This window comes from Pistacia vera, unplaced genomic scaffold, assembly GCF_008641045.1.
Source record: "Pistacia vera cultivar Batoury unplaced genomic scaffold, PisVer_v2 Contig121, whole genome shotgun sequence".
NCBI lineage: Eukaryota > Viridiplantae > Streptophyta > Magnoliopsida > Sapindales > Anacardiaceae > Pistacia > Pistacia vera.
Window position 1 is genome coordinate 892,742 of NW_022195260.1, and position 143,096 is coordinate 1,035,837.

A 143,096-nucleotide genomic window follows, 5' to 3' on the forward strand; every position below is an offset into this window, starting at 1 on the left:
ACGGAGCCAATTGGGGATTGCTTTCACCCGTGCGAGTCCGGCCTTCTCGATTACGCTCAAGAAGGTCTGGAGGTCAGATTCCTCCTCGCCTCGGTTGACATTTTCGACCGCACTCGACACACGCAGGCTAAAGCGTGCGAAGGCGATGGATCGTGCGGGGCATTTCACGACCCTCGCAGTGGTACGAACCCGCCCCGCGTGTGTGGGGCCACTCGCGTGATAACGATCGGGATCGTTTTGCTGGCGGCGATAAGAATCATCGTGCCGGCATTTTTGCTTGGTTTGCCTGCGACGTGGCATGGGACTGCTCGGGATTCACTTTCTCGCCGAGTCTCAGCTTTGCCGATACCCTGCTCGAGGCACCTTTTGTGCTCATTGGTCCCTGGGGCCCGTAGGCTGACCTTTTGCCACTTGCTTGCCCTTACCTCTGCGCGCTGCAGTGCTCGCGGCACGGGCTATTGCCCTTTGCCGCGCTTTCGCTCGACCTGCAGGCGTCTTTGGCGGTTGCACCGCCCTAGCTGTGGTAGATGACATGCCTTGGTCCAAACGGTCCAACCTTTGGTTGACCGTCTGGAAGTATGGTCGAACCTCTCCAGTGTTTCTGATGACAGGGTCAAGTTGCGAAGCTGCCGGATATCCCCCGCAGCTTTTGCAAAACTGGAACTTCTTCAGTACGCTGATTAGCTTGCTCTGGCTCAGATTGGCGGGCCATTTGCTGTTGTAGGACCAGTAGGTCAAAGATTCTCCTGATGAAGGGTACACTAAATCAGCCCTCCTTCTAGCGCCAAACTATTGATGCTTGATTTTGGCACCAACTAATTGTCACGTGCGTAGCGTTGATTGGTCAAAAAGCACACGTGATAATGAATATAGAAACGAAATAAATGCTATGAGAGTTTTTAAAGTGGTTCGGATGCTAAGGTAGCAAGTCCTACGTCCACTGATTTGTATTGATATTGATAATGTGGGTCAGGTCGCAACTGCGGACTGACTTACAAAAGGTTGGGAATAGATCAAAAGCGTGAAGAGAGAGAGAGTTTTTGTTTAAAATTGTCGAATCCCCTTAATGAAGGGTCTTCCTCTTTTTATACCTAATTGAATGTGCGTTATCATCACTAAATCCTTGGGTTGGTGTGATTGTCAGGACCTAATCTGATTTTACATCCCATTACCCATTTTCCGTCGATTTCACGCATTTGGGGCAGGTTAGCGGACACGTGGGAGCACCAGGGCGTTTGGCAGGCCTGACGTGCGCTTACCTGTTCTGACGGGAGCAGGCCACGTTTCGTCACGCAACTCCACGTCAGCCTTTGATTTCTCAGTCATAACAATATCCTTTTGTGTTATCAAATGGACACTCAAAGTTTAAATTTTTTATCATAAATACCCCTTTGTAGGGTTAATCGAGCCCAGTCTTACATAAAACATTGATAATTGTTCTTTAATTATAAGTTTCGGTGTAAATCATCAAAAACATGTTTGATGGATCCAATTAAACACTGATAATAATATACATACATTCATATTCAAACACCAATAATTGTTCTTCATTATGTCACAATACCTTCGTTTCATTCAAAACTTTTCTGGATTTGATAAAGACTAAATACCTAAACGCGAATCTTTAACTAAATATCCAAAATTACTTTAACACATATGTGTGTGTCTTCACCCAGTGATGGCAACCGCAATCTTGGAATTGCTTTTTCCGGCCTTGTCGCGTGGCCTGTAATGTTAGAGAATCATTTGTCAATTACCATTATTATCATTGCATAAAAAGGCAACCAAATGACACATATTATGTACAAAAGGTTGAGTTTTTCCATTAAGAAAAAGATAATCCCAATTTCAATATCAGTCTATTTCATTACTCAGGACGCCCAGAAAAATAACAGGTTATAATTGATTTTAATTTCATGGTAGGGCAACATGAATGTAGACAGATTGTGGCAAGTTCTCGCAATGCGAACAAGGGTATTTCGGTAGAAGGGATCCATCAATTATATTGATAAAGAGGGAGGGAAGGGACCAATGGGCCTCTAGTACCATTCAAGGTTTGGTTTTTTATTATCTGTGTAGATTATATGGGTAAGGTAAAGTTTTATGTCCGAATTAATTAAAAGTTTAAATGAAAGGGTCAAACAGGATGGGATTATCAAATCAGTTGTCAAATTGATGCAGTAATTAGAAAGGATGGTGTGATCTCGCTGCACTATACTTTGTAACTAATGAGTAAATTTTAAGCAACATATGGATTTCATTCATTATTAAATGGGTTAATTTTATTCACTCACCAGAGATCCTTACATTCAAATGTCTAGCCAATTTTGTATTCCATTAAATGTCTTTATAAATAATAATACAAAGATTTTTATATAAAATGATATGATGATGTATATAAATTTTTGTAAGATTTCTTTTTACGTATATTATTATTACTCTATAAAGGGTTTAGATAATTATATATATATATATATAAATTAATATTTTTAATTGGGTTTTTGGTATTTTAAGAAGATATTTAATACTTTTTAAAATTATTGAAAGGCTTGAAACTTAATCATCTCTTATAAATTAACTAAACATACTATACCCTTCTAAAAACTCCAAGGGGTTAAGGAGGTTTACTCTATTCCTTAATTTTTAGGTTCAAATCTTGGGACCATTTATCACATTGTGACTTACCTGACATTTTGAACTTATAAGATATTCAATGAATTATGAAGATTAATTAAAGTATGTGCGAACTGACTCAAACAGCCTAGTTAACAAAAAAAAATATTATATCCATCTTAGTTAGATGAATTAATATAAAAAAAATCAATTTAATATATGTATATTAAATAATAAAGTAAGTTGAATAAAATTTACCTTAAATTGGATAGTTTATGAAGTGTCGAAGAATTTGCATATTTAGGAATGAAAGATTACTCACCCTCTCAGAAATTTGAAACATAAGGTTAGTGTGAGTCCCCATGAAAAGCAAGTGTAGGACTGGGAACCATCATTACTTTTTAACAACCAAATCATTCCAATTGAAATCTACTCATCATCTCCCCCATCAATCACCTGCAATGCACATGACGGGCATGCATGGAGTGGACCCCACTTATCATAATTGTAGACAATCATCGGCCGTTGATCCTGCTGACTGACGTCACCAGTGCTGCCCACGTGGATCCATATGAGAGATGATCTAAGCAACAGATTTGTTATAACCTAATTAACAAGTTGTTTAAGGATTAATAATTACTATTTAATTATGTGGTCAAACCGCCACGCTCAGTGATTGCTTCAGTTGCTGGCTGGCTTTAGTTTAACTGTAGTTCAGAGCAAGACACGTGATTTGATTTATTTATTTATTATTTTTTGATTAAAGAGAAAGGAAAATAACATGTGTGTGAATTGTGCTTGTGAACGACAACTTTTACCGCCATTAACCGGTTAATCTTTTTTACTTCGTCAGGTTCAATTAGAAAATATCCTTTTCACAACAATAAAAATATATTTACCAAAATTTTATGTTAAACTATAAATTAATTTCTCAGAATATAAATTATAAATACTTTTTTTATAAAAAGCAAAAAATGATACTTTTTAAAATAAATAAATATTATAAAATTTTATGTTCTTTATAGGATATATCTATAACTTATATAGCAATTAAATACAATTTCATTTTGTTTTTGAAAATCTAGGATATAACAAATTTTATGAAGTGGAACTGAGTCAAATTATTTTTTAAAACAATCTAAAAAATAATGTAATAAAATGACTAACATTTTTTTACAACTTTTAATCTGAAAACAATTTCAGTATGTAATATCAAACATATTTTCATACATTAAAAATATTAAAATAAAATTCAAAAATTTGAATAGTATTTTAATTGTTAAAAATTATTTTTGAATAAAAAATCAAATAAGTTAAATTTTCATTTAACAAATTTTCTCGCTCAATAAATATAATTATGGGTTATTATCCTATACTTTTTTATAGGATCATTTAATTATATTGACACTCTAAGTTTTTGAAAAGTATTACAAACTTATAGAGATCAATTTAATTATTAAAATTTCTGAAATTATTAGAATTGTTTTATGAAATTTATATTCAATATTAATATTTCTTGAAAAAAATAAACCATATTTTATATATAATAATCCATAAATTGCAATAAATGACAACGGTTGTGGTAGGCTTCTTTTCATTCACTATACTCCATAGTTACTTATTCACCGTCCAACTCTTTGACTAGAATCCAAGTGTTTAAAGGACGGTGATTACCCAATGGGGACCATCTAACATCTAGAAAGATCTGATCCTTCCACGCCTGATCATAAAATAACCGACTTTTGTGAAGAAAATTTCCACTACTTGTAAGATCACCATACAAATGTGCTCTCTAGTCTCTACTTATGTTCCCCATTGTGAAAGTCTGAAAAGTTTATTCCCTAATTTAGATTGCCCTTAGCTCTCGTACTTATATTTTAGATTACCCTCATAGTTTGACACTGTATCATAAATACCCTTTTCTGATATCAAATGGACCATCAAAGTTTAAAATTTTTATCAAAGGTACCCCTCATGCTAACTCTGTTAGGGGTGTTCAAAAAAATGTAGAAATCTAATCGAACCGAGTTTCCGATTATCCAAAAAACTGGTTCGGTTTCGGTTCAAAAAAATTAAAAAACTGAATTTTCGGATTGGTTACCAATTTAGGAGAATATAAGAAACGGTTAACCGAAACCGATTTTACTAACCAGTTTATTATAAAAAATATCAAATTAAAATATAAAATAAATAAAAATCCGGTTTGTTATAAAAATATTAAATTAAAACCGGTTAACCGGTTTTTACTAATCGGTTAATTGGTTAACCAAAAAACCAGTTTTTCCCTTAACCTGTTCGGTTTCAATTCAAGAAAATTCCTAAACCAAAAAACCAATTCGTTTCACAAAATCAGTTAACCGATTTTGAACACCCCTAAACCCCGTCACGTTTTTGTTAGGTTTGCAAAACACTTTCTTATAAGACAAATTTACCCTAACATTTTCTTATTAGACCAAAGTTACCGTTTCACTCATCTATCACAAACGATAATATAAGGGAGTTAGGGCAAAGAGGTATCTATGATACATTTTCAAACTTTGAGGGTAGTCAAGTAAAAGTGCAAAATTTCTAATTTAAATGATAAATTTGAAAACTTAAGGGTAGTCTACATATTCTCTCAATATGGTATTTAAATACAAATTTTTTTGTTTTAAAACAAAAGATATAAGAAACCATATGAAAATTTATTTGGTTGAAAAGAATTGGTATGGATTCCACACTAATTATGGAAAAAAACCTCAAAATTAGTGTCATAATCTAAAAATAGAAACAAAAAAGTCGATTTTAAATAGTATATCAAACTATTATTCAATATTAAAAATGTTAAGCTAAAACTCAAAATTTTGACTCCTATTTTTTAGTTTTTGAAAATTGTTTTATAGCCATAAGACTATAATGATGTTTTGGTAACATAAAAATACTGATTTATAAAATATATTAGCAAAAGGTTAAGTTTTACACCGTTAACTTGATGTAGTGACACAAAATATAACTACCTTCAACTTTCTTTTTTAAACTGTTTCATTATTTTAAATATACGCTTAATAATATCAACAACACAAAAAATGTATTTGACGTGAAACAAAATATAACAATTTTCATCTTTCCTCTGAAAAAAGATCCATCTGTTTTAGATATATGTTTAACAATTAATGTTACAATTTAAGTAAAAATAATAATTTGAAGTTATTATACCTACCCCTGACAATAACACACAAAATTACACGTAAGAAATAAAAATTAGTCAAATAGGGTAAGTTACTTTTAACACTCTAATTAACAGTAACTTACATAAATGCACGAGTGAAAGTGGTAAAGAGTAATGTTACGGACACTGAAATTTTACACCAAATTTTTGTATCAAAAGACATAACAACCAGTTAGACACAAGTATACGACCACGCTGGAGTCTTTCGTGAATGAACGCTCATCCAACATTTATGGATGCCCGTCCATATTTAATGAACTCTCGCTTATATTGTATGGATGGGTGTCCATTTACTAGATGAACGGGTGTCCATTTACTAGATGGACGCCCGTCCAAAAAATTTTAAAAGAAAAATAATGGACGTCCGTTCATCTTATATGGACGGGTGTCAATTTACTATGGACAAATTTTTTTAAAAAAATTTACATTCAATGGACGGGCATCCAGCATCCCTTTTAGATAGATGTCCGTCCATACTTAAAAAATAAAATGAAGGGACGGTTGTTCACCATTTCTGAACGGCCGTCCCTTAATTTTGGACCCCGTGATATTAGCTAGTTTTCTTTTCTATTTCTGAAGCATCACCACTGATAGAATGAAAAAGGGTCACACCTGAATTCCCGGACCGAAGAAACGTAGCTCGTAATCCAGTCATATATGCATTTGAAAACAGAAACCAATCTGACCATACTTGCAATACTTTTAAAACTCGTTCCTCTCAAAACTCAAATAATTATCACATCAAAACTAGAAGCAAAACAAATGAAAAATACAACAGGAAGTCAAAATGAAAGTTGCCGTTACTGCTCACCTTTAGGGCCTCAGCAGTACTCCTTCCAGTTATACTATGACACAAGTCATTAAAACTCTCCATTATGTTAGGTAATGTTGCTTCAAATTTGGTACTGCAAGCAGATGCATTTTTTACAGGAGCACTGCTATTATGGAGAACATTAGAGACGAGCATGAGCCTAGCAACTTTGGTTGGAATAGGGGTCTCCTTAAGAGTCAAAGATTTTGTTAGGACTTCGACTATCTGCAAGATAAAAACCACCAAATACGTCTAAATTTCACAATGAAGAGCTTATGCTTTGCATTTTGTTTATAAATGAAAAAAAAAATTGAGAATGGACTCTAGTCCACCCATTTGGATGGCCGTTACTTTTACTTAAAATCTATTTTTTTTTTCTTTTTTTTCATCTAAAAATTTTATACTTTAAAAATGAATATTTCATCTAAAAATGAATATTTCATATTAAATTAAACAATGGACGGGCGTACATCTAAAAGGGACGCATGTCCACTGAATGTAAATTTTTTTGAAAGTAAATAGACACCCGTCCATATAATATGAACAGGAGTCCATTAAATATGGGCGGGCGTCCATTAAATATGGGCGGACGTCCATAAATTTTTTTATAATTTTTTTTTTATTTAACGTCTGGACGCCTATCCATTATTAAGGGACGACCGTCCATAATATATGAACGGGCGTCCCTGAATTTTGTTTAGAATTTTTTTAAACCATTAATAATGAACGGGCGTCCATTAACATATGAACACCCGCCCATTAATTTCGGCCATAAATTTTATTATTTAAAGTTTGGACGGACGTTCATTATATGTGGACGTCTATCATTTACTTAGGGATGACCGTTCATAACCTATGAACGGTTGTCCATTATTTTTGTTTATATGGTTTTTTCCATTTACTAATGAACGGGCGTCCTCTAAATGTGGACTTCCGTCTATAGTAAATGGACTTTCATCCATATAATATGGACGGGAGTCCATCGTAAGTGAACGACCGTCCATAGTTGATGAATGGTCATTCACTAGCAAAATATTTGTGAATGTGAAACGTGGCTGATGTGAGTCACGTGACACGTAATTCGGTGTAAGAATTCAATGCACAGTCTCTGTGTCTATAGCATTATTGAAGTGGCGAAATAGAAGATTTGACATAAAGAAGTGGTTCCAAGAAGAATGGACAAAGCCACAAGAAGATATCCTTTTGTGTTATCCTACTAGATAGCTTCAACATTTTTAAGAAAAACTTCATCACCAAACATACTTTCGTCATTGAAAAAGTTCCGACACATCAATCTAAAACCCGAATTTCCATCGATCTAAAAATGTAACTAAAAAACTAAAAGCTAGAAAGAAAATGTTGGCGTGGCCATGGCTGTCGAAGGCTCAACGCAGTGGGTTTTAGCAGTGCCTGGTTATGGGTTGCTATCCGGTTGCTTCGAAACCCCACATAGCCATGGCCAAATCAAAGAAGACAATAATGGAGGAGAGAAGAAGAAAGAACGTTGGAGAAGAAGAAAAAGAAATTAGAACTTAGAAGAAAATAAAGAACAATAGAGAAGAAGAAGAAGAAGAAGCGATGGAGAAGAGGAAAAAAAATTATAGGGCTAGAAAGACAGACGCATAGAGCTTTTAGTTTTAGGTTTTTTTTCTTCTAAAAATCCCCAAATCCCAATTTTATTTTTACATATTTCGAATAGAATAATGCCACGGACACTGATAATTTATCCCGACATACGTGGCATCCAGTTAGACACAGCCATGTTGGAGACAACACTCGTCTTTCGTGAGTGAACGACCGTTCAACAATTATGGACACCCGTCCATATTTGATGGACGACCGTTCATCACGAATGAACGACTATCCAACAATTATGGACGTCCATCCATATTTTATGGACGGTCGTGCATTAGAAATGGACGATCGTCCACCAATCTGGACGAATTCTTATACCGAAATTACAATAGACTCCCGTCCATATAATATAGACAGAACTCAATTTCCTATGGATGGGCGTCCACCTTGAATGGACGCTCGTCCATAATTTAAATTATAAAAGAATAAGGGTAGACACCGGTCCATATTATATGGACGGACATCTATTTTCAATAATAATAATAATAACATACTAAAAAATGTATGAGTTTTTATTAGTCCTTGATATTGGGAAATACAAAGCTTTAGACTTTGGAAGTCAAATGATGCTTTTGTTTTACACGAAATTGATTGCTGGCCTGCAAAATCAAAATAAATCAATATACCATTTACCAACATAAGAATATGTTTGTAATCTAAATGAAAAGCAAAACTAAAATATTCAAAATAATCAATACCTTGGTATCTGTATGAGACAAATAAAAATTTTTATTTGCCAATGGACGCCAGTCTATATCATATGGGCAAGCGTCCATTATTATATTTTAAAAAATTTATGGACGGGTGTCCATTTGCGGTGGATGCCCGTCCAGAGGAAATAGACTCTCGTCCATATAATATGGATGAGAGTCCAATGTTATTTTCGTACGAGATTGGTGGACGGTCGTCCATTCGTGATGAACGGCCGTCCATTAAATATGGACAGGCATCCATAATTGTTGGACGACTGTTCATTCATGAAAAACGTGTTTTATCCCTAATGTGGTCGTGTCTGACTGGATGCCACGTCCTTCGGTATAAAAATTCGATGCAAAAAATCGATGTCCGTAGCATTATTGTAAAATATGGGTGGATTTGTCAATTTTAAAACCTAAAAAATTACATATTGCCCCTATTAGTTAAAAAAATATCACATATACCCTCGAGCTTCCTAAAGCTCGCAAGCCTGGCGAGTCGAGTATTGGTTGTTCGAACTAAGCTCACCTAATTAGCCGAGCCAGTTGAGCTCGACTTTTTATCGAGTTGAGCCCAAGCCGCTTGCAAGCGGCTCGACTTGGCTTACACCCCTTGTCAGGTCGTTGTCAGGTTTGCAAAAACTTTTTCTTATAAGACAAAAGTTACCATTTTACCCTAACATTTTCTTATTAGACCAAAGTTATCATTTCACTCATCTACCACAAACGACAATATAACGGAGTTAGAATAAAGGGTATCCGTGATACATTTTTAAACTTTGAGGGTAGTCAAATAAAAGTGCAAAAATTGTAATCTAACTATAAATTTGGAAAATTTAGGGTAGTCTATGATATTCTCTTAGTATAGTATTTAAATACTTTTTTTTTTTGTTTTAAAACAAAAGATATAAGAAATCATATGAAAATTTATTTGGTTGAAAAGAATTGGTATGGATTCCACATTAATTATAGAAGAAAACCTCGAATTATTGTCATAATCTAAAAATATAAACAAAAAAGTCGTTTTTAAATATTATATAAAATATTATTCAATATTAAAAATGTTAAGTTAAAACTCAAAATTTTGACTCCTAATTTTAGTTTTTGAAAATTGTTTTATAGCCATAAAAATATAATGATGTTTTGGTAACATAAAAAAATTGATTTATAAAATAATATTAGCAAAAGTTTAAGTTTTACACCGTTAAAAACTTGATGCGGTGACACAAAATATAACTACCTTCAATTTTCTTTTTTAATCCGTTTGATTTCTTTAAATATACGCTTAATAATATGTATCAACAACAACAAAATGTATTTGACGTGAAACAAAATATAACACCTTTCATCTTTCCTCTAAAAAATATTTAAATATATTAGATATATGTTTAACAATTAATGTGACAATCTAAGTAATAAAATTGAAGTTGTTATACCTAACCCTAATTAATGTGACAAAATTACACGTAAGAAATAAAAATTAGTCAAATAGGGTAAGTTACTTTTAACACTCCAATTAACATAAATGTAAAAGTGAATACGGCGAAATAGAAGATTTGATATAGAGAAGTGGTTCCAAGAAGAATGGACAAAAGCCACAAGGAAGCTTTAATGTTTGATTAAGGAGAAGGTGATGTTGATTGTGGGTCATTTTACCCCAACATTTATATATTATATACACAGCGGCATCTTCCCTTTTGGATTTTTATGCCACACATTACTCCTTGATTTTTGAGTTTAGCCCCCACACCCTCTAATCTCTATTGCTTTTCACTCCCACTTGTTTCTTTTATGTACTAATAATAGTAAATATCTAATTAACACCAAATTTACCATCATTATTATTATTAGAGTTAGCGATTTTTTATTGATTCTGACAACGAATATTCAATTGGTCACTGCCATTTTGTTCACCGACCTTAACTCTACAAAATCCTTCTTACCTTGGCTCTTGATAACTTGCCGAACACTGGTGAAGAAAGTGAAGTGTATTTTGGATATTAACGAAATATAAACTTTGGGTGGGAAATTGTCATGAAAGCAAACCCTGGGTGGGAAAAATTAGTTTACTATTATTATTATTTCATGGGATAGTTTATTTGTGAATAGACAAATCCATGGTTGATGGTCCCTCTAACCTAGCCACCTTTGGTTTATCTATTCACACTTTAGCAACATGATTTCAATTATAACATTTTTTCAAAGAATTTAATTCTATATCTTGATTTAACAAAAAGACACCTTTCTTAAATAAGAATCTTCAACCCTAACTTTAATTAATTTTATCACAACAAATAATAAAAAATTTAAAATAAATTTTGTAATAAAAAATATTGTGAGAAAAAGTTAGATAAAATGATCTTAACAATTCACGGTGATAATGTAATGAGATGATTCAATTAAAATGGGAGGCTGCTACACTACGAGGACAATGATATAATGAGATAATTTAATATAAAATTTATTATATGGATGAATTTTTATATATAGGTATAAAGCATGATCCATCCCACGTGGTTAATAAAATGATGTGAGAAAACATTAATTTGGGAAATTGATTCTTGAATCTAACATAATTAATACACTTACACCAGACGAATTTAATTTAGCTCTAACTACTGAAAATATAATTAATTTTGTAGCTCTACATTTCATGTTTGTTAATCTACAACTTTATAGGTATGGCCAAATATTAATTTCACTTTAAAACATGACTGCATAACATTTATTATACGAGTAAAATTACACGTATAATATTTTCATATAATAATTTTTCATACAATATAATATAATAAAAAATGATATTGAGTGAAAGTTCATTTTTAATTTAAAATCAATTAATCATCTTTTGTCATATCATGTTAGATAAGATATGTTGTATCAAAATATTATATGTGTAATTTTTTCCTTATTATATATAACGGGGTCATTGAAGACCATCTAAAAATTTAATTTTTTTTTTTTTCAGCTTATCATTCAAAAACCAATTTCTTAAATTTTTATTTAATAAAAATCATTTAATATGATTACTGATTTGATATTGATACCATTTTATTTAGCAATATATAAAATTAATATGAATATATGAAAACATAATTAATTATCACTACTTAGCTTCAATATATATATAACTAACAGAAAGTTTCTATTTGCAAACCAAATAAAAATGAAAAATTAGAAATTTAAAATTGGAAAAATGTTTAAACGATTTATTTAATAAAATAATATATATATATATATATATGTTTTTTTTTTACCAAAAAGGTATCCGAACATTTGTCACGCGCCAACGATATACCTTTAGGCTTTATCTCCATGTCCAAACCTGGACAAACATCGAAGCTTTCTCTCTCTGTCATGTCCTTTTCAATTTTTTCCACGTGTCAATCCACGTCAGACGCTGTTTCATCCATCAAACCAACCAAAGTTTATTCAGAGATACGACTATTCTTTCTCTCTCTTTTTTTCTTTTATTTCTTTTACAGTCCACTTCGTTTCTCTCTCTCCATCTGTTTTTAATTTTAAAACTTTTAGTAGCAAAAAATATAATTACAATTCAATCCCTAGAATTCTCTTCAATTTATCTCCTGCAAAATCATCATCAACATCAACATCAACAACACCTACTGTCACTTCTTTTACTCTCTCTTTATTATAATTCTCTCTCTTTATCTCTCTGAAGCAAACTCTGTTCGTTTCTCTTTGAATCTTATAACTATTCCGATTCGCATTGGATCTATTTCAGACCATTTTTGTTAGTTCGATCCATTTCCTCCATTTCTTTTAACTAACTTTTACGCGTGTCGTTTATCAATTGAGAAATTGTGCGGGATCTGCGCTCGGAACACCTGGAATCAACATGATCTATCCTCCGGAGGTGTAACCAATCAACGGTTTGGATCCGATCGGAGGACAAACAGCGCCATCAGATGGCGCTGTTTAGACGCTTCTTCTATCGGAAGCCGCCGGATCGGCTTCTCGAGATCTCCGAGCGTGTCTACGGTACCCTTTTTGTTCTTTGTTCTTCTCATTTTTACGTTCAAACTCTTAGCTTCGCTAAATTATACGGAGAATGCTTCATTCGTTGGGTAATTGAGCAATTTAGGTATTCGTAGCCCATCGTTGAAGTTCTTTAGCTCAATTTTTTATATGCATTGGGAAATTTTTGACAATTATTTCGGTTAATTAATGGTTCGGGTTCGTGAGGTTTGAAGAATTAAACTAGAGTAGATACATTTTGGTTCCTTTTACTAGTGTATTAGGCTTTAGCATTGTATACATATTTTAGTTATTCCTGAATGGGATGATTCTATCCTAGGTTGTGATCTTGAACTATCGTCATTCGTTATCCCGTTGGTTTTTTTTGTTTGATTTGCAGTGTTTGACTGTTGCTTCTCCACCGATGTATTGGAAGAAGATGAGTACAAGGTTTACATGGGTGGGATTGTGGCACAACTACAAGACCACTTTCCTGATGCTTCTTTCATGGTGTTTAACTTTAGAGAAGGGGAGAGGCGGAGCCAAATTTCAGACATATTGTCTCAGTATGACATGACAGTTATGGATTACCCTCGTCAGTATGAGGGATGTCCTTTGTTGCCGCTGGAGATGATCCATCACTTCCTTCGATCGAGTGAAAGCTGGTTGTCTTTGGAAGGGCAACAAAATGTGTTGTTGATGCATTGTGAGAGAGGAGGATGGCCTGTGCTTGCATTCATGCTTGCTGGTCTTTTGCTATACCGGAAACAGTACACTGGGGAGCTGAAGACATTGGAGATGGTCTACAAGCAAGCCCCTAGAGAACTTCTCCATCTTCTGTCTCCTTTAAACCCGCAGCCTTCCCAGATGAGATACCTTCAGTACATTTCTAAAAGGAATATGAGTTCTGATTGGCCTCCATCTGATACACCTCTACTTTTGGACTGCTTGATACTTAGAGTCCTTCCAATTTATGGGGGGAAAGGTTGCAGGCCAGTTATACGTGTTTACGGCCAGGATCCTAAAATACCAGCCAATAGAAGTTCCAAACTTCTGTTTTCAACTTCGAAGACAAAGAAACAAGTCCGCAACTATCTACAGGTAATACTTGAAGTCACACCATTTGAGACTAGAAAAATGAATAAACTAATTATTTAGGCTTTCTCATGAATATACCTGCAGGATGAATGTGCACTGGTGAAAATAGATATTCATTGCCGAGTTCAAGGGGATGTTGTTCTCGAGTGCATCCATTTGGAGGATGATCTCATACATCAAGAGATGATGTTCAGAGCTATGTTTCACACTGCTTTTGTGCGAGCAAATATTTTGATGCTGAGCAGGGATGAAGTTGATGTCTTATGGGATACCAAGGACCAATTCCCAAAGGACTTCAAGGCAGAGGTAGGCTTTTGTTATTCTTTATGTGACTGCCTTTTCCTCAAGCTGTAGGAGTTGAATGCATACTCATATCTGTATCAGGTTCTTTTTTCGGATGCTGATGCTGTTGTGCCTCTCACCACAGTCGTGGCAAGTGAAGATGGTAATGAGACAGAAGGTGCTTCACCTGAGGAATTCTTTGAGGTGGAAGAGATCTTCAGCAATGTTGTAGATGGTCAGGAGGCAAAGGGAGACTATGATACTCAAGAAGTCCGTGTCAATATGGCAAATGATATAGATAAAAAAGAAGTTTGGAAGGAAGATGCTGAACCTCATTCATTTCAAGATTGCCCAACCGATGATGGGATTCACAAAGTTGATGTGAAGGTGGATCCTCATTTCGATGTAGTGAAGGACATTGCTGTTGATGATGTGAAGTACAAACTAGATGAGAAAGCAGATTCTGATATTTATACAGTGAAAGACATAACCGTGGATGATGGTGATCCCAAGTTAGATACCATGGTAGTTGCTGATAATGTACTTAGAGACATAGAAAACAAGGAACTGATCAAAGATGTGTGTGAAAAAATGGAAGAGATTGATGATAAAGGTGACAGAGAAGATGCTGCTGTGCAGAAGAATTTAGCATCCAAGGGTCCGCAGAGACAAAAATCTGACAAACTGCTGCCTCCCACCCCTAAGAAACAGCCTACACTGAACACAAAACCAGCTGCAGATACAGTTCTAGTCAAACAAAAAGTTAAGCAGCAAGAACCCCCTGTTGCTAATGCAAGAATGGCAAAACCAAATACAGTATCTAGGTGGATCCCTCCGAACAAAGGTTCATATACCAATTCAATGCATGTATCATATCCACCCTCAAGATATAATAGTGCACCACCTGCTCTTGCTTTAACTTCTCCTAAAGAATCTGGTTCAGGTGCCAATTCAAAGGCTTCTTCTCCCCTCACTTCCCCTGGAGCTGTGGTTTCAAAAGATGTAACAACTGAAAAGACAGGGCGTAAGGTGGAATCTTTAAAGCCGGCTAGTAGCTCAACCCCTCTTCTATCACCAGCTCCTGGCCCACAGAAAGTAGTACCCTCCACTCCACTTTCTCCACCTCCACCTCCACCTCCACCTCCACCTCCACCTCCACCCCCACCTCCACCTCCACCTCCACCTTATTCAAACAATTCAATGTTTGGTACATTTCCACCCAAGTCTTCCACTCCACTTTCCCTCTCTTTGCAGGGTACCACATCTCATTCCCCACAAACACCAACTGATAATGAGGTTTCCAAATTTTTCCCGCCACCCCCTCCACCGCCACCGCCACCGCCTCCGCCTCTGCCTTTTACCGCACGGCAAAATATTGGGTCTATTTTGCACCCTGAACCTTCACCACCCCCTCCTCCACCATTTCCTCCTTCGCTTGGTCAGCAAAATAATGGGATGGTGGTGCCTCCCCCACCACCTCCACCACCTTGGAAATCAGCGAATTCTTCAGTTAACCTTATTAATATAACAAGTTCTCCATCGCTACCTCCACCACCACCTCCTCCTCCTCCTCCTCCTCCTATGAGTGGGTCAAGACTTGGAGCTGGAATTCCTGCTCCGCCTCCCCCTCCCCCGCCCCCTCCCCCTATGCAAGGTAGTCCACCCCCACCTCCTCCACCACCTCCCCCTCCCCCACCTAGTCGTGGAGCTCCATCTCCTCCTCCACCTCCACCTCCTCCACCTATGCATGGAGCATCACTACCACGACCACCACCTCTTTTGCATGGACCTCCACCTCCACCACCACCACCACCACCATCAATACTTGGAGCTCCACCTCCGCCACCTCCGCCAATGCGTGGAGCTCCACCTCCACCACCTCCTCCAATGCGTGGAACCCCACCACCACCTCCTCCTCCAATGCGAGGAGCCCCACCTCTTCAGCCACCTTCTATAGGTAGGGGCCCACCTCCCCCACCTCCTCCGTTGCATGGAGCTCCACCTCCTCCACCTCCTCCTGGAGGTCATGCATCTGGCCCTCCTGCTCCACCTAGACCCCCAGGTGGCGCACCCCCTCCACCTCCACTCTTGGGTGCCAGAGGACCTTCTGCTACAGCCCCTCCACCTCCAAGAGGTCGTGGACTTTTACGTTCTACAGGGACGGGAGCTATGGGTATGGTACCACGAAGGTCTTCCTTGAAGCCTCTACATTGGAGTAAAGTAACAAGGGCATTACAAGGAAGCTTATGGGAAGAATTGCAAAGACATGGAGAACCTCAAATGTATTCAACTTCCATTACTGATATGTTTTTTCTTTCTATTCTTACATTTGTTCTAATGAAGGTCCTTGGATTAGCATGCATGTTTTATGTCTTAGTTTTGTTCCCTCTGTGATCACTGACATAGTGTTTAATTTTTGGTCTTAGTGCACCAGAATTTGATGTCTCTGAGTTAGAGAGCCTTTTCTCTGCAACAGTCCCAAAACCTGCTGACTCAGGTAAAGGTGGAGGGCGTCGCAAGTCTGTTGGGGCCAAACCTGACAAAGTCCATCTGGTAATTTATTTGTTTGAAGTTTCTTGAAATTTTTATTGTTTTTAAAGTTCTTTTTCTGTTTCTGATGTGTGACTTGATATATATTCAAGTGCAGCTTGGTAATTTAAAAATTATATTCTAGTGTATAACTTGAAATTTTGAGTAATTAATGAATACTCAAGTAGGCTTTCTGTAATAATTTGTAGTTTATGCATAGGGATGAATGGATCCTTTTAGTTCAAAGAGAAAAGCGAGTTTGTGATTATTCTTTGGCATGAATAGTTTTAGAATACAAATAATTATTGTTCCTTTTTAATTTTTTTTTTTAAATTTTTGGAAGAGAGCTAGTACTCTAGTACATTTTGTTTGAAAAATAAAATGAAAGGAATTGCTTGAAGGCTATGCTTTAGAGGGATGGTTTGCCTCTTTTTTAATTCTTTTAAAAAGCCAAATTAGTTTCTGTTTAGACTGGGGAGATTTATGAGGAAAGCCAAACCAACTAATAAAATTATGTTAGAGTTCTCTTTTTTTGTGGACTTGCATTCATGTATTCACAAAATTCATATATTTATGTATCTTGTTATTTTAACAATTGACTGGAACATCTGTAATTGTTATCTACTATTACCGCTCCCAACAACCTAACCTCTTTGTTACTGCTCTCCCAATATCATAAGGTATTGGCTTCCCTATATTTGAGATATTGGTGCTCCTCATCCTGCGATGGCTATATATTCTATGACTTGTCACCCGCCTTCCATCAAATGGTCCAATTTATGTAACTTTTGGAAGATTTACTATATTATTAATTGCTATTAGATAATGTACAAAAGACTCTTAATTGGAAGATGTGATTATATACTTTCTATGTTCAGGAAGTTCTTGTTGAGTTTAAACCAATTGAGTTAGTAGTTTACTCTAAGATAATTGAGAGTTTGGATTATTAATTCAATATCTTATCTGAAATTATCAGTTATCGTTTTCTTTTAAAGAATGTGCACAAAGGAATAGAAGAGGTCGATGTGTTTGGTTTCTCCTATCTTTGTGGATATTATACCATTTTACTTATTATATTATTGTCATATATTGTAGATTGACCTGAGAAGGGCCAATAACACAGAAATTATGCTCACAAAAGTTAAGATGCCACTTTCTGATATGATGGTAAGCTAAGTATTTTCAAAGTTGTTGCATTTTCTAATTTTTCCATGATTAGTGACTGTGGACATTATACTCTCTTTTCAATATAGAGATGGCTATTTTCAATAACAAATTAAAAGTATATGGTTTGGACTGGAATTTTAAAAGTTAATATTGTATGCCTTGGTATGTCTTTTCATGGATGTCCATTACTTTTCTTAACAGTTGGGGAGAAGATTGCATTTAGGTGATTCTCACTATGTTAGAGGATGATACACAGTTTCTGTCTATGCTACTGACGGCTCTTACTTACATCGGTTGAATAGTTTCATTCTTCACTTCATATTGATACAAAAAGCTTTGTGCTGAGTGTTTTAGACTAACTTTTGGCTTTGAGGGAAAACAGGGAATATAACATCTGAATTGTTTACTAGCATCTAATTGATTTATGGTGGTTGAGTGTTGTGGAGGATGGATCAGAGGGTAGAACAATTATTAGTCTTGTAATGCACAGGGCTCTGCCTATGATTTATGAAATAATTTTACAGTTAAGTTACTTTGGCATAAAAGTTAACAGTTTCTTGAAAACCTAGTGGGTTCAATATAAAGTTCTAGATGAAACATCCAAATGATTATATTCATAAAATAATTCTGTAGACAACATCATTTGGTTGAAAACTTGGCTTGCCTGTCCCAAGATTTTGTGGATGTTTGAGAAGTCCTTGGGAACAAAAGAGAGTAAATAAGTTAAGGGTAGTTTTGGGAAGTCAAGGAATACAATGCTTCAACTTATGAAGTTTTGGGACATCTAAATATGAAAAGATGGACAAAATTTTCGGGAGGAAGGAATTTGTGTAGCTTTATTGAGTATATATGCACACATAGTAGGAAAATCATGTGGAACTAAGGGTAAAGCTATGTTTGTGAAAAGCTTGAAGGAATTGTTTAAATTGAAGAAGGATGTGTATATGAGACATCTTCATAAGAAATGTCGATAGAAAGAGCCATCACATAGCACGTCAAAATAAGCGTTTTCATTCATGCAAGTCTCAGTGTGTATTATTTCCTTGAAAGAGTTGAGTGCCTTTTAGATATCAGATGTCCAGTTCCTTTTGTCCTTTTGGCTTCTTTGCCGATTTGGCAATCTGGCTTGTCATTCTTAAGGACAATCTTATCGGCCCTAACTGCACAAGTCTTGTTGATGATAACTTTAAAGTTTTGAAAATTGAGGCTGTTACCTGTTCCCCTACCCTGGTCTTGACATACAAAGTGATTGCACATGAAACAAGTTTTCAGCATGTTTGTTAGTTTTTTTTACTTCCTTTGGAAAAATCATACTATCGCAATTGAGGCCAGTGGCTCCACATGCATGGATATGGGGTTTGGGGATGGAGTGTTGGTGAGGGTGAATGTGTTGCACTTCTGTGGTGTGTGATTAAGATTGTCATAATGTTTTACTTTTTTGCAAACTGAGAAAAACTCTGTTGTGAAATGAATTAATTCGTGCTGAAGTTTACAATCAATTTAATACCTTTAAATCTGCTGGTTTATGCAGAAACAAAGTCCAAAGAGATTCTGACTATTTTGTCTGGTGAAACCCATTTTGTGTGTTTTGGTTGTCAGAAATGTCCTTTGCAGTGTCTTGGACAATTCTGAACCTGTAGGTTGGATGATATTTACTGTTTTGTGGAGAAACTTTATGTTACTTCTTGGAAATATTTCCTATTTATGTCCTGTTTAATGGACAATTGAAATTTGATAGGCCCATTGTAATTTAGGGGTTGTCACGACAAGAAGGAGAGTACAGCTGGTTATCTCTGGGTAGGACTTTGGAAATATCCATGGACATTAGTGTTCCTTTATATCAGTTTAGCCTTCAGTTGAAATTCACTATACATTGTCCTAACTTTTTGTGGAACCTTGAAACAGATACTTGTTACCCTGTTGCTTGTACTTGGTATTTCAACCGTGCTGTTTACTAGTTTGCTTTTGCTAGTAAATAGTTTAGTGGTTTAGCTCTATCTGAGGTGGACAATTGATTATAGATTTTGTTTTTGTCATCCTTTCAACTTTTCATGTTTGTACAAATTCTATGGAAATGTTATTTGTTTTAAGGAAGTTTGTCTCGTTATGTATTATAGCTAATCATGTACATGTGTGGATTTTTTCAGGCTGCCGTACTAGCAATGGATGATTCAATATTAGACGTTGATCAAGTGGAAAATCTTATAAAATTTTGTCCAACAAAAGAGGAGATGGAACTACTTAAGGTGACATTTTAACATATGTAATGATTTCTTTTTACATTTTGTTAGCATTTACATTGAATTGCTAACTGTTTGTTAGTACCTTCCACCATCTGTTTCATCTTCTTTGTTCTGATTTGTCTGCTTTATCTTCTTTTAGAACTACACTGGTGACAAGGAGAACCTGGGGAAATGTGAACAGGTGTGCAACAGTTTTTGTGTGGCTAGATTATTTTGGTCTCAGTTAATGGAATTTAACATTTATAACTTCTCAACCTTTTTTTTCTCTCTTTTTAATTGGGTTATTTTAATTCCTTTGTAGTAGATGAATGATTGTGTACTGTGCATTTATTTAAGCTATTTAGCCATTCTGAACTTAATTTGGCCTCATCTTGTGTTTGGAATTGTAAATCATAAATGCATATAACATTATATTGTTTATCCAATTTTTTTTTTCTTTATCCTAAATAAGTAGGCTGCATTTCTGTGTTGTAATTTAACACCATTGGATGGTTCTTTTCAGTGAAAAGTTATCTTCAATTAATATCTAATTTTTGGTTGTCTATACTCATGTTTTTCTGTTTTGAGATATGTATTGTGAATCATGTGCAAAAGCTCCTCAATGATGTAGTGTTGACATTAATTTTAGTTAAAACTAAATGAAAATTACATTTGCACAATGTGGGAACATTTCTCTATTACTTGAGATGGAATGATCTTTGAAACTCCTCTGTGGCTAATATAGAACATTGGTAATGCTGTCATGGGAAAATATTGGAATTTGGATTTTGAAGTGGCTGTATCACTATGGGCTGAGATTTTTTAATTTATTAGTTGAAATTTGGATTTACTAGTGAATACTTTTACTTGGGCACTGAGGTGGACAAGTGTAGTTCAAGCGGATGATTATAATCATCCTTTGGGCTAGATGAAAGAAATGACAGTAGGAAGGTTGCTTTGGGCTAGATGAAAGCTTTGGGAGGCCTAGGGGAAGGCGTAAGAGATGGAGTTAATTTTTTCTTGCTGAATATAGGATCAAATACTGAGTGGGAACCATCCTTGTTTGTTGGTAGACTTTGGTAGGATCAAAGGCATAGTATCTCCTTATATAATTTCTAACAGTCCTTCGAATTTCATTTGTTTTTGTTGTATATTAAGGTCTTTGTCTATTCAATGAACCGTTATCACCTAATGTATATGTGATGGTACCTGAATGCATATCAATGATATATTTTTTGAACATATGGTTTCAACAAATTTTATGTACTTATGTGTTGTGTAAATATGTTTTTATGTTCAGTACTTTCTCGAGCTGATGAAAGTGCCACGAGTTGAGTCAAAACTGAGAGTATTTGCTTTCAAGATTCAGTTCGGCTCTCAGGTTTGGCGGTATCTGCTTCGTTAGTCTGTTTTTGATAAGTTGAAAACTCTCTTCTCTTAAGTATTTGCTTCTGTTGTCTTATTTTTGAATTTCTTTGCAGATTTCGGAATTTAAAAAGAATTTGAATACTGTAAACTCTGCATGTGAGGAGGTATGTACTAAAAGTATTGAAGCTTCAATATTTTCAGAATCTCTATTCCTTTTGACCTTAGGTGTTTTTCCATTGGTTAATTAGGTACGAAATTCAGTCAAATTGAAGGAAATTATGAAGAAGATTCTTTATTTGGGGAACACATTGAACCAAGGGACTGCAAGGGGTAAGTACATTTGTAGTAATTTGGAAGCTCTTAAGCATCCTTTTTTTGTTCTGAGTTACTGAGCAACAATTACTCCTATGAGCTTAATCTTATTGGAATTGGCCTGATAATAGTGTGTAAACTCTAATGTGATCCCTGACGTGGATTTATATACAGCCTCATCTTGCTCTTTGCTATACTTACCATTGTAACTGTTAAGATGTTGATTGTAGGAGATGCAATGATTCCAAAATACAGCTTCCTAAGAAAATCCATTACCTTTCAACTGTCTTAAGTACTGCTGATTTAACAAAATGAATGGAAACTATTTCAAATTTGTGTAATTTATTTTTTACATACTATATTAGTTTTACAGGTTGCTAGATGGTGCAATGTTCTGAAGTTTAAAGGGTTTCATATGTACTGAATCCTTTAGTTGAAATGTGTAAGGTAGTTTATCAGCTACCTCATTGTAGAGGCATGTACTTCACTTAATGCGCTGAAGATTGCTTAGGTTGTTTTACTCATTGACAAATTCCTAGTTGGCAACTAAGGGTTTAGTTTGATTAATAAAAATATACTGGAGTTTTCTAGTCTCCATATTACTAGATAATGCATCTCTCATTTTGTTATTTTCTACACTACATGGGTTTCATATTTGTAAATGCTTCAAATTTATGGCCCAGAGTTTTTTTTTTTTTTTGGGAAAGTAAACAGAGAATAAATAAATAACAATATGCTGGCTGTGGGGTTCGAACCCACGCACACTTATGTGCAGAAGATCTTAAGTCTTCCCCCTTAACCTCTCTTGGGCAAATTAGCTTGACAAATGAAATGTTTGTAAATGCTTCAAATTTATTTCCCAGAGTTGATTTAATGAAATGTTCTTTCATGATTAATTTTACACAGATACGATTTTTCATATGTTTCCAATTTGTAAGCAGGTTCTGCTGTTGGATTTAAGCTGGACAGTCTTTTAAAACTCACAGATACACGTGCTTCTAATAGCAAGATGACACTGATGCATTATTTATGTAAGGTATGATTACTACATTTCTTTTTCTTCTTTCCTGAATGGAACTGCCCGAAATGAATTTGGTGTTTGTAGATGATTTACACCTTAAAATGTTCTCTATAGTGATTCTTAATATTATAATGGTGGTACTGCTAGATTAGGGATCACACTCTTTGTAAAGGCCATCCCTTCATCTTTATGGCTTAGTTGATCTGCAATTTAGTAGCTTTGTGCATAAAACAAGATGAAAGTTGTTGCAAAACATATAACATAATAAGATATTTAAGTTGAAAATGGAGTCCATGAACTCAGGTGTTTCTTTTAATAGTTACTATGACAATTAAGTCTTTTGTGTAGAACAGATTTAGATAAACCTAGTTAAATCAGTTGCAATAATGTTTAAAAACTTTATTTCAGAAAGTTGTATTTTCTTTTATCAGTATGAATTCTATTGAATGCTCAACACAAGGTATTAGCATCCTCTGTCACAACAATTTCCCAAGCTTTGATTTTTATGAACATGTTTCACGGTATCAGTAGTAGCTTCTCTGTAAATCCAAAAATTCTGAATTGATGCTGAAACTCATTCTCTTTGCACTAGCAAATCCATCTTTTCCAGCCTTCAGAGAGTTTACCCAAAGATTTTACTGATATTGTGAAAAAAATTGAACCTCCTTACATTGCCCAACCTTTTGCTCAAATGGCTCAATGCTTTCAATCTCAGTTGGGTGATGCCTTCCTCATTCTCTTCCATTCTTATTGAAAGGATAATGGCTTTTAGGGGGAAGAAAGCTATAGTCTTGTGGGTTTGTGCTGTTTTGGCCATTTTTTGGGTCATTTGCATTGATGGAAACAAAAGAATTTGTGAAGATTATGGAGGGGATAGTGTTATTTTGTTTGGGGATTGTTGTTTGGGGGCTGCTTTTGTAATTAGTTCTTAAACCTTTAGTTAGGTCTTTTTGTATCTAGACTCTTGGCTAGGTTGCAATCATTCTCTTTTATCCATTTGTTGACAACTAGTTCCCTTTATATATGCTTTAGAAAATTTATTTTGTTTATAGTATAATTTGTTTCCTATTAGAAAAAAAAGGGGGAAAAAAAAAGAAAAACAAATGAAGTCATCAACACGGATACCTTGGGTTTTCAAGCGGATGATTATAATCATCCTTTGGGCTAGATGAAAAAATGACAGTGGAGAGGTTGCTTGGGCTAGATGAAAGCTTTGGGAGGGCTGGGAAGGCGTAAGAGATGGAGTTAATTTTTTCTTGCTGAATATAGGATCAAATACTGAGTGGGAACCCACCTGTTGTTGGTAGACTTTGGTAGGATCAAAGGCAAGTATCTTATTATATAATTTCTAACAGTCCTTCGAATTTCATTTGTTTTGTTGTATATTAAGGTCTTTGTCTATTCAATGAACCGTTTCACCTAATGTATATGTATGGTACCTGAATGCATATCAATGATATTTTTTGAACATACGGTTTCACACAATTTATATACTTATGTGTTGTGTAAATATGTTTTATGTTCAGTTTTCTGAGCTGATGAAAGTGCCACGAGTTGAGTCAAAACTAAAATAATTCTGTAGACAACATCATTTGGTTGAAAACTTGGCTTGCCTGTCCCAAGATTTTGTGGATGTTTGAGAAGTCCTTGGGAACAAAAGAGAGTAAATAAGTTAAGGGTAGTTTTGGGAAGTCAAGGAATACAATGCTTCAACTTATGAAGTTTTGGGACATCTAAATATGAAAAGATGGACAAAATTTTCGGGAGGAAGGAATTTGTGTAGCTTTATTGAGTATATATGCACACATAGTAGGAAAATCATGTGGAACTAAGGGTAAAGCTATGTTTGTGAAAAGCTTGAAGGAATTGTTTAAATTGAAGAAGGATGTGTATATGAGACATCTTCATAAGAAATGTCGATAGAAAGAGCCATCACATAGCACGTCAAAATAAGCGTTTTCATTCATGCAAGTCTCAGTGTGTATTATTTCCTTGAAAGAGTTGAGTGCCTTTTAGATATCAGATGTCCAGTTCCTTTTGTCCTTTTGGCTTCTTTGCCGATTTGGCAATCTGGCTTGTCATTCTTAAGGACAATCTTATCGGCCCTAACTGCACAAGTCTTGTTGATGATAACTTTAAAGTTTTGAAAATTGAGGCTGTTACCTGTTCCCCTACCCTGGTCTTGACATACAAAGTGATTGCACATGAAACAAGTTTTCAGCATGTTTGTTAGTTTTTTTTACTTCCTTTGGAAAAATCATACTATCGCAATTGAGGCCAGTGGCTCCACATGCATGGATATGGGGTTTGGGGATGGAGTGTTGGTGAGGGTGAATGTGTTGCACTTCTGTGGTGTGTGATTAAGATTGTCATAATGTTTTACTTTTTTGCAAACTGAGAAAAACTCTGTTGTGAAATGAATTAATTCGTGCTGAAGTTTACAATCAATTTAATACCTTTAAATCTGCTGGTTTATGCAGAAACAAAGTCCAAAGAGATTCTGACTATTTTGTCTGGTGAAACCCATTTTGTGTGTTTTGGTTGTCAGAAATGTCCTTTGCAGTGTCTTGGACAATTCTGAACCTGTAGGTTGGATGATATTTACTGTTTTGTGGAGAAACTTTATGTTACTTCTTGGAAATATTTCCTATTTATGTCCTGTTTAATGGACAATTGAAATTTGATAGGCCCATTGTAATTTAGGGGTTGTCACGACAAGAAGGAGAGTACAGCTGGTTATCTCTGGGTAGGACTTTGGAAATATCCATGGACATTAGTGTTCCTTTATATCAGTTTAGCCTTCAGTTGAAATTCACTATACATTGTCCTAACTTTTTGTGGAACCTTGAAACAGATACTTGTTACCCTGTTGCTTGTACTTGGTATTTCAACCGTGCTGTTTACTAGTTTGCTTTTGCTAGTAAATAGTTTAGTGGTTTAGCTCTATCTGAGGTGGACAATTGATTATAGATTTTGTTTTTGTCATCCTTTCAACTTTTCATGTTTGTACAAATTCTATGGAAATGTTATTTGTTTTAAGGAAGTTTGTCTCGTTATGTATTATAGCTAATCATGTACATGTGTGGATTTTTTCAGGCTGCCGTACTAGCAATGGATGATTCAATATTAGACGTTGATCAAGTGGAAAATCTTATAAAATTTTGTCCAACAAAAGAGGAGATGGAACTACTTAAGGTGACATTTTAACATATGTAATGATTTCTTTTTACATTTTGTTAGCATTTACATTGAATTGCTAACTGTTTGTTAGTACCTTCCACCATCTGTTTCATCTTCTTTGTTCTGATTTGTCTGCTTTATCTTCTTTTAGAACTACACTGGTGACAAGGAGAACCTGGGGAAATGTGAACAGGTGTGCAACAGTTTTTGTGTGGCTAGATTATTTTGGTCTCAGTTAATGGAATTTAACATTTATAACTTCTCAACCTTTTTTTTCTCTCTTTTTAATTGGGTTATTTTAATTCCTTTGTAGTAGATGAATGATTGTGTACTGTGCATTTATTTAAGCTATTTAGCCATTCTGAACTTAATTTGGCCTCATCTTGTGTTTGGAATTGTAAATCATAAATGCATATAACATTATATTGTTTATCCAATTTTTTTTTTCTTTATCCTAAATAAGTAGGCTGCATTTCTGTGTTGTAATTTAACACCATTGGATGGTTCTTTTCAGTGAAAAGTTATCTTCAATTAATATCTAATTTTTGGTTGTCTATACTCATGTTTTTCTGTTTTGAGATATGTATTGTGAATCATGTGCAAAAGCTCCTCAATGATGTAGTGTTGACATTAATTTTAGTTAAAACTAAATGAAAATTACATTTGCACAATGTGGGAACATTTCTCTATTACTTGAGATGGAATGATCTTTGAAACTCCTCTGTGGCTAATATAGAACATTGGTAATGCTGTCATGGGAAAATATTGGAATTTGGATTTTGAAGTGGCTGTATCACTATGGGCTGAGATTTTTTAATTTATTAGTTGAAATTTGGATTTACTAGTGAATACTTTTACTTGGGCACTGAGGTGGACAAGTGTAGTTCAAGCGGATGATTATAATCATCCTTTGGGCTAGATGAAAGAAATGACAGTAGGAAGGTTGCTTTGGGCTAGATGAAAGCTTTGGGAGGCCTAGGGGAAGGCGTAAGAGATGGAGTTAATTTTTTCTTGCTGAATATAGGATCAAATACTGAGTGGGAACCATCCTTGTTTGTTGGTAGACTTTGGTAGGATCAAAGGCATAGTATCTCCTTATATAATTTCTAACAGTCCTTCGAATTTCATTTGTTTTTGTTGTATATTAAGGTCTTTGTCTATTCAATGAACCGTTATCACCTAATGTATATGTGATGGTACCTGAATGCATATCAATGATATATTTTTTGAACATATGGTTTCAACAAATTTTATGTACTTATGTGTTGTGTAAATATGTTTTTATGTTCAGTACTTTCTCGAGCTGATGAAAGTGCCACGAGTTGAGTCAAAACTGAGAGTATTTGCTTTCAAGATTCAGTTCGGCTCTCAGGTTTGGCGGTATCTGCTTCGTTAGTCTGTTTTTGATAAGTTGAAAACTCTCTTCTCTTAAGTATTTGCTTCTGTTGTCTTATTTTTGAATTTCTTTGCAGATTTCGGAATTTAAAAAGAATTTGAATACTGTAAACTCTGCATGTGAGGAGGTATGTACTAAAAGTATTGAAGCTTCAATATTTTCAGAATCTCTATTCCTTTTGACCTTAGGTGTTTTTCCATTGGTTAATTAGGTACGAAATTCAGTCAAATTGAAGGAAATTATGAAGAAGATTCTTTATTTGGGGAACACATTGAACCAAGGGACTGCAAGGGGTAAGTACATTTGTAGTAATTTGGAAGCTCTTAAGCATCCTTTTTTTGTTCTGAGTTACTGAGCAACAATTACTCCTATGAGCTTAATCTTATTGGAATTGGCCTGATAATAGTGTGTAAACTCTAATGTGATCCCTGACGTGGATTTATATACAGCCTCATCTTGCTCTTTGCTATACTTACCATTGTAACTGTTAAGATGTTGATTGTAGGAGATGCAATGATTCCAAAATACAGCTTCCTAAGAAAATCCATTACCTTTCAACTGTCTTAAGTACTGCTGATTTAACAAAATGAATGGAAACTATTTCAAATTTGTGTAATTTATTTTTTACATACTATATTAGTTTTACAGGTTGCTAGATGGTGCAATGTTCTGAAGTTTAAAGGGTTTCATATGTACTGAATCCTTTAGTTGAAATGTGTAAGGTAGTTTATCAGCTACCTCATTGTAGAGGCATGTACTTCACTTAATGCGCTGAAGATTGCTTAGGTTGTTTTACTCATTGACAAATTCCTAGTTGGCAACTAAGGGTTTAGTTTGATTAATAAAAATATACTGGAGTTTTCTAGTCTCCATATTACTAGATAATGCATCTCTCATTTTGTTATTTTCTACACTACATGGGTTTCATATTTGTAAATGCTTCAAATTTATGGCCCAGAGTTTTTTTTTTTTTTTGGGAAAGTAAACAGAGAATAAATAAATAACAATATGCTGGCTGTGGGGTTCGAACCCACGCACACTTATGTGCAGAAGATCTTAAGTCTTCCCCCTTAACCTCTCTTGGGCAAATTAGCTTGACAAATGAAATGTTTGTAAATGCTTCAAATTTATTTCCCAGAGTTGATTTAATGAAATGTTCTTTCATGATTAATTTTACACAGATACGATTTTTCATATGTTTCCAATTTGTAAGCAGGTTCTGCTGTTGGATTTAAGCTGGACAGTCTTTTAAAACTCACAGATACACGTGCTTCTAATAGCAAGATGACACTGATGCATTATTTATGTAAGGTATGATTACTACATTTCTTTTTCTTCTTTCCTGAATGGAACTGCCCGAAATGAATTTGGTGTTTGTAGATGATTTACACCTTAAAATGTTCTCTATAGTGATTCTTAATATTATAATGGTGGTACTGCTAGATTAGGGATCACACTCTTTGTAAAGGCCATCCCTTCATCTTTATGGCTTAGTTGATCTGCAATTTAGTAGCTTTGTGCATAAAACAAGATGAAAGTTGTTGCAAAACATATAACATAATAAGATATTTAAGTTGAAAATGGAGTCCATGAACTCAGGTGTTTCTTTTAATAGTTACTATGACAATTAAGTCTTTTGTGTAGAACAGATTTAGATAAACCTAGTTAAATCAGTTGCAATAATGTTTAAAAACTTTATTTCAGAAAGTTGTATTTTCTTTTATCAGTATGAATTCTATTGAATGCTCAACACAAGGTATTAGCATCCTCTGTCACAACAATTTCCCAAGCTTTGATTTTTATGAACATGTTTCACGGTATCAGTAGTGGCTTCTCTGTAAATCCAAAAATTCTGAATTGATGCTGAAACTCATTCTCTTTGCACTAGCAAATCCATCTTTTCCAGCCTTCAGAGAGTTTACCCAAAGATTTTACTGATATTGTGAAAAAAATTGAACCTCCTTACATTGCCCAACCTTTTGCCCAAATGGCTCAATGCTTTCAATCTCAGTTGGGTGATGCCTTCCTCATTCTCTTCCATTCTTATTGAAAGGATAATGGCTTTTAGGGGGAAGAAAGCTATAGTCTTGTGGGTTTGTGCTGTTTTGGCCATTTTTTGGGTCATTTGCATTGATGCAAACAAAAGAATTTGTGAAGATTATGGAGGGGATAGTGTTATTTTGTTTGGGGATTGTTGTTTGGGGGCTGCTTTTGTAATTAGCTCTTAAACCTTTAGTTAGGTCTTTTTGTATCTGGACTCTTGGCTAGGTTGCAATCATTCTTTTTTATCCATTTGTTGACAACTAGTTCACTTTATATATGCTTTAGAAAATTTATTTTGTTTACAGTATAATTTGTTTCCTATTAGAAAAAAAAGGGGGAAAAAAAAAGAAAAACAAATGAAGTCATCAACACGGATACCTTGGGTTTAGACTGTTTATATCCTTTCCATATATGCCCTCTCTCTTAATCATTTATTACTCTTCATTAGATCTGACAGCTTCTCAGATATGTGTTATACTGCTGTGTATAGGGCTGTTCAACGAGGCAAGCCGCTCGCGAGCCGACTCGGCTCAGCTCGAGTACGGCTCGTTAACGGCTCGCCTCGTCTAAAATCGAGCTGGCTCGGCTTGATTCGTGAGAGAGTTTGAGCCGAGTTCGAGCCTGCCTTGACTCAGCTCGTTAGGCTCGCGAGCCGAGCCAGGCTCGAATTATTAGGGGCATTTTAGGAGTTTTATTAAGTATAGGGGATTAAACCAAAATTTTGAAAACACAAAGTTTGCAAAAATGACAAAGAACACCCCGATGTTAAAATCCCTAAAATCGCGACCTTTCCCCTAAAACCAAACCAAACCAAATCATTTTAGGCAAGTTGTGGGCGTCAGATTTGGTGGAGAGTGCAGGGAAAAAAGAGAAAGAAGGAAAGAAATCAGACTTGGTGGAGAGTGCAGGGGAAACAAGGATAAAGAATGAAAGAAAGAAAAAGAAAATAGGAAAAAAAGGAGAAAGAAGGAAAGAAAGAGAACATTTGTATGCTTTTTACTGGCTCGCAAGGGAAACAGGGAGAAAGAAAGGGAAAAAAGAAGAAGAGAAAGTCGTGAGCAGGAAGAAGGAAAGAAAGGGAAAAAGATAAGAGAAAATCGTGAGCATTGGAGTTTGGAGAGAGAGAAATCAATGTGAAAGAGAGAGTTATAAATGAGAGAGAGAAAAGAAATAGAGTAATAAATGAGTGGATGAAAATCTGTGCCGAATTTAAAAAAAAAATTTGTTTGCTTTTTACTGCTCGCGAGCCAAACTCGAAATTTTTGTTTTTCTTTACGAGTCGAGCCGAGTCAGAAAATTAAAGGCTCGGCTCGATTTTTTTTTCTTTTTAACGAGCTGAGCTCGTTAAGTCAGAAACTCGGCTCGGCTCGTTAACAGCCCTAGCTGTGTATATGTAACTTTGTTGTGGTGCCTTTTTCTGCTGTTGAATTTAAAAGGCAATTTCCTATATTTATGGAGTTACAAACTTCGATTTGTTCTCGCTCAGGTCCTTGCTGCTAAATCTCCAGCTCTTCTGGATTTTCACCTGGATCTTGTTAGCCTTGAACCTGCAACTAAGGTTTGCATCTGTCTTTAAGTGTATCTGAAGTTTGTGTTGTTATAGTATGTTTGTTAAATTTGGGATCTTGTTTTACTGCAGATACAATTGAAATCTTTAGCTGAAGAAATGCAAGCTATAATCAAGGGATTAGAAAAGGTCAAGCAGGAGATGGGAGCATCTGAAAATGATGGCCCTGTGTCTGAAGTTTTTCGTAAGGTATATAGTCTTTTCTGTTTAAGTTTTTAATTATTTATAACAATTAGATTGGTTAATGATGCTCCATGTATTTCACAACATAAAAACATTGAGGGACATCAGATGTCTTGTATAGTTAATTTGTGTTAGACCTTAAGGGTGTGTTTGGCACGACGCATTGGACTGGACAAATTGTTTATATTGGATTAAATTTAATATTGTCATGTGTTTGATGCAACACTGGACTAAATGTATAATTAACTATTTAAATAAAAATTTTATTATTTAAAAAATAAAAATTTTGAAATATTAAAAAAATTAAATTACTAATAATTTTTTTTTTTTAAATAAACATTTCAAAAAATTTTAAAATTTAAAATTGGCCGGTGGGGTTGCCAATGCTGTCATCGGTGGCGTGTCCAGCAACACTGCTGGTGATCTACCCAACAGTGCAAATGAGGAAGTTGTGGGATGTGCTGTTGGAGACGGCGGCCAGACTCGCCAGCGGCGGCTGGTCGGCAACTTTGCTTGCCAGTGTCTTATTCTTTTAATATGTTTTTCTAAATCTCTTTGTTATACTGGGAAACCCAAGGGAGGAGGGTGTTAAGGATTAATTTTTAAGAAATTGTCCCTTGCTTATTAAAATTTTAATGCAGTCCTTCCCACCCAAATTCAATCCAAACCGGGTAATTTGCAAATCCTACTGTGTAGAGTGCAGTGCAATACATCCAACCAAACACACCCTAAAAACTCTTATTTGGGCTCTTGCCTATGAACTTACACTTTTAGGTCTACTGATAACATAATATGGTGCTAGAGCTAAATCCATATTGCATCAAACTTTGAGAAGGAAATGACTTTATGCTCCCTAGAAAATCCTTTAAAATGTTGTGCCATTGTGACCTATATAAAAGATGATCCATTGTATTTTATATACAAGGGGAGACTCTCAGTAGGCCATGATTCTTTTTTGTTTTTTAAATACTCCCTTAACACCTTTTTTTTCTTTTATAAAAAATTATAATTTCAGACACTGAAAGGATTTATATCTGTTGCTGAGGCTGAGGTGGCATCTGTAACAAATCTTTATTCCGTTGTGGTAATTACTATCTCTTTAATCATTAATTTAATACTTCTTTATCCTTTCAAAATAATATGCTGACCATGTCTTGAATGATTGTCATCTGGGTGGACAGGGTAGAAATGCAGATGCCCTTGCATTATATTTCGGTGAGGATCCTGCCCGTTGCCCATTTGAGCAAGGTAGAATACAGATTTTTTATGCTTCCCACTTATTTAGTTTAATGTATATATATCCGTCTAGCAACTGAAGTGGTGCCTGTTGCCTGTTGCCATTAGGTAACGTATGTAAGTTGATCCCTCTGTGGTTCACTAGTTTCTTCTTTGGCTAGTGCCCCCAACTGAATTCTGGGGCCTTAATGTGTTTTATTTAATTGAACAACTTTTGTAAGAAAGGATTTTTTTGGAAAGGGGAAAGGGCAAAGAAGTGGGGCCGGAGAAGGAGAAGGAAAGATTGAGACAATGACTATGAAATTGTGACAAGGGATAGGGACAAGTATTATTGAGCCCAAAGTAGGGCATATATCTGTCTTCATAGAGAAGACCTCAGTTCCTAGCAAAAAAAAAAAAAAAGAAAAGAGAGAAGCCTTGAGTAGATCATGGATGAATGTGAGAAAAGGGTAAGGATGAAGAAAGATGGAAAAGAGAATTAGAAGTGAAATTGAAACTAAAGTTTGATGTTTCACTAATTATCTTCATTTCGGTTTCTGTTTATTATTTATATTTGAAAGTGAGGGAATTTAAATTAATATGTTTCTTACTCATTTTCTTGAATTATTTGGTAATGTCAAAACTGATCTATAATGTGCTATGCTGGTCACTGCAGTTACTGCGACTCTCTCAAATTTTGTGAAGTTGTTCAGGAAAGCACATGAAGAGAATGTGAAACAGGCGGAACTGGAGAAGAAGAAAGCTGAGAAGGAGGCTGAAATGGAGAAGGCTAAGGGAATTAATCTTACAAAGAAGATTGTGAAGTAGCTGATGAGTGATTTCTTTCTATCTCCTCCATGAGAAATTTAGCTCCCGGCATACAGCAGAAGTCTGTCACTATATTTTGTTTGAGTGACAACAAAATGACACTGCTGCCAGGAGACTCAGGCTGGTTGAACCCACTATCCAGTACTGGTGCAATGCTAAGCCTTCGAGGGTAATGTAAATGAGGTTAAAAGGCCACTCCTCGAAATGTGCGGATGCAAAACCATGTGAAAGTTCTTTCTGTACAAGTTTGAGAGAATGCTGTTCAACACATGATAATGGTCAACGTATCCCCCCGGTAGAAGTATTACATGTCAAGTGGATTAAGGTGGTTTGATATGTAGCACAGGTTCTCCACATGATGGAGTGGTTTCTCTGCACATTTTCCGGTGAAATTTTGTAGTTCTTGCCAGTCCCTCTCGAAGTAGACTGTTTGGTTTCAGCTCCACCATTTGTTGACTATTATTTTGCAGCACGGGAGCGAATGCCTTTGGAATTGTAAAGCATCAAGTCCTGCCCGCTGTACCTTGGAACCATGTACAAAGTTCTAACCCTTAATTTAGTTAGGATTCAATTCTTTACCTTGTAACATAGAAGCTGATTCTTGTTTTGATAGTTGAGATTTTGACAAAAGCCCAGCACGAAAAAATTATTGTATAGGTTGACAGGGTCAGAAATAGAGAAATTAGAAGACGGGCTTTCTCCAGTGTAATTGTAATATAACAGCAAAATATAGGCTGCAATTTGGAAACCCCATGTTTCGGTCTTTTCAATTCTTCATTCAATTATTATAGTTAAAATTCCATCAAATGTTATTTTTTTCATTTTTCTGTTCTGTCGTTCCCCGGAAGTAAAGCAAATGTTAAATGTCATTTTGACCTCTTATTCATGATTATTCAATACTGAAAATCTTCTTGCCCGACTTCAATTTTGGTGGATATAGTTGAAAATGTCTTGTCTGTACTTGATCTAAAAGCAAGGTTTTAAAACCCGGTCCGGAGCAAAATGGTCGAGTCCTGGGTTGATCTGTGGATCAGATTGGTGACATCAGCATGTAAAAATGTTTGAAATTCAACTGACAAAGCTCCTAAAAATTACCATAAGTCCTTGCAGGTTTGAAACCATGCTAAAACACCTCAAATTACACCGTTGCTGTTTATTTATTTTTGCGATTTCCGATTGTTTTATTCATTAGAAATCAGTTCTATTGTCACTTTTTGACTCACTGACCCTTCTTTTTCAAAAGCTCCAACATTCGAATCACCAATTGTTTGCGATCGTCGTGTTAATTTCTAGGATTTGAGATAAATAGTAAAATTGATAACCCGGTCCGGTGAAGGCACCGGACCAGTTCAACCAGCTGGCCAGGTTGGGTTTTAAAACCTTGCCTAAAAGGGAGGGGAAAAGAGGATTGGCGTCAGCAGGTGGTGGCTGGATAAACAGGGCAAATGTCATAACCTTAAAGAAAGGGCAACTTCCTCATTAATCACTTTGCGGCAAAGTCGGTTTTTCTAAGAATACTAGAATAGTCAATAGATTGTACAACCAACCGAAATTTGACATATTTTTGTTGCTTAGTTTCTGGTAAATTGTGATGTCTTATTTTATCTCATTTGTCCTTGTATTTCATGGAAAACTACAACAAAAAAATTGATAAAAAAGAAACTTTTGCATCATTGATCTTGTAACCAGATGCCAATTTACAAGGTGGAACAGATAAAAGGGGTAAACTAAATAAAGATTGAATACTAGTATTTATGTAACAGAGAAATTTGCTATAACAAATATTTTACATTTCTTTCTCTGCTCCTTCTTTACTCATTTATGTCTTTGGAATTGCCCGGTTCTTCACCTCAAGCAACCAAAACAAACAAATATCTTCCATATTCATCTGTAGACTTTTCTCTGTAAAAAGGAAACGTTAAAATCCTCTATGGAAGTTCTTCAATATTCTTTACACTCACATAATCACCTGTTTCTCCTTCTGCGATTTCGATCTGATATGAGTATCTCCCTTCTTGTTCAATCAAGCAACTTGTCTTGCAGCTTTTATAGAATATGCAGCTCACAACAGTGTCAAGAACAACAGAAATTGAATACAAGTAAGCGATTAACACTCCCTCCGAACCCATCGAAAGGTCAGGAATTCTACCATGATGATATACTCTTAGAATTCGGTATTGGAACAAGGCTTCGATACCCGCCAGGAGTAAGTTTACAGGTAAAGCTAGTGAAAGTACTGTTGAAGTTCTTCCTCTTATAAGAACACAAGCCTTAAGAATCGCCATATATCCGGTTGTTTTCTCCATCCCGGAAATAACCAATGCTAAGTTGCATATTATGAGGGCGTTTGCAAGAACAATTGAATATAGAACTGCTCCTGTTGCTGACAAGAAGAGGAGCCAATTCGGAGAAGAAGAGAAACGGGTTCCTTCGAGAAAGTTGAAGGCGAAGAAGAAGACAGCAAAGACTGTGGCGTTGGCGGAGAGGATCAGGAAAGAGTTGCATATATGGGTAAAAAACAGAGGATTAAAAAGCGAAAAAATGGAAGAAAAAGAAGGCGGCGAAGATGATACTTTATGGTGGTGTTGTTTCAAGGCTTGAATTATGGAAGCTTTCGCGAGGAGTAAAAAGGTGAGGGTGAAAGGAAGAGTAAAGATTGAAGAAGAGAGAGTTTGCGAGAGCTTGAGACTGAGAATAGTGAAAAACTCTGAAGAGGGAGGGAAGCCTGCAGCTTGAAACAAAGTCTTGAGGCGATTATAAATGGATGGCAATAAAGAAGAAGAAGAAGAAGAAGAAGTAAGAAAAACTTGAGAGACTAGAATCGAAGCAGAAAAAGGAAAGGCAAGAAATGCAACAGTAGTTGTGAAGTATTGATAGTTTTGCAAGAAAGTATAGACTGAAGTTCTGATAATCGTGGTGGTTTTCTCCATTGGAATAATAGTTCTTGGCATTGTCGAGATTGAGAGGGAGGTGTTTCACCTAAGCATTGAGATTTGCTTCTCGTTTCAAGTAATGCTATAAAAGGGTTATGGTTTGAGAATATATATTATGGTTAGGTTAGAAAGAAAATGGGGTTGGTCATTTTGGATGAAAAGATTGGCCAACAACTAATTTTGCAGAGGTTGAGTTGTTTGGACATTGTTTTTACCAATGTTTCTCTTGGACTCATTACACATTCTGTCTTTGTGATCTCCAAATTCTCTTAATCAGTTGGCTTTATTAGGAGATTAATGGGGTTGGCTTGATAATGCAAGAGGGTGGTATTGGTTAGCTTTTAATATACTCTAATGAAATATGTTTATCTTTCACAAGGGCTATAAATATTGGATCCCTTCAACTTCAAGTTTCATTTTTATTTACCTTTTTTTATATTCTATGCCCATTTCATTATACTCAAACTCAATTTTGAATCTTATGATTATGTTTTCATATTTGCATATTAAGGGTATTCATTCCCATATGGAAATGGTCTCTTTTTCTTTTGCAAGATTAGGTTATCTTCTTGGAATTGCTTTTTATTTTTTAAATAAGTTAATGATTTAGTCTATATAATAAGATACATGTTTATCTGAATTCTAATATTAATTTGTAGGACCTTAGCTTCCTATATTGTTTATGATTCACATGGTAACAGATTGTATCTTAGCTTTCAAGGTAAACTATAAATAAAAAAGAAAATGAAAAAACTATATGGTTTTCCTTCATCTTAAATCAAACAAATATGATTAAAATAGGACCCATCTAAGCCCTTGATCCACCATCAAAATCAAATCATAGCCTTTTATTCATGGACCCACCTATAGCCAGAATATGAATTTTGACTTGGGCCCCTGCGTTTGGTGCAATTCTTTTGACCCAATTTGCTAGTTAGGGGGTTCTCCACATGACGTGGCACTTCATTATTATAATTATAATTATTTTGTAAAGAATATAGAGAATGATAATATAGGGTTTATAGCTAATTTTGGTTTCCATTGGTGAAGTGTCAACGTATTTGGTGACACTTTAACTGAAATTCGATTATGAAAAGAAATAAGAAATCAAATGAAAATTAATGACTATCTTTATTAATTCAAAAATAATTAAATGGAAAATTGATGACTTACCAAACACAACATTTTCAAATTAATGACATACCTTACTCTTACTACACCTCCAACTCTACTTTTGATGACATTAAGATTATTAAGAAGAGTAAACGACTTTTTTTCACCCAAATAATGGTTTAATGACATTTTCTCACTTATATACTTTCATAATATCACTTTATTACCTAAATTTATATTCTGTTTCCAATTGCCCATTATGCATTACGCGACCTTTCAACTTCTAGGCTGATTTCTGGTCATTTCCAGTTTTGAAAATCCACCCTGAAACCACCACTAGAATCCTCATCCTCTCCTCTCAAAAACCCCCAACAGCCTTGACCCCAATTGATCGCCGCTGTCCTCATCCTAGTGTTTTGGTTGCATGATGAACTTAGGGTGTGCTTTTTCGGTTGATTCCGTTACCGGAAATTGTCCCTATCACCACCAATCGACTCCTTGGATCTTCCTTTCCAAAAGCTCCAACATTCTCGATCTTGTTTGCTCACCAATCAGCGGCGATAAAAGCTTCCATACCCAAGGGTTTTTCGAGTTTTGATTAGAGAAAGAGAGAAGGATATTTTTGTCTTTACAATGAAAATCACTGTATTTCCCACCCAAACCATAGAGAAACATAATAGTTGGGTAGTAAAAAGGTATTTTAAAAGTTTAAGGGTAGGAAAGTGTCATTAAGCCTTTTTTTTTTTTTTTTTTTGCGGGAAAAAGTAGTTAACTCGTAAAATAAATATCATAATAATATAATCACTAAATTCTATGACGTAAATAAAGAAGTAAGATGAATAAATTGTTAGATATGGAAAGGTTATAATTAGTAAGATGAATAAATTGTTTAATAAACTATTTGATGTTAGCTAATGACCAAATAATTTTAATATGTAAAAGGATACCATGCCTTTGATTGTCAATTTCTTTAACATATGCTTACTATTCTTGTTTAATATTATATTTAAAATAGTGAAGAATATCCACCAAATTAAATAACACAAACAACATCAGTTAGTAACTAAATTGAATTTAATATTTGCAAGTGAAGATGGTATACTAACACTCAAATATATTATCAAGGCTTTGTTTTGTGTCGGTGGGTCTTTCATAAATTAAATAAAATCCTAACTTATTTATTAAATATTCTACCTAAACACCTGCTTTTCATAATAAAGAAAATATAACACAAGCCAAGTTCCTAATATATAAGTTCAAGTGTTATTTTCAGTCATCAACTTTCTTTATCCTTTCAGAATTTCTCAAGTAATTATAATAATATAATATTACTTGTATTTTGTGTTCAAATTTCTTATTCATCATGTTTTAGATGTATAATATTATCATTTTTTTGGTTTAATATAAATTAAAAGTATTAATCTCAAAGGATTGACCCAACAGTTAAGGAGCTTTGCTACCTTCTTTGAATTCTTGTCTTCTTGGGTTCAAACTTTGGGACTATCTATCATAATAACATTGTGGTTTACCTGGTTGTGAGTGTTAAACGAACCCCAAAAATTAGTTGAAGTGCGCACAAACTGACCCGAACACTCTGGTTAAGTTATCAAAAATAAATAAATAAATATAAGTATTATTCTGCTTGTTGCTTAACCAACGACTGCTAGTGCTGGTGCTGGAGCTGTGATTAAAGAATGAGATTAACGACCTAATCTATTATAAAGTTGGTCTACTCGACAATGTGGTAAAAGAAATTAAAATAATAATAATTGTAAAGTATGTGAAATCCCTTCAATAATTTATTGAAAAATAAATGAACAAGAATTTCCAATTTATAAATTAGTTAGAACTTAATACTCAGTGGATTGAATGGACTGATTCAATCATATCATATATTATAATCTCAAAAGATATTGCTTGTGGGTCTATTATTTTCTTATCAAAAATATGATTTTTTGTTTGTTTTCTTCTATATATGATACAAGGAGAAATTAGAAAAAAAAAAAATTAAAAAAAATATAGAAAACATTATTAAAGATAACATCATTAATTGTTTTAGTTGACAAAAATATATTTTTATGATAAATTATAATATTTCGTGCACCATATTTACTATAAACTGATGCGTGTTTTAATATTTATATAAAAAATAAATAATGTGATTTGTGTTGGCAAGGTAGAATTGTCATTTAATAATAAATTAATGTCATCAAATTCTAATTTTACTGGAAATATTCGACAATGAAAAAAATGAGATGATTAAACAAAAACTTAACTTATTGTTAAGTTTGCAAATAGATTATCGAATTACATTCAATATAGTACAACTTTTATTAACATTGTCGACTATTTTATAAATTATATAATGAATTGTTGATGCATGATTTTGTTTTGATGGGATCCCAACGACATTATAAACAAAATTCATTTTTTTAGTACTCAAAATTGAAGGCCTTGTACTTTTGTTTTGTGAATTAAATTAGAAATTAACTATATATTGAGAAATTATAATTTTTAATTTTAATAAACAACGCAAAGTTAAACATTATTAACATCAGGTCATGTATAAGTAGAGTAGATAAACTATAAAATGGGAAGTAAGATAGATGATGAAGCTCATTTTTTAGGTAAGGAATGAATGTCATTGACTTGATAAAACGAGTCCAATGACATGAAACTTAAGGAATGAAGATCTTAATTGACTCGATCAAACTAGTCCTTTAATGCTTTAGAAGTAAGAGATTATCTTAAAATCTATGAGTTATCAACATTTGGCCTCTAATTCCTTTAGAAAAGACACAACAGTGCATAACGTTACTGCTAATTATTGGATTTGTCAATATGTTGAATGAGCAAAGATGTTGGAATTGGCCGACGATTTGTTGGAATATAAACTTTGGCTGAAAATTTGAGATTTTCAAACTTTTTAGATGGAAAAGTGTCGTTAAGGCAAACCTTGGGTGGAAGAGTGTCATTTACTCTATGCTGAATGGATAAAGATGGGTATGATGAGTTTGAACGTGTAATATTATTTTTAAGAAAATTTTCAAGACTTTTAAGACAACCATTTGATACATTGAATCTGTAACTCTTATGGTCTTCTGTGAGATCCATTTGTTGTCTTCTTTGTGATGTGGAAGGCCCATCATCCATGGCGTAGATCTGAATTCTGATGAGAACAATAGCTGTAGTTTTTCTTATCTTATTGGGTTTCATTCATTTCTCTTCTTTCTCAAGTTCATTCCTTACTCAATTACCAACTTTATTGTCCCTTTTACTTGCTTTCGCTACTTTGGGCTTCATAACATTTGTCGGTTCCAATTGACATGAACTTTGTTTAGTTATCTCCGCCTCAATCTGGGCTGTTTTAGGTCCACAATACTCATAACTTTGTGTCCGGTGACATGAAGCAAGCTCTATTTAAGCATGCTTTTGTCCCACCCCACTAATTTGATCTTTAGTCCCCATCCTCAGAATCAAATAAGGATACAATTGTCATAAACACAACAAAATTTTGCATCGCCAAAATCAACACAAACTCCAATCAAAACACCACATTTTATTCAACAACCACCATCGGCCTCTCCTTCTCCACCATCATCTCCCCCGTTAGGGACATAGCTAGGATTTTTAGTCAATGGGGTCAAAACATTAACTATAAATCGAAGCCTCAAATCTTATAACTTAGGTTTTTTAAAAAAAAAATTCTACTAACCTAATAAAATTCAACTCGTAAACCTATGAAAACTTATCAAATCAAACTCTAAATATCAAGCAATTAACCAATATATCAAAATCCCTAAATCTTTACAACTTAGGGTTTTATCAATTCTTTAAACTCATTCAAAATTAACTCGATGATTAACCAAAATTTATCAAACCCAACTTAAAACAACACCTAATTAACTCATACCTTAACATAAACAATATTAAATTAAAACACATATCAAAATCTAGGAATTTAATATTCCAATTTTAAATCCTTTTATTAAACTCAACAATAACTTATAGCTCATGATCTTTTATAAATTAAGAAAATTAGAAGAAAAGATTTTTAAATTAAAAAAAAAATAAACGTCATCTTGCCTTGTAAAAGAATAACATTTATTGAGTAATATAACCAAAGGACTAAGAAATTATAAAAGAAAAAGGAGAGGAAATGAAGATGAGAGAAAATGTAAAAAATTATTAATTAATACAAATTTTTGTGGGCCAAAATTTTTAATACTATAAAATATAAAACTTTTTCGATTTTTTTCAAAGTTTGAACTGGTTCAATTGTACTCACATTTTATACACTAGCTGCCTTCCCTGTCCCTCGCGGTCTCCTCTACTCCGCCTGCCATTGAGCTTGACCAAATCATCGGCAACACCACCATCAAGAGAGCCTTCAACACCTATGACGCCACAGCTTATAATTTCATCATCATGGGAAGCTACAAAGGAGAGCTCAACCCATTCGTCATTGTTGGCCTTTCTTCAAAGCCAAATCATGTTTTTGGAAAACCCTCTTATAGCTTTGATACAATCAGGAGGTATACATAATGAATAATCAAATAACCAAAATTCTAATGCGTTTAATGGGCATGCTAATATTAAATCCACAGATATTTTGTCCTCTAACCAAAAGGGGGTCAATAATATTATTATCATACACAAAAGCAATCAACAAATAAATATAAAATTAACCTTCTAATCAAAATGAATTATAAACTAATCCCAAAAGCTGTGTACGTATAGTACTTTAGTCTTTGCATTAGTTTAATTTAGAGTATTACAATTCTAATAAACCTTTAATCCAAGAGTACTACACTTATAAAGAAATCCCCATACAAAGTGATGTGATAAAAAATGAATGGAAGAGTAAATATAATGACTTTGACTTTTTATTTCATTCTTTTATTCATTTTTTACCACCTTACTTTGTATGAAAATCTTTGTAAGTATAGTATTATTGCTAATCCAATGGTTTAGACTTAGATATTTTGTTAAAGAAGGTGGCCAGGTTCTTTCTCTTAATTAATATTCTTGTAGGAGTAAATTATTCTTCAATAATGAAGACCACAATTATCAATTTTAATTAACTATGCACCCTCACTTTTAAACTAATTGGAAGTGAAGTTGTTCTCAGCTCTACAGTTCATAAGTACTGAAAATTTGAAAGCACTTTTATTTAGTGTTGAAATATTTCCTCAAAGATTAAAACCAAAACTTGTATAAATATCAAATAAAATTGTTGATACGAAAACTTGTACCAACCTGAGAGATCTGATTGATCCTGATAGAATTGGAACTGATGTGTACATGATTTAATATAAACCAACGATGTAATGTAAAATACGGGAAAGTAAAGAATACAAACGGATTTTTTAAGTGTTTCGGCAAGTTGAGACTCAAGCCTACGTCCACTGTTTTCTTATTGCTTTAGAGAGCTTATAAGAAATATAATAATATGCTTGGAACAAATTGCTAACCCCTCTCTCCTCGTTTAAGGGAGTATTATACAAGTTTTAGTAAAAAGGAAAGAGAGATAAGTTTGGGATTCCGATTAGATTTGGTATGTAATCCCGTGATCTTCGTGATTGAGCGCTAAGATTGTATTGCCAGCGGTGTTGATCTTATCTCTTTCGAAATATCTGAGATTGGAGCTTATCTTTGATTTTGTTGAACAACTGTTAGGATTGGTTGTTGTGACAAACTTCAACTGGATCAAGCTTACGCTACATCGTGCTGATTTTGGGTTGAGCTCGTCTTGGGTTGAGTTGATTCTGGGTCGAACCAATATTTTAAAACCTAGCCCGGCCTGAGCAGTTGGATTAGGAATCGGCCAGTGAGCCAAGCTAGGGGAGGCAAAAAACTGGAGAGGTGATTTTGCCCAGTTTACTCGCGGTTGGATCGGGAGTATTGTAGCAACCGCCGGTCCAACCGGTTTTTCCCAAAAAACCGGGTCAAACTAAAAACCCCTCCTTTTACATTCCTAAACCCAATTTCCTTCATTTCCTTCAACATTTGCGATTTCTTCTCTTCATAGCATCGAGCCCTAACCCCATTATTTCACTCTCCCGTTGCGATTTCTTCATTTCACCTTCGATCTCTTCATTTCATCTCTCTCAACTTTTTCACTTTCAATTTTCCACTTCAGCGACAACCGACAACCTTGTTTCATCTTCATCAGCTCACTTTCACCTTCAACAGCAGCTCCAATCGATGTCAGGTACCAATCGGTTTTTCATTTTTTCCGATTGCTTTCTTCTTCATTTCATCTCTCTAACCCTTTTCATTTCATATCTTCATTTGCATATCAGGTACCACTTCATCAGTTCATTGCATATCATCAGCTCCAGTTGAGTCCAGGTACACTTTTTTGCTCTCTCTCTTTCGCAGATGCACAAATACTGACCAAACTTTGTGTATATTTGATACGAGTATAGGCAAATTTATAAAATGTTTTAATTTTAGCAACTGGGTCTTTCTTACAAAATGTATATTCGATACACGTATAAGCAAATTGTTCATGTTTAGAGTCTAAATTTAGGGATTTGATAATATTAATTTAAGGATTTGGTAACATTAACATTTGGTGGAATGTCCCCGCTTGTGGTTTTTCTTATGTTTTTTTGTTGCCATTTGTCTCTCCTTGTACTGATGGGGTGGGTGGATGTTGTTTGCTGCTGGTTTTTCTCTTGTCAGCTACTGAGAGAGTCTCTCCGGATGCTGTGGTGTTTTGTTGGCTGTTGCTGCATGTTTTGTGGGCTTGTGTTTGGGGAGTTTTGGCTTTGATTGTGTTCCCTTTTGGGTGGTTTTTTATTGGCGTGCTTTGTTGTGGTCTTATTCGTTTTCTTGTTTTTGCATTGTGTTTGGTTCTTTTCGCTTTAGTGTTTTGCTTTTCTTTTGTGTATCTTGAAAAGGAGTTATCAGAAAGAAAAGAGAGGAAAATGACATGTGCTTGACTCTCTTGATTGATTTATTAGGCTTGTTTTTAAAAGGCTTAACAGGGGCTAATCAAACAGGGTTGTTCTATAATTCAATTAGTTTAAAATGGGAAGTTCTAACTTATGTTTTCATTTTTTGACGGAATTTTTTGTAGATGATGTTGATGATGATGATGATGATCTGTCATATGATGTGTGAAGTTCAATTTAGGATGGATTGAAAATCATTGGATGAAGAAGACCATTTTTTGCTAGAATGTTTATTAATTATTATATGATTCCTTTTTTTCATGAATTTTGTTATTTTGATTTGTAATCAGTTGTAACAAGGATTCTATTGATGTTTGATGATGCATTGTTATCCTTAAAAAAGATCCTTAAACATGAAACCTAAGACCTAAAAAAAATTACGATTGTAAAACAATAAAACTAAACATTAGTCAACATTGTTCCTAAGTATTGACTATTGATGTTTGATGATGCATTGTTAAGGAATTTTTTTCAAGAATTTTTATTCTGGATTCTGGATTTTTTTAATGCTGACATTATGCTGATGTCAACATGATGTCAACATGCTGACATTATTTTGATTTCTAAAGAGGAGGCTATGCTTCGGGTTCAGGTCCTCTTTGGCCTATTAAGTGCACTCCAAGAATCGAAGTCTTCATTTGTCTTTTCTGATGCTACTTCCTCGGGTGTTTCACGTCTTCGCTGGTTCCCATATCTGTTTTCATATTGCAAATATACTTCTGCAAGACACTCTCTTATCTCTCCTAGTTGATTGGCATATGCTTCGTCTTGTAAATTTTCAATTAATGTGTCTAAGCCCTTTTCTGAATGCGCTAATTTAATTCTAGGATCAAATATGACAGCTAAACAATAAATAAAAGAAATGGATTTCTAATATTTTTTAAATTTTAATTCCTATTGGTCCTGCTAAAATTTCATTGTTTCTATTTTTTTAAATAAATCTGAAATTTTTATAATTTTATGTATTACTAATGGACTAGTAGAATAATACACACCAGAAAGTTGTAAAGTGGATTGATAAAAAAATTTAAGAAAAGAATGAATTTTTTTAGCTATATGTCAATCATAGTTTACCAAATAATGAGGACCCCTATTATTTGCTACAAAATAACTAATTAAATTTGTATAAGGTAAACATGAATCAAACATTAAATAAATACTATTCCATCTAATAGGCATGTCTAATGCAAAAGTTCTAGGAGACATATTTAATTTTATACAAGCATTTTAAAATTCAGCATTTCTTCTATTACTACTAGTAATCCAAACTAAATAATGCCTAATTCTATCAATATTATTTTTAATTTTTTTCACACCACTTCTCACAATTAAATTAATAATGTGACATTTACAAAGTTGGTGAAAAAACTTCAAATTGTCATAAAAAGGAAAATTTATTTTAAAAAAATCTATAGCTCTACTATTAGCACTTGCATTATCTAAAGTTAAACTTATCTATTTGTGAACAATACCATAATATTCTAAAACTTCAACAATTTTATTATAAATTTGTTAACTACTATGATTCACACCCATTAATCTAAATCCCAATAAAGATTTATTTAATTTATATTCGTTATCAAAATAATGAATAATCACATAAATATAATCCTGTTGAGTTTTACCACTCCAAATATCTACGGTTAGAGCCACACTAACATGACAACTATGTATTTTATTTTTTAATTTTAATTTCATTTTCTCAAACAATTTTATTAAATCACTTTTAGTTGCACTTTTAGAATAACTTTTAAATACTAGAAAAAAATAAATTTTTAATAAATCTTTTAAAATATTTATCTTCAGCCATATTAATAGGTTGATGAGTTACAACAATATATAAAATTAATTGTTCCCTATATACATTAGAATTATAACGCCAAGTAGTACCCATATTAGTTATTTGAGTTTAATTGGTTTCTCTATTTCCATGTTGATTCATATGTTTACTAACATGTCTTGTTAAAGTACTAGTATCATTACTTGCATCAGTTTTATAAATATTTTCACAATACTTGCATCTTGCTTTCTTCACTTGAACTCAATTTTATGTCTCATAAAACTTATCGAAATGCACCCAAACATCTGATGTATGCTTTTCGTCGGTTTCGACTGCAATTGATGAACCCGCTTTTGCTTGAGATAGAGTTGGACGAGGACGGTGATTACAAGGACGACTTCTGGAACCACCGGGAGCTATAACAACATGGGGAGGAAGGGGAAGAATATTATGAGGTATATTGGATTCTGAGAATGAGAAAGCAGGACTATTTGAATCTACTGCATTTACGTTAGTAAATTCAAGGGAACTAGGATAATTTTCTTCATCATCGAAATTGATGAGACGGAAATATCTATCTATTCTAATTAAAAAAAAAAAAAATTGGATATAGAAGAAATAAATAATTAAAGAATGAGAATTGGAATTTGGAAATATGCATTGAAAATTGTAAAAAACTAATAAAATTTAAAATAAGAGCAAATTGACAACAAAGAGATTGAGAGATTTCAATAGAGAGAATGAGAGAATTTGGGATGTGAGGAAATATGAGAGTTTAGGCCCTATTTATATAAAAAAATGGAAAAAGAAAATGATCAAAAAGACCTCTCAAGCTGTTATAAAACGACTATATTTCAAGGGTAAAATGAGTTTTTGCAAAACAAAAAAAATAATAAATGTAATTTAATTTAATTTTTTTTTGTCCAACCCACGGGTCAACTTGTGAAGGCCTACGAGTTGGCCTATGAAGGCTCAGCCTATCCAACGGGGTATATGCGGGCTGGGTTGATACGGGCCAAGTTAGGGTTGACCGGCCTAATCATGCCCATTTGTTCCACTTCTGGTTGGAATATAAACTTTGGGTGGAAAAAAATATTATTTTGAAACATTTTAGGTGGAAAGTGTCGGGAAAAAGCCGTTTACTCTATGTTGAATGGATAAACATTTTAAGTTTATATGTATAAATATTATTGTTGAGAAAATTTCCAAGACTTTTAAGACTACCATTTGATACATTAAACCTGTAACTCAAGGGTCTTCTGTGAGATCCATTTGTGCCTTCTTTATGATGTGGAAGGCCCATCATCCATGGCGTAGATATGAATTCTGATGAGAACAATAGTTCAATTTTTTTCTTATCTTATTGGGATTTGATTTCTCTTCTCTCTGTTTTGGGCTCTGTTCAATCCTCGCTGAATTACCAGCTTTAAGGTCTTCTTTACTTGCTTATACTTTGGGCTTCACAACACTAGTGGGTTCCAATTGACATGAACTTCGTGTAGATCCACAATACTCTTTTCAAGCAACCATTCTCTTGTCTTGATTATAATTTGTCCTTTGAAATGAAGCAAATAAGGATAAAATTGTCATAAATAAAATGAAAAATTTGCATTTCCAAAATCAACACAAAACACCACATCTCATTCAATCAGCAACACCACCATCAAGAGAGCCTTCAACACCCGTGGCACTACAGCTTATAATTTCATCACCATGGGAAGCTACAAAGGAGGGCTCAACCCATTGGCCTTTCTTCAAAGTATAGCTTTGATACAATCAAGAGGTATATATAATGAATTATCACAATAAACCAAAATTCTAATGCGTTTAATGGGCAAGCTAATATTAAATCCAAAGATATTTTGTCCTATAACCAATAATATTATTATTATACACAAAAGCAATCAACAATTAAATATAAAATTAACCTTCTAATCCTTGCATTAGTTTAATTTTGAGTGGTACAACTGTAATAAACCTTTAATTCAATGGTCTAGACTTGATACTTTGTTTAAGAAAGAAGGTGGCCAGGTTCTTTCTCTTGTAGGAGTCAATTATTCTTCAACAATGAAGACCACAATTATCAATTTTAAATTAATTAGGAAGTGAAGTTGTTCTCAAATGCCATCTTTTATTTAGTGTTAGAAAGATTAAAACCAAAACTTGTATAAATATCACAACAATATAATATATTTTTTATTTTACATTAAAATTGTTGATGTTGGATTTTACATCAAGTGGAAATTCTCTTTTTAACCTTCTATCGCTATAATAGAATTGCTTCATTTGCTTTGTTGTTCCCGACCTCTTATCTTTATTTGCTCTAAGGTTTTGCAAATACAAATTAGTGTCAAGGGTACATTTGTAATTGCACTTAAGAAAACACAAATTAGTGGTAAAATATACAAATTATTACTTGTTAAACAGAAATGACATTTTACATAAAAAATCAAAACGATAAATAAATATGATTCTAACATAATTAATATAAAGACGTATACTAAAATATTATTCACATTGACTATGAAATTATATAAAAGTAAATAATAATAAATATGAAAATAATATAGTATATCATACGTGAAAGTAAGATTTATCTTTAGATTATATCCTTATTACACATTAATTTAAAAACGAGTAATTGATATATCATAAAATATAATATAATTTTTCAATTAAAAAATGTGACGAAAATAAGTTGTAATGAGGGTGAATAATGGTGGTTATAATTAGGTCAATTTAACAATAATTTTCCATGTAATTAATTAACTTTAATGGATTCGTAAAGTACCGAGGGTCACTTTTGCACACATGTGCAACTCTGATTAGCCGTCCTTTGCAAGATTATCGGGCCAGCACTTTCCAGCTAGCACTTCCACGTCTCCATTTCAAATCTTTTTCATATCTAAATCCAATTAATTTTATTTTTATTTTTATTTTCTCTGAATATTTATAGAAAGTTTAAACACATAAAGATCTCAGCCAATGACGTGGCTTCCTTTCCATCTCTACCAAACTATCCAAACACGCCCTCCACTTTTTTCTACGCACTTTTTCCCTTGTCTCCCTTTCCCTACCCGCCACGTCATCCTTTCTGCTAACCTGTGCCGACGCTACCACTACGCACCCTTTCTTCCATCAATCAATCTCAGCCATCCGTTCCCCATTTTGCTCAAACCAAACCGAAAACCCACTTGCTCAATCTATCTGATTTGCTTAAAAAAGCTCAGAATTATCTGCCTCTTTCCATCTCTCTCTCCCTCCTACTGCAGTTTCAGTTCGGGTTTTTGTTTTCACCAGAACGGTGAGGCAAATCTGACTGTTGATTGACTTAATCAAACCCACTTGGTGCTGTTTGATTGATCACAGCCGTTGAGCTGTTTCTGTTGTCTGGAAGTTACTTGCTTAAACGGTAGTTGGGTTGGCTTCACTTGCCGTTTATAGCAAGTGAACCAACTTGGGCTTGGTCAAGTGAACCAACTATACACAACTAAAATAGAAACATGGGTTTGGTTTAATTATTATTATGATGCCTGTCTTTGTTGTTGATGTTGTTCAGGTTTTTGTCTAAAATTGGAAATAAAAAAAATTAAATAATTGATTTTTTGGGTGAGTGTACGGAAGGTGTTTGATCTAATTAGTCCATGGAATGTTTGATCCAAGCCCTGAAATTTGAAAGCTTGAAGGTGGGTTTGGTATGTGCTGAGGTTGCTGAGATATTTTCAATGGAAGTTCTTTAGTAGCGTGGTTTTTGACGTGCATCTGAGCTGATTTTGATCATAAATTTTCTGGGTAAATTGAATTGTTTATGATTTTTATTTTTATTGTTTGTTATGGTGAAATAAAGATTGATTTTTTATTTTTGATGTGGTTATTTATTTATTTATTTGTTTTTAATGTTTGTGTTGAAGATATGGAGAGTAAGGAGCTGAATTTAAATAAGGAGTGTGGTGCTGGTGTTGGAAATAGTAAGGGGGGTGGAGATGGGTTTGTTGATAGAAGCAAAGTGAGGATTTTGCTATGTGATAACGATGCCAATAGTTCGGAGGAGGTTTTTTCGCTTCTCGTGAAGTGTTCTTATCAGGGTATATTTGATTTTGTTCTTTATTTTTGTCGGTATGGTATATGTATGTAGGTTTTTTTTTTTTTTTTTGTTGAATTCAATTTGAGTTTGTAGTGGATTACATGTGTAAGCTAATTTGTTTTCTGTATTGTAGATTATTGAATTTGACGACATTGATGTTTGCATACTAGCTGCTTATTTTTTTTATTGTACGATTTATTGTGTAATTTTCAGTTGGGAGGTTTAATAGATGTTAAACATGTAAGGAAGCATATATTTTAATTTGTTGTACATCCTTGTTTGCTAGAAAAAACTGGGAAAAAGAAATGAACTTTCCAACTATTTTCGGTTTTTTTTGGCTCTTAAGAGTGTAGAATTCAGCTCAACTAAGCCAAATAATTGTATTAGTTTTCGTCCGTTAAGTTTCTTTGTCTACTTGTCTCACCTCTTGAACTAATTCTTAGGCTTAGCTAATGGTTACTTGCTGTTCTATTGACGCTGGGTTGAATTGGTTGAAACAACTTACATTTATATTGATGATTGTCTTTTTCAAGTGAAGCAAATATGGTTGAAGAATTGGCAATGCTTTTTAGGTGACTTATTTTGCAATTAGTCTTCCACATATTTATTAATCCTGTCCTTAAGCTATCCAATGTTTCATATAAATGATTAAGATAATTTTTAACTTACTAGTCATGTTGCCAGTTGGTGCTATTTCTTTCTTTTTGAAATGACTTTCTTCACCTTTAAATTCTATCGTACTTAGTAATGTTCCATCTATCTTGGGAGTGCTTCGTGGTTCTATTACTCATTGATGTATTTAGTTTCCTAGACCTGGGCTTTGTCATGGTGATCTGATATTATGTTTTTCTTCACAGTGACTGCAGTGAGGTCAGCTAGACAGGTGATTGATGCATTGAATGCTGAGGGATCTGATATTGATATCATACTTGCTGAAGTTGATCTCCCCATGACTAAAGGCATGAAGATGTTGAAGTACATCATGCGGGATAAAGAGCTACGACGCATACCTGTTATCAGTGAGCTTTTTTACTACCTTTTCGCCTTCAATTTCCACAATTATGAATTAAGTTCAACCCTTAATATCTGTTTCTTTTTTGGCTTGATAAGTGATGTCGGCACAGGATGAAGTCTCTGTTGTTGTCAAGTGCTTGAGGTTAGGTGCAGCCGACTATCTTGTAAAGCCTCTACGAACTAATGAATTATTGAACTTGTGGACACATATGTGGAGAAGAAGGCGAATGGTTGGTTTTGCATGGAATTTGCTATTTTGTTGCCTCTGTCCTTTTTTTCATTTTGTTTCTGCATTTTTTCTTATGAATATTTTCATTCTAATTAGTGCATATCAGCAGTTGTTAAGGATATGCACATAACGTATTTATGAATGCAAGGAATTTAGATTCATCAAGTATGTGTTTCCCAAGAGATTAATACTGAAAAAGATATTTTTGCAGCCTGTAAAAATTACTTATTCAGAGTTCTCTCTCTTTATGGTGTATTGCCTCAGAAAACAGAAGCGTGCAGAAAAATTGTACTCTTTTATTCAGCTAATAAGAAGCAGAGTCATGTATTCATATTCCAACTGATTCTAAGTAGCCGCCTTCATACATTTGTGTTACATATCCATTTGCACACAAGTATTGTTCAAAGTTTAGCTTTTATATAACCAAACAACATCATAGGATTCTGGTTAATTCTGGTGTTTTTGGAATTTTTTGAGCTTTCTTTGATTTCAGAGTCTGAAACTTTTTTTTGTAACCCCTGGTCTTGGTGGACAATTTGTCCTTTCTTTTAATAGCCATGTGGTTTACTGTTCTATAAATCTCATTACACCCAATAATGCAATTTACCTTGTTTCTTACTTAAAAAAATGAAAAAAAATCAATATTCGTAGAATCATTCAATCTTTTTATGTTTGGCAGCTTGGCTTGGCAGAAAATAACATTTTGAACTATGAGTTTGATCTGGTGGCATCAGACCCGAGTGATGCTAATACAAATAGTACTACTATGTTCTCAGATGATACAGATGACAGGTCTCGGAGAAGCACCAATCCAGAGACAGGAATGTCAACTCATCAGGAAACCGAAGTGAGTGTTGAAGTTTTGTAACTTGATGATGCATTAGATTAATAATGCACATATTAAATTACTGATTTCGTGTGTCCATTTATATGCTTTTCTGTTTCAGTCTATTGCTGTTGCCGTTGTTGCAGCTGCCGCCGCTGCAGCTGTGGCCACCATTGCAAACACTAGCAACACTGCTGCTGCTGCTTTTGTGCCTCCTCTATCTGATGAACCAGAATGTCGGCCTGATGTGCCTGGAATTTGTGACCGCCGGACGGGTGAGCACTTCTTACCTTTCAATTGCTGCTTTACTTGTATCATGGTTGGACATGCCATTGACCTGAAATACTGTGTGGTTCCCATAAAATTTGGACAAATTCTTAATTTTGGATACTCTTATCTTAAATTGACGATATTTTCCAGGTCAATTTTCAGCTGGTCCAAAGAAAAGTGAACTAAAGATTGGTGAGTCATCAGCCTTCTTCACCTATGTTAAATCAAGCATGCCTAAAAGCAATGCCCCGGGGATTATCAATGTTGATGATAATTCTACTCAAAATGTGAGGATGGAAGAGAAATGTCAACCATGCGGTCAACAGGTGATTATTGATACACAAATACATGAAAATGGAGAGGCATGGGAAAACTGTTCTCAAGGAGATGAGTTTCCTAGCAGTAGTAGTGTCCCAGATTCTCTTTCCTTGGACAGGTCCTCTACCCCTACAGTGTCTATGGATTTTCCACAAAAAAGGCATTTCATAAACGAAAAGTTTGCTCAGGCACATGCACCTCCTAGAAATGAACCTCAGCACGAACTATCGGGTTTACCTGCACAAACCACATATCCTTATTATATGTCAGGCGCAATGCATCAAGTTATGATGCCATCATCAGCACATCTGTTTCGAAAGAATCTTCATGACCTTCAAAATCATGCTACTTCAGCAATGCTTCCTCAGTACAGTCACCTACCACAGTGTCTCCCTCATGTAAATGGCATGGCACCTTTCCCCTATTACTCAGTTGGTATGTGCTTACAACCTGGTCAGATGTCTGCTAACTCATGGGCGTCATTTGGGAGTCCATCATCCTCTGAAGTGAAGTTGAATAAAGGTGACAGAAGAGAAGCTGCATTGATGAAGTTTAGACAGAAAAGGAAGGAGCGCTGTTTTGATAAGAAAATTAGGTATGATAATAGAAAACGGCTTGCTGAACGGAGGCCCCGTGTGCGGGGACAATTTGTTAGGAAGATAAATGGTGTAAATGTGGATCTTAATGGGCAACCTGCTTCAGGTGATTATGATGAGGATGAAGATGACGAGGAAGAGCAGGCATCAAGAGACTATTCTCCTGAAGATGATACTTCAGGATATTAATTTGAAGTTGTTGGTTATTGATGAAGGGTTTATTCTTTCGATGTGGCAACCTGCAGTTACAAAGCTTTTGTTCCGGAAATCTCTGCACCTTTAGCTGTTTCCCGTCTTGACAAACAAGAACTAATGTTTGATGGCTTAATTGTGGAATACAAACATAAATCCATTGTTTGGAGGACACGAATCAGGCCAAGTAGAGACATTTGGTGCTTCCAATGCATACGCATCGGGGTGGTTGAGGTGATGTTAATGTTCATGTGGCACTTTGGATGTCCCTTTTTCTTCACTCTGTTTTGATTATCATTGGGTACCTATCAAATGGAGTGTATGAGTTTTAAGTATTCCGCCATTGCATATGCGGGGGAAGGATGCAATCGCTACTTTGTATTATCTCCATGGTCATATATTTAAACAATGCGAATAAAAACCTTCGCAATATCTGTTTAGAAATGTTGGCCTTATGGGAAATCGCTCCAAACGAGCATGTAATCTTGTATGGAGTTTTATAATGAAATGGAAAGCATAGACTTTCGTCTTAAGATACCACTGTGACTGTGATGTAAACTTTTCTTTTGTTTTTTTTATTTTTTTTTAAAGAAATAAGGGTTGAGTAGTGAAATACTGTGAGCAAATGTTGACAAGAGAAAAAGTTTGAGGATTGTGTTAAATTTGATAGTATAAATTAGGGATTAGAAAGATGTTGAATTGTGGTTTGTGTGAGAATCTGTCGTCAAATAGGGGGGGAAAGAAGACGAATTTTTTTGGAGGGTTATCGGCTAATTGACAATGTTATGAAAGAAAAGAATGAACAATAACGCTAGCTGTCTTTTCGGTGTTGCCAGCCTACGTTACAATGTAGCGGTTTAGAATAAAACACAACAGCAATCTGATAGGACAAGATTTTAATAATATGATACATTAATTCAAAAGAACATCATCTACTATCAACAACTGATGCAGAGCCCATTTGTTAAAGAAAGTTATCACTTGCAATATTTATTCGGGTTGATATGAATAATTTATGGGCGCCCTTCAAGTGGAGGCTTTTTGTAATGACATCATCACATCAAACCACCAACCCCCCACCGCCCCCCAGCCCAAAAAAAAAAAAAAATTTTAATTAAAATAATCAAAAAATATTTTTATATTTCTCACTGGCATTACATTTTCTCAGCAGTTTTAACTTATTGAAGATCAACAAGATCCTAAGAGAAATCACATTTTCGCATGTATCATTGGTTCTTTTAATTTCAGATTTAATGCCACCAAGCATCTACTTCCCTATATATTTCTAAGTAATCAAATATTCTAGCCAAGCATATTGCATGTATTGTTAACCAACATCATCAACTTTATAACAGAGAAAGAAAATAAGTAGGTATTCATCTCTACTCTTAACTATGTAAATACGAAACACTAAATGAGATGGATGACAACACATTTCTGATATTGTCTCGATTGAAGATTACATAAAGAAACAACAGATGTGGGACAATTTTGTGCATCCTTTGACTGACACCCTGCAACACACATTATAAAACCAATAATAATGATAACATAAATCACAATTATAGAATCAAATTACATACACAACAATCTTGACGGAATGCCAAAGTGTCAAAAACAATTGGACATTTAGGAAAAGCACGGCCGACGAGCTAATGAATCAGCTTAAAATAAAGGATCAATATGATGGCAAGAACTAGGACAGTGATTACGGAACCCGTTATCCATTTGTTCCTGCTCATCCTTCGTGACATGGCCGTAAGGACCTTCTTGCTTTTGCTAATATTGTCATCCACTGTATGGAGCTGCAAAGGAAACCGACTAGATCTATAAATTATCTGCCTTCACCATTTGATTAGACAATTATGTCAGTAAAACTAAGTCTTAGAAGCAACACACTCCTTGATGAGCCTCCCTTTTAGAACAATATAAAGCTTTGATAGTTCATATCAAACAAAATCATTTCAAGGACATGTAGCTCTTAAAGGGCTTACGGTGTTATGCGCATGCAGAAGAGACTGGCGTTGTTGATGTAAATCTTGCAGTATGGAGACACCAAGTTCTTCTGTTTCCAACATTGTTCTTCTACTTTCCTTAATTCTGTCGGTGGACTGGTTTAGTCTCTCTGTTGTCATCAACAACCTTCCTCTTTGATCGGATGATACCTGTCGAATTATCACAAGTTTCAAAAGAAGGCACCACAAATTAAAAGAGAGAATTTATTCTGAAGTTCACATTTGAAAAGCTTCTAAAATTGACAAGAAAATATCATAAAGGTTATAAAAATCAGACTCTGCACCAGTTTAAAAAATTGGCAGAGAAGATTATGCAATATGGAGAACCAAACATTATACAATTTAGAATTATGAAAGTTACTCACAACATGATGGAGCTGATTGGATATTTTGGGATTTTACAAGAGAATTGGTTTAAATTTGTAAGTTTGAAAAGAAAAAAATGATGAAATAGATACTAGAGAGTAAGGACAAGAACAGTACACGAACATTTTTATCCTGCATTCGAATGAACATGCTCAAACTTTGATTTCTTCAAACATCATTTACCTTTAGTATAAGTACGTCTAATATATACTCTAAATCATAATGAAGTGCTTATTTAAATTTAATTATACAGGAGAAGTGAGAAATTGAAGAGAAAATTGTCAATACAGTAAAATGTTAACTAATGAAGTTGTGGTTCGACATCTACAGGATTAGCATAGTCCAAACTCCAAACTAGTAGGAGAGGGCAGATAATGGGATAGGAAATTAGCCATTGCACTTAAAATTGAGACTCTTATTAAATGATCTCTTATCAAATAAGGATAGCTGGCATGGCAATGAAAATAATAACTGGCGCATGGACTCATCAATCAAGAAAAACATACCATCATTGCATCTGCCATTCCTGATTCCAGCAACTCATCTCGTGCGGCGAGGTTGGTATTACCAGATGTGATTCTCTTAACTTCGTTTTTCAAATTGTTCAAATCAGTTTTGTATTCTCTTAACTTAGCAAGAAGCATGGCCTTCACGTTTGGCGGCAAACTCCTTGCCTCAAGGTCCATTTTCTGAATCTGGAGAATTTAATGTAGGAGTTACATAACAAGTTAAAGAGTTCAGGAAGAAACAGAGATTTAAGCTGCAGAAAGTAGTTTCTACAGTACCAAAGTCTCAGCATCGTCCAATCCAGTTTTTATTTCAGAGAGTTTCTGCTTCCTCTGTTCTGATTATGAAAGGAAAACATCACTTGTCAGAAAAAAAACATAAGGAACAAATTGAACAATTAAACAAAATGCAAGTGCATATACGAACCACTAAGTTATTTCCTACAAGAAAATGAATCATCTGATAATTCAATTTTAAAGGATAGTGAGATTCACAAACATATAATAGGTGATGAAATTTTGCATTCATCAACAGATAGGCCAAGAAAACAAAAACAAAAAAGATGCTCTTGTTTCAACATTTTATTGCTGATGGTCCCTTCAAACCACATTTCCCCAAGCTGTAGTACCTAGTTGTGTATCTTAATATGCAGATATAGAGAAAAAAGAAAACTGATGAAAAATAGCCATATAAATTGTTTTGCAAATTAAAATCACCAAAAGGCACTATAAAGGAAAATAAGGTGCACAAAGAATCAACCAGTGTTACATATTTCAATTTCGACTATCACTGTGCCAACACTTATACAAGACATATAATCAAAGTCAGAGATTCTAAAATGACAAAACTTCCTCTCCACTAATAATAAAAGGAAAACCTTCACAAAATTGAAGTTGAAATAGAATTTAACATTATATATTTTGTAAGTATGAAGATGAAGTAACCAGGTTAAAAACAATACTAGCAATCAAATCCTACAACAAAACAATGAGAAATTAACAGCTGTAACAGTTAAAAAACACATAGCTCAAAATAAAACTGAATAAACGTGAATATAATCTACACTGCTGTTTAACAATTCCTTTACTTACATTCAATTACCTGATCATCCTAATGAAAATCGGACAAAGCAAACAAAAAACATACTTATTAATTTTGATCAATCAATCATAAAAACTTCATTAAAAAGTTTTGAGCGATGTTTACCTCCGGTAAGAGCCGTTGCCGCGGTGCACTTCCGCGATAGACCGGCGGAGAGCTCGCAATACTGGCGCTCGTATCCTTCAAAGACCTGACTCATCCTTGCCTCGCCTGACGAATCTCTCACCCACCTTTGTTAACCAATCACAAATTAAATATAAAAATAAAATTCTAAAGTCTAATTCTAATTCTTATTAAATAACTCAAAGCAAAGATGATGATAAAATCAGATGTAGATGGATCTAATTAGAATTATGAAACAACTAAATATATTAATAACTCTGCAATGTGAATAATGAAAATAAGAAGGTACCGGGAAAGTGATCAGCGAGTTAATCGGAGAAGAAAATCGAAAATCGGAGGATCCTGCTGATATAATTTGTTTTCTGGAGCTTTGGATTTGCGAATTTGTTATTATTTACGTCAATATGCCACGGAGTTTACTATTGCTCGGTAATGCCCTTGCTGATTCAATTAAATTACTGATATTACCCCGTGCACGGAAATATTTCTTTTTGTTTTACGGGAAATAAATTTTTTATTTTAAAAAATATATAACCATTCTAAGGTTAATTTCATCGGACTTGAGTAATCTTTCACCTCTTAGGTTAAATAGTCCAATTATTATTAAAAGTTATCAAATATCTTTCTAGTTAAAGAGGTGTTTTTTTTTTTTTTTTTTTAATGTTTTTATAGAATTTTATGATATTAGTGAAAAGATTTTTGGTTATTTTAGTGAAAATTTCAATATTTTTAGATAACGTTTATGATGTTTTTTATTTAAACATTATTTGAGTAAATTTAATCTCGAGTCACCTAAATAAAAAATAATACAAATAGTTAAACTTTAGTAAATTATATATATAATCAACCATAAAACTTAAATTACAATATGAAAAATGAATTATTTTTGTCTAAATTTGAAAATGATAAATGATAAGCGATTTTTTTTAATCTCAAAATACGAAAAATAATTATTTTGATAAGTAATACATTAGATTACAGGAGAATACGTATCTTGATAAACTATTTATAGGTCTGAAATTAAATAAATACGATTATACTATTTAAAAACTAAAAATTACCTGATTAATGTACCTTCGGTTCGGAAAAGGGCATAAAGGAGAGAAACGTAAAGTGCATCAATGATCGAACCACTCCATGCTATTATTAAAGCGTTTTGTACACAAAAAGGCCCGTCCGCGTTTTATTCTTACTTTTGTCGCTGTGCTGCATTTCGATTTCTTTCGTTGAAGTTATTAAATCTAAAGAAGAGTAAAGAAATCATGAAATGATTATCCGCCATGTAATGCCGGCTATAGGAGACAAAAGGGACCGTCGAATGCACATTTCATTTGAAGTTCACCTTCTTAAGTAAGTATTATTATAATTATACACTACTTGTTCGATGAATGTCCTCAAAGAAGATGCACTTCTTATTGAAACCAAAATGGCGAAGCTTTTTCCTGCAAACTGTGAATACTCAGAAATCCAACTATATGTTTTGCGCTCTCTGCTCCACAATGCCGATTAATGAAGCACCAGACGAGCTGCAAGAGCTGTGTAAAGTTGTTTCTAGCTCAGTAGGTGGCTTAGATGATTTAGAATCAAGTTTAAATCAGTTTAAAGTTTCTTTAACTTCATCACTTGTTAGCCGGGTTATAGATTCTTGTAAAAATGAAGCACCCACTAGAAGATTACTACGTTTTTTTTTGTGGTCAACACGGAATTTGAATGCGAATTTGGAAGATAAGGATTATAATTACGCAATTCGGGTTTTTACTGAAAAGAAGGACCATACAGCTATGAATATATTGATTTCGGATCTTCGGAAAGAGGGTCGGGTAATGGAGACTCAGAGTTTTGGTGTTTTGGCTGAGACCCTGGTTAAATTAGGGAGAGAAGATGAGGCATTGGGCATTTTCAAGAACCTCGACAAGTTCAAATGTGCACAAGATAGTGTTACAATTAGTGCCATTGTTAGTGCTCTTTGTGCCAAGGGGCATGCTAGGAGAGCAGAAGGCGTTGTTTATCACCATAAGGAGAAGATATCTGGTGTGGAGCTTTGTATATATAGGAGTCTTCTTTACGGGTGGTCTATGCAAGAGAATGTGAAAGAAGCACGGAAAATTATCAAGGAGATGAAATCAGCAGGGATTATGCCAGATTTATTTTGCTATAACACATTCCTTAGGGGTTTGTGTGAGAGAAACCTTAAGCGTAATCCTTCTGGTCTTGTTCCTGAAGCTTTGAATGTGATGATGGAAATGAGGTCCTATAAAATTGCTCCAACCTCGATTAGTTATAATGTATTGCTTTCCTGTTTAGGTAGGACAAGAAGAGTGAAGGAATGTTGTCAAGTGCTTGAATTGATGAAAAAGTCGGGCTGTGCTCCCGATTGGGTTAGTTATTATCTTGTTGCAAGAGTGTTGTATTTGAGCGGTAGGTTTGGAAAAGGTAATAAGATAGTGGATGAGATGATTGAACAACGGTTGATACCTGATCGCAAGTTTTACTATGATTTGATTGGTGTTCTCTGTGGGGTTGAGAGGGTGAACTTTGCACTTGAGCTATTTGAACGAATGAAGAGAAGCTCATTAGGTGGTTATGGGCCAGTTTATGATGTGCTAATACCAAAGCTCTGTAGAGGGGGAAACTTTGAAAAGGGTAAAGAGCTCTGGGATGAGGCCATGGCTATAGGTGTTACTCTATGCTGCTCTAGTGATGTACTGGATCCCTCAATTACTGAGGTGTTTAAGCCAACAAAGAAGGTGGATGAAGTTGGCTTTGATCACAGAACACTCCTGCCGCAAGCACAAGCTACAAAGACTAAAATAGAAGTTAGTAAGAAAAAGAAAAGCAAGAAGAAAAGGGAAAATAAAAGGAATTCATCTTCAAGTTAAACTGTAAGTTGTATTTTCCTCATATAGTTCACAGTCACATTACTTCCCATTGGGCAAATTATTCTTGTTATTACAGTTAGCTAATATGACGCTATTGCTAAATTATACCCCAGGGACTATTGTTCACTCATCGATTTACAAATATCTTAAAATTAACTGTATTTGTGCTTTGACAAATCTATTATTTCCTGGGAAGTTTACCCTTGAAGTTCCTTTGTTTCTTTATTCATTCATCTCACTGGCATCATGTACCATGTTGGACAACGTAAATAAAAAATTCTGGGCATCTGAAACATCTCATAGATGTGTTGTTCAGCTATTAAACTGAAATTATTTTCATTATAATTTCGAAGGATACAAATTTGATAGCTGAGAACTTTTTACTCTTTTTTATGAGGGCTGTGGGAAATGTTGTTTGGACTGAAAATTCTATTGAAACACCTCCTAAATTTCTGGAATTGATATCTTTGCATGTTTGTACATTACTAATTAGTACTAAATTCTTTAGGAGAATATCATTGGATTTCTGTACCCAGATCCAAATGTCCATGCATGAAATCTAAAGCACGCATATTAGCTCCTATGAAAGTGAATAGATGATTCCAGTAGGCCCCCGCATTTTATTTTTCTTCTTGTGACAAAACCAAATGTACTTTTCATTCCAAAATCATATTTAGAAACTGGATTATATTAGCATAATAATACCTATTCAACAATTTTATAGATAATGCAGTTAGTTAGATCTCCTGCAGTAGAACAATTGTAAGGGAATTTCTAGGAAGTATTTCTGTTAGAATTGGTAATAAGAACATATGGATGTGAGCAAATTCATGACATAAATCACCATGGCATTTGTCTGTTCCTTATCCAACTTGTCCTTTCCCTTCTTTGGATATGCATATATAATATTCTTGTCGGTTGCCAAGAAAAGATCTCTTTTTCTTTCTATTTGTGCTACAGTGTGCATAATGAGTCATCACATACGACAAGCACTCACTTTCAAGAATAGATGTAATTGTCTCCCAGTTTTGGCATCTGGGTTTAATGTAATTGGGGATATTACCTCAACTGGCAGCCTCATATGTAAAAACCTTCCACAATTGTTTCATCCTTCCTTGAGGTTCGGGCTACAAAACATTTTTTTTTTTTTAAATTTTATTATTATTATTTTTTGCATTGAGGCAGCCTAAATCTTGTAAACTAGTTCATACTTTCTTTTGTTAAATGCTAACGATCTGAGATGTGACATAATATCTAATCTAGTTTGGTATCCATCTTTTAGGTTGATCATTGCTTCTACCAGTTGAGTTATGGAAAAGATTGTGTTGATACCAATACAACAGAGTGACTAAATATGCAGGAAGAAGAAAAGTGAAGTAGAAATATAAAACTTAAAAGAAAGCCGGGCAGAAAAACTACTTTTACATCAATTTAATACAAATAGAAGAACATTTCAGCTTGTGGGGTACTTCAAAAATCACAGGCAAAGAGGCCCCTTGGTGAGTAGTATGGATCACTAAAGCCTCCACTCGAGGATAAAAAAATCCAGACAGGTTGTTGGTTGGTTTCTCCTCTGCCATACCCCATTTGACTTCAACCCAGTTCTAGATAACTTTCTTATAATTGGATCTGGATTCTCTCGTGATCTGAACAAAATACATTGTTGTGATTAGTGGTTATTTGATCGTGAGAGTTGATTATCTAAACAGAATGCCCAAGTAGTAGTAGGAATCTTTAGCAGACACGGTTCGTAACTTATAAAATTGAATGGTTCAATTAATGAGAGATCTAGGAGCTGGCACATTGCACATGGGCATGGCCATAGATTAAGTTGAATCAAGACGTGATCCAATGGGTCACAGCCCATGTTTACCACTTGTTCATAATGCGTGTGGCCCTGCATTTATTTTTTTAATAACCCTTCAAATTTTGTGATTGATTAAATTTTATGTGACAAGTGCTCTTGACATGATTCAATATTTTTTCCTTACAATTTGGAACCACAGAATCAACATGTTAAAGCCCATTAGAAAGAGATACTTTTCTGTAATAGTAATGAAAATTTGTTTTACCCTTTAAAAATTAAATTCCTTTTGACATAACTTGAGTACTTGGGTTGTCACCCACTAAATCAAACCTAATTTTGATTAAGACATTGTTAGGGCCTTGGATGTTTCTTTTGACTAAGAACAAAATAAATAAATAAATAAATATTCGTTTCCTAATGTTTTAGTATTAATATTAAATAAATATTATTTATGATCTAAAATCCGGCAAGTTTAGGATAAAAAATACATTTTTCCTAAACAGCCGGTGTTTGGACACATGTTTTCTCCACTCCTCCCTTTCTTCTGTCTTTTTCAAACTCTCTCCCCTTTCATCGCTCCTCCCATGTCCATCTCACTCTTCTAGGGTTCTTACTTCTTTTCCAACAGACAAGACAAAACCCCATTTTCAGACACTAACTCAACTCTTTCTCTTTCCTTCTAAATCACTCATGTAATAAAATTCAACGTTTTCCAGCAAGAAACAATTAAAATAAACGTAAAATTAGATCTCTCTCTCTCTTTCCCTCTTCAAGGGGAGAACAAAAGTTTTATATTTCAGATGGGTCAAGAACAACATTTCGCACCTCAGAAGAGAGTCTCCGGCGCCGGCGGCGTTCTCCCTACGACCACCCTCAACGGAAGGACCTCTGCACGTGGAGCAATGCCACGTGGCAGGCAGATCCAGAAGACTTTCAACAACATTAAGATCACTATCCTTTGTGGCTTCGTGACGATCCTCGTCCTACGTGGCACTATTGGCGTTGGGAATTTGGGGGGTTCCGATGCTGACGCTGTTAATCAAAACCTCATCGAAGAGACAAACCGAATCCTTGCAGAGATCCGTTCGGACAATGACCCCAATGACCCGGAAGACCCGGCCGAGTCCGAGTTTAACCCGAATATTACCTACACTTTGGGTCCGAAAATTTCCACCTGGGACAATGATCGGAAAGCTTGGCTTGCTCAAAACGGTGAGTTTCCTAATTATGTTAATGGAAAACCGAGGATTTTGTTAGTTACTGGATCGCCTCCTAAGCCTTGTGATAATGCTATTGGTGACCACTACTTGTTGAAGAGTATAAAGAATAAGATAGATTATTGTAGGATTCATGGGATTGAGATTGTTTATAATATGGCTCATTTGGATAAAGAGTTAGCTGGGTATTGGGCGAAATTGCCATTGATTAGGAAGTTGATGTTGTCTCATCCGGAAGTCGAGTGGATTTGGTGGATGGATAGTGATGCAATGTTTACTGATATGGTGTTTGAGATTCCTGTTGCCAAGTATGATAATTATAACTTGGTTGTTCATGGGTATCCTGATTTGATGTTTGATCAGAAGTCATGGATAGCGTTGAATACGGGAAGTTTCTTGTTTAGGAATTGTCAGTGGTCGTTGGATTTGCTTGATGCTTGGGCACCGATGGGACCAAAAGGAGTGGTAAGAGAGGAGGCTGGGAAGATTTTGACGGCTAATTTGAAAGGGCGGCCGGCTTTTGAGGCAGATGATCAGTCTGCTTTGATTTACTTGTTGTTGTCACAGAAGGATAAGTGGATTGATAAGGTGTTCCTTGAGAATCAGTATTATTTGCACGGGTATTGGGCTGGGTTGGTTGATAGGTATGAGGAGATGGTGGAGAAATACCATCCGGGTTTAGGTGATGAAAGGTGGCCGTTTGTGACTCATTTTGTCGGTTGCAAGCCTTGTGGGAGTTATGGGGATTACCCAGTTGAGAGGTGCTTGAAGAGCATGGAGAGGGCTTTTAATTTCGCGGATAATCAAGTTCTTAATCTATATGGATTTGGTCATAGGGGATTGTTGAGTCCCAAGATTAAGAGGATCAGGAATGAGACGGCTACTCCTTTGGATTATGTGGATCAGTTTGATATTCGCCGTCCAGTTCATGAGAAGAGTGGAGTACAGAGCTAGGACAGTGAAACTGAAACATCATATTCAATGTGTCATAGTGTGTAGGTATGTAATTCCTCGGTTACAAATCAGAGTTTAAATTTGTTAACAGTTTTTACATTTAAGTAAGTTTTGCTTGAAATATTGTCTTGGTGCTCCTTTTGAGAACAAACTGAGTACAATTCTTTATAGACGTTATTGTCTTCCTGATGTTTTTCAGTAATTTATGAAAGAAATTTACACTAATCTTGCAGTTTTGTTCCTTTTGTCCTTCTTTTCTTTTGTGCTTTTATTTCCTATCTTTCAAATGTTGAAATTTTTGGCTCTGTAGTAATTTGTAACAAGATAAAATTGCAGTAATGAAGCTAAGAGAGTGAAAATTCTGTCTTGCTGAAGTGGTTAGTTTAAATTTTTAGTTCAAATTGAAGCTTTTCTTTGATATGCCTTGCGTTTTTATTGCACCCGATGTATGGATCTATCCACCTTTGCTGGTGCACTAGAATAAAAATTGTGTATATGTTACTTTAGCATACTTTGATACACAGTGCGTAATAGATTGACCTGGGCCATACCTTAAAATTACCTGTTTGTCCTGTCTCGAAGTTCTGTCATATTCAACTGTGATGTGAAGATAGCTTGCTTCAAACAAGCAGTGCTGCAATTGTTAATCAACCTTTTGAAAATCCAGAATTTGGTTTTTCTGTTTCTTGGATACTGTTTTTTCAGTTGAACTTGTATTGGTGATAAGTGTACAACAAGTGTTTAGTTCACTTTTGTAAGCTTTCATTTTGACAACACTCAGTCTATTTATGCCTGTGCCCAACGATGAATCAATTTTGAATGTGTCGATAGATTTATCAGATCCACACTGTATCAGGTTCTTGTCAAATTCTTATGATATATGCTAGAATGCTGAACCCATAGGATCTGGAATGGGGCTGTTTAAATTTTTAGACGCATTTACATGGAAGATTGCTCTAGTACTTAAGGAAGAAATTCTTTGAAGTTTATAACATTTTTGACATGGAAGTTCAGGTAGATCTTTATAGGCTTCTATGGAGAAAGGTTCCCTTTTATGAGAAGTTGGTTACTTGTTTTGAGTGTATCTTGTCTAGTTATAGCATATGGGCATGTACCATAACTTTTTTTCTAATCTTTTTCTTGTTTCAGAAATATTCTTCTGTTGAGAATTGGAGAAATGCTGTTGTGCTTTATGAAAGCGTCCATGTCATAGTTATTTATAGTGATGTATATTTGTTCAAATCTTCTCATTATCTCTCTCAAAGAAGGAAATGGCATCTGTCTACATAGTAACTTAATCGACACAGATAATAGTTGATACCCTGAGTTTTAACCATCATTGTTGGTTTACAGGGAAGAATTCAGATTTTTGCAGATTAAGTAGTTATTCTTTCATGTTTACAATAATATTTTTGATCCTTTTCTGAAGATTGCTGTTAGCTTACTGAACACTACAGGGAGGACTTAGCCGTAAAATATATAGGGAACTTCTGAAAATTGTATAGAGAAAATTTGGCTTTAGCCAGTCACCTACATTGAAATAAAAAAGCATGGCATCAGATCCATCTCTTTTTCTTCGGCAATTGGCACCGTTGACATTATCCAGCCTGGCTTCATTCTGTCACATTTTTAACAGTATCAATTGGATCTAAATTTTTCCCTTCATGTGAAACCAATTTCCTTATTTTATTGTGCAATCTCCACGAATCAAGGAGACTAGTGCCAACCAAATGACCAAACATTATAAGTCGGGCAATATTGTATAAGATTTCGTGCAGAAGAGGCATTGAGCAGTATATCTATATTCTCCATTATGCAAATCCAATAAGGCAGAAAGTTGAAATTATAAAAGCTAACATACTCATTAACTTGTTACTACATCTGAAAACTTCACCACCAGGCTTAAGAAATACTTACAATTTACAGTGCAAATACAATACATAACGCAACAGAGTTGTGTCTAATGGAGAAGATTTCTCAAAGAATTGCTATCTACTGTTTCTCCTAGTCTAATCAATTGCCCACCTTCGAAGCCAGAACTTTGTGACGGCCCACCAGCACCTCATTCATTTGTGCAATTTGACGCAATAGTTGAAGAATTTTCTGTCAAATATCAAGTAATACAATTAGCTACAAGCACACCACAACAGTCCATTAAAATGCTCAGTTTCTAAATTGCGTCGCAAGACTCTAAATTGTTAGTCGATATTTAAAGTGAACTCAATGTCCAGTTTGATTTAATGGAATGTTTATGGCTAACGATAAAACTCAATTAGTACTATTTTCTGTAAGTGGCATTTTCACAAACACGTTAATCAGTCATTATATAGAACTCTTAAAGATAGTGATAACCCAGTTAACCCTAACCTCATCTTTCTCTTTGATGATCAGCTGCAAATGCTCTACCCTTTCTCTCTGCTTCCGCCGCCGCCGGCACAACCACCACCACCACCACATCACCACGACGGCTATGCCCGCAACTCTACCGAATGTCCAAAACGCTCCTTTACTCGCGCCGTCTTTATTCCCAATCAAAGAAATGAAACTACAAATCTTGGTGCGTAAAACCTCAAGCCCATAATCCAACCACCCGTTGACGACCTTCTCAGAACTCAAATCACACGGCGATAGTGACAAAGACGGCCGCGGCGGCGACGATTTCGATGATGGGTGTTGTTGTTGGTTGTTGTTGTGTGATAGGATTTGGAGATTTTCGTGGTTAACAGGAGGGAAAATGCAGGATTCAGTGTCGTTTTTGGGGTTGGGGAGGGAGTGAGAGTGTCTTATTGTTACCATTGGGATTCTTTGGATTCATTTTTGTGGGGGATTTGTAGTTGTTCCAATAGGCCTTTTAAGATCTCATCGTCTTGTAACATTTTCGCAACTCAGCTGTTTGTTTCAGAAAAGTGGTCAGCTTGTAGCTGTTTTGTTCTGTCTGTTGTGGTTGTGGTGGTTTTATAAATTGCTTTTGCAGAAGCACTTTTGTAAACACCTGCGGAACTCTGCAGGTCGACTGAAACAATCAAATCTATCTTAAATTGTTTTCTTTTATGAGCGTCCGTACAATCGGCGATTGATTGGACCAATCGCGTAACAGAGTCCATTTAAATCAATAATAACGAACTCACAACCTTACTACTATATAAAACATAGTATGGATATAATATTAATTTTAACAAAGAATAATAGAATAATTAATAATTTTGTGAATAAACATAATATTATTTTATTTAAATAAAAGTAAATACTCACTTTTAGTATCTTTAAATAACAAAAATCCTTTTCATAATTAGTAATAATTTTTCAATCACTAATTTTTATTGTTAAAATAAATATTTATTAATATATCATAATATGAATATAATCGACACATTAATGGCTTATTAATAGTAATTTTTTATTTTTTATTTTAGAATTGTATGTGGTTTTGTTATTTAATTAAACTTTAGGAGGTCCCAAAAAAAAAACATTTTCTTATAAATAATAAGTAAATTAATTAAATGGATCAATAAAAATAATTCTCCTTATATAATTAAAAGAATATCTCTTATAATTATAATAATAATAATTCTTTAGTGATAAAATTAACGATAAAGGAGTTTTAAGTAAACGGTAATAGTAAACCCAATAAATGTTACTTTTTATCTGTATATTATAAATTATAAATTTTATATATGTAGTATTATTATTAGATAAATATTTATTTATCTTTATATTATAAAATTTAAATGTCATATAAATAATAGAAAGATTTATGTTATTTTTGAAATTATAAGAAAAAAGAGATCCTTGAAAATTACCGTAAATTAAGTGTAACATAAAACTGAGAAAATTCAAAATTCATTACTACCATATACGGTAAACAAATAACCTAGAAATCATCACAAAAGCCCAGAAAGACCCAGTGTTCAATTCACAGAAGCGCGAAAAATGACAGAAAATCCTAGCTTTACAGAAAGAGAAAAGAAATGTTGCAGAGTTCGCAACCCTGGGTTGAAAAATGGTACGATTTCCTTCTGTTTCATTTCATCTCTACTAGTATTTTATTTCCAATCTCAAAACACTTTCTTGTTTTTGTTTTCGGTTGTATCGATCTTGCAGTTGACCTAAGCAATTGAAGGATGTGGCGCACTACCAATACCCTCTCTTACTAATTGCAGGGATATTTAGAAATGTGTTTTCTTATCAACTTTACTAATTGTAGGGATGTTTTTTGATGATTAATTATCTTGTGACGCTGTTGAAATTTATCCTCACCGAGACAGGTCCATTGGCTCTCTTTCAAAATGGTTTTGAGGAAGAAAGTGCCAACAATTCTCAGGCCGACACCATTGCTGTCCAATCCACTGCCAAATCCACAATTAACTCCACTTCCTTCTGTCACTCTAACCCCCACTTCTCAGCACAACCACTTTTTTAACTTCATCAAAACCTATTTTTTAACCCCTCATAACAACCACATAACTCCTGCCTCGCTCCTTCACTTTCTCAAATCCAAGCTGCACCACCACCCTCGCTTCACCCATTATGACTTTCACATCTTCACTTGGGCCTCCACTCTTGATTCCTTCCGCCATGATCATGCCACCTTTTTTTTCATGGTCTGCTCCCTTGCCTCTTCTTATCGATTCTCTGAACTTCAATCCCTTCTTGCTTTTATCTCCACAAATCCCTGCCCTTGTTCTGATGATGGTATTTTCTCTTGTCCTCAAATTGAATCTATATTTCTTGTTGCTATTAATGCGTTTTGTAAAGCTAAGAGATTGGATGATGGGATTATGGCATTCGAATCTATGAGGAAGTTGATTGATGGGAGACCTAGTGTGAGTACTTATAATGCCTTGATAAATGGCTTTGTAAAATGTGGGGAGTATAATATAGCTCTGGAGTTTTATGACAGGATGTTGAAAAATAAGGTTAAGCCTGACGTGGTTACATTTAATATTTTGATTAGCAGTTATTGTAAGAATAAGAAATTTGATTTGGCTTTGTTGTTGTTTAGGGAGATGAAAGAAAAAGGATGTAATCCCAATGTTGTTAGTTTCAATACTTTGATTAAAGGGTTTTTTAGGGAAAGGAAATTTGAGGATGGTATTAAGATGGCATATGAGATGATTGAACTAGGGTGTGTGTTTTCAAGTGTGACTTGTGAAATTTTAGTTGATGGATTGTGTAGGGAAGGGAGAATTTCAAGGGCATGTGAATTGGTGATTGATTTATTGACGAGAAGGGTTTTCCCCAAGGATTTTGATTATTTTGGTTTTGTGGAGAAGCTTTGTGAGGAAGGAAATGCAACTAGAGCCTTAGAAATTGTGGATAAGTTGTGGAATAATGGAAATTTGCCAAGCGAAATTGCTTGTACTACCTTAATCGAAGGTTTGAGAAGGTTGAGGAAAACAGAACAGGCATTTGGAGTAATGGAAAAGATGCTTAAAGAGGGTATTGTTCCAGATAGTGTGACTTTTAATTGTCTTCTTAAAGATCTTTGTAATGTGGGAAGAACAATGGATGCTAATAGATTAAGATTATTGGCCTATCAAAAGGGTTTGGATGCAGATGAGATTACATATCATACTCTAATATATGGGTATGCAAGAGAGAATAGAAGGAAGGAGGGGGAAAAGCTAGTGGTTGAGATGTTAGATGAAGGATTTATACCAGATCTTGCTACCTATAATAGGTATATGGATGGGCTTTCCAATGTCAGGAACTCTGTGAGGCCAGAGTGCTAGTGTTATTGATAGGCTAGACATCACCATATTCAGTTTGAACTGCGGTTCTGGAGAGCAAATATTGGTCTTCTATCTGTTCCTCATAACTACTTGTGCTCTTCCTCTAGTCACAAGCAGCATGCTTCCTTAAACCCAAACACGATTCCCATTTTAGTTCCTATGCATCATAGGAAGGATTGGTTTCTTCTTCAAGGATTGATAGCTCCATTCTGCTTCAGACTCGGCCTTGCATGCTCGTCACAAATATTTTCAAGCACAGATTCATCACACCATTCTCCAGTATGTAAGCTTCCTCTAAATGTATATGTAGCTTGTACCATCTTCGGGTTCATTTATTTGTATGTTTTCCTCTGAAAAGACTACTTCATGTCTAAGCATCTCATGTTTTGTTCGATTCCATCCTTGCGGTGATATACACAATGTTTTCAATAACTACATAAACATGTCTTATAAACATTTTATTTACAACGATTAGTTTTCTTGGAAACGACAGCCATGCATGTATTTGTACAACTCTCTAATATTTTTTCATAATATTTTAGAGAGTATCTTTTTTAACTGAATCTCACGATATTGCATTTGATAGGATGATAGAGCCCCTTGCTCCATGTGCAAAGTTAAGGTGGGAAAATTTTGACAAGCTGAACATTGTATATCTGTAAGGAAGGACTTAATTTGGATGCAAAGGTGTCGATCAAAAGGCTTATGGCTTTCCAGTGTTTTATAAGATGTAAGAGGTTTTCGAAATTATATTTAATTATCAGTGTATCACTTAATAGCCTAAATTTAAGGAATCTTGTGGTACCAAGCTGGTAGTGTTGATTTTCTGGCTAAATAATCATCAATATTGACAGACACCAAAACCAAATGGGAAAAATGAAAAGTCACTAATACAACAACAAATCTACAAACATCCAAATACACTGTTGAAATATAGGCTGATAGTGATGAGCTGCAAACTACAAAGCTGCAACACTGATGATTCTGGGAATCACCTTGGAACTTAAAACTAAAAATTTCCAAGCACAAAGTAAATTAAACACCAAATGCATCTCATACATGGTTCCCTATAACCTAGATGGGATTATTATTCACTTCGCTAAACTTGAATGGACTGATTATTCTACCTTCCCTGAACAGTGCCAAGCGGAGAAAATACAGTTGAAGCAACTTCTACTTGAGAATTGTCATTAACAGCTGCAGCTTCAAGGTCCTCTTTTAAGTTTTTACCATTTGGTTCGTCCAGAGCAATGAGACATGTCTTATCTGGAGGATCAATTTGTGTTGCAGCCTCTTGAAGCTGCAAGGCATATTCTAAGTTCCACAACACATCTCCCATTCCAGGCCTATCTACGCCGAATTCGGCTAGACATTTCTCAGCAGCTTCGATATATTTTTTCAAAGATTCTGAGGAAATACTCTCGGCAATATTGGGATCAATTATCTTATCAAGTGTGCCTTTTCTGTAGCAATTCATTGCCCACTCGGCTAAACAGACCTGCTCTCTTGGTAGCTTTGGGTTTATGACAGGCCTCGCGCACAACACCTCAAACAGAACTACGCCAAAAGAGTAAACATCTGATTTATCAGTGAGTTGTTGCCTCCTGAAGTATTCAGGATCAAGGTAGCCGAAGCTACCCTTCACGGCGGTGCTCACATGGGCTTGCTCCATTGGTGCAGCTTTGGATAGACCAAAGTCGGCAACTTTAGCAACCCAATTCTCATCAAGAAGAATATTGGTGGTCTTCACATCACGGTGGATGATTCCATGAGTTGCACCAGTGTGCAGATAATGCAATCCGCGGGCTGCACCAATGCAAATTTCAAGCCTCTTTTTCCAGGATAATGTAGGTAGAGTGGAGCCATAGAGATGGTCACGAAGAGGACCATTAGCCATGTACTCATAAACGAGAATCATCTCTGATTGTTCATCACAGAAGCCGATAAGCGATACGAGATGGCGATGCCTGAGCTTGGATAGCAATTGTATCTCTGTCTGGAACTCGTTTAAGCCCTGTTCAGAGCTTGGATTTCCACGTTTTATAGCAACCTTGGTTCCACCTTCCAATTCTCCAAGATAAACTTTGCCGAACCCACCAACACCAATCACTGCCTTTTCATCGAAATTTTGTGTTGCATTCTGTAGTTCATGGAAAGTAAAAAACCGACCAAGACCTTGATTAGAGAAGCAACCAGGGTAACCAGCAGTCTTACTCTTGCGGGAGCCAAAGAGACTAGACTTCCGCGAGCTGCTCTTGCTGGACAAGAAGCTATTATGGCTACCGTGTAGAGGAAGTAGCCATGATGAGAAGCTGTGTCGTTTCTCATAACCGTGAGGCTTCTTTAGCCTCCGGATGAAAACTACACCCAGAAACAGCATTGCTGTCAATCCCGCCGCAAGTGCAACGCCTGCTAGAATCTTCAATTTATTTGAAAGATAACCTCCTTTATACGAACCACCTACATCAAATAAACCATTCAAGCTCCCCGCTTCATTGCTTATCTTCATGACCTCTAGTCCATTAAGAATTGCATTACGCTGGCCTGACTCGAGATTGCTAGCAGGGCCAACCTGGACAATGATCGAACCATTTCTTATGGTGGATGCATTCACCACAAAATCTTTATAGTATGCTGTGGCGAGTTCATTAGTAAGTGTTGAGAGATCAAGGTATGACACACCCATCAACCCGTTTATGTAAACATTAAAGACCAAGTCATTGAGGCTGGTGCTAATGATGTCACAAAAATGCATTCTAATCAAATAAGAAAAAGTGGGATCAACACTCATCTTCCAAGTGAGATTGAAATTGGGTTGCATCACTTGAGCATGCTTCATGGTTTCCGCGGTTGCATAAACCGAATTCGGGGCGATGAACGGAGTTGCACCACCCCCTGGATAGTTGATGACTCCGGGTTCAACAGAGGCAGTTTCAGCGCCTTCTGGGAAAATATTGTAAGGAACATCAGGTAGCCATGTTCTTGACAATGTATCATTTCTGGGAGTTATAGTTGACCCGCCAACATTCAGCCTGTAGGATACTTCAAGGGCGAAGTTAGACAAGCCAGTGATAGTATCCGGAGGCGAAACGACGGTTGCTGAATCGGAAATAAGAGAGTCAGGAGCCGAAACAACTTCAATAGCATTGACAAATGCATGGGAATCCTTTTTGGGCTTGAAAACAATGGAGAATCTCTCGGTAGTGTTAATGAGATATTCCTTGAAAACAATTTCAGAGTTGCTCCTCATAGAGAAGTCATGTAAGAGAACAAATTTATCAGTCTGGAGGGTGAAAACGGCACTGGTGAGATTGATAGAAGGGTGAGGAAGCGGGTGAAAGTAGAGACGAACCCAATGTCTACCAGGTTGAGAAATGAAAAAAGTATACCTGGATTCCTGTTGAAAGATCCTAGCGGAAAGATATAAAGGAAGAGCATTAGGAATAGGAATGGAATCGACAGAAACTTCAATATCTTCTTCTGTGGAGAGATAACCAGAAGCGTCATGATCGGACTTGAAGGTACGGCCATCATCAAGCTTGGTGGGTCGAGTGGAGCCACAATCGATGAGATAATTGTCAGGAGGAGTGTATTTTTTAGAAGAAGTGAAGGGTGGAAAATGGAATAAAAGGAGGAGGGAAAGGAAAAGAAATAAGGAAGTAGGGCTCTCTCCTCCTCCCTTCATGATAGTGAGTTAATAGTTATGGGAAATGGAAATGGAAATGGGGAAGGTGGAAAAGAGACATGGTGGACATGGACAAAGGAGGAGTTTGTGGGGGAGAAGAAAGAGTAACTGAACGTGGGATTCGGAGGGATTTGGACGTACTAAAATGGTTTAGAAGTTAGAGAAATGGAGAAGATAGTTGGGTGCAAGTAAGGAAGGACGTGCAGAGATGAATGTTAAAACTCAAAGGAATTTGATGACGATGATGGGTTGGAGATTAAAACAAATTCATTCATGATGTTTGATTACAAATACACCCAAAGAATTCTGAAAGTGACAAATCCACCCAAAATATTACTTGAAGGACTAAAATACCCTTATCATTTCTAAGTTTAGCATTTGAATTTGATATATAATGTGTTTTTATTAAATTTTCATGTGTATAGATCGATTTGTGTGCTTGAAGCTGAGATTTTGGAAGATAATATTAACAATGGATTTTATTAAATTTTTAATTTTTTACAAATTCCTAAATGAAATCCATTATCATCTTTCAAATCTCACCTTCAATTCAAACACACAAATCAAATTAAATACATGCACATTTAATAAAAATTATAGTAAATTATAAAAGTGATAGGGATATTTAAGTCTTTTAGGGGAAAAAAGGATGATTTTGTAATTTTAAAATTTTTCTGAGTTTCCGTTAACTGAAATCAAACCTCATGGGTGCATTGGTTTTGATAAAATGATAATTAAAGTTAAAATTAAACTAATTGCGAGTAACGCGTTGAACCCCAAATAGCTTATGTATATAATATGGTTAGCTAACAAATAACATGCCGATGGATATATAGTATTAGTATCCAAACATATTTCTTTTATTTTTTTTATAATTTTGGGGTTCAGTGGAACAAACATCTGAAGGCAACAGTTGTGTCAAATACCTTTCCCCAAAACGATAGATTGATTGATGAATATGTGTACAAGTGTTTCTGTTACAACAAAAAATATAGGGATCCACAAGGTGGACCAAAGAATAGAGGAACAAAGTCTGCATGATACATTTTACATTACATTACCTAACATAACATAACCAACTTGCAACATATTACAACTCATTTTCTTACATATTACAAGTTATACGTATTATCTCAGCAATTTTTTTTCTTTTTTCTCTTTGGGTTTCTATACCGGGAAGAATGCCCCTCTCATACTTTTTAAATCCAAAGAATATTGAATTGCTTGATTTTTCTTTTTTCTTATAAACAAAATCAGGGAAAACAATTACTCTTTCTCACTGCACTCTGCACCCTTGTTCTTCAGCTCTCAGAAATATCAGTCCACGTCTCAACCTCTGCAAATTCATTCAAACTAAAACTAGTTAGAAAAACTAAATCGGAGATTTTTCCCAACCAAAAATGTATGCCACGCATGCATTCCATGGTTGATTGGTTGTACTAACATCCATGCTATGGAGTTTTTACCACACTAAATACAGAGAAATGACAAATATTTGAATGCCAGTAGAAACTCTTCTAAAGCAGCCAGTAAAACCGGTTGCAGCAAGTGCAATAAGTAATTTTTTTCACATAGTATATCCTACTGGTCAACTTTATTTATTCAAAAACTAATGGCATGGTTACATGACAAAATATTTTGGTTTGTTTCTACGCAGAGGATTTCACCACAAAAAGTATTAGTCTTACGAAATTACATAAGAGATTTGCAACTTCTTGTAACTTTTTTCCAAAGCAGTCATTTGCCTAGGCATTCTTTTGCCCTATTTGCCTCTTTTCCTTCTACAGTTCACATGATGATATCCACCCACAATTCTTTAAGCCAGACTCAATAAAAAGGAAATATCATCCTAAATAAAACAAGAATCTATTTCATCCGTTTCACAAACAGCAGAATTCAATTGATAGATGTTAAAACCCATCCAGATGACTTGGAAACACACTCATAAATTGCTAAATGATTTTTAGTTTGGTTCATTACCTCCCTTGTATCTCTAATGCGCAGGAGTTCTAGTCTTTCTGAAGGTCTCCGATCTGATAACGTAGCAAGCTGCATCCAAGAGATAGCCGTCATGAAAAAGTCTAAATGACATCCATCATAAGATTAGTACATATTATAAGGGTTAAGGTACCCAGAAACTAAAGCGCTCGGGATCTTGTGGATTGGGCATCATCACTTCTACATTAAGGAGTTTCTCGAGCCTTCTTCGATCTACACACATATTAACCATCTTATCTCAACATAACACTCACAAAGAAACAACATGAAGAGAGAGAACAGATAGATTCACTCATGTCTGGGCAATGGAAAACTATATACATGAGCACATAGAGATTTCAAGCACTCAAATTATAATCACAAATAGTTATTTCCTGGCGGTGAGATACATCAAATAAGTGAGTCAAAACTGAATAATATTTAATGCGAACAAGGTGAGCCAGTCAGTGAAACTAGCTAACTGGTGGCAGGAAGGCCTGAGCTCATTCAAAAAAAAAAATTACAAGATTTTACAGCTATAGATATTTAAACTTGCTTTTCTATTAATTATTTTTTCATAAATTGCAATAATGAAGGAAAATGTACCAAAATATTTTCTGAAAATTCAATTTCACCAAAAAAAAAAAAAAAAAAAAAAAAAAATCTGTGGAATAAAGATCAAATATAAAATACTTTGAATATTCCTAATCATCCCAATATGACATAAAATGATGTTAACTTTAGCCATATATGCATATCAAAAATACTATCCAGTGGATAGAATCCTCCCTAAAATTAATCAGGTTGACATAAATTGGACAACCAACAACAAACAGAATGTGCACATCCTGACACTGACAGTATCCTGCCTTGGAATTTTACCTTGTCGTGCAGCTTCTTTTTCCCTCCTTAACCATAACTGTGCATATCCTGCTGCATTGTTGGTCATTTCCTGTAACTGTAAGCATCCAGATTCGGGAAGGGATCAGCAAAACAAGGATATGGTGAAAAACCTACATTAATATTTACATCTATCCAAACTAATGCATTAATTGGTCAGAGCAATCAGAACTTAGTAGCCTCATTGAATAACAACTAGCTACTTGAATATAATGTGTTAAAATAAAAAGATTTATCTGCATTTATTCTAGTTTATTAATACATATCTATCCCATGTTAGTTCTTTTACCATCAAGTGGTATTGGCACTATACTATAGTTAAATATTAGAGACTAAAAACAGCAACCTCAAAGCATTTTGGAATGTCAAACAAGTGTCTGTGCATGTAGTAAATGTATCTATGCAAATGCAATTCCTACACTAGAAGATTGATGCATAATTAATCCTCAGGAAAATGTTGAGCATCAGTAACATGTATCACCAAGTATAATCTTCACTTTAAAGTCTATCGATGCCCTACTCATACCTAAAGTTTTTCTATATCCTTTAGAGTTTATTTGAAGGGCAAAAAAAAAAAAGAATTTAATAATGAAATAAAATTTCCAAAATAATGGCAAACTTACATCTGCTCTGGCTTCTGCTCCTTCTGGATTTATATCCTGCAACCATTCAACCTCTGCTGCCCGATACCTGCACATAAAATTGTAAGGCATAAAACCTAACCAACAAACCAAGTAGCTTGGATGATATTTATGCCAAGGGTGTAGCAAATACGTTAAAGGCACTGATCCTAGCACTCACCCATCTTGATCCCAAGATCGAAGAATTCGAAACCTCCGGCAACTTTCAATCTGCATGAAATTTGTACCAATGTCCATAAGGATAGAGAAGGAAAAACAAGAGACTGCTTCTTCAAGTCGGGGTATAAAAGGGATATAGCATTCAGGAATCATATTTCACCTCAAGAAGAAACCGTCCATCCGGAAGTGGCTCACACCTGAATTAAGATGAAAGAGAATGTACAGAAGAAAAAAAAATTATAATTTAGCAGAAAAACACATAATTAAGTATCATAATAAAATATATGTTGATCAAATAAATGTATTACAGAAAGAGGAAAAGGAAAAGGGATTGAACACGTACTCAGTAATCTCCACTTCACAAGCAAAATCAGCTATAGAACCTGTGGTGGGATCAATAATGACCTACAGAATTAACAGACAAACCACGTCAACAGTGGGGGATATCTGGTATAGCCGACACACCTTATTGTAAAAAAGGAAAATAAAAGGGCTAGTGAAAAAAGTTACCATTCCCATTCGATGATTACCTTCCATTACTCGCCTCACCTATCGTTCAAGTACAAAAAGGTTAACCAAAATTACTTGCAACAAGGAAATAAAAAAAAAAATGCCACCTTTCTGAATTTATCAAAATAATGCATGACATTCAGCTGTTAAATTAGCAAAAGACTAACCAACTCACCATAAGTCTGTACCGAGGTTCAAAAATGTGGAGAGGAAACTTTTGACATGGGATGACAACATCCATAACAAAGAGAGGTATCAAATCAACACCAAAGTTACTTAAACTATCATGCTCTGCCTTCCTTTCAGCATATTCTTCTGGGAAATTCTTTTCTATAATGTTCTTTAGTGTCACACTGGTACAAGCCAAATAAATGTATTATAATGGTAGAAAAAATAAATAAATCAAAGTGTAATACACAGGACCTTTGAAAGTTTGTGCAAGAAATTACAGCAAAAGAGTAACTATGGAAAGAAGAATATAGCTTCCATGCTCACTGATTTACACATCATCCCAACCATTGCATGAATGGAGAACATGACTAAAATTATGAGGGCTCATAAAAAAGATGATCTCAGTTAGTATCCTAAAGTTTGGATTGTTTTATCATTGTGCTCCTTCCCACAGTCACATATAATAGAAAAAGCAGTGTCAGAACAAATTAAATGCCACCGTTATGCATTAGTCATTCTATATGCACCTAGATCTTCTAGGTAAAACCCACTAGCAAATCCTTTCGGACAAGTATTTATGTAAACAGAATCGATTGGGGGGCTGAACTCATTCCCAAATTACACTCCAGATACCACAAACTTCTGACACAAGAATTCAGTACAATGTTATCATGTGAGCAACTCACCTGATTGCACACGTCCTAGGACTAATAAAGAGAACTGTCCGGCACAATGGACATTTGTTACCTATCATTTAAATTACAAGATCAGAAAAGAATTAAGTGATTTAAATGCATTAATAAAAACAAAATCATCAAATCCAGAATAATACCGCGATCCATCGACTGAAACAGACATGATCGGCAAAAGGAATGCCCACAAGGAGTTGTGATAGGTTCATACAATAACTTCAGACACAGTGTGCAATCAAAATCATCTGTACGATCAGGTCTTCCATGATTTCTCCTCCCTATCAAACTGACTGTAGTCCTCTCCAAATTCTGCAGAGAAGCCTGGAGAGACTCGCTACATATTAGCAAGAAAAAATGCAAAAAAAAAAAAAAATCATCAATAGAACTGTCTTGAGCAAATAATTATTAAACAAATAAAGGGGATAAAAGAATTTCCATCACTTTCAAAATTTTGGAAATAGATAAATAAATGAACAAGTCGGTGAATTAACTATTACATTACCTAAAAGGATCAACTTGAAGACCTGAAAGAATTACATCCCGGGCCATCTCATATTTTTCCAACTGCAAATTCAAAAAAAAGCTGTCTTATGTAAAAATGTTAATATACACAAACACACAAATATATACACACCCATAGTATGCAGACAAACATAGTTACAAATTGGAATAGCCACCCTACAATCAAGCAAGTTATGGTTTGGTAGTATTCAAGCTTGGTTTGCTTGGAAAGAGAAGTTCCAGCCTGACAGATATCTGGCTACACCAGGTTTGAAGCAACCAGAATCAAAACAACCTGAATCCAACCTATGTTTTATAATACTTTAATTATATGCATTTATTTAAATTATATGTCTTTATTTTAAGTATGCTAAACCTAGCATATAAACCAGATGTTTGATATTTTAGTAAGTAGGTTAAAAATCTATCCATATACAATATCATGCCCTAAATGTGAAATAGCTAATCTTAAATCCAATTGATCTTACATCTTTGTCACTCATTGCCTCTGATCCTCTCTTCCCTTACCATGTACAACATCCTCCTTGCACAACATCACCTCTTTCTAAAATCTGTTTACTCATTTCACCATTAAATTGATTATTTTCAACTTTAGTTTTCCTGAAAGCCTTTTTGGGCAGATTTTCCCTACCAATATCATCCTCGCCAAGCTAAACCTAACTCATAACTCAGACTTGGTTGATGTAGCATGTATTTTAGCTGAACTGGCTAAATTTGGGCTTAGATTCTTCACACAAACATGCACACAGAAGTGCAAACTACGGGCACAAATGCAAATACAGTACACAAGTGACAAAGCCACAGAAAGAGAGGTTCCCAAGAATCTTTAGCTGAGCTCCAGTTATATATGAAGAAAACAAATGGCAACTTATTCTTACCAAAATGAGGGCATTGGCCTTTAGTATGTATGATTTTACTAAATTACTCTGGAGGTTCAGTAGCTTCTCAGCATCCTTTAAAGCAAGCTGAAATAATTGCACAACATTTTTTTCCTTTACCAAGAAATAAATAAATAAAACCTGCTTTTTATTATATAAATGAAGCAAGAAGACCTACCTCAGCATGTGTCATTGGATCCAGTCCATTCAATGGTCTAGACTCAGAAGCTGATGGAGGTCTGTGCTTCAAGAATTGACTAATCCTGGATAAAAGATGACATATTCATGATCCAGTTTCATCAGAATAATGGAAAATTAGATCCAAAACAATCTATAAGATGGTTAAGTGATCATTAAATCTAACAAGAAATGGCATCGTAGAAATCAAGAAAGAACAACAATAACCAATGGGAAAAGAAGAAACCTAATATAAGTAGAACATCTGTTTCCCAGAATAATAGGATCATTGGGTTTGATGTTATTGGCTCTTGAGTAATTATTGATTGCCTGAACAAAAAACTCAATAAATTAGCCATTACCATAATTGCCTAGTTGAAGTGCTTTACAGTCAAGTTAAACTAAAAAGATTAAGAAGTCACATAACATGCAACCATTCTTTCAGTTGTAGAAGGAAACCAAGAAACAATATGTTAGCATTCTCTACCAACTCAACCAACCACAATATGAACAGCAAACAACAACAAGCAAGATAAACCAGCAAAATATCAGCAAACAGTAGCCAAAACCCAGAAAATAACAGTCACTTGCATTGATATTCCAGCAAGCAAACTACACAAATGAACTAGCAAAACTACCCACTACACAATCAATTGAACAACCAAGACTAAAACAAAAGAAACCCAGATAGTGCTGGACTTTGAGGGCCAGCTCCTCCCCATTTTCCTATAACAGTCCCCTTCTTTTCTTCTCTTTTCTTCTCCAGCTCATTCTCTTTCCATAGCCAAATTTCCCTCCTGACCAACCAAGAAATGCCATCTGTCCCTGCCCAACACATTCCTCAACACTTGTATACAATCTGAACTTTCCTGCCAACTCCCTTTTATCCTCTGCCAGCTCCCTTACCTCTCATTCCATACACGCTCATCTCTCTTGTTTCATCACAATATCACCAGAAAGAACTTGATCAGAAAACTCAAAAAATTGAAAAGCTACCATATCCTTCTTATTAAGCATTGCCAAAGATTAAAATATAATAAATCATACACACCATTTACATCCCAAATCTAACAGCTACAGGAACAAATCAAGACTGCATCAATCATAAGTCTAAGCATATAGAAGTGTTAATGGTAAAACATTGATAACTATAAACTACAAGCCCTGCACTAAAGCCATGCCACCAAGTTGGCACAATGAAAACCTACTCCAGAAAGACAGGACTACCAAGACTATTTGCATTGAATTTTAATGAATGGGTAGAACAAACTAAAGCATGTGTTGTGAAAAAAAGTAGCTCAGAATTTGAAAACTTTCAGCTGTAGCTTAATTTAATGCAAAATCAGTAACTTGTGTAAGAAAGGAAAAAACGAAATTGATACCATGACAAATTATTCAAAAAGAAAGACTTTTAGCTTGATATCTTACAAGTGATACTAACAAAATCTAGTCTTAAATGCATCTAGCCATTCATGTCAAAGTCACCGTCGCTAAATTCTGATATTCATTCTAGTAACCAAATAGCTCATAATTCCACATAAAGATTGCAACTGAATATTTCCTACAGCAAAAAGAATGAAGCCTAAATATGCTAACTAAGGTTAAAAAATGAACAGTGAGAAAAACACATTTAGAGAGAAGAAAAAAATTTGTCTAGATCTTGATGACTGTATCCAAACAAATTAGCATGAGGATATTCAATATTCAGTAACTCTGTTGATCATCAAAGCACATTTTATGTGGCATTACCTCTTAAAGAGTAAACATAACAACAATTGTTGTCTGCTTCTCTTCCTAACCCTTTTAGATTCTCAGATTGACATCTCCCTGACCACCCCAAACACACTAAGTTACTAAAAACTTGGATATCTACGAAATGAAAAGGCTAAAAAGGAAGAAAAATCCAATCGAAACTCTAAAATCTCGTAAATACCAAACTAGATAGGTCCAACCACATCAAGTTGTTCTAAAGCTCTTACTGGACAGACTTATGACCCTAAAGCCACATATACGTTAACACTTTAATTTCTAAGAAAACATCACATGGGTATAGATATCTATCTAGGTGTGAAACAGTTGCCAACAAAAAGCTCTAAAAGTTGAACTGTAATTGAAGTACTACTAATCCTAAGACCACAAAAACTGTAGTTTCAGAGATGAACCAAAGAAGAAAAAGTAGATCTCAAATGCACTTCCATGTGGTTCATCTCTTGATCTAAACTAGGACAGTGTAAAAGCACTTAAATAATTAGTAATAGTACCCATACTCAGTAATATTAAAACATTCCACACAACTAGAAGAATACTTGGAGTTTAACATGACATAATTTATAACTAGCCTACTAATTAGTGCACATCATATGATGTTAGAGCCAAATTCACATTCAAGGCTTGGGTTACAAAATGAGAAAGCCATTGAGAAGGAAACTCAGGTCAGAGCATAGCCAGTTGAAGGCAGAAGGGCAACCTCAAGTCAGGGTGGTGTATAACCACAGATCAGATCACTATGGGAATTTATAACAAAGAGGAGTTGATGATTTCCATTTTCACATGGTTATGGAAAGGCACTTAATTTAAAACATACTATTACTCCTTGGCAGCAGAAATTGTTAAGTGACCACTAATCTCAAAAGCTGAAACTTATAGGTAGGACCCAACAATTGTATTAAGATCTAAGACATCCTCTCACATACATGGCACATGAATCAAACACAGACACTATTTAAATAATGTAATGAAGGATTCGTACATGAGATTTCTTGATCAACCTTAACCATTAATTCCAAAAATTGATGCTTACAGGTAAAAGCTTGAAAACATTTAAGCTCTAACAAAAATACTGAGATACCCCAAAGTCAATAAGTTAACATTATACAGCTCATCTAGTCCATCCAAGCCATTTTGGACTGCAACTAAAAATAAAACAAAAATAAATAAATAATAATAGAATAGATATATAATTGACTACAAATTAATTATTTAAAGATACTATACAAATAAAAGCAACCTAAAATTGAAAAGGGAAAAAGTACAACCACATCAAAAAATTCTTGACATATTTGGACAGAACTAATCTTAATCTTGCATTGCGAGGTACTAGACTCTGTGACCTGCTTCTCATATCTTTTTGAGTTTTCTGTACGAAATTACCACAATAACAGAAGCATCTATATGATACTGAGAGGAAGGCCAAGAACAGGAATAAAAAACCGTATAGACTGCATTAGAAGTCAAAACCTCACCTGTTCAAAACAACTCTCTCGGAATGCACAGTTTCCATTTCTTACCAAATCAAAAACATGACTGTATCTGTCCCATGGCAACGATCCCTCTCCTTCATTTGCCTGCATTTTTTATTGACATTTACTCGTCATATTTCCAGACAGTCATAAATTAATAATACTAAGCACTATTAATCATAACAAGTTATAGGCACTCGGCACTCCATTCAGCTCTTGGGAAAGCAGTAAATAACCAAAAAAACAAGTTTTTCATTGTTTCACATTCTTCATTTGAAGTGACAAAAACAAGGAAATTCACTTGGCTACCATAATCCAGTTATTAAAAAAATGGCAATTCAATAAAAACATGTTGTAAATTTTCTTTAGCTGCAGAAGTTGCCAGTGAAGCTTCTAAACCATCCACTTATTTTCAAAATCATTGTAACAGAAAGGCAAACAGTATCAATCAAATTTTTTTTTGCAGATAATCAGCATGAACTACGTAAATTATAGTCTTCATCAATAAAATTAGCGAAAAGAACAAGTAGAAAAATAGAAAAGGAAATTTAAACAAGAAAAAGTACAAAAATCAAAGTTCAGATTATTTTTTGATCTCCCGGATTTCTCCGCAAACAAAAAGAAAAAACAGAAAACAAATGAAAGCAACCAAACTCAAATCCTTGTCTTTTCACAAGTTCTCTAAGCTAACAAAGAAACCAAAAAATTTGAAGGCAAAAAACGTGTAAAGACTGTTTGGCTTCTAAGAAAACACAAGAAAAGAAAATAAGAACTCAATATCTTCCTCTCCACGCAATACATTTCAAAGGAACAATTACAAAATAAAGTAAAACCAATACAATGCAAAATCCAAGACTCAAGACTTTCACATTATTCACTACAACTTCTTAAAATAACTAACGAATCACTTTCAACCCAAACTAAACATCCTACCATTCCAGAAGTTGACATCTTAAACTTTCCCGCACTTTCTCAGCGTCCAAACACTTGGAAAACCGAAAAAATAAAATCAAGGGAAAACTCACCCAAATGTAGTCATCGACATCGCTGATTCCCTCGAGAGTGAAGCTAGACGACGACGTTTCGACCGACATTGCAAAGAAACGAGAAGAAAAGAAAAGAGATAAAGAATCAATTTATCGGCGAAATTCAGCAGCCAAAATAGAGAGAATTCGAAGAGAATAATATAAGCATCGTGTTCTTCTCTTTGTCCTTCGTTTCTTGCACGGACCAAATTCCACTACGTGTTGTGTCTATCTCTCTGTTTAGACTTTTCACTAATTTCTGCCTTTTTTATTTATTTCTTGTTTTTTAATAAATAAAAGGAAGATTTGTAGATTTTAAGGGGCTGAGAGCTAGCTTTCTGGCACAGCGAGATTCGGTCGATTCTCTTCAAAAAGTTTATGTAATCAGAAGGGCATTGATTCTCTGTATCCACGCTTATTATTGTACGTGTATGAATGGCTGAAATGATGGGACTACGAGTTGACCAGTCAATCTTTCCACGTTGAGAGTTTCATTGGTGTTACTAGATTTGCGGAGACGATCGGTATCGAAACGCGCCATTGAGGCGCGTGGTAGCACGTTTGATTTCCTTATTAAAAAGGTGTTTACAGAATAATAGTTTGACAAATTTGTTTCGTTGTTGTATGTGATTACGATTAGGAGAAGGGGAATTGATTTGAAATTTGAAATTAAAAAGAAAGCCGTCTTGATTATTGTTAAAACGGCAACCGTCGAGGCTGAGAGAAGCACTTCCGTACAAAAGCCAAAAGCCAAAAACATTTTCCAACCCGTCAAAAATGACTCTCAATTAGAGCCAGGGGAAAGAATAATGTCTTTAACAGGAGAGTAATTAATGTGGAAGACAGACAGTAGAGGCCACGGTTTCTTGGCTTGGAGCGAGTGCTTTATCAGAAAGCATATATGTAAATAAGACCACGTTTGGTGGTTGATATCCACAATTTATCAAGGCTTAAACCATTGTCCAACTCCAACCAAACCAAAGTCTTTGGTTCTAGTGGACATTATTAATTCTTTTTCTGTTTCGAGGAAATTAAAAATTTAAAAGGGTGTTTTAGAGTTTTCGCCATTTGAGGCCTACCATTTTTTATTGGTTCAGTAAGCTGATAATTAATCAAAGCTGTACGCGTTTTGGTTTGATGGAAGAATGCATTGGAAATAGAATGTTCAGGGAATTTCCTAAAAAACTCATTTAAGAAAGAAACCCATTTCTGTGACTGTTTTTTACTTTCATTTAAATAGGAGTGCTGGCTTATATTGTTATCTAATCTATCAACAGATGGGTTTTGTCATGATTTGCGTTAGTAATAAGCACCTGGCCGAATCGGCCACCTGGGTTGATAATCAATGGCCGAAAAGTATAATTGTATTTCTATAATATAAGAAAATATGTTACAGTGACCGCCGCATCTTCAGTGTTAAAACTCATTTTGCATGACATTTTTGGCTGAAAAGAATCAATGGACTGACCACTTGTGTAATTTATTTATTTATAATGCAATAATACCCTTTTTCTTCTGTAATTTATTTGCAGGCTTGGGGCCCTGCAAATATCCAAGTTATGTGTGAATTCAAAGCATTAGCTTCCACAATTGGCCGTAAGTTAACGTAAAGGAAGTGCCTATGTCTTTGGTGTCAACTAGAAGCACCAAACGCAAACTGATTATTTTATTTTTTTCAATTAAATTATGAGATTTTCCTACCAGCTGCCGGGAGTTCAGATGCATCAATATTTAGAATGAGAAATGTTAGCCTTACAAAGAGGGGTATACAAAGACAAATCCTGTCACCTCTCTCTCTCTCTTTTTTCCTTCTTCTCTCTTTCTCTCTTTTTCCCTTCTTTTAAGGGCATGATTTGTCTTTGTATACCTTTCTTTATATTTCTCTTTGTAAACCTAGTATTTCTCATTTAGAAATTTCATCATCAAGTGATGAGAACATAAATAAATAAATATTGCCTTTCATATCTATGTTTCTAAACCCTTCTTATATATAATGGTTGTTTGGATTGGGGGTAAATAAGATAACAGACGTAGTCTTTGTTTATTTTACAAAATTTTGTGTTTGGTTTGCAAGTAATAAAATATTACGGTAATATTTTATTACAAATATTGTTTACTGTTGGTAATGTTGGGGGTAATATTACCTTATTAGAGAGTGTTATTAAAACATTACCGAGGTAATATGATTTTTCTACTCATGTTGTCCTTAATTAAAAACCATTTTGGATACAATTGTCCTTAAATGTCTACCAAATAACAATTACCCAGCCTCCCTACATTTGAGAAATTAGTTAAAACACCCTAGCTACAAAAAAGTTTAAAAGTTATCAAAATACCCCCCACCACCCAAGACCACCGACGGCTGTGACTCACCACCGCCAACTGCGGGTGTCAGTCATCGTAATGGTGCACAACCAACAGGATCTGGTCGATCGTGCGCTGATAAGGCTTTTTCCAGCCAGGGATCATAGATCCATGGTCGGAAATGATCAGATCTGGCATTTCTATGACCCTTTCACAGCCAAAGATGTGGCTGTGAAAAGGCCATAGATTTGGCTGTGAAAATGCCAGATCTTTGGCTGTGAAATGGCCATAGATCTGGCTATTTTTCGACCATGGATTTGTGATCTATGGCCATTTCTAGCTTTGTCGATGCACAGCTGGCCATATACGATTAGTCTTGCGTCATTCCATCGATTGCCGGTGGTGGTGGCTGGTTGCCGATAGTGGCTTGGGATGGGTGGGGGTGATTTTGCTATAAATTAAAGTTTTATATGGCTAGGGTGTTTTAGCAAAATTTCAAATGTAGGGGATAAAAAGAAATGATTCAAATAATAATAATAATAAAAATAATAATATATATATATATATTGCGGGTTGTTCACCATGTGCCACATTTTGGAACTCGTAGAATTGTTCCATTTTAACACATAGGATTTGTGATTGCCGTGTGGTTGAATTTTATTGGTGATGATGTAGAGAGATATTAATTGCTACTTGGTATTCCAAATCCAAAGGTAAAAGTATATATATTTGAGTAACACGTAGGACACCTTTTTTTTTTTTTTTTTTTTTTTAAGCTCTAAAATTGCTTTATTTTAGAGCTTTATAATTGCTTTCTCTTGCCACGTTGGATGTGTGGTTTAATGAGGTATTTTTAGTTCTAAGATTCATGAATACCTATGCTAGTTGTTCGCCATGAATACCTATGCGGTGTGTTCACCATGTGGCACATTTTGGAAGTTCTAGAATTGCTCCATTTTGACACATTGGATTGACAAACCAATCAAATTGCTCTATCTTGACACGTTGGATTGATATTTATTGCTCTATCTATAATTATTAATTAATTAAACAAATAAAATAGTTATTAATAATTAATAATAATAACAATAATATAGGTGCATTATATTAGCACTCTAAAGGTTTAACTATAATGACACATTGGATTTGTGATTGAATTTTATTAGTGATGATGTAGACAATATTTATTGTTGTATTGGTATTCCAAAGTCTAAATAAATAGACATAAAGATTGGATTACATAGGTCCATTGCATTGGTTATATTAATAATTAATAATAGTACTAATTATATAGGTATAGTGTATTGACATTCTAAAGGTCTAACCATAATGACACATTGAATTTGTGATTAGCATATGGTTGAATTTTATTGGTGATGATGTAGACAATATTAATTGCTACATTGGTATTCCAAAGCCTAAATAAATAGATATAAAGATTGGATTAGATAGGTGCATTGCATTGGTAGTAAAAACATACATATTTATTAACAATTATATAGGTGCATTGTATTGACATTGCAAACATTTCTTCGTATTTAATTGTGTTGGCATTCGAAAGGTCTAAATAAGGGGTTGTAAAAGAAGCATATGTTCAGTTGTGTATTATCACAATATGTCAGTTGGTGTCAATAATACGTCTGGTCTTTTGTTAATTGTTTATAGGTCATGTTAGTTTGTGTCAATAATACGTCTGTTCTTCATGATTTTGTTAATCGATGATTTTTTATTTCTTTATGTTTTTGTTGTTGTTTACAGGTCAAAGATTCATGAATTGGCATGGAATAAAGGAAGGATGTCCGATTGACATTGTCAAATGAGTTGTTATTTTGATTCGTTCTTCTGAACTGTAAGTATATCTTCAAACTATTTTAATACGAAATTGTAAGTATATCTCCTAACTATTTTAACGTTATTATTTAGTTGAATGATTGTTTTTGTTCGGCCAATCTATTTGAATGATTAATTGTGTTAGTCTTGCCAAACGGTAAGTGTATTCCTTAACAATTTTAATATAAAGATTAATTAACTTTTGTTGATTTTGTTTTCAGATAACAGTTGTTATACAAATGAATAATTGTTCCTTAACAATCTTAACATAAAGATCGATTAAATTTTGTTATGTTTGTTTTCAAGGAAATGTTCATATACTTTACTAAGATTAAATAGAGGATGATCCTATTGTCAGCTGAATTGTGAGTATGTGTCATATCTATATTAGTAGAAACAGTTCATTTGTGTTGAATATGTTTTCTGTAAAAACATTCGCGTATTTTAATTTGTTATATGAATGATTAATTGTTTATGTCTTGCTGATATGCGAGTATATATGTTAAATGAATTAATTTTGGCTCATTTCGTTTTCCAATTAATAGGTGTTTTTTGAAATATTTCTTATCAATCATAATATGATAATCCCTTAAATTTGGGTCAAGTAAACTATTCATTTTATCATCACACGCATTTCGATTTCCACTGAACAATCAATAGTAAATTGACCATAACTTACTCAATAAAAATCCAATTGAAGGGAGGATTGAATCTTTAAAAACTAGGTAGACAATGCTTTAATTTGATATATTATACGCTTAATTTGGATAACTGTAGCTCCACTGCCGAACCATTTATTTCATCATCACACACATTTTGGTCCATTAAACAGTCAGTAGCAAATTAACCATAACTTGCTCAATAAAAATCCAATTGATGAGAGGTTTGCATCTTTAGAAACTAGACAGACAGGGATTTAAATTGATAAATTATACACTTAATTTGGATAACTGTAGCCCTACTGCCAAACCATTCCTTTTATCATCACAAACATTTTGGTTTCTCCTGTTTCTCGATTTCCACTGAATAGTCACTAGGAAATTAGCCATAACTTGCTCAATAAAAATTCAATTGATGAGCGATCTAAATTTTTGAAAACTAGATACATAGAGCTTTAATTTGATATATTCTATGCTTAATTTGGATAATTGTAGCCCCACTACCAAACCATTCCTTTTATCATCATATATATTTCAGTTTCCATTGAACAGTCAATAGTAAATTGACCATAACTTGCTCAATAAAACTCCAATTGATGAGAGGTTTGAATCTTTAGAAACTAGACATACAGGGATTTAATTTGGTATATTATATGCTTAATTTGGATAAACTGTAACCCCACTGCCGAACTATTCCTTTTATCATCACACACATTTCTGTTTCTCTTGTTTCTCGATTTCCACTGAAAATCAGTAGTAAATTGGCCATAACTTACTCAAAACAAATCCAATTAATAAGCGGTTTGAATATTTAAAACTAGACTGATAGAGATTTAATTTGATATATTATACGCTTAATTTGGATAACTATAGACCTGCAGCCGAACCATTCATTTTATCATCATACACATTTCGGTTTCCACTGAACAGCCAGTAATAAATTGACCATAACTTGCTCAATAAAACTCCAATTGATAAGAGATTTGAATCTTTAGAAACTAGACATACAGGGATTTAATTTGGTATATCATACGCTTAATTTGGATAACTGTAGCCCCACTGCCAAACCATTCCTTTTATCATCACAGATTTCAGTTTCCACTGAACAATTAGTAATAAATTGACCATATCTTGCTCAATAAAACTCCAATTGATGAGAGGTTTGAATATTTAGGAACTAGATAGATAGATCTTTAGTTTTATATCATATGCTTAATTTTGATAAATGTAACCCCACTTCCAAACCATTTCTTTTATCATCACACACATTTCAGTTTCCACTGTTTCTCTATTTTCACTAAACAATCAATAATAAATTGGTCATAACTTACTCAATAAAATCCCAATTGATGAGCGGTTTGAATCTTTGGAAACTAGAAAGATAAAGCTTTAATTTGATATATTATACAATGAATTTGAATAGCTATAGCCTTGTGGCTGAACCATTCATTGTATCATCATACACATAAAACCAATTCAATTTTAGTGATGACAAAGGAAAACAAATATTGATATACAGATTTAATTGTATTTGTTCTATCTCTTTTTGTTGATATTTTTTTATGTTACATACATATATTGAAAACAAATTGTTGCTAAATATAAAAATTTTATTTGTATCACAAATATCATCTAATGTTTGTTGCCGAACCATGTAGCTTTAGTAAACCATTTATAATATACCGAACCATTATTATTATTCTTAAAGGAAAACAAATATTGATATGTAGTTTTAATTGTAATTGTTCTATCTCTTTTTGTTGATATCTTTTTATATTATATACACATATCATGAAAAGAGGTTGTTGCTTAATATAACTAATTTCATTTATTTAAAAAATATCAACTGATGTTTGATGTTGAACCATATAGCTTTAGTAAACCATTCATTTTATCATCACATATATTTAGGTTTTCACTGAACAATCAGTAGTAAATTGACCATAACTTGCTCAATAAAACTCCAATTGATGAGAGGTTAGAATCTTTAGAAACTAGACAGATAGAGCTTTAATTTGATATACTATACGCTTAATTTGGATAACTGTCGCCCTACTGTCAAACAATTCTTTTTATCATCACACACATTTTGGTTTCCACTGAACAGTCAGTAGTAAATTAACTATAACTTTCTCAATAAAAATCCAATTGATGAGAGGTTTGAATCTTTAGAAACTAGACAGATAGGGCTTTAATTTGATATATTATAGATTAATTAGTAGCCTCACTTTCAAACCATTTATTTTATTATCATACACATTTCAGTTTCCACTGAACAGTCAGAAGTAAATTAACCATAACTTGCTCAATAAAAATCCAATTTATGAGAGGTTTGAATATTTAGAAACTAGACAGATAGGGCTTTAATTTGATATATTATACATTTAATTTGGATAACTGTAACCCTACTATCGATCCATTCCTTTTATTATCACAACATTTCAGTTTCTACTGTTTCTTGATTTCTACTGAACAGTCAGTAGTAAATTAGCCTTAACTTGCTCAATAAAAATCCAATTGATAAGCGGTTTAAATATTTGGAAACTAGAGAGATAGGGCTTTAATTTGATATATTATACGGTGAATTTGGATAATTATAGACCTGCAATCACACACATAAAGCAAATTCAATTTTAGTGATGACAAAGGAAAACAAATATTGATATGTAGTTTTAATTGTATTTATTCTATTTCTTTTTGTTGATTTTTGGATTGATTTTGTTGTTTGATTTGTGGGTTTTACAATTATCGTCTTTCTTTAGGATGCCATCATCAAATACCTTTTTGCTATAGGTGGTGGTCAATTCTAATTGCAGCAAATAAATTTGTGTCACAGGACCTTTATCTTCATGGCTTCTTCAATGTTTCAATTGAGTTGCCTTCAGATTATACTGTTGGAGTTGTTGTTTTCTATGTGAGTTCTCTTCTCAACATTCTTAATTTTTTTTTTAATTTCTAAAATAACAATAATAAAAATAATTCATTTTCTCTTCTCAACAATCAAAATCAGTTTTTTCCACTCTACAAGTGTCTCGCTTAAAAGTTCACATTTTTCAATAAGGTTTCTCTTTCTCTGATTGATTTATAGACTTATCAATAGACCTGGAAAAATGGATTAAGACCTGCGGGTCGACCCCATACGTGAGTAAATTATATAGGGTACGGGTCTATATTATTAAACCCGTTTTTTAAGACCCATACCTGGCCCTACCCATTTTGTAAACGGGTAGACCGGGTAAACCCGCAGGTGCCCGTGGGTACCCGTTTTTAATTTAAAGAAAAAAACCCTGGCATTCTTTTGTCTTTCTCTTTCGTAGTGTGTGAGCAGACTACTAAAACACCTTTTGTTTGCCTTCTCTCTCTCTCTCTCTCCAAACTTAACTTCTCTTCTCTTTTTCATTTCGTAGTCTGCCTCTTTCCTATCAAAATCATTCACAATCTCCATTCATTCCCATTCCCTAACCCATTAATTTTTCTTCCCAAAGAGTTTTTCAAAAACCCACTCTTCTTCTTTGCGACTAAGGGGCTACTAGTATAATAGATCCAATTGATGGCGTAAAAAGAACTTGAATTCACCCAGTCCTTCTCACTTTTGGTTCATCAAGACAGGTTGTAGAGCAGCCCATTTCCATTTCTTCAAATTGTTTTCTCTTCATGTTTCTTAAGATTTCGCAGCTTTTAAGAATTTTTCTTTTTTGGGTTTGTTTTGTGTGGTTGAGTTATGGGAAGAATGAAAAACATTGTGTAATTTTGGAAACAAGTTTTCTTTTCTTTTTGTTTTTTAAGGATTTGAAGATTTTGAGGTTGTTCTTTTTTGGGTATTTGCTTTTGGGTTTGGGTTTGGTTTGAAGAATGGTGATAAAGATGATGAGGTGGCAGCCATGGCCCCCTCTTGTGAGTTGTGATAAAGAAGTACAAGGTGAAATTGGTGGTATAGAGGATGGAAGGGTGGGATCTGGCGCATGAGATTGCATAGAAGAAGGAAGAACAAAGAACAAAGATTAGCGGTTGAGATTCGTTGGAAGGGTCCTAAAATCACCTTGAGTACTTTGAGAAGAAGGGTCAAGAGGAACTTCACTAGAGAAGCGGGCACCTGCGAGTCCACCCGTACCCGTATAGGGTAGGGTACAGGCCTAAAGTATTGGACCCGTTTAGATCGACCTATTTAAGACCCGTACCTGCTTAGACCCGGACTGTACCCGGCCCACCCGCCCGTTTTGTCAAGTCTACTTATCAATAATACCCAGTGGGTTATCCTGCAAATATTTTTGCTTTTCTTAACAAAATTTTAAACTTTGGTTGTAAATTTCAAATGGTGACATATTTGAGAAGAACTATGATGATATAGATTTTAAGTTCAATTTATGGATATTTTATTTATTGATTTTTTAATGATCAATTCAATATAAAATGAACTTCAATATAGAAAATATATATTTAAAAGACAAAAAAACCAATAATAATGTAAAAAAAAAAAAATTTAATAAACATATTTGCGCAACGTCACTTGAAAATAAATATAAGTTACAGAAATTACGAAAGGTCAATATAAGTTTTAAGTTTAAATAGTTGATCTTAATAATATTCATGTGATCTTAAATATCATACATGATTCACTACAAAATACTGATATCGAATATTAAAGACATGTCTGCAAAAATAATATCAATTGTACAAGGTGATGATCTTGAAAATATAATTAGACCATATAATATTCAGGTGATCTTCTCAAGTTGGATGAATGATTTAATGACATCTACCTATAATTAAGATTAATAATGCACGAACCCTATGTTTAGTTATATTAATATTTAAAAAGAAGGATAGTTTAATAATCTATATAACATACCCACTTATTTATCTTCCCAATCAAGCATATTATTCATCAATTTATTCAAACTAGCCATACACATTTTCTAAACATTCCCACTAATCTTTAAGGTGATCTTTCTTTCCGTTAATATAATAGACTAATATAATAGAATATTATATGATCCAAACACCTCCATAAGGATATAACGATCAAACCAACACATTTTTAACATCGTCGAGGCAAACCAAACAATAAAAAGTTATAACATTCTTCTATCTCACTTTCTGTCCCAACCATGAACCCCTTCCCTTCATGAAAAGTATAGTCTAATGACTAACAAAAACAAGAACCTTAGTTCAGAATAATATAAAGCACACATTATAAGCCTGGCAAAACAAGTTGGAAAACCTGCAAAACTTGATTCCATCCGTCCCTGTCCAGCTAAAAATATATAATATATTTATAACTAATATGTCAATAAATAAATAAATAAAAAGAAAGAAATCGAAGGATTTTCGGGTAGGGGGACGAGTATTTCATTCCGTTGCTGATGATACCCGCCCTATCTTTGCTTTCGGGTAGAGGATGGAGAGAGCAATATCTTAGCAAGTATAGGGTCGGCCTTATCTCAGGAATTGCCAATCCTAAATCCTTGTGTTTAACAATACTGACAATAATCAATTTTAGAATATCAAATTTCGTTGAGGATAATTGTTATTGTATTGAATAAAATTGTTAAAATTTTAATATTTATTATTATGTTAAAATTTTTATTTAAATTACAGCACTTTTGAATTTTGTCGCCCCTGAATTTCTGGCTCTGCCACTGGTTGCAACAGGCCTCAGATTCACCCACAAAACCAAAACAAAATCCTACCAACTTCATCACCTGCAACTCTACCCTGTCGTGTATCCAAACCCCCTTATGGCAACTCCACCCGATGATAAAGAATGAGATTTTGTTTTTGTCTTCCACACTACCACCAAAAAATTTCCAATACACCTAGAAAAATCTTCAAACACAAAGATGAATGCATTGCTCTGCCACTATCTGAGAAAATATGTTACAGTGACCGCCGCATCTTTAAACTCTTTTTGGCTGAAAAGAATCAATGAACTGACTAGTTGACAAAGCTGTGTAATTTATTTATTTATAATGCAATGGATGTGAATACCCTTTTCTTCTGTAATTTATTTGCAGGCTTGGAGCCCTGCGAATATCCAAGTTAAGTGTGGATTCAAAGCATTAGCTTTCAAAAATTACCATAACATAAAGAAAGTGCAGAGATTGTTTAGATTAATAGAAGCAGTGCTAAGTGCTGACGCCTTTGGTTTTGACTTATTTCAACTTATTCTGGTTTTGGTATAAATTACATGTACAGATGAATGTTGAAGTTCAATACAATCAGCAATATAATCAACCTATCAGTGAAAAGCAATTTTCCATATACATGTCAGTCTACCTAGTTGAAAGGTTAGACGGTGATCTTCAAGAACCATTTTCTTCCATCACTCAGAATGAATAATCAACTTTTTCGCCACTAATCGGATGCCTGCACTCTGCTGATAGTCATATGGATCTAAGGAGAAGAATGTATCCACAAAGGTACCTGGTTTGAACAATGTATCAAGTTCTGCAGCATCAAATTTCACAAACACAAGCTTTTGTACGGTCCCAGATGGTTCTTTCTGGCAAATCTCTGTGCCATATTGGGCAACATTGCCACTTACAGTAGTAGGTATGCTGTTAAAAACAGGGAGAAGACACATCTGATTAGGTGCATTCTCAGTACATGAAGAAGATATACTAATTTAACAATGATGCAAAAGATTAATGTTTTATTATCTATTTTGTTTGTCATAGTCAACAAAAAAAGTATGGTTTGGTAGTATTCAAGCTTGGTTTGCTTGGAAAGAGAGTTCCAGCCTGACAGAATCTGGTACACCAGAGTTTGAAGCAACCAGAATCCAACCATGTTTTATAATACTTTAATTATATGCTTTATTTAATTATATGTCTTTATTTTAAGTATGCTAACCTAGCATATAACAGATGTTTGATATTTAGTAGTAGGTTAAAAATCTATCATATACTATCATGCCCTAAATGTGAAATAGCTAATCTTAAATCCAATTGATCTTACATCTTGTCACTCATTGCCTCTGATCCCTCTTCCTTACCATGTACAACATCCTCTTGCAAACATCACCTCTTTTCTAAAATCTTTTATCATTTCACCATTAAATTGATTATTTTCAACTTTAGTTTTCCTGAAAGCCTTTTTGGGCAGATTTTCCCTACCAATATCATCCTCCAAGTAAACCTAACTCATAACTCGAACTTGGTGATGTAGCATGTATTTTAGCTGAACTGGCTAAATTTGGGCTTAGATTCTTCACACAAACCTGACACAAGACGTGAAACTACGGGCACAAATGCAAATACAGTACACAAGTGACAAAGCCACAGAAAGAGAGGTTCCCAAGAATCTTTAGCTGAGCTCCAGTTATATATGAAAGAAAACAAATGGCAACTTATTTTACTAAATGAGGGCATTGGCCTTTAGTAGTATGATTTTACTAAATTACTCGGAGGTTCAGTAGCTTCTCAGCATCCTTTAAAGCAAGCTGAAATAATTGCACAAACATTTTTCTTTACAGAAATAAATAAATAAAACCTGCTTTTTATTATATAAATGAAGCAAGAAGACCTACCTCAGCGTGTGTCGTGGATCCAGTCCATTCAATGGTCTAGACTCGAAGCTGATGGAGGTCTGTGCTTCAAGAATTGACTAATCCTGGATAAAGATGACATATTCATGATCCAGTTCATCAGAATAATGGAAAATTAGATCCAAAACAATCTATAGATGGTTAAGTGATCATAAAAACTAACAAGAAATGGCATCGTAGAAATCAAGAAAAACAACAATAACCAATGGGAAAAAGAAGAAACATATATAAGTAGAACATCTGTTTCCCCGAATAATAGGATCATGGGGTGATGTTATTGGCTCTTGAGTAATTATGATTGCCTGAACAAAAAAACTCATAAAAGCCATTACCAAATTGCTAGTTGAAGTGCTTTACAGTCAAGTTAAACTAAAAAGATTAAGAAGTCACATAACATGCAACCATTCTTTCAGTTGTAGAAGGAAAAAAAGAAAAACAAATGTTAGATTCTTACCAACTCAAACAACCACATAAGAACAGCAAAACACACAAGAAGATAAACCAGCAAAATATCAGCAAACAGTAGCCAAAACCCAGAAAATAACAGTCACTTGCATTGATATTCCAGCAAGCAAACTACACAAATGAACTAGCAAAACTACCCACTACACAATCATTGAAAAACCAGACTAAAACAAAAAGAAACCCAGATAGTGCTGGACTTTGAGGGCCAGCTCCTCCCCATTTTCTAATCCTTATAACAGTCCCTTCTTTTCTTCCCAGCTCATTCTCTTTCCAAGCCAAATTTCCCTCTGACCAACCAAGAAATGCCATCTGTCCTGCCCAACACATTCCTCAACATGTGTATACAATTGAATTTCCTGCCAACTCCCTTTTATCCTCTGCCAGCTCCCTTACCTCTCATTCCATACACGCTCATCTCTCTGTTTCATCACAATATCACCAGAAAGAACTTGATCAGAAAACTCAAAAAATTGAAAAGTACCATATCCTTCTTATAAGCATTGCCAAAGATAAAATATAATAAATCATACACACCATTTACATCCCAAATCTAACAGCTACAGGAACAAACAAGACTGCATCAATCATAAGTCTAAGCATATAGAAAGTGTTAATGGTAAAAATTGATAACATAAGACTACAAGCCCTGCACTAAAGCCATGCCACCAAGTTGGCACAATGAAAACCTACTCCAGAAAGACAGGACTACCAAGACTATGCATTGAATTTTAATGAATGGGTTAGAACAACTAAAGCATGTTTGTGAAAAAAAGTAGCTCAGAATTTGAAAACTTTCAGCTGTAGCTTAATTTAATGAAAATCGTAACTTGTGTAAGGAAAGGAAAAAACGAAATTGATACCATGACAAATTTATTCAAAAAGAAAGACTTTAGCTTGATATCTACAAGTGATACTAACAAAATTAGTCTAAATGCATCTAGCCATTCATGTCAAAGTCACCGTGCTAAATTCTGATATTCATTCTAGTAACCAAATAGCTCATAATTCCACATAAAGATTGAACTGAATTATTCCTACAGCAAAAAGAATGAAGCCTAAATATGCTAACTAAGGTTAAAAAATGAACAGTGAGAAAAACACATTTAGGAGAAAGAAAAAATTTGTCTAGATCTTGATGACTGTATCCAAAAAATTAGCATGAGGATATTCAATATTCAGTAACTCTGTTGATCATCAAAGCACATTTATGTGGCATTACCTCTTAAAGAGTAAACATAACAACAATTGTTGCTGCTTCTCTTCCTAACCTTTAGATTCTCAGATTGACATCTCCCTGACCACCCAAACACATAAGTTACTAAAAACTTGGATATTACGAAATGAAAAGGCTAAAAAGGAGAAGAAAAATCCAATCGAAACTCTAAATCTCGTAAATACCAAACAGATAGGTCCAACACATCAAGTTGTTCTAAAGCCTTACGGACAGACTTATGACCCTAAAGCCACATATACGTTAACACTTCAATTTCTAAGAAAACATCACATGGGTATAGATATCTATTAGTGTGAAACAGTGTGCCAACAAAAAGCTCTAAAGTTGAACTGTAATTGAAGTACTACTAATCCTAAGACCACAAAAACTGTAGTTTCAGAGATGAACCAAGAAGAAAAAGTAGATCTCAAATGCACTTCCATGTGGTTCATCTCTTGATCTAAACTAGGACAGTGTAAAAGCACTTAAATAATTAGTAATAGTACCCATACTCAGTAATATTAAAACTTCCACACAACTAGAAGAATACTGGGAGTTTAACATGACTAATTTATAACAGCCTACTAATTAGTGCACATCATATGATTAGAGCAAATTCACTTCAAGGCTGGTTACAAAATGAGAAAGCCATTGAGAAGGAAACTCAGGTCAGAGCATAGCAGTGAAGGCGAAGGGCAACTCAAGTCAGGGTGGTGTATAACCAAAGATCAGATCACTATGGGAATTTATACAAAGAGGAGTTGATGATTTCCATTTCACATGTGATGGAAAGGCACTTAATTTAAAACATACTATTACTCCTTGGCAGCAGAAATTGTTAAGTGACCCTAATCTCAAAAGCTGAAACTATAGGTAGGACCCAACAATTGTATTAAGATCTAAACATCTCTCACATACATGGCACATGAATCAAACACAGACACTATTTAAATAATGTAATGAAGGATTCGTACATGAGATTTCTTGATCAACTTAACCATTATTCCAAAAATGATTCTTACAGGTAAAAGTTAAAAACATTAGCTCTACAAAAATAATGAGATACCCCAAAGTCAATAATGAACATTATACAGCTCATCTAGCTCATCCAAGCCATTTTGACTGCAACTAAAAAATAAACAAAAATAAATAATAATAAGAATAGATATATAATTGACTACAATTAATTATTTAAAGATACTATAGAAATAAAAGCAAACCTAAATTGAAAAGGGAAAAAGACACCACAAAATAAGTCTACTACCAACCACATCAAAAATTCTTGACATATTTGGACAGAACTAATCTAATCTTGCATTGCGAGGTACTAGACTCTGTGACCTGCTTCTCATATCTTTTTGAGTTTTCTGTACAAATTACCACAATAACAGAAGCATCTATATGATACTGAGAGGAAGGCCAGAACAGGAATAAAAGACTGTATAGACTGCATTAGAAGTCAAAACCTCACCTGTTCAAAAAACTCTCTCGGAATGACACGTTTCCATTTCTTACCAAATCAAAAACTGACTGGATCTGTCCCATGGCAACGATCCCTCCCTTCATTTGCCTGCATTTTTTATTGACATTTACCGTCATATTTCCAGACAGTATAAATTAATAATACTAAGCACTATTAATCATACAAGTAAGGCACTCGGCATCCATTCAGCTCTTGGGAAAGCAGTAAATAACAAAAAAAAAAAAAAAAAGTTTTTCATTGTTCACATTCTTCATTTGAAGTGACAAAAACAAGGAAATTCACTTGGCTACCATAATCCAGTTATTAAAAAATGGCAATTCAATAAAAACATGTTGTAAATTTCTTTAGCTGCAGAAGTTGCCAGTGAAGCTTCTAAACCATCCATATTTTCAAAATCATTGTAACAGAATGGCAAACAGTATCAATCAAATTTTTTTGCAGATAATCAGCATGAACTACGTAAATTATAGCTTCATCAATAAAATTAGCGAAAAGAAAGTAGAAAAATAGAAAAGGAAATTTAAACAAGAAAAAGCAAAAATCAAAGTTCAGATTATTTTTGATCTCCCGGATTTCCCGCAAACAAAAAAGAAAAAAACAGAAAACAAATGAAAGCAACCAAACTCAAATCCTTGTCTTTTCACAAGTTCTCTAAGCTAACAAAAACCAAAAAAATTGAAGGCAAAAAACGTGTAAAGACTGTTGGCTTCTAAGAAAACACAAGAAAAGAAAATAAGACTCAATATCTTCCTCTCCACGCAATAAATTCAAAGGAACAATTACAAAATAAAGTAAAACCAATACAATGCAAAATCCAAGACTCAAGACTTCACATTATTCACTACAACTTCTTAAAATAACTAACGAATCACCTTTCAACCCAAACTAAACATCCTACCATTCCAGAAGTTGATCATCTTAAACTTTCCCGCACTTTCTCAGCGTCCAAACACTTGGAAAACCGAAAAAATAAAATAGGGAACTCACCCAAATGTAGTCATCGACATCGCTGATTCCCTCGAGAGTGAAGCAAGACGCGACTCGTTCGACCGACATTGCAAAGAAACGAGAAGAAAAGAAAGAATAAGAATCAATTTATCGGCGAAATTCAGCAGCCAAAATAGAGAGAATTCGAGGAGATAATATAGCATCGTGTTCTTCTCTGTGTCCTTCGTTTCTTGCACGGACCAAATTCACTACGTGTTGTGTCTATCTCTCTGTTTAGACTTTTCACAATTATCCTTTTTATTTATTTTGTTTTTTAATAAATAAAAGAAGATTTGTAGATTTAAGGGGCTGAGAGCTAGCTTTCTGGCACAGCGAGATTCGGTTGATTCTCTTCAAAAAGTTTTATGTAATCAGAAGGGCATTGATTCTTTGTATCCTCGCTATTATGTACGTGTATGATGGGACTCAGAGTTGACCAGTCAATCTTTCCACGTTGAGAGTTTCATTGGTGGTGTTCAGAGTTACTAGATTTGCGGTGACGATCGGTCTGGAAACGCGCCATTGAGCGCGTGGTATCACGGATGATTCCTTATTAAAAGGTGCTTACGAATAATAGTTTGACAAATTTCTTTGTTGTGATGTGAGTGATTACGATGAGGAGAAGGGGAATTTATTTGAAATTTGAAATTAAAAAGAAAGCCGTCTTGAATTGTTAAACGGCAACCGTCGAGGCGGAGAGAGCACTTCCGTACAAAAGCCAAAAGCCAAAAACATTTTCCAACCCGTCAAAAATGATCCCAATTAGAGGGGAGAGAATAAAATGTCTTTAATGTGGAAGTAGAGGCCACGGTTTCTGGCTTGAGCGGGCTTTATCAGAAAGCATATATGTAAATAAGAACACGTTTGGTGGTTGATATCACAATTTATCAAGGCTTAAACCATTGTCCACTCCAACCAAACCAAAGTCTTTGGTTTAGTGGACTATTAATTCTTTTTCTGTTTCGAGGAAATTAAAAATTTTAGCCATTTTTATTGGTTCAGAGCTATTATTAATCAAAGCTGTACGCGTTTTGGTTTGATGGGAAGAATGCATTGGAAATAGAATGTTCAGGGATTTCTAAAAACTCATTTAAGAAAGAAACCCATTTCTGTGACTGTTTTTTACTTTCATTTAAATAGGAGTGCTGGCTATATTGTATCTAATCTATCAAACAGATGGGTTTTGTCATGATTTGCGTTAGTAATAAGCACCTGGCCGAATCGGCCACCGGTGTAACAATGGCCGAAAAAGATAATTGATTTCTATAATATAGAAAATATGTTACAGTGACGCGCATCTTCAGTGTTTAAAACTCTTTGCAGACATTTTTGGCTGAAAAGATCAATGGACTGACCACTGTGGTAATTTATTTATTTATAATGCAATAATACCTTTTTCTTCGTAATTTATTTGCAGGCTTGGGGCCTGCAAATATCCAAGTTATGTGTGAATTCAAAGCATTAGCTTCCACAATTGGCCGTAAGTAACCGTAAAGGAAGTGCCTATGTCTTGGTGTCAACAGAAGCACCAAAGCCAACTGATTATTTATTTTTTCAATTAAATTATGAGATATTTCCTACAGCTGCCGGAGTTCAGATGCATCAATATTTAGAATGAAAAGTTAGCTTACAAAGAGGGGTATACAAAGACAAATCCTGTCACCTCAGCTCTCTCTTTTTTATTCTTCTCTCTTTCTTCTTTTTCCCTTCTTTAAGGGCAGCTTTGTCTGATACCTTCTTTATATTTCTTTGTAAACTAGTATTCTCATTTAGAAATTTCACTCAAGTGATGAGAACTAAAAAATAAATATGCCTTTCATATCTATGTTTCTAAACCCTTCTTTAATATAAGGTTGTTTGGATTGGGGAATAAGATAACAGACGTAGTCTTTGTATTTACAAAATTTTGTGTTTGGTTTGCAAGTATAAAATATTACTGGTAATTTTATTACAAATAGTTACGTTGGTAATGTGGGGTAATATTACCGTATTAGAGGTGTATTAAAACATTACCGAGGTAATATGATTTTTCTAATCAGTTGTCCTAATAAAAACCATTTGGATACAATTGTCCTTAAATGTCTACCAAATAACAATACCAGCTCCCTACATTTGAGAAATTAGTTAAAACACCCTAGCTACAAAAAGTTAAAAGTTACAAAATACCCCCACACCCAAGACCACCGACGGCTGTGAATCACCACCGCCAACTGTGGGTGTCAGTCATGTAATGGTGCAAACAACAGGATTGGTCGATGTGCGCTGATAAGGCTTTTTCAGCAGGGATCATAGATCCATGGCGGAAATGATCAGACATGGCATTTCGAACCTTTCCAGCCAAGAGGGGCTGTGAAAAGGCCAAGATTTGGCTGTGAAAAGCAGATCTTGGCTGTGAAATGGCCAAGATCTGGCATTTTTCGACCATGGATTTGTGATCTATGGCCATTTCAGCTTTGTCGAGCACGAGCTGCATATACGATAGTCTTGCCCATTCTCGATTGCCGGTGGTGGTGGCTGGTTGCCAATAGTGGCTTGGGTGGGGGGGGGTGATTTGCTATAAATAAAGTTTTATATGGCTGGTGTGTTTAGCAAAATTTCAAATGTAGGGGATAAAAAGAATGATTCAAATAATAAAATAAATAAAAATATATATATAATATATATATTGCGGGTTGTTCACCATGTGCGAATGTTGGAACTCGTAGAATTGTTCCATTTTAAACATAGGATTTGTGATTGCGTGTGGTTGAATTTTAGTGATGATGTAGAGAGAGTATTAATTGTACTTGGTATTCCAAATCCAAGGTAAAAGTTTATAATTGAGTTAAAGTAGGACACTTTTTTTTTTTTTTTTTTTTTAGCTCTAAATTGTTATTTTGAGCTTTAAATTGCTCTTCTCTGCCAGTTGGATGTGTGGTTTAATGAGGTTTTTTCAAGATCATGATTATAGCTATTGCATGAATACCTATGCGGTGTGTTCCCATGTGGCACATTTTGGAAGTTAGAATTGCTCCATTTTGACACATTGGATTGACAAACAATCAAATTTGCTCTATCTTGACCACGTTGGATTGATATTTATTGCTCTATCTATAATTATTAATTAATTAAAAAAAAGAATAGTATTAATAATTAATAATAATAAAATAAATAGGTGCATTATATACACTCTAAAAGTCTAACTATAATGACACTTGGATTGTGATTGAATTTTATTAGTGATGATGAGACAATATTTATTGTTGTATTGGGATTCAAAGTCTAAATAAATAGACATAAAGATTGGATTATAGGTCATTATGGTTATATTAATAATTATATAGTACTAATTATATAGGTATAGTGTACTGACATTCTAAAGGTCTAACCATAATGACACATTGAATTTGTGATTAGCATAGTTGAATTTATTGGGTGATGTAGACAATATTAATGCTACAGGTATTCCAAAGCTAAATAAATAGAATAAAGATTGGATTAGATATGCATGCATTGGTAGTAAAAACATACATATTATTAAAATATATAGGTGCATTGTATTACATTGCAAACATATTCTTCGTATTTAATTGTGTTGGCATTCGAAAGGTCTAAATAAGGGGTTGTAAAAGAAGCTATGTTAGTTGTGTATTATCACAATATGTCAGTTGGTGTCAATAATACGTTGGTCTTTTGTAATTGTTTATAGGTCATGTTAGTTTGGTCAATAATACGTCTTCTTATGATTTTGTTAATCGATGATTTTTTATTTTTTGTTTTGTTGTTTACAGGTCAAAGATTCATGAATGGCATAGAATAAAGAAGGATGTCGATTGCACTTGTCAATGAAGATTAGCTGAACTGTAATATGCTTCAACATTTTAATACGAATGTAAGTATATCTCCTAACTATTTAACGTTATTATTTAGTTGAATGATTGTTTTTGTTGCCAATCTATTGGAATATGAATTGTGTTAGTCTTGCCCAAACGGTAAGTGTATTCCTTAACAATTTAATATAAAGATTAATTAACTTTTGTTGATTTTGTTTTCAGGATAACAGTTGTTATACAAATGAATAAATGTTCCTTAACAATCTTAACAAAAGATCGATTAAATTTTGTGTTTGTTTTCAAGGAAATGTTCATATACTTTACTAAGATAAATAGAGGATGATCCTATTGTCAGCGAATTGTGAGTATGTGTCATTATATATTAGTAGAAAATTCATTTGTGTTGAATAGTTTTCTGTAAAAACATTCGGTATTTTAATTTGTATATGAATGATAATTGTTTATGTCTTGTGATATGCGAGTATTATATGTTAAATGAATTAATTTTGGCTCATTTCGTTTTCCAATTATAGGTGTTTTTGAAATATTTCTATCAATCATAATATGATAATCCCTAAATTTGGGTCAAGTAAACATTCATTTATAATCACACGATTTCGATTTCCACTTGAACAATCATAGTAAATTACCATAACTTACTCATAAAAATCCAATTAGGGAGGATTGAATCTTTAAAAAACTAGGAGACAATGCTTTAATTTGATATTATTATACGCTTAATTTGGATAATGTAGCTCCACTGCCAAACATTTATTTCATATCCCACAATTTCGGGTCCATAAAACTCAGTAGCAAAATTAACCATAACTTGCTCAATAAAAAACCAATTGATGAGAGGTTTGCATCTTTAGAAACTAGCAGACAGGGATTAAATTGATAAATTATACACTTAATTTGGATAAATGTAGCCATACTGCCAAACCATTCCTTTTATCATCACAAACATTTTGGTTTCTCCTGTTTCTCGATTTCCACTGAATAGTCATAGAGAAATTAGCATAACTTGCTAATAAAAATCAATTGATGAGCGATCTAAATTTTGAAAACTAGATAATAGGCTTTAATTTGATATATTCTATGTAATTTGGATAATTGTAGCCCCACTACCAAACCATTCCTTTTATCATCATATATATTTCAGTTTCCATTGAAACAGTCAATAGTAAATTGACCATAACTTGCTCAATAAAACTCCCAATTGATGAGAGGTTTGAATCTTTAGAAACTAGACATACAGGGATTTAATTTGGTATATTATATGCTAATTTGGATAAACTGTAACCCCACTGCACGAACTATTCTTTTATCATCACAACATTCTGTTTCTCTGTTTCTCGATTTCACTGAAAATCAGTAGTAAATGGCCATAACTTACTCAAAACAAATCCAATTAATAGCGGTTGAATATGTAAAACTAGACTGATAGAGATTAATTTGATATATTATACGCTTAATTTGGATAACTATAGACCGCAGCCGAACCATTCATTTTATCATCATACACATTTCGGTTCCACTAACAGCAGTAATAAATTGACCATAACTTGCTCAATAAAACTCCAATTGATAAGAGTTTGAATCTTTAGAAACTGACATACAGGATTTAATTTGGTATATATACGCTTAATTTGGATAATGTAGCCCCACTGCCAACCATTCCTTTTATCATCACAGATTTCAGTTTCCACTGAACAATAGTAAAATTGACCATCTTGCTCAATAAAACTCCAATTGATGAGAGGTTTGAATATTTAGGAACTAGATAGATAGACTTAGTTTTATATCATATGCTTAATTTTGATAAATGTAACCCCACTTCCAACCATTTTTTATCATCACACACATACTTGGTTCCACTGTTTCTCTATTTTCCCTAAACAATCAATATAAATTGGTCATAACTTACTCAATAAAATCCCAATTGTGAGCGGTTTGAATCTTTGGAAAACTAGAAAGATAAAGCTTTAATTTGATATATATACAATGAATTTGAATAGCTATAGCCTTGTGGCTGAACCATTCATTGTATCATCAACACATAAAACCAATTCAATTTTAGTGATGACAAAGGAAACAAATATTGATATACAGATTTAATTGTATTGTTCTATCTCTTTTTGTTGATATTTTTTTGTTACATACATATCTTGAAAACAAATTGTTGCTAAATATAAAAATTTATTTGTATCACAAATATCATCTAATGTTTGTTGCGAACCATGTAGCTTTAGTAAACCATTTATAATATGCGAACCATTATTATTATTCTTAAAAGAAACAAATATTGATATGTAGTTTTAATTGTAATTGTTCTATTTCTTTTTGTTGATATCTTTTTATATTATATACATATCATGAAAAGAGGTTGTTGCTTAATATAACTAATTTCATTTATTTAAAAATATCAACTGTGTTGCTGTTGACCATATAGCTTAGTAAACCATTCATTTTATCATCACATATTTAGGTTTTCACTGAACAATCAGTAGTAAATTGACCATAACTTGCTCAATAAAAACTCCAATTGATGAGAGGTTAGAATCTTTAGAAACTAGACAGATAGAGTTTAATTTGATATACTATACGCTTAATTTGGATAACTGTCGCCCTACTGTCAAACAATTCTTTTTATCATCACACACATTTGGTTCCACTGAACAGTCAGTAGTAAATTAACTTAACTTTCTCAATAAAAATCCAATGATGAGAGGTTTGAATCTTTAGAAACTAGACAGATAGGGCTTTAATTTGATATATTATAGATTAATTAGTAGCCTCACTTTCAAACCATTTATTTTATTAATCAATATTCAGTTTCCACTGAACAGTCAGAAGTAAATTAACCATAACTTGTCAATAAAAATCCAATTTATGAGAGGTTTGAATATTTAAAACTAGACAGATAGGGCTTTAATTTGATATATTATACATTTAATTTGGATAACTGTAACCCTACTATCGATCCATTCCTTTATTATCACAACATTTCAGGTTCTACTTTTCTGATTTTAACTGCAGTCATAGTAAATTAGCCTTAACTTGCTCAAAAAATCCAATTGATAGCGGTTTAAATTTGGAAACTAGAGAGATAGGGCTTAATTTGATATATTATACGGTGAATTTGGATAATTATGACCTGCAATCACACACATAAAGCAAATTCAATTTTAGTGATGAAAAGGAAAAAAATATTGATATGTAGTTTTAATTGTATTTATTCTATTTCTTTTTGTGATTTTTGAGATTGATTTTGTGTTGATTTGTGGGTTTTACAATTATCGTCTTTCTTTAGGATGCCATCATCAAATACCTTTTTGCTATAGGTGGTGGTCAAATAATTGCAGCAAATAAATTTGTGTCACAGGACCTTTACTTCATGGCTTCTTCAATGTTTCAATGAGTTGCCTTCAGATTATATGTTGGAGTTGTTGTTTCTATGTGAGTTTCTTCTCAACATTCTTAATTTTTTTTTTAATTTCTAAAATAACAATAATAAAAATAATTCATTTTCTTCTCACAAATCAAAATCAGTTTTTCCACTCTACAAGTGTCTCGCTTAAAAGTTCACATTTTTCAATAAGGTTTCCTTTTCTGATTGATTTATAGACTTATCAATAGACCTGGAAAATGGAATTAAGACCTGCGGGTCGACCCCCTACGTGAGTAAATTATATAGGGTACGGGTCTATATATAAAACCCGTTTTTTAAGGACCCATACCTGGCCCTACCCATTTGTAAAAGGGTAGAGGGTAAACCCGCAGGTGCCCGTGGGTACCCGTTTTTAATTTAAAGAAAAAAACCCTGGCATTCTTTTGTCTTTCTCTTTCGTAGTGTGTGAGCAGACTACTAAAACACCTTGTTTGCCTTCTCTCTCTCTCTCTCTCCAAACTTAACTTCTCTTCTCTTTTCATTTCGTAGTCTGCCTCTTTCCTATACAAAATCATTCACAATCTCAATCATTCCATTCCCAACCCATTAATTTTCTTCCCAAGAGTTTTCAAAAACCCACTCTTCTTCTTTGCGACTAAGGGGCTACTAGTATAATAGATCCAATTGATGGCGTAAAAAAGAACTTGAATTCACCCAGTCCTTCCACTTTTGGTTCATCAAGACAGGTTGTAGAGCAGCCCATTTCATTTCTTCAAATTGTTTTTCTTCATGTTTCTTAGATTTCGCAGCTTTTAAGAATTTTTCTTTTGTTGTTGTTTGTGTGGTTGAGTTATGAAGAATGAAAAACATTGTGTAATTTTGGAAACAAGTTTTCTTTCTTTTGTTTTTAAGGATTTGAAGATTTGAGGTTGTTTTTTTTGGGTATTTGCTTTTGGGTTTGGGTTGGTTTGAAGATGGTGATAAAGATGATGAGGTGGCAGCCATGGCCCCTCTTGTGAGTTGTGATAAAGAAGTACAAGGTGAAATGGTGGTATAGAGGATGGAAGGGTGGGATCTGGCGCATGAGATTGCATAGAAGAAGGAAGAACAAAGAACAAAGATTAGCGGTTGAGATTCGTTGGAAGGGTCCTAAAATCACTTGAGTACTTTGAGAAGAGGGTCAAGAGGAACTTCACTAGAGAAGCGGCACCAGCGAGTCCCACCACCGTATAGGGTAGGGTACAGGCCTAAAGTATTGGACCCGTTTAGTCGACCTATTTAAGACCCGTACCGCTTAGACCCGGACTGTACCCGGCCCCCAAAACAAAAAACAAACAAGTGTCTGTGCATGTAGTAAATGCATCTATGCAAATGCAATTCCTACACTAGAAGATTGATGCATAATTAACCCTCAGGAAAATGTTGAGCATCAGTAACATGTATCACCAAGTATAATCTTCACTTTAAAGTCTATCAATGCTCTACTCATACCTAAAGTTTTTCTATATCCTTTAGAGTTTATTTAAAGGGGGAAAAAAAAAAAAGAATTTAATAATGAAATAAAATTTCCAAAATAATGGCAAACTTACATCTGCTCTGGCTTCTGCTCCTTCTGGATTTATATCCTGCAACCATTCAACCTCTGCTGCCCGATACCTGCACATAAAATTGTAAGGCATAAAACCTAACCAACAAACCAAGTAGCTTGGATGATATTTATGCCAAGGGTGTAGCAAATACGTTAAAGGCACTGATCCTAGCACTCACCCATCTTGATCCCAAGATCGAAGAATTCGAAACCTCCGGCAACTTTCAATCTGCATGAAATTTGTACCAATGTCCATAAGGATAGAGAAGGAAAAACAAGAGACTGCTTCTTCAAGTCGGGGTATAAAAGGGATATAGCATTCAGGAATCATATTTCACCTCAAGAAGAAACCGTCCATCCGGAAGTGGCTCACACCTGAATTAAGATGAAAGAGAATGTACAGAAGAAAAAAAAATTATAATTTAGCAGAAAAACACATAATTAAGTATCATAATAAAATATATGTTGATCAAATAAATGTATTACAGAAAGAGGAAAAGGAAAAGGGATTGAACACGTACTCAGTAATCTCCACTTCACAAGCAAAATCAGCTATAGAACCTGTGGTGGGATCAATAATGACCTACAGAATTAACAGACAAACCACGTCAACAGTGGGGGATATCTGGTATAGCCGACACACCTTATTGTAAAAAAGGAAAATAAAAGGGCTAGTGAAAAAAGTTACCATTCCCATTCGATGATTACCTTCCATTACTCGCCTCACCTATCGTTCAAGTACAAAAAGGTTAACCAAAATTACTTGCAACAAGGAAATAAAAAAAAAAATGCCACCTTTCTGAATTTATCAAAATAATGCATGACATTCAGCTGTTAAATTAGCAAAAGACTAACCAACTCACCATAAGTCTGTACCGAGGTTCAAAAATGTGGAGAGGAAACTTTTGACATGGGATGACAACATCCATAACAAAGAGAGGTATCAAATCAACACCAAAGTTACTTAAACTATCATGCTCTGCCTTCCTTTCAGCATATTCTTCTGGGAAATTCTTTTCTATAATGTTCTTTAGTGTCACACTGGTACAAGCCAAATAAATGTATTATAATGGTAGAAAAAATAAATAAATCAAAGTGTAATACACAGGACCTTTGAAAGTTTGTGCAAGAAATTACAGCAAAAGAGTAACTATGGAAAGAAGAATATAGCTTCCATGCTCACTGATTTACACATCATCCCAACCATTGCATGAATGGAGAACATGACTAAAATTATGAGGGCTCATAAAAAAGATGATCTCAGTTAGTATCCTAAAGTTTGGATTGTTTTATCATTGTGCTCCTTCCCACAGTCACATATAATAGAAAAAGCAGTGTCAGAACAAATTAAATGCCACCGTTATGCATTAGTCATTCTATATGCACCTAGATCTTCTAGGTAAAACCCACTAGCAAATCCTTTCGGACAAGTATTTATGTAAACAGAATCGATTGGGGGGCTGAACTCATTCCCAAATTACACTCCAGATACCACAAACTTCTGACACAAGAATTCAGTACAATGTTATCATGTGAGCAACTCACCTGATTGCACACGTCCTAGGACTAATAAAGAGAACTGTCCGGCACAATGGACATTTGTTACCTATCATTTAAATTACAAGATCAGAAAAGAATTAAGTGATTTAAATGCATTAATAAAAACAAAATCATCAAATCCAGAATAATACCGCGATCCATCGACTGAAACAGACATGATCGGCAAAAGGAATGCCCACAAGGAGTTGTGATAGGTTCATACAATAACTTCAGACACAGTGTGCAATCAAAATCATCTGTACGATCAGGTCTTCCATGATTTCTCCTCCCTATCAAACTGACTGTAGTCCTCTCCAAATTCTGCAGAGAAGCCTGGAGAGACTCGCTACATATTAGCAAGAAAAAATGCAAAAAAAAAAAAAAATCATCAATAGAACTGTCTTGAGCAAATAATTATTAAACAAATAAAGGGGATAAAAGAATTTCCATCACTTTCAAAATTTTGGAAATAGATAAATAAATGAACAAGTCGGTGAATTAACTATTACATTACCTAAAAGGATCAACTTGAAGACCTGAAAGAATTACATCCCGGGCCATCTCATATTTTTCCAACTGCAAATTCAAAAAAAAGCTGTCTTATGTAAAAATGTTAATATACACAAACACACAAATATATACACACCCATAGTATGCAGACAAACATAGTTACAAATTGGAATAGCCACCCTACAATCAAGCAAGTTATGGTTTGGTAGTATTCAAGCTTGGTTTGCTTGGAAAGAGAAGTTCCAGCCTGACAGATATCTGGCTACACCAGGTTTGAAGCAACCAGAATCAAAACAACCTGAATCCAACCTATGTTTTATAATACTTTAATTATATGCATTTATTTAAATTATATGTCTTTATTTTAAGTATGCTAAACCTAGCATATAAACCAGATGTTTGATATTTTAGTAAGTAGGTTAAAAATCTATCCATATACAATATCATGCCCTAAATGTGAAATAGCTAATCTTAAATCCAATTGATCTTACATCTTTGTCACTCATTGCCTCTGATCCTCTCTTCCCTTACCATGTACAACATCCTCCTTGCACAACATCACCTCTTTCTAAAATCTGTTTACTCATTTCACCATTAAATTGATTATTTTCAACTTTAGTTTTCCTGAAAGCCTTTTTGGGCAGATTTTCCCTACCAATATCATCCTCGCCAAGCTAAACCTAACTCATAACTCAGACTTGGTTGATGTAGCATGTATTTTAGCTGAACTGGCTAAATTTGGGCTTAGATTCTTCACACAAACATGCACACAGAAGTGCAAACTACGGGCACAAATGCAAATACAGTACACAAGTGACAAAGCCACAGAAAGAGAGGTTCCCAAGAATCTTTAGCTGAGCTCCAGTTATATATGAAGAAAACAAATGGCAACTTATTCTTACCAAAATGAGGGCATTGGCCTTTAGTATGTATGATTTTACTAAATTACTCTGGAGGTTCAGTAGCTTCTCAGCATCCTTTAAAGCAAGCTGAAATAATTGCACAACATTTTTTTCCTTTACCAAGAAATAAATAAATAAAACCTGCTTTTTATTATATAAATGAAGCAAGAAGACCTACCTCAGCATGTGTCATTGGATCCAGTCCATTCAATGGTCTAGACTCAGAAGCTGATGGAGGTCTGTGCTTCAAGAATTGACTAATCCTGGATAAAAGATGACATATTCATGATCCAGTTTCATCAGAATAATGGAAAATTAGATCCAAAACAATCTATAAGATGGTTAAGTGATCATTAAATCTAACAAGAAATGGCATCGTAGAAATCAAGAAAGAACAACAATAACCAATGGGAAAAGAAGAAACCTAATATAAGTAGAACATCTGTTTCCCAGAATAATAGGATCATTGGGTTTGATGTTATTGGCTCTTGAGTAATTATTGATTGCCTGAACAAAAAACTCAATAAATTAGCCATTACCATAATTGCCTAGTTGAAGTGCTTTACAGTCAAGTTAAACTAAAAAGATTAAGAAGTCACATAACATGCAACCATTCTTTCAGTTGTAGAAGGAAACCAAGAAACAATATGTTAGCATTCTCTACCAACTCAACCAACCACAATATGAACAGCAAACAACAACAAGCAAGATAAACCAGCAAAATATCAGCAAACAGTAGCCAAAACCCAGAAAATAACAGTCACTTGCATTGATATTCCAGCAAGCAAACTACACAAATGAACTAGCAAAACTACCCACTACACAATCAATTGAACAACCAAGACTCAAACAAAAGAAACCCAGATAGTGCTGGACTTCGAGGGCCAGCTCCTCCCCATTTTCCTATAACAGTCCCCTTCTTTTCTTCTCTTTTCTTCTCCAGCTCATTCTCTTTCCATAGCCAAATTTCCCTCCTGACCAACCAAGAAATGCCATCTGTCCCTGCCCAACACATTCCTCAACACTTGTATACAATCTGAACTTTCCTGCCAACTCCCTTTTATCCTCTGCCAGCTCCCTTACCTCTCATTCCATACACGCTCATCTCTCTTGTTTCATCACAATATCACCAGAAAGAACTTGATCAGAAAACTCAAAAAATTGAAAAGCTACCATATCCTTCTTATTAAGCATTGCCAAAGATTAAAATATAATAAATCATACACACCATTTACATCCCAAATCTAACAGCTACAGGAACAAATCAAGACTGCATCAATCATAAGTCTAAGCATATAGAAGTGTTAATGGTAAAACATTGATAACTATAAACTACAAGCCCTGCACTAAAGCCATGCCACCAAGTTGGCACAATGAAAACCTACTCCAGAAAGACAGGACTACCAAGACTATTTGCATTGAATTTTAATGAATGGGTAGAACAAACTAAAGCATGTGTTGTGAAAAAAAGTAGCTCAGAATTTGAAAACTTTCAGCTGTAGCTTAATTTAATGCAAAATCAGTAACTTGTGTAAGAAAGGAAAAAACGAAATTGATACCATGACAAATTATTCAAAAAGAAAGACTTTTAGCTTGATATCTTACAAGTGATACTAACAAAATCTAGTCTTAAATGCATCTAGCCATTCATGTCAAAGTCACCGTCGCTAAATTCTGATATTCATTCTAGTAACCAAATAGCTCATAATTCCACATAAAGATTGCAACTGAATATTTCCTACAGCAAAAAGAATGAAGCCTAAATATGCTAACTAAGGTTAAAAAATGAACAGTGAGAAAAACACATTTAGAGAGAAGAAAAAAATTTGTCTAGATCTTGATGACTGTATCCAAACAAATTAGCATGAGGATATTCAATATTCAGTAACTCTGTTGATCATCAAAGCACATTTTATGTGGCATTACCTCTTAAAGAGTAAACATAACAACAATTGTTGTCTGCTTCTCTTCCTAACCCTTTTAGATTCTCAGATTGACATCTCCCTGACCACCCCAAACACACTAAGTTACTAAAAACTTGGATATCTACGAAATGAAAAGGCTAAAAAGGAAGAAAAATCCAATCGAAACTCTAAAATCTCGTAAATACCAAACTAGATAGGTCCAACCACATCAAGTTGTTCTAAAGCTCTTACTGGACAGACTTATGACCCTAAAGCCACATATACGTTAACACTTTAATTTCTAAGAAAACATCACATGGGTATAGATATCTATCTAGGTGTGAAACAGTTGCCAACAAAAAGCTCTAAAAGTTGAACTGTAATTGAAGTACTACTAATCCTAAGACCACAAAAACTGTAGTTTCAGAGATGAACCAAAGAAGAAAAAGTAGATCTCAAATGCACTTCCATGTGGTTCATCTCTTGATCTAAACTAGGACAGTGTAAAAGCACTTAAATAATTAGTAATAGTACCCATACTCAGTAATATTAAAACATTCCACACAACTAGAAGAATACTTGGAGTTTAACATGACTTAATTTATAACTAGCCTACTAATTAGTGCACATCATATGATGTCAGAGCCAAATTCACATTCAAGGCTCGGGTTACAAAATGAGAAAGCCATTGAGAAGGAAACTCAGGTCAGAGCATAGCCAGTTGAAGGCAGAAGGGCAACCTCAAGTCAGGGTGGTGTATAACCACAGATCAGATCACTATGGGAATTTATAACAAAGAGGAGTTGATGATTTCCATTTTCACATGGTTATGGAAAGGCACTTAATGTAAAACATACTATTACTCCTTGGAAGCAGAAATTGTTAAGTGACCACTAATCTCAAAAGCTGAAACTTATAGGTAGGACCCAACAATTGTATTAAGATCTAACACATCCTCTTACATACATGGCACATGAATCAAACACAGACACTATTTCAATAATGTAATGAAGGATTCGTACATGAGATTTCTTGATCAACCTTAACCATTAATTCCAAAAATTGATGCTTACAGGTAAAAGCTTGAAAACATTTAAGCTCTAACAAAAATACTGAGATACCCCAAAGTCAATAAGTTAACATTATACAGCTCATCTAGTCCATCCAAGCCATTTTGGACTGCAACTAAAAATAAAACAAAAATAAATAAATAATAATAGAATAGATATATAATTGACTACAAATTAATTATTTAAAGATACTATACAAATAAAAGCAACCTAAAATTGAAAAGGGAAAAAGTACAACCACATCAAAAAATTCTTGACATATTTGGACAGAACTAATCTTAATCTTGCATTGCGAGGTACTAGACTCTGTGACCTGCTTCTCATATCTTTTTGAGTTTTCTGTACGAAATTACCACAATAACAGAAGCATCTATATGATACTGAGAGGAAGGCCAAGAACAGGAATAAAAAACCGTATAGACTGCATTAGAAGTCAAAACCTCACCTGTTCAAAACAACTCTCTCGGAATGCACAGTTTCCATTTCTTACCAAATCAAAAACATGACTGTATCTGTCCCATGGCAACGATCCCTCTCCTTCATTTGCCTGCATTTTTTATTGACATTTACTCGTCATATTTCCAGACAGTCATAAATTAATAATACTAAGCACTATTAATCATAACAAGTTATAGGCACTCGGCACTCCATTCAGCTCTTGGGAAAGCAGTAAATAACCAAAAAAACAAGTTTTTCATTGTTTCACATTCTTCATTTGAAGTGACAAAAACAAGGAAATTCACTTGGCTACCATAATCCAGTTATTAAAAAAATGGCAATTCAATAAAAACATGTTGTAAATTTTCTTTAGCTGCAGAAGTTGCCAGTGAAGCTTCTAAACCATCCACTTATTTTCAAAATCATTGTAACAGAAAGGCAAACAGTATCAATCAAATTTTTTTTTGCAGATAATCAGCATGAACTACGTAAATTATAGTCTTCATCAATAAAATTAGCGAAAAGAACAAGTAGAAAAATAGAAAAGGAAATTTAAACAAGAAAAAGTACAAAAATCAAAGTTCAGATTATTTTTTGATCTCCCGGATTTCTCCGCAAACAAAAAGAAAAAACAGAAAACAAATGAAAGCAACCAAACTCAAATCCTTGTCTTTTCACAAGTTCTCTAAGCTAACAAAGAAACCAAAAAATTTGAAGGCAAAAAACGTGTAAAGACTGTTTGGCTTCTAAGAAAACACAAGAAAAGAAAATAAGAACTCAATATCTTCCTCTCCACGCAATACATTTCAAAGGAACAATTACAAAATAAAGTAAAACCAATACAATGCAAAATCCAAGACTCAAGACTTTCACATTATTCACTACAACTTCTTAAAATAACTAACGAATCACTTTCAACCCAAACTAAACATCCTACCATTCCAGAAGTTGACATCTTAAACTTTCCCGCACTTTCTCAGCGTCCAAACACTTGGAAAACCGAAAAAATAAAATCAAGGGAAAACTCACCCAAATGTAGTCATCGACATCGCTGATTCCCTCGAGAGTGAAGCTAGACGACGACGTTTCGACCGACATTGCAAAGAAACGAGAAGAAAAGAAAAGAGATAAAGAATCAATTTATCGGCGAAATTCAGCAGCCAAAATAGAGAGAATTCGAAGAGAATAATATAAGCATCGTGTTCTTCTCTTTGTCCTTCGTTTCTTGCACGGACCAAATTCCACTACGTGTTGTGTCTATCTCTCTGTTTAGACTTTTCACTAATTTCTGCCTTTTTTATTTATTTCTTGTTTTTTAATAAATAAAAGGAAGATTTGTAGATTTTAAGGGGCTGAGAGCTAGCTTTCTGGCACAGCGAGATTCGGTCGATTCTCTTCAAAAAGTTTATGTAATCAGAAGGGCATTGATTCTCTGTATCCACGCTTATTATTGTACGTGTATGAATGGCTGAAATGATGGGACTACGAGTTGACCAGTCAATCTTTCCACGTTGAGAGTTTCATTGGTGTTACTAGATTTGCGGAGACGATCGGTATCGAAACGCGCCATTGAGGCGCGTGGTAGCACGTTTGATTTCCTTATTAAAAAGGTGTTTACAGAATAATAGTTTGACAAATTTGTTTCGTTGTTGTATGTGATTACGATTAGGAGAAGGGGAATTGATTTGAAATTTGAAATTAAAAAGAAAGCCGTCTTGATTATTGTTAAAACGGCAACCGTCGAGGCTGAGAGAAGCACTTCCGTACAAAAGCCAAAAGCCAAAAACATTTTCCAACCCGTCAAAAATGACTCTCAATTAGAGCCAGGGGAAAGAATAATGTCTTTAACAGGAGAGTAATTAATGTGGAAGACAGACAGTAGAGGCCACGGTTTCTTGGCTTGGAGCGAGTGCTTTATCAGAAAGCATATATGTAAATAAGACCACGTTTGGTGGTTGATATCCACAATTTATCAAGGCTTAAACCATTGTCCAACTCCAACCAAACCAAAGTCTTTGGTTCTAGTGGACATTATTAATTCTTTTTCTGTTTCGAGGAAATTAAAAATTTAAAAGGGTGTTTTAGAGTTTTCGCCATTTGAGGCCTACCATTTTTTATTGGTTCAGTAAGCTGATAATTAATCAAAGCTGTACGCGTTTTGGTTTGATGGAAGAATGCATTGGAAATAGAATGTTCAGGGAATTTCCTAAAAAACTCATTTAAGAAAGAAACCCATTTCGATGACTGTTTTTTACTTTCATTTAAATAGGAGTGCTGGCTTATATTGTTATCTAATCTATCAACAGATGGGTTTTGTCATGATTTGCGTTAGTAATAAGCACCTGGCCGAATCGGCCACCTGGGTTGATAATCAATGGCCGAAAAGTATAATTGTATTTCTATAATATAAGAAATTATGTTACAGTGACCGCCGCATCTTCAGTGTTAAAACTCATTTTTGGCTGAAAAGAATCAATGGACTGACCACTTGTGTAATTTATTTATTTATAATGCAATAATACCCTTTTTCTTCTGTAATTTATTTATTAATATCCATCCAAGTTAAGTGTGAATTCAAAGCATTAGCTTCCAAAAATGACCGTAACCTTAACGAAGTGCCTATGTCTTTGGTGTCAACTAGAACTAGAAGCACCAAACGGGCTTTTAAACTGATTATTTTATTTTTTTAATTAAATTATGAGATTTTACTAGCAGCTGCCGGGATTTCAGATGCATCTATATTTATAAATTTCATCCCCAAGTGATCAAAACATAAATAAATAAATATTGCCTTTCATATCTATGTTTCTAAACCCTTCTTATATATAAGGGTTGTTTGATTTGGAGATAAATAAGATAATATGCGTAGTCTTCCTTTATTTTGCAAAATTCTTGTGTTTGGTTTGCAAGTAATAAAATATTATGATAGTATTTTATTACAAATATTGTTTACTGTTGGTAATGTAGGGGATAATATTACCTTGTTAGAGGGTGTTATTAAAACATTACCGAGGTAATCTGATTTTTCTACTCATTTTGTCCTTAATTAAAAACCATTTTGGATACAATTGTCCTTAAATGTCTACTAAATAACAATTACTCAGTTCCCCTACATTTGGAAATTAGTTAAAACACCCTAGCTACCAAAAAGTTTAAAAGTTAACAAAATACCCCCGACCACCCAAGACCACTGCCGGTCGTGACTCACCACCGCCAACTGTTGGCGTCAATCGTCGTAATGGTGCACAACTAGCGTGATCTGGTCGATTGTGCGTTGGTAAGGCCTTTTCCAGCTAGGGATCACAGATCCATGGCCAGAAATGACCAGATCTAGCGTTTCTATGGCCATTTCACGGCCAAAGATGTGGTCGTGAAAAGGCCAGATCTTTGGCTGTGAAATGGTCATAGATCTAGCCGTTTTTCAGCCATGGATTTGTGATCCATGGCCATTTCCGGCTTTGTCGACGCACGGCTGGCCATATATGACTAGTCGTGCGCCATTCTGTCGATTGCTGGTGGTAGGTGGTTGGCTGCCAATAGTGGCTTTGAGGTGGGTGGGGGTGATTTTGCTATAAACTAAAGTTTTATATGGCTGTGGTGTTTTAGCAAAATTTCAAATGTAGGGGATGAAAAGAAATTATTCAAAAAATAATAATGAAAAATACTTTATATATATATATATATATATATATATAAAGCTGAATACCCAAGCGGATTGTTCAGTGTTCACCATGTGGCGAATGTTGAAACTCGTAGAATTATTCCATTTTGACACATAGGATTTGTGATTGTCATGTGGTTGAATTTTATTGGTGATGATGTAGAGAGATATTAATTGTTACATTGGTATTCCAAATCCAAAGGTAAAAGCATACATATTTGAGTGATATGTAGGACACTTTTTTTTTTTTTAGCTCTAAAATTGCTTTATTTTGGAGCTTTAGAATTGCTCTCTCTTGCCATGTTGGATATGTGGTTTAATGAGGTATTTTTAGCTCTAAGATTCATGAATACCTATGCGGTGTGTTCGCCATGTGGCACATTTTGGAAGTTATAGAATTGCTCCATTTTGACACATTGGATTGACAAGCGAATCAAATTTCTCTATCTTGACACATTGGATTGATATTTATTGCTCTATCTATAATTATTAATTAATTAAAAAAAAGAATATGTATTAATAATTAATAATAATAATAATAATAATACAGGTGCATTACATTAACATTCTAAAAGTCTAACTATAATGACACCTTGGATTTGTGATTGAATTTTATTGGTGATGATGTAGACAATATTTATTGTTGTATTGGTATTTCAAAGTCTAAATAAATAGATATAAAGATTAGATTATATAGGTTCATTGTATTGGTTATATTAATAATTAATAATAGTACTAATTATATAGGTGCATTGTACTGACATTCTAAAGGTCTAACCATAATGACATATTGGATTTGTGATTAGCATATAGTTGAATTTTATTGGTGATGATGTAGACAATATTAATTGCTACATTGGTATTCCAAAGTCTAAATAAATAGACATAAAGATTGGATTAGATAAATGCATTGCATTGGTAGTAAAAACATACATATTTATTAATAATTATATAGGTGCATTGTATTAACATTGCAAACATTTCTTCGTATTCAATTTGTATTTAATTGTGTTGGCATTCGAAAGGTCTAAATAAGGAGTTGTAAAAGGAGCGTATGTTTAGTTGTGTATTATCACAATATGTCAGTTGGTGTCAACAATACGCCTGGTCTTTTGTTAATTGTTTATAGGCCATGTTAGTTTGTGTCAATAATATGTCTATTCTTCATGATTTTGTTAATCGATGATTTTTTATTTTTTGTTGTTGTTTACAGGTCGAAGATTCATGAATTGACATAGAATAAAGAAAGGATGTCCGATTGGCATTGTCAAATGAAATTGTAATTATATCTCCTAACTATTTTAACGGTTATTATTTAGTTGAATGATTGTTTTTGTTTGGCCAATCTATTTGAATGATTAATTGTGTTAGTCTTGCCGAACGGTAAGTGTATTCCTTAACAATTTGAATATAAAGATTAATTAGCTTTTGTTGATTATTTTTTCAGGTAACAGTTGTTATACAAATGAATAATTGTTCCTTAACAATCTTAACATAAAGATCGATTAAATTTTGTTATGTTTGTTTTCAAGAAAATGTTCATATACTTTACTAAGATCAAATCGAGGATGATCCTATTGTCAGCCGAACTGTGAGTATGTGTCATATCTATATTAGTAGAAATAATTCATTTGTGTTGAATATGTTTTCTGTAAAAACATTCGCGTATTTTAATTTGTTATATGAATGATTAATTGTTTATGTTCTGCTGATATGCGAGTATATATGTTAAATGAATTAGTTTTGGCTCATTCCGTTTTCCAATTAATAGGTGTTATTTGAAATATTTCTTATCAATCATAATATGATAATCCCTTAAATTTGGGTCAAGTAAACCATTCATTTTATTATCACACGTATTTCGATTTCCATTGAACAATCAGTAGTAAATTAACCATAACTTACTTAATGAAAATCCAATTTATGGGAGGATTGAATCTTTAGAAACTAGGCAGACAGTGCTTTAATTTGATATATTATAAGCTTAATTTGGATAAATGTAGCCCCACTGCCAAACCGTTCCTTTCATCGTCACACACATTTCGGTTTCCACTAAACAATTAGTAATAAATTAACCATAACTTGCTCAATAAAAATCCAATTGATGAGAGGTTTGCATCTTTAGAAACTAGACAGACAGGGCTTTAAATTGATACATTATACACTTAATTTGGATTACTGTAGCCCTAATGTCGAACCATTCCTTTTATCATTACACACATTTTGGTTTCTCCTGTTTCTCGATTTCCACTGAACAGTTAGTATTAAATTAGTCATAACTTGCTAAATAAAAATCCAATTGATGAGCGATCTAAATTTTTGAAAACTAGATAGATAAGGCTTTAATTTGATATATTATATACTTAATTTGGATAATTGTAGCCCCACTGCAAACCATTCCTTTTATCATCATACATATTTCAGTTTCCATTAAACAGTCAATAGTAAATTGACCATAACTTGCTCAATAAAACTCTAATTGATGAGAGGTTTGAATCTTTAGAAACTAGACATACAGGAATTTAATTTGGTATATTATATGCTTAATTTGGATAAACTGTAACCCCACTGTCGAATAATTCATTTTATCATCATACACATTTCTGTTTCTCTTGTTTCTCGATTTCCACTGAACAATCAGTAGTAAATTGGCCATAGCTTACTCAAAACAAATCCAATTAATGAGCGGTTTGAATCTTTGAAAACTAGACTGATAGAGATTTAATTTGATATATTATACGCTTAATTTGGATAACTATAGACCCACGGCCGAACCATTCCTTTTATCATCATACACATTTCAGTTTCCACTAAACAATCAGTAGTAAATTGACCATAATTTGCTCAATAAAACTCCAATTGATAAGAGGTTTGAATATTTAGAAACTAGACATACATGGATTTAATTTGGTATATTATACGCTTAATTCGGATAATTGTAGCCCTACTGTCAAACCATTCCTTTTATCAACACAGATTTCAATTTTCACTGAACAGTTAGTAGTAAATTGACCATATCTTGCTCAATAAAACTCCAATTGATGAGAGGTTTAAATATTTAGAAACTAGACAGATCGGTCTTTAATTTTATATCATATGCTTAATTTTGATAAATGTAACCCCACTTCTGAACCATTCCTTTTATCATCACACACATTTGGTTTCTCCTGTTTCTCCATTTTCACTAAACAATCAGTAATAAATTGGCTATAACTTACTCAATAAAAATCCAATTAATGAGCGGTTTGAATCTTTGAAAACTAGAAAGATAGAGCTTTAATTTGATATATTATACAATGAATTTGAATAGCTATAGCCATGTGGCTGAACAATTCATTGTATTATCACACACATAAAACCAATTCAATTTTAGTGATGACAAATGAAAACAAATATTGATATACAGATTTAATTGTACTTGTTCTATCTCTTTTTGTTGATATTTTTGTATGTTACATACAAATATCGAAAAAAGTTGTTGCTAAATATAAAAATTTTATTTGTATCACAAATATCATCTAATGTTTGTGTCGAACCATGTAGCTTTAGTAAACCATTTATAATATGCCAAACCATTATTATTATTCTTAAAGGAAAACAAATATTGATATGTAGTTTTAATTGTAATTGTTCTATCTTTTTTTATTGATATTTTTTTATGTTACATACATATATCATGAAAAGAGGATGTTGCTTAATATAACTAATTTCATTTATTTAAAAAATATCAACTGATGTTTGACGCTGAACCATGTAGCTTTAGTAAACCATTCATTTTATCATCACACATATTTAGGTTTTCACTGAACAATCAGTAGTAAATTGACCATAACTTGCTCAATAAAACTCTAGTTGATGAGAAGTTTGAATCTTTAGAAACTAGACAGACAGAGCTTTAATTTGATATACTATATGCTTAATTTGGATAACTGTCGCCCTACTATCAAACAATTCTTTTTATCATCACACACATTTCAGTTTCCACTGAACAGTCAGTAGTAAATTAACCATAATTTTCTTAATAAAAATCCAATTGATGAGAGGTTTGAATATTTAGAAACTAGACAGATAGGGCTTTAATTTGATATATTATAGATTAATTAGTAGCCCCACTTCAGAATCATTCATTTTATCATTATACACATTTTAGTTTCCACTGAACAGTCAGTAGTAAATTGACCATAACTTGCTCAATAAAAATCCAATTTATGAGAGGTTTGAATATTTAAAAACTAGACAGACAGGGCTTTAATTTGATATATTATACATTTAAATTGTATAACTGTAGCCCTACTATCGATCCATTCCTTTTATTATCACATACATTTCAGTTTTTACTGTTTCTTAATTTTCACTGAACAGTCAATAGTAAATTAGCTTTAACTTGCTCAATAAAAATCCAACTGAAGAGCGGTTTGAATTTTTGGACACTAGAGAGATAGGACTTTAATTTGATATATTATACAATGAATTTGGATAACTATAGACCTGCTGTCAAACCATTTATTTTATCATACACACATAAAACAAATTCAATTTTAGTGATGACAAAGGAAAATAAATATTGATATGTAGTTTTAATTGTATTTATTCTATTTCTTTTTGTTGATTTTTAGATTGATTTTGTTGTTTGATATGTGGGTTTTACAATTATCGTCTTTCTTTAGGATGTCATCATTAAATACCTTTTTTGCTATAGGTGGTGGTCAATTCTAATTGCAGCAAATAAATTTGTGTCACAGAACCTTTATCTTCATGGCTTCTTCAATGTTTCAATTGAGTTGCCTTCAGATTATATTGTTGGAGTTATTGTTGCTTTCTATGTGAGTTTTCTTCTCAACATTCTTAATTTTTTTTTTAATTTCTAAAATAATAATAATAAAAATAATTTATTTTCTCTCCTCAATAATTAAAATCAGTTTTTTCCTTTAGCTCTACAAGTGTCTTGCTTAAAAGTTCACATTTTTCAACAAGGTTTCTCTTTCTCTGATTGATTTATAGACTTATCAATAATACCTAGTGGGTTATCTTGCAAATATTTTTGCTTTTCTTGACAAAATTTTAAACTTTGGTTGCAAATTTCAAACGGTGACATATTTGAGAAGAACTATGATAATATAAATTTTGAGTTCAATTTTTGGATATTTTAGTTATTGATTTTTTAATGATCAATTCAATATAAAATGAACTTCAATATAGAAAATATATATTTAAAAGACAAAAAAACCAATAATCATGTAAAAAAGAATATATAATAAACATATTTGCGTAACGCTACTTGAAAATGAATATAAATTACAAAAATTACGGAAGGTCAGTATAAGTTTTAAGTTTAAATAGTTGATCTTGATAATATTCATGTAATCTTAAATATCATATACGATTCACTACAAAATACTGACATCGAGTATTAAAGACATGTCTGCAAAAATAATATCAATTGTACAAGGTGATGATCTTGAAAATATAATTAGACCATATAATATTCAGGTGATCTTCTTAAGTTGGATGAATGATTTAATGACATCTACCTATAATTGATATTAATAATTATTCAAGTATAATTATTAATTTTATCTTAACACAAGTTTGTATATATATAAAATTTATATTTACTTTAAATTTTGTATAATTTAACAATTATTATGTCTTAATCTGGTTATTTTATTTTGTTAGAATAAATTTGTTTACAAGCTATTTCAAAAACATTGAATAACGCCCCATGTCTAGTTATATTAATATTTAAAAATAAGGGTAATTTAATAATTTATATAACATACTCATTCATTTATCCTCCTAACCAAATATATTATTTTTATCAATTTATTCAAACCAACCATACACATTTTCTAAACATTCCCAATAATCTTTAAGGTGATTTTTCTTTCTGTTAATATAATATACCAATATAATAGAACATTATATGATCCAAATGTCTCCATAAAAATATAACGATCAAACCAACACATTTTTAACATCGTCGAGGCAAACCAAACAATAAAAAGTTATAACCTTCTTCTATCTCACTTTCTATCCCAACCATGAACCCCTTCCCTTAATGAAAAGTATAGTCTAATGACAACAAAAACAAGAACCTTAGTTCAGAATAATATAAAGCACACATTATAAGCCTGCAAAGACAAGTTGGAAAACCTGCAAAACTCGATTCCGTCCGTCCCTGTCCCGCTAAAAATATATAATATAATAAATAAATAAATAAAAAGAAAGAAATCGAAGGATTTTCGGGTAGGGGGACGAGTGTTTCATTCCGTTGCTGATGATACCCGCCCTATCTTTGCTTTCGGGTAGAGGATGGAGAGAGCAAGTATAGGGTCGGGTACAACTCGGCCTTATCTCAGGAATTGCCAATCCTAAATCCTTGTGTTTAACAATACTGACAATAATCAATTTTAGAATATCAAATTTCGTTGAGGATAATTGTTATTGTATTGAATAAAATTGTTAAAATTTTAATATTTATTATTATGTTAAAATTTTTATTTAAATTACAGCACTTTTGAATTTTGTCGCCCCTGAATTTCTGGCTCTGCCACTGGTTGCGACAGGCCTCAATCGCCCACAAAACCAAAACAAAATCCTACCAACTTCATCACCTGCAACTCTACCCTGTCGTGTATCCAAACCCCCTTATGGCAACCCCACCCGATGATAAAGAATGAGATTTTGTTTTTGTCTTCCACACTACCACCTCTACATTTCCAATACACCTAGAAAAATCTTCAAACCCAAAGATGAATGCATTGCTCTGCCACTATCTGAGAAAATATGTTACAGTGACCGCCGCATCTTTAAACTCATTTTGGATGAAAGAATCAATGAACTGACTAGTTGACAAAGTTGTGTAATTTATTTATTTATAATGCAATGGATGTGAATACCCTTTTCTTCTGTAATTTATTTGCAGGCTTGGAGCCCTGCGAATATCCAAGTGTGGATTCAATGCATTAGCTTTCAAAAATTACCATACCATAAAGAAAGTGCAGAGATTGTTTAGATTAATAGAAGCAGTGCTAAGTACTGACGCCTTTGGTTTTGACTTATTTCAACTTATTCTGGTTTTGGTATAAATTACATGTACAGATGAATGTTGAAGTTCAATACAATCAGCAATATAATCAACCTATCAGTGAAAAGCAATTTTCTATATACATGTCAGTCTACCTAGTTGAAAGGTTAGACAGTTGGTGATCTTCAAGAACCATTTTCTTCCATCACTCAGAATGAATAATCAACTTTTTCGCCACTAATCGGATGCCTGCACTCTGCTGATAGTCATAAGGATCTAAGGAGAAGAATGTATCCACAAAGGTACCTGGTTTGAACAACGTATCAAGTTCTGCAGCATCAAATTTCACAAACACAAGCTTTTGTACGGTCCCAGATGGTTCTTTCTGGCAAATCTGTGTGCCATATTGGGCAACATTGCCACTTACGGTAGTAGGTATGCTGTTAAAAACAGGGAGAAGACACATCAGATTAGGTGCATTCTCAGTACATGAAGAAGATACACAAATTTAACAATGATACAAAAGATTAATGTTTTATTATCTATTTTGTTTGTCATAGTCACGCTATGTAGAATGGCTATATACTGCAACTCCCAAATTCATCTTCAAAAATATTACAAATTTTTGAACCACTTCATTGTTGCATTAACCCAAATGAATCATGAAAATCATTGAAATGAATTACTACTTAAAGAAAACTAAACGTTAATGATTAATGAAAAATAAATTATGAATCAATGGACATGGAAAAATGAGTTTCTTCAAGATCCTGAGCCTGAGTTTTGTTTTCCTTTTCATTTGTAATTTTTGCACCTAAGACACTACTTAAGGAAAAAAACAGAGAGGGAAATATATCAGTTATTCTAAATTCCAAAACATGCTGTTCCATGTGTAAAAATATAATCCACTCTGGCCGACAGCAATTCAATATTTCATTGTATTTCCTAAGCTGAAGCAATCATTCATTTCCTCATCCCAATCAAAAAAATGAATGAAACCAATGAGGGGAAAGACTTACTGTAATCTTGCTGTAGGATAGCTGTAGAAGCCCTTTCTTCTGGTCACAACAGTTCTCCACTCAGAGCCACTACCAGAATCCATGCTTAATTTATGTGCAGCACTATCACATGCTTCAAGAACCTCACATAAACGTGGAGATAAGTCAACCACAAAATTCAACCGTGGCCGACCAGCATGATCAACAAACTTCGTATTTATTCCAAATCGTATACTCAAACGAGCACAATGAAGCTGCAAAATGACATCTCTGTGCAATATTTTAATTCTCTGAACTTGACTACCATGAAACAGTGGGACAAGACAGGCACTGATGTTAGAAGTTGAAACTTTATCAGGCTCTATAAATGCATCATGGCCACTTGAACTCTCAGAGACAGCAGCTGCTGAATTCGTCTTGGGAGACATCAATTCCGTCTTTTCTTCCATGGTGACATCTGGCTGAAGGGATTCAGTTTCCATCTGATTGCTAAGTTGGCCCATATCAAAAGAATCTGTTCGCTCTGGATTAGCTACAGCTGAATCAGAGACCTCCTCCCCTCTTCTGTGAGTCACCAAAGATAATATAGGATGGTCTTCCCCTGTTCCTTGAACAGGGGAAGACAAATTTGGAGCATCTTCAGACTTAGGTCTTGAAGAGGAAGTACTAAGGTTTAGGCTTGTCACCACTGGTGATGGTTTACCATTACTACGACTTCTTGTAGTAGCATTTGGGGAAACCCAGCTGTTGACAGTGAATATGTCTGGGAGGCTTGACTCCTGCAAATATGGCAAAGTTAGCTTAATTGTTACAAAAGCAATCTTATGAACCATGCAAGTCCATCAGCCACCCCATTGAAAACTTGTTCAAAGTCATTATATGGTAAATTTAAAATAAGACTAGATACACAATAAAAGAAAAAAAAAAAAAAAAAAACACTTGTGCTATCATATAAAAAAAGAGAATCAAAACATGCCATAGTTAATAATCTTACCGACTTTGATACTTAAAAAAGGAAATTCGGATACCAGTAGATTTTGCAAGCTAATATGACATAAAATAGTTATGGTCAGAACAAAAGAAAATAGATGTGCATGGTGACATTGTCCTGTTTTGCAGAATGAGGCTTGGCTTAAAGTAAAATTTGAAGCCATTAAAGATTAATGCATTGAAGTTCGTGGAGGATTTTCATCTTGCACCAAAGTCTGAAAGCTATCTATCCATTTGTCTGCATGCCATATTGCTCTGATCATGGTGAAAACACAGTTGAACAAGATGAACTAGCAATAGAGCATGTCATACTCATTGGATGGCAAGTAGAGCTGAGGCATAACTGATTGAAATTTGAGGATACCATAAACTGGCAATGGCTTATCAGCCAAGAAAAAGCAAGTCTCAATGCTTTAGAAACTAAATAATTACCAAGAACAAGACTGTTGCGCAATGCTTGAGAACTTCAAGATTCATCCGAACATCATCTAAGCTCCTGAGAGAAAATAGTAAAAGTTATTATCTCAAGGAGAAGGGGAGAACAAATAAGATAACTCCTTGGAGGCAGTAAAAATACCTATGTGTCTGCTGCCCAAGCCCAAAGTAAGTGGCTAGAGTGGCCATCTGCACAGATATTAACATATCAACATCCAAAAGTCAACAGTAATTAAAAAAACCTAAAATATAATACCATTGAGTAACCCTGTAAACAGGGTGCAAAATAGCTTTCCATCAATTCATGTTTAGACATAATATATGAGATACTAGGAACCTGATTGCAAGATATCAAATAAGGGCTAAAACATAATAGCAATATTCAGAAGTTTCTCAAAAACAAGGGCACTTTCTGGGTTCACAATTCTGTGGATTACATTAAGAAGGATTTAATATGATTTTGGAAAAAAAATTAATAAGAAGGGTTTTGGAATTCAGAAGGCATAAAATAGTGATATGATAAAAGACAACAGACAAAAAAGTACATTAAGACTTAGTTGCACAAGGGCAAATAAAGGAGGGAACAGAGAGGTGAACAAGAGGAAAGAGGAGAAACCATTTCATCTATACACAACATGTGACAATTTAACCCTTCTTATATATAAGGGTGTAATGATGAAATCAACACATTTTTAACATCTCCGAGGGAAACCAGACAATAAAAAGTTATAACCTTCTTCCATCTCACTTTCTATCCCCCAAGCATGAACCCCTTCCCTTCGCCTCTCTTTTCCTTCATACCAAACACGTGTCTCATGAAAAGTATAGTCCAATGACAACAAAAACATGAACCTTAATTCAGAACAATATAGAATAATATAAAAACACACAATGGAAACATTAAATGTTTTTTTTTTATTAAAAAAAAAAAAAAGGAGAAAAGCTTAGTCTTTAATGGACACTAAATCACACAGATAAACATGAAATGGTCCCAAAACACGCATTAATTCAGATATAAATGGTGAATTTATAATAATATAAAGAACTTAAACGAAAGAGAGGTCAGTAAATATTACCTTCATGTCACCAGCTCTCCTACCAAACCTCTGCGTCAACAATGCCAAGGAGTCAATCGTTCCCTTTGGCTCGGGAGGGGCCCGGCCGACCTCCGCAAACGCCTCTCTTATTCTCGCACAATCAAACCTCACTATGTTATGACCCGCCCATATTCTCCCTACACAAGAAAACACAATCAATTTCACATCAAAATCACAACTTTAAATAACTTCAAAAAACAAAGGCAAGAACTTTAAACGGACCGTGAAGGATGTCGAAGACGGTATCGGCGATTTCTGCGAAGGTAGGGGCGGAGACGACGGCGTCGGGAGTGATGCCGTTACAGCGGACGGAGAGAGAAGAAATGAGCGAGGGGTCGGCGGGTCGGACGAGAGTGGAGTAGCTATGGAGCTCGTCGAGTTTCTTGGGACATACGAGGATGGCTCCGAATTCGAGAATGGAGAAGCCCTGGCCAGGTCGGGTGGGGACGGTGGTTTCGACGTCGAAGAAGGCGATTTCGGATCTGTCTCCAGGTAGAGCCATGTTGAAAAAGGATGGGTAGAAATTGAGTGAAGTTGTTAACGGAGGCGCCAATTTGATTGGTATTTAAGATTAAGTATTTTCGATTTTTTTATTAATTTAAAAAAAAAAAAAAATGAGGTTGCTTGCTGGGTGGGTTTCATGAATCCTTACACGTATGTAAAGTTTCGCGTGAAAAAGTAACACGGTGTTAAATTATTTTTTGAATTACAGTTCATTAAAAGAGAGGCTGTTTGTTTGTGGAAATGGGGTAGCTGAATTAGAACAAAGAAGAAGGGAAAGGCAACAAGTAAAATAGAAGGGGTGGGGTGGGGTGGGGGATTAAACTAGGAATAATTCGTTGCGTTGATGTACAGTACAAGTAATGTAGTAACCATTAGGGTTTTGTTTTCTCTTAATTCCCAGACCCTATCTCTTCACGTCTCCTTCTCCCTAATCTAAACTAATCTTACTAATTGGTTTTCATCACAATGCCATGCCTTCCTTTTATCAAGTAATAGAATACATTAAGATATTGGCAATAAACATAATTTGTCCATCTAGTTTACACGTACCTTAACTAAATCCTTCAGGATCCTAACATTACTAACTAAATAAGAGCTATAGTAGCTATCCTTAGTAGCAATAAAGAGAGGACTCAAACTCAGAACCTCTTGAGCAATATACCCAAGAGTCTCTATCAAACCACTCGACCATGTGAAATCAAAAGAATTTTCTTAATATTGATTGTGAACAAAATACAACAATAAATACACATTCAATAGTCCATATAAGGAAATGAAATAATTTAAACTAGGAAAGAGAATGATATAATTTCCTATTTTAAAGATCCTATTCCTAAAACATTTGATTTGTACAACTCAACAGATTTGTACAACTCAACACTCCCCCTCAAGCTGGGGCATATAAATCATATCCACCAAGCTTGTTAAAAATAAAGTCAATACGAGGACCCCTAAGTGATTTAGTGAGGATATATGCTAGCTGATCATTTGGGCTGACATGACTAGTGGTAATACAACCAGATAAGATTTTCTCTCTGATAAAATGACAGTCAATGTCTATATGCTTAGTCCTCTCGTGAAACACTAGGTTGGAGGCAATATGGAGAGCAACTTGATTATCACAAAGCAACTTCATCTTCATTACTTCTATAAACTTCAATTCTTGGATTAGTTGCTTCAACCAAATGAGCTCAGAAGTTGCTAGAGCCATTGCACGGTATTCTGCCTTTGCACTCGATCTGGCAACGACATCTTGCTTCTTACTTTTCCAAGACACAAGGTTTCCTCCCACAAGAATACAAAAACCTGAAGTGGAACGTCTATCAGATAGAGAACCTGCCCAGTCAGCATCAGAATATCCGACAATCTGTGTATGGCCCCTGTTTTCATATAATAGACCTTTGCCTAGTGTACCTTTGATATATCTTAAAATCCAAATAACTGCATCCCAATGACTGACACAAGGAGACTATAGAAACTGACTAACAACACTGACGGAGAAGGAAATATCAGATCGTGTAATGGTGAGATAGTTAAGTTTACCAACCAGTCTTCGGTATTTCCTAGCATCTGCAAGAGACTCCCCCTGTCCAGGTGAGAGCTTTGAATTAGGATCCATAGGAGAGCCTATCGGTCTACAGTCTGACATCCCTATTTCTTCCAAAATATCTAGTGCATATTTCCTTTGAGAAATAACAATACCTGAGCTAGATTGAGCCACTCCGATACCAAGGAAGTATCTAAGTAATCCCAAATCTTTGGTCTAAAAATGGTGGAACAAGTGTGTCTTTAACTATTTAATGTCATCCTGATCACTTCCTATAATAACAATATCATCGACATAGACAACCAGATATATGCATTGCCCTAATGAGTTATGTTTATAGAAAATAGAGTGATCAGACTCACACCGAATCATCTCAAACTCTTGAATGACATTACTGAATCGTCCAAACCATGCATGAGGGGACTGTTTTAAACCATACAGAGAGCAACGAAGTTTACATACCAAGGCAGACTCCCCCTGAGCAACAAAGCCAAGCGGTTGCTCCATATAAATTTCTTTCTGAAGCTCACCATGAAGAAAGGCATCCTTAATGTCTAATTGGTACAGAGGCCAGTGGCGGAGAGCAGCCATGGATAAAAACAAGTGAACATAAGACATCTTAGCCATAAGAGAAAAAGGTCTCATAATAATCCAACCCATAAGTTTGAGTATACCCTTTTGCAACCAACCATGCTTTCAGTTGATCAACATGACCATCTGGGCCAACCTTGACAGTATAAATCCAACGACAACCACCAGGCGATTGGCCGGGAGGCAAAGGAACTAATTCCCAAGTATTATTATGAGGTAAAGCAGTCATCTCTTCAACAATAGCTTGACGCCATGTAACACCCCACTTGAGGTACGTACTTAAGATTTGCTGTATTACTTAAAGGATTCACTGTTTCAGCTTCAATTGAGTTTGTATGTTGTTGTGGTTAGTTGGTTAGCCTTTAATTAAAATGGTATGTTGTATTGGTTAAGTGTTTGCCTTGGTTTGGTTGAAATTTGGTGAAGTTTGGAAATTCGAGCTTCGCTGGGGCGAAGAAGAAGCTTCACCGTGGCGATGAGGAGCTGCACCCACCGGTAGGCTCTGCCGGGGCGACGTATTGTTCTTCGCCGCGACGAAGAGCCTAACAAAAAGTTTCTTGAGTTTTCTAGAGAATTCTTCCTTTGGGGCACAATAACCTTTCTACCCCTAATTAGCAAGAAAAGTGGGGAGTAAAATGTAAGGAAATTTAGTAGAGATTATGTTTAGATGGGGGTATATTTGTAAAGAATCAAAGGATATAGATGGAATTTCCAAGGAAGGGCAAGGGCAAAATGGGAAATGATGATTATAATATGAACTAAAAAGGGTTAAGTGTAGAGAAACCCATTAAGTCATCCATTTCCACCGCCTCTTCCATTCTCTAATTTCTCTCAATTTCTCCATCCAATCTTCCAAGATTTCTAAGGAGTTTAGAGAGCTTTTGGGAAATTTTTGGTAGAGATTTCATCTAAAGCATCCTAAGGTAAGGATTCTTGCTTTAGATATTGATTTGCTTGTATATTTGTATCTTGAAGCCTCATGGTTTTATGGTTTAAAGGTGTAGAGAAGGGACAAGGTACTAAGGAGAAGTATTAGTGGAACCTCTCCATTAAAGGTAAGTAAATCCAAATTAAATTGAGATTTAAGAATTCATTTGAGTAGAGATTGTATATGTATGTATTATGCTAGTTGAGGGATTGAGATGTTATGAGTATTTATCTATGTTGATATTGAATATAATTGAGTTATGAGAAGTGTTGTGATTGCATGATGATGAGTTGAGTTGATTGAAGTTGGAGGGAGTTTTGAGCAAACCCTATGGGAGTGTTTTTCCTTGACAGGAATTTAGAGTGTATGAGGGAGTTTTCCTCCCATTTTGGAATGGTTAAAGAGAAGAGTAGAGTTATAGATAATTAGAGCTTTGGTATGCACATGAGTTGTTTGATAAAATGCCTAAGTGAGAAACTGCCCTGTCACAGCCGTGACCTTCTGAGTGATTTTTGGGCATTTTACGGATTGAACTGGGTTTAGACCAAAACATAAAAATTATAGCCCTGTCTCTAAGCTTTAGAACGAGATCAAAATAGTAGCAATCCAATGTGTATAACGCAAGTTATGCCCTTATTAGTGTGACCTGTGCAGAATGACGATTTTAGAGCAACATTGCATTTGTTCATTTCATGAGTGCATTAATAAGCATGAATCATCCATATGTATTAGTTATGCATTAGAGAAAGAGTATAAAAATAGTAGAGAACTTTGAGTGTGAGCTTTCTTAAGAGAAAAGAGAGAAAAAAAAAAGAGAAGAGAGTAGGTTGTGCGATGGGGAACCCGTGAGTAATGGGTAGAGTATTCCCGCATATACGCCACATTGAGAGAGCGGCATGAGTATGAGAAAGAGAAGTGGTGTAGCCCGTGAGAGTGCATGCGGATGAGGGCTATACCCGAGTACCCGAGAGAGAGATTATACACTCACATGGCCAAGGGTTCCGAATCCATGCATAACCGAGTCTGATCGGCTAGAACGAGTAGAGGTCACGTAGAACGGGAGCGAGTCCCGGCCGTGCCCCCGGTAAGATGGGGCTGTGACTTAGAGTTAATAGAAAAGAGTTCTAAGAAAGAGAAAGAGAGAGAGAGAAGTACCAAAGAGGAATTGAATGAGAAGTTGTAAGGAAAGAATTAGAGTGAGAGTTACAGGGTTAGACGGGTAACTTACTGGGCATTGTTTTAGTGCTCACCCCGTTATTTCCTATGTTTGCAGGATCTAGGTGAGGACGCAGTCGGATGGACGTCGATACGCGAGGGGAAGCGGTTACACTGTCCACTATATTTGTGATGACTTTTGTACATATTATAATTTTGTGTAAAAATGTATATGTTTGTAAAGCATATATATATGTTTAATAAAAAGAAACTTTTGGGCCCAATTTTCTTATGCTATTTTATATGTATTTTCTTATATAAATCATATGAGTATTTGAGTAGAAAGTGGCTGTTACACGCCAGCTGGGATCAGTCAATGTCTCATGAACATTAGAAGGAACAGAGACAGAAGAAATGGTTGACACAAAAGCATAATATGATGGAGATAAGCTGTGATAACTAAGAAAATTATAGATCGGATGAGGGTTGTGAGTGGACCGCATACCTTTACGAATTGCAATGGGAAATTGGTCTTCAGGAGGTAGGGCCGCAGTAAGAGAGGAATCTGACGCAGGAGGATCAGGAACATCATCAAGAATAGTGTCAGTAGTCGTACTCGGAACAATAATATCACCTAGAGGAGGAGACTCGCCCATAGGGGTAGGACTTGGAGGAATAGTAACAGACTCTGCAGGATGATCATAAGTAGACTCAATGTAGGGTATATGGAGGACAGTGGTGATATAATCACTGTCTGATGTAGAAAAGAAAGGAGAAGACTCAAAAAAGGTAATGTCAACGGATAGAAAGTATTAACGAGTGGATGGAGAATAACATTTATAACCCTTTTGAAGTCTTGAGTATCCTAGGAAAATACACTTGATAGATTTGGCAGACAGTTTGTTGGTACCTGGGGAAAGGATATGGACAAAATATGTGCAACCAAAGATACGTGGAGGAAGAGAGTGTAACGGTTGATCAGGGAACAAAACAGAATGAGGGACCTGGTTTTGTAGGACAAAAGAAGGCATCATATTAATCAAGAAACAGGCAGTTAACACAATGTCTGCCTAGAACTGGAAATGAACCTGATTGTGTAAAAGCAGGGTTTGGGTAGTTTCAATCAAATGTCTATTCTTACGCTCAACAACTCCATTTTGTTGTGGAGTATATACACAAGAGGATTGATGGAGAATTCCCTGAGATGACATGAATTTGGTAAAGGGAGCAAAAAAATATTCACGAGCATTATCACTTCGAAACCCACGAATAACAGTATTAAATTGTGTCTTAATTTCAGCACAAAATGATTCAAAGATAGAAAATAATTCGGAACGACTTTTCATTAAAAATAATCAAGTGCAACGAGAATAATCGTCAATAAACGTGACAAAATATTGAAACCCTAAAATGGATGAGACTTGATAAAGACCCCAGACATCAGAATGAACTAACTCAAAGGGGACGTAGCCCGTTTATTGACACGCTTTGGAAACATACTACGAGTATGTTTTCCAAGTTGATAGGACTCACAATTTAAAGACGATAAAGTAGAGAGACCTGGAACCATCTTCTAAAACTTTGTTGAACTAGGATGACCCAGACAATTATGAAGGAGAAGAGGAGACTCGGAGACAATGTATGCAATGGGGGCAGAAGGTAACTTGAGATGGTAGAGGCCCTGTCACTCATGTCCTGCGCCAATCATTCGTCCCGTGTTGCGGTCCTGTATAACAGTAGAATCACTAGTAAAAGTGATAGAACAATTTAAAGAGCGGTGAGTTTACTAACAGATAGAAGGTTAAAAGGGCAATGGCGAATATACAGACATAATCTAAAGTCACGGAGGAGAGTGGTTGTGCCCCACCTATTGCTTAACAACTACTTTGGTCCCATTGGCTAAGATAACAAGAGACAAAGAGGTAGTATTAATAAGATGAGAAAGCAAACGGGGGTTACCAGAGATATGATTTGATGCACCAGAATCAAGAACCAAGACCCTAGAGGAGACGACTGAGTGAGACATGCAACTGATTTACTCGACTGAGCGATGGAAGCAATAGATGAAGAAGACTGCTTATTTGCCTGGAACTTGAGATATTCGTCATAATCAGCACCTGTAAGAGTCAAAGATGGCAAACTTGGTTCTTCAGAAGATTCAGAATGATGATCAAGATATGCGACATTGGCAACTCGAGGAGGACGCCCATGTAATTTGTAGCATTTCTCCTGGACATGTCCCCACCTATGACAATAACTACACTTGGGTCAACCTCCCTTGCCAATACGATCCCCCTGTTCTCCTTTAACAAAAGTTTGAAACTGAGAGGCCAGGACAAAAGAATCAACTGGGGAAGATCCAACCACAACACCAGGGGAGGAGACTCGAAGTAATCGAGCAAAAACTTCATCAAGAGAAGGCACAACAGCACTTGCTAGAATCTAATCTCGTACTGGAGTGAGAGCAGGACTGATAGCGGTAAGAGTAAGAACCATAAAGAATTTGTCTCATTGTGTCATATCTTCTGCTTCAGACTTGCCAGCGGGTAACAACAAATTAAATTTTGCCTTGAGAGAGGCCATCCTGCCAAGAAAGTCAGACATGCCCATATCTTGCTATTTGAGATTAACCAAATTGGACACAACATAATAGAGTCTCTGGATATCATTAGTATAAAGCAATTTGGCCTGTCGCCATACATCAAAACAGATTCGATATATTTTATAAGTAGAATGAAGGTGAAGGTCAATAGACTGCCATAATAAACCACATACCAAGGCATCTGTCTTTACCTAGGTAGTTTTATCATCCGTGACATCTTTAGCCTTAGTGGTCAAGTGATCCTCTAGACCATGTCCCATACACCATAGTTCAATAGAGGCAGCCCATGAAGAATAATTGGAGCTGCCTATTAATTTTTCAGTTGTGATCGGAGGAAAAGACAAAAAAGAAATATAACTTGATTTGGTGTTGGATCCTTCAGGGAGCATGATTGTCTTGTGGAAGAGATTGAACCGACCTGGGCTGAAAAACAAAACTGATTCTGGCCAGATCGAAAAAAAGAGGATATTTCGGCCGTAGTGGGCTATTTCCAGCACTGGTGATGACAATGCAGGTCGGATGGTGGTGGGTGTGCTCGCCGACGGTGTCTGAGTGCACAGGTACCGATGGTGAGACCTCACGCTCGTCGGAGAAGGAGTTCAGAGAAGAAGTCATCGGAAAGAAGACTGATGCGTGCGACGGCGACTGGCGATGAAATTTTCAGGTTTTGCTGGCGAGGAGAAGACGAACAAACTGGTGTGGTTAGAAGAGTGATTCAACACCAAAAGGAGATAGCCTGAACTTTGCCAGAAAAAGAAAATAAATTTTTTTTCTAAGGTTTCTAATTTCTTAGCTCTGATACCATGTGAAATCAGAAGATTTTTCTTAGTATTGATTGTGAACAAAATACAATAATATATACACATTCAACGGTCCATATAAGGAAATGAAATAATCTAAACTAGGAAAAGGAATGATCTAATTTTCTATTCTAAAGATCCTATTCCTAAAACATTTGATCCTATTCCTAAAACATTTGATTTGTACAACTCAACATATTTGTACAACTCAACAGACCACCCCAGGACAGGACTTGCCTGCTCCTAGACATACATGCTTGTATAATTACAACGGTTGAAAAATGTTACAATTCATAATTTGGTTGACCTCAATAATGTTATATTTTCATGGGTCCAACCTGTTCCCCATCACTTTTTTAAAATAAAACAGAAAATAATATGAATAAGAACCTTCTTCTACAAAATCTATAATTATCCTCTTGCTTCCCTTAAAATACCAAAGTTCTTTTTGTCTTAATTTTCTCACTTTTCCCGAATTGAAGATTCAATTCATAAATCTTCATATAGATTTTCTGGCGTGAGAGAAAACACACATTGAAAATAATAAAGTTTTCTACAAGACGGCGTTTGGATCATATAATATTTTATTATAGGATATATTATATTAACGGAAAAAAAATTATTTTGAAGATTACTAAAAATGTTTAGAAAATGTGTTTGATTGACTCGAATAAAGTGGTGAATAATATGTTTGATTGGGAGGATAAATTGATGGATATGTTATGTAGATTACTAAATTGCCTTCCTTTTTAAATATTAATATAATAGTATTTTTTATTATTATTTTTTGAATAATTTTTTTAACCCTATACTTTTTAGATTTAGCAAAAACACCCTAGCAACCCAAAACATTTTAAACTTAACAAAAACACCTTTACCCACTCCAAGCTACTGTCAGTAGCTAGCCACCACCGCTGGCGGTTACTGACAGTGCCACAAATCTGGCTGTTTCACAACCAAAGATGTGGCACTGAAACGGCCATAGATCTAGCCGTGAAACAATTCACGGCCATATCTTTGGTTGTGAAATAGCTAGATCTGATCTTTTCTAGGCCTTACCAATGCACGATCGACCATATTCAATCGATCGTATGTCATTATGGTGACTTTCAGGAGTCGACGACAGTTGGCAGTGGTGGTTGATTCTGGGTACAATAACATTTCGTGGCATTTCTATAAATAATGACAATAATAAAGGCAATGTCATTTAGAAAATTTAAAAAGTGAGGACAAAATGGCCTATATGAGTTGATCTAATTATATAGCAGTAGCACACTTGCCTCAGCGAAAAGTTCTTACATTTTTATATTGCCACCTCACTTGATTCCTCTACACCTTGTATCTCTTTTAAATTTAACATCCATGCTCCACTTCTCTTTGAATTTGGGCTTTACTTTGAGTTCGAGTTCTCTCCCAAATTTAGCCCCCCAAATATTCAAACAAAATCTAACTCCTACACCAACGAACTAAATTTTTTTAATATAATCGTTTTTATTTTCCCATTGGCTATACTTTTAGTAAAATTATACCAATTTATTGAGAGGTGTAAAGGTTTTTAATGGCTGTGTTAGGCTTAGTTTATGATTAATGTAGCTTTTCCTTGAATCACTTTGAGTTAACGGCTTATAAATAATCAAGTTTAGATAAAATATATATGGTGTCTATGTTGAAATGTGTTTACAAAACACCTTTGGACTGTTAAGAAATACTAACCACACCCTGAATATTGGATATGTCATGTTGACAACCTAGCATCCGTTTGACGTTAGTATTCATCTTTTGTGGTTGCAGAAAATAGTGCCGTCTCATCTTGAAGAAAAAATCTATGCTCAAACACTATGCGAGAGGGATAAAAGAACATTTTGATAATCAACTGTATCATAAACAGCTTTATTTTTGACCAAATTATGTGTATTTCAATTAATCATCTGGGACTTTAGAATTACCGACCGAATAAGAGCTTCAGTGACCATTCTTATTAGCAACTAAAGAGAGATTTGAACTTAAAACATCTTGAATAATACACCCAAGAGTCTCTATCAAATTGCTCGGCTACTCAGGAGTTGATTTAAGCATTTCTGCCTATTAATTTAAATAAGTTTACATACTTTTGAAGATTTGGCAAAAAGTGTTATGCTTGTGTTTGAACTATCTTATAAGAGCTGAATGTAACCACAAAAAACACGCATTATAGATGATTACATGATAAATCTCTGTGATAGCTAAAGAAAAAAGGGGCATCGAAATATAGCTAGAGATTTTAAAACACTGATCCACAAGTCATTTTCCCTACAGTGATGGATTCTCCTACTAACATGATGAAAAAACTTGACTAACTAACAATGTCCGACAAAATTTTGAAAAGCTGTTCGGATGCTTTCAGCAGGAATGACCATATTCACAATTTGAGTAACTGCACATAGTTCAGACTTCAGAATGCAGATTTGAAAGAGAAGAAAACCACATTCTTTTGCTACGTGCCCTATTCTTCAACAACTGAAAATAACTCGGATACATCTAGCTTGTAGCCTTCCCACATAGATTGCCTGGTGATCTCGTCTAGCATCTTATATATTAAGGAAGCATGCTTATGGGTCGAGTCACCTGCAACAAAATCATGAACAACTCCATTTATTTGCACACGACTTCGACCCGGAGGCTTTCTCACACCCATCTCAATCATCTTCTGTCTAACAGCAGCTACATCATGCCACCTTTTAGTAGTAGCATAAACATTAGCCAAGAGTACCAGATAACCTGCGGCGTGGTCAGGATCAAGTTCAATAGCCCATTTCTGTGCCACATCAGAGGCAAGCTCCGCATTGCAATGAATTCTGCAACCACCAAGGAGAGCACCCCACACAGCATCATTTGGTTTCATGGGCATACTATAAATAAGACTACATGCTTCACCCAGCAACCCTGCACGGCTCAAGAGGTCAATCATGCACCCATAATGCTCAATCCTTGGCTCAATCCCCCATCTTCGAGTCATACACTCAAAAATTTGGCGCCCCTTATCAACAGAACCAGCATGGCTACAAGCCCACAGAACCCCAAGCAAGGTTGTCCCGTCAGGTCTTGCTTCATTTGCTCCCAAATTTTGCAGCCATTCAAATAAAAGAAGAGCTTCGTTAGCATAACCGTGCTTTGCAAATCCCATTATTATACTTGTCCAGGAAATAATACTTCTCCGCCGCATCTTTCTAAACACTTCATAAGCTTCGTGAATTTCACCACAACTAGCATACATATGTATAAGTGCATTGTTCAAAGAAACTAAAAGTGTCTCTCTTCCAACAAAAAAATTCTCCTCAATATAAACATGTATCCACCTTCCCAACTTCAAGTCNTTATCCCTGGTAAATCTTTTTTGTTCCAATTTTGGAATAGGTCATGTAACCATCTATTTTCTATTTTTGGCCAGCCGCGGGTAGAAGCTACTATGGTAAATGCCAGAATCCGCAAGACAGTCCGAGCAACAAATGCTACGGTTGGTTACATTGGTCCTGAAACAGATTTCAATTACGATCACCAGCATCTTGGCACGGGCCCAAACACACTAGTTGAAATTGCTGAAGGTCGTCACGCCTTTAGCTCTGCCATATCAAATGCCAAAAACCCAGTTATTATTGTTGGTGCTGGGCTTTTTGAGAGGGACGATAAAGATGCCATTTTCTCTGCTGTTGAAACAATTGCGAAAAATGGGAATGTCATTAGACCTGACTGGAATGGGCTAAACGTATTACTTCTGAATGCTGCTCAAGCTGCGGCCCTTGATCTTGGACTTGTGCCCGAGTCCAGCAACTGTCTTGAGACTGCAAAGTTTGTGTACCTCATGGGCGCTGATGATGTCAACTTGGACAAGGTTCCCAACGATGCCTTTGTTGTTTATCAGGGCCATCATGGTGACAGTGGCGTGTATCGTGCCAATGTCATTCTCCCAGCTGCGGCATTTAGTGAGAAGGAGGGCACGTACGAAAATACAGAAGGTTGCTCTCAACAAACACTCCCTGCAGTTCCAACTGTTGGTGATGCCAGGGATGATTGGAAGATAATTCGGGCACTGTCTGAGGTGGCCGGAATGAGATTGCCATATGATACAGTTGGAGCCATCCGATCTCGGATCAGGACGGTGGCACCAAACCTCCTGCATATGGACGAGCGAGAGCCAGC

At 34.6% G+C, this 143,096-nt stretch overlaps 15 protein-coding genes and 1 long non-coding RNA gene across 19 annotated transcripts in view; 8 read left to right on the top strand and 8 right to left on the bottom strand.

Moving 5' to 3' along the window:
• Positions 1 to 12,573: 12,573 nt before the first annotated feature.
• LOC116113963 (formin-like protein 20) lies at positions 12,574 to 14,692 on the top strand. Its single transcript, XM_031400116.1, has 4 exons — positions 12,574 to 12,964; positions 13,341 to 14,041; positions 14,123 to 14,344; positions 14,466 to 14,692. The coding sequence occupies exons 1-4, from the start codon at positions 12,892 to 12,894 to the stop codon at positions 14,550 to 14,552; spliced, it is 1,083 nt and encodes a 360-aa protein (XP_031255976.1). The 5' UTR covers positions 12,574 to 12,891; the 3' UTR covers positions 14,553 to 14,692.
• Positions 14,603 to 34,151, top strand: LOC116113324 (formin-like protein 20). Its single transcript, XM_031399484.1, has 21 exons — positions 14,603 to 15,415; positions 15,575 to 16,602; positions 16,747 to 16,873; positions 17,945 to 18,016; positions 20,164 to 20,262; positions 20,399 to 20,440; positions 21,539 to 21,619; positions 21,720 to 21,770; positions 21,855 to 21,936; positions 22,860 to 22,954; positions 26,036 to 26,134; positions 26,271 to 26,312; positions 27,411 to 27,491; positions 27,592 to 27,642; positions 27,727 to 27,808; positions 28,732 to 28,826; positions 31,045 to 31,116; positions 31,198 to 31,314; positions 32,324 to 32,392; positions 32,490 to 32,556; positions 33,200 to 34,151. The coding sequence occupies exons 1-21, from the start codon at positions 14,603 to 14,605 to the stop codon at positions 33,349 to 33,351; spliced, it is 3,417 nt and encodes a 1,138-aa protein (XP_031255344.1). The 3' UTR covers positions 33,352 to 34,151.
• Positions 34,152 to 35,279: 1,128 nt separating this feature from the next.
• LOC116113335 lies at positions 35,280 to 36,302 on the bottom strand. Its single transcript, XM_031399488.1, has one exon. It carries the CDS (start codon positions 36,300 to 36,302, stop codon positions 35,280 to 35,282), a length of 1,023 nt encoding a protein of 340 aa, XP_031255348.1.
• Positions 36,303 to 43,405: 7,103 nt separating this feature from the next.
• LOC116113915 lies at positions 43,406 to 44,677 on the top strand. Its single transcript, XR_004125486.1, has 3 exons — positions 43,406 to 43,611; positions 43,703 to 43,751; positions 44,485 to 44,677. It is a non-coding gene; the product is annotated as an uncharacterized LOC116113915 (long non-coding RNA).
• A 4,618-nt stretch (positions 44,678 to 49,295) lies between these two features.
• Positions 49,296 to 54,201, top strand: LOC116113656 (two-component response regulator-like APRR1). The gene is made up of 7 exons (XM_031399817.1): positions 49,296 to 49,931; positions 50,051 to 50,224; positions 51,081 to 51,242; positions 51,334 to 51,467; positions 52,146 to 52,313; positions 52,414 to 52,567; positions 52,713 to 54,201. The coding sequence occupies exons 2-7, from the start codon at positions 50,053 to 50,055 to the stop codon at positions 53,663 to 53,665; spliced, it is 1,743 nt and encodes a 580-aa protein (XP_031255677.1). The 5' UTR covers positions 49,296 to 49,931; positions 50,051 to 50,052; the 3' UTR covers positions 53,666 to 54,201.
• Positions 54,202 to 54,884: 683 nt separating this feature from the next.
• On the bottom strand, positions 54,885 to 58,202 carry LOC116113642 (vesicle transport v-SNARE 13-like). The gene is made up of 6 exons (XM_031399792.1): positions 58,070 to 58,202; positions 57,763 to 57,887; positions 56,835 to 56,893; positions 56,556 to 56,744; positions 55,663 to 55,833; positions 54,885 to 55,473 (listed from the first exon to the last, which is right to left on the bottom strand). Exons 2-6 carry the CDS (start codon positions 57,854 to 57,856, stop codon positions 55,321 to 55,323), a joined length of 666 nt encoding a protein of 221 aa, XP_031255652.1. The 5' UTR covers positions 57,857 to 57,887; positions 58,070 to 58,202; the 3' UTR covers positions 54,885 to 55,320.
• A 666-nt stretch (positions 58,203 to 58,868) lies between these two features.
• LOC116113727 (pentatricopeptide repeat-containing protein At5g61370, mitochondrial) lies at positions 58,869 to 62,415 on the top strand. Its single transcript, XM_031399891.1, has 2 exons — positions 58,869 to 60,662; positions 61,942 to 62,415. The coding sequence occupies exon 1, from the start codon at positions 59,169 to 59,171 to the stop codon at positions 60,657 to 60,659; it is 1,491 nt and encodes a 496-aa protein (XP_031255751.1). The 5' UTR covers positions 58,869 to 59,168; the 3' UTR covers positions 60,660 to 60,662; positions 61,942 to 62,415.
• A 538-nt stretch (positions 62,416 to 62,953) lies between these two features.
• On the top strand, positions 62,954 to 66,026 carry LOC116113900 (probable xyloglucan 6-xylosyltransferase 5). Its single transcript, XM_031400063.1, has 2 exons — positions 62,954 to 64,682; positions 65,787 to 66,026. Exon 1 carries the CDS (start codon positions 63,267 to 63,269, stop codon positions 64,635 to 64,637), a length of 1,371 nt encoding a protein of 456 aa, XP_031255923.1. The 5' UTR covers positions 62,954 to 63,266; the 3' UTR covers positions 64,638 to 64,682; positions 65,787 to 66,026.
• A 454-nt stretch (positions 66,027 to 66,480) lies between these two features.
• LOC116113907 lies at positions 66,481 to 67,457 on the bottom strand. Its single transcript, XM_031400067.1, has 2 exons — positions 67,005 to 67,457; positions 66,481 to 66,740 (listed from the first exon to the last, which is right to left on the bottom strand). Exons 1-2 carry the CDS (start codon positions 67,431 to 67,433, stop codon positions 66,651 to 66,653), a joined length of 519 nt encoding a protein of 172 aa, XP_031255927.1. The 5' UTR covers positions 67,434 to 67,457; the 3' UTR covers positions 66,481 to 66,650.
• Positions 67,458 to 68,499: 1,042 nt separating this feature from the next.
• Positions 68,500 to 71,162, top strand: LOC116113870 (pentatricopeptide repeat-containing protein At2g36240). Of its 3 annotated transcripts, none has more exons than XR_004125477.1 (3): positions 68,500 to 68,640; positions 68,903 to 70,652; positions 70,956 to 71,162. XR_004125477.1 is itself a non-coding variant. In XM_031400045.1 (2 exons), the coding sequence occupies exon 2, from the start codon at positions 68,924 to 68,926 to the stop codon at positions 70,367 to 70,369; it is 1,446 nt and encodes a 481-aa protein (XP_031255905.1). In that variant the 5' UTR covers positions 68,500 to 68,640; positions 68,739 to 68,923; the 3' UTR covers positions 70,370 to 70,881. The 3 variants fall into 3 exon arrangements, 1 of the variants encoding a protein (XP_031255905.1); XR_004125476.1 differs by having other exon boundaries at positions 68,903 to 70,648; XM_031400045.1 differs by lacking the exon at positions 70,956 to 71,162 and having other exon boundaries at positions 68,739 to 70,881.
• Positions 71,163 to 71,368: 206 nt separating this feature from the next.
• On the bottom strand, positions 71,369 to 74,272 carry LOC116113851 (probable receptor-like protein kinase At5g61350). Its single transcript, XM_031400015.1, has 2 exons — positions 72,584 to 74,272; positions 71,369 to 72,544 (listed from the first exon to the last, which is right to left on the bottom strand). The coding sequence occupies exons 1-2, from the start codon at positions 74,052 to 74,054 to the stop codon at positions 71,493 to 71,495; spliced, it is 2,523 nt and encodes an 840-aa protein (XP_031255875.1). The 5' UTR covers positions 74,055 to 74,272; the 3' UTR covers positions 71,369 to 71,492.
• Positions 74,273 to 75,209: 937 nt separating this feature from the next.
• LOC116113888 (LON peptidase N-terminal domain and RING finger protein 1) lies at positions 75,210 to 85,207 on the bottom strand. 2 transcript variants are annotated; one of them, XM_031400050.1, is made up of 18 exons: positions 84,946 to 85,207; positions 83,924 to 84,025; positions 80,929 to 81,011; positions 80,683 to 80,767; positions 80,505 to 80,591; positions 79,607 to 79,668; positions 79,245 to 79,438; positions 79,099 to 79,159; positions 78,417 to 78,594; positions 78,242 to 78,280; positions 78,075 to 78,136; positions 77,892 to 77,928; positions 77,733 to 77,782; positions 77,555 to 77,621; positions 76,914 to 76,989; positions 76,186 to 76,265; positions 76,035 to 76,103; positions 75,210 to 75,390 (listed from the first exon to the last, which is right to left on the bottom strand). In XM_031400050.1, the coding sequence occupies exons 1-18, from the start codon at positions 85,012 to 85,014 to the stop codon at positions 75,331 to 75,333; spliced, it is 1,461 nt and encodes a 486-aa protein (XP_031255910.1). In that variant the 5' UTR covers positions 85,015 to 85,207; the 3' UTR covers positions 75,210 to 75,330. The 2 variants fall into 2 exon arrangements, with proteins under 2 accessions (XP_031255910.1, XP_031255914.1); XM_031400054.1 differs by lacking the exon at positions 76,186 to 76,265 and having other exon boundaries at positions 75,257 to 75,390.
• A 10,853-nt stretch (positions 85,208 to 96,060) lies between these two features.
• Positions 96,061 to 117,877, bottom strand: LOC116113345 (LON peptidase N-terminal domain and RING finger protein 3-like). The gene is made up of 16 exons (XM_031399497.1): positions 117,616 to 117,877; positions 116,594 to 116,695; positions 113,599 to 113,681; positions 113,353 to 113,437; positions 113,175 to 113,261; positions 112,277 to 112,338; positions 111,915 to 112,108; positions 111,769 to 111,829; positions 111,087 to 111,264; positions 110,912 to 110,950; positions 110,745 to 110,806; positions 110,562 to 110,598; positions 110,403 to 110,452; positions 110,225 to 110,291; positions 99,148 to 99,206; positions 96,061 to 96,358 (listed from the first exon to the last, which is right to left on the bottom strand). The coding sequence occupies exons 1-16, from the start codon at positions 117,682 to 117,684 to the stop codon at positions 96,061 to 96,063; spliced, it is 1,533 nt and encodes a 510-aa protein (XP_031255357.1). The 5' UTR covers positions 117,685 to 117,877.
• A 9,421-nt stretch (positions 117,878 to 127,298) lies between these two features.
• LOC116113860 (protein NEN1-like) lies at positions 127,299 to 131,361 on the bottom strand. The gene is made up of 6 exons (XM_031400027.1): positions 131,017 to 131,361; positions 130,774 to 130,931; positions 129,840 to 129,886; positions 129,695 to 129,758; positions 128,294 to 129,051; positions 127,299 to 127,714 (listed from the first exon to the last, which is right to left on the bottom strand). Exons 1-6 carry the CDS (start codon positions 131,294 to 131,296, stop codon positions 127,480 to 127,482), a joined length of 1,542 nt encoding a protein of 513 aa, XP_031255887.1. The 5' UTR covers positions 131,297 to 131,361; the 3' UTR covers positions 127,299 to 127,479.
• A 9,676-nt stretch (positions 131,362 to 141,037) lies between these two features.
• Positions 141,038 to 142,284, bottom strand: LOC116113356 (putative pentatricopeptide repeat-containing protein At3g15930; the record flags this gene model as incomplete). Its single annotated transcript, XM_031399507.1, has 1 exon — positions 141,038 to 142,284. A coding segment is annotated over one exon (882 nt), but the record flags the coding sequence as incomplete, so codon positions are not given.
• An 81-nt stretch (positions 142,285 to 142,365) lies between these two features.
• The window catches only part of LOC116113362 (NADH dehydrogenase [ubiquinone] iron-sulfur protein 1, mitochondrial-like), an 882-nt gene continuing 151 nt past the window's right edge, over positions 142,366 to 143,096 (top strand). The window contains exon 1 of the mRNA XM_031399520.1: positions 142,366 to 143,096. This exon is cut by the window's right edge and continues 151 nt beyond it. Within this exon, the coding sequence (XP_031255380.1) occupies positions 142,366 to 143,096 (731 nt within the window).

Excerpts from the sequence above, each read along its gene's own strand:
- LOC116113900 (XM_031400063.1), top strand. The coding sequence starts at position 63,267 with ATGGGTCAAGAACAACATTTCGCACCTCAGAAGAGAGTCTCCGGCGCC.
- LOC116113870 (XM_031400045.1), top strand. The coding sequence starts at position 68,924 with ATGGTTTTGAGGAAGAAAGTGCCAACAATTCTCAGGCCGACACCATTG.
- LOC116113345 (XM_031399497.1), bottom strand. The coding sequence starts at position 117,684 with ATGTCGGTCGAAACGTCGTCGTCTAGCTTCACTCTCGAGGGAATCAGC. Across the intron at positions 112,109-112,276 it reads CTTCAAGTTGATCCTTTTAG|CGAGTCTCTCCAGGCTTCTC; the intron begins GTAATGTAATAG and ends GCTAATATGTAG. Across the intron at positions 96,359-99,147 it reads GTGTTGGACCTATCTGTTTG|TATATCTTCTTCATGTACTG; the intron begins GTATTTACGAGA and ends TTGTTAAATTAG.
- LOC116113642 (XM_031399792.1), bottom strand. The coding sequence starts at position 57,856 with ATGAGTCAGGTCTTTGAAGGATACGAGCGCCAGTATTGCGAGCTCTCC. Across the intron at positions 56,745-56,834 it reads TGGACGATGCTGAGACTTTG|ATTCAGAAAATGGACCTTGA; the intron begins GTACTGTAGAAA and ends TAAATTCTCCAG. Across the intron at positions 55,474-55,662 it reads TTCTGCATGCGCATAACACC|CTCCATACAGTGGATGACAA; the intron begins GTAAGCCCTTTA and ends TTTCCTTTGCAG.
- LOC116113324 (XM_031399484.1), top strand. The coding sequence starts at position 14,603 with ATGGCAAATGATATAGATAAAAAAGAAGTTTGGAAGGAAGATGCTGAA. Across the intron at positions 21,620-21,719 it reads AGATTCAGTTCGGCTCTCAG|ATTTCGGAATTTAAAAAGAA; the intron begins GTTTGGCGGTAT and ends ATTTCTTTGCAG. Across the intron at positions 32,557-33,199 it reads CCGTTGCCCATTTGAGCAAG|TTACTGCGACTCTCTCAAAT; the intron begins GTAGAATACAGA and ends TGGTCACTGCAG.
- LOC116113860 (XM_031400027.1), bottom strand. The coding sequence starts at position 131,296 with ATGGCTCTACCTGGAGACAGATCCGAAATCGCCTTCTTCGACGTCGAA. Across the intron at positions 129,887-130,773 it reads GGAGAGCTGGTGACATGAAG|ATGGCCACTCTAGCCACTTA; the intron begins GTAATATTTACT and ends ATATCTGTGCAG. Across the intron at positions 129,052-129,694 it reads GCGCAACAGTCTTGTTCTTG|GAGTCAAGCCTCCCAGACAT; the intron begins GTAATTATTTAG and ends CCATATTTGCAG.
- LOC116113851 (XM_031400015.1), bottom strand. The coding sequence starts at position 74,054 with ATGAAGGGAGGAGGAGAGAGCCCTACTTCCTTATTTCTTTTCCTTTCC. Across the intron at positions 72,545-72,583 it reads TCTCTTTGGCTCCCGCAAGA|GTCTTGGTCGGTTTTTTACT; the intron begins GTAAGACTGCTG and ends TCTCTAATCAAG.
- LOC116113888 (XM_031400050.1), bottom strand. The coding sequence starts at position 85,014 with ATGTCGGTCGAAACGTCGTCGTCTAGCTTCACTCTCGAGGGAATCAGC. Across the intron at positions 78,137-78,241 it reads GTAATCATCGAATGGGAATG|GTCATTATTGATCCCACCAC; the intron begins GTAACTTTTTTC and ends TTAATTCTGTAG. Across the intron at positions 75,391-76,034 it reads GCATTAGAGATACAAGGGAG|AGGTTGAGACGTGGACTGAT; the intron begins GTAATGAACCAA and ends ATGAATTTGCAG.
- LOC116113656 (XM_031399817.1), top strand. The coding sequence starts at position 50,053 with ATGGAGAGTAAGGAGCTGAATTTAAATAAGGAGTGTGGTGCTGGTGTT. Across the intron at positions 51,243-51,333 it reads ACGACGCATACCTGTTATCA|TGATGTCGGCACAGGATGAA; the intron begins GTGAGCTTTTTT and ends TGGCTTGATAAG. Across the intron at positions 52,314-52,413 it reads CAACTCATCAGGAAACCGAA|TCTATTGCTGTTGCCGTTGT; the intron begins GTGAGTGTTGAA and ends TTTCTGTTTCAG.
- LOC116113963 (XM_031400116.1), top strand. The coding sequence starts at position 12,892 with ATGGCGCTGTTTAGACGCTTCTTCTATCGGAAGCCGCCGGATCGGCTT. Across the intron at positions 12,965-13,340 it reads GATCTCCGAGCGTGTCTACG|TGTTTGACTGTTGCTTCTCC; the intron begins GTACCCTTTTTG and ends TTTGATTTGCAG. Across the intron at positions 14,042-14,122 it reads AAGTCCGCAACTATCTACAG|GATGAATGTGCACTGGTGAA; the intron begins GTAATACTTGAA and ends ATATACCTGCAG.
- LOC116113727 (XM_031399891.1), top strand. The coding sequence starts at position 59,169 with ATGTCCTCAAAGAAGATGCACTTCTTATTGAAACCAAAATGGCGAAGC.
- LOC116113907 (XM_031400067.1), bottom strand. The coding sequence starts at position 67,433 with ATGGTAACAATAAGACACTCTCACTCCCTCCCCAACCCCAAAAACGAC. Across the intron at positions 66,741-67,004 it reads TCATCAAAGAGAAAGATGAG|AAAATTCTTCAACTATTGCG; the intron begins GTTAGGGTTAAC and ends GATATTTGACAG.
- LOC116113335 (XM_031399488.1), bottom strand. The coding sequence starts at position 36,302 with ATGCCAAGAACTATTATTCCAATGGAGAAAACCACCACGATTATCAGA.